Genomic DNA, 144,179 nt, shown 5'->3' on the forward strand with positions numbered 1-144,179 from the left:
TTACACCCTGGTCACTGGAGGGGTGGTTTTCTGAGCTAACTTGTCACCTTTGGCTGCGAGAACGTGACAAAGACTTTCAGTGAACCGACACTTCTTGCTCATCATATGGCCACATTCAGTTATAAGCAGTGCAGAGTAGTGATCTTTGTCCAAATCACTTAAATTTATTGAGGATAATGCACTGATGCTATTAAATTCAGAATACTATTAAATAGCAAGAGCTTGATCTTATGAAAATTTCTATAGAGGCAATAGGTTTATCTAATGAAGGTTGGACTTCACAAAAAACTCTATAGATAGCATTTTACATTTACATTATAGTAGAGCTCAAAGACTTGATGGTGTTTGTGGGTAATCACACATCTGTACTATTATAAGTGATAAAAGAAATGTACATTCAAATATATATTCCAGCAACATTGAGGTGCCACTGCATAGTGGAAAGAGTGTGGGTTCTGGGGTCACATAGACAGAAATTCAACCTGTCTACCATCCTAGCTATGTGACCTCAGATTTGTGACTTATCCCTCTGAGTTGCAGTTTTCTCAATTATAAATATAAAAATATATATGTCATGTGATGGCTTGAAGAATTAAATGAAATAAAAGAAATGAGAAATAATTGAGACCTCAGCACAGATGTGCAAGGTGTATTCTTTATTTGTTTTCTGTAAATCAAGTTCTCTTCTGAGGCTCCAGTTGGCCCGGTTGGCAGAAAAGTTAATCTCATCCTTTCTTGGGGTTCCCTTTCCCCCTGAGGTTCTGTCACATGGCAGGATCTTCTGTAGAACATGTTCTAGGCAGCAGAAACTGTCAGGAGGAGGGCCCATCTAATTTCAAAGTTCTCTGTCTCTGGAACTTCATGTCTAATCTCCATCCCTTGAGTGTAGACTGAGGCTGCTGACGTGCTCCTTGTAAATAAAGTAAGGCAAAGGTGCTGGGTTTCCACTACCATGATGAGGCTTCCATCTTGTTGGACTCTATTACTTTCTTGCTTGCCCGCTTCAATGAAGCAAGCTGCCATGGTGGAGAAGCATGTGGCAAGGAATCAAGAGTTGTCTCAAAACCCAGTAAGGGTCTGATGCTCCATCCAACAGCCAGGAATCCAGCCAAAAATCAAGTGTGTGAGCTTAGAAGTGGATCCTTCTCCAGTTGAGCCTTGAGCTGACTGCAGCCCCATCTAATGCTTGATTGGAACTGGGAAAGACCCAGAAGCAGACAACCCAGGCTAGCCCTGCCCAGCTCCCTGGCCCACACAAACTGGGAGGTGACAAATTGTGTTTCAAGCCACCACGTTTTGAGGTAATTTGTTACACAGCAACACATAGCAGATGCATAGTCCTAACACAGGTCACTTCCTGAGCCATCTGTCATTGCTGACTCTCTGCTGCTTTAGTGACTCCTGTAGAATATAGTCACATTTACTCAAGGCTACTTCTGGTTACACCTGCCTAGATTTACCAGACAGCTATTCTGCTCCACAGCTGTCTGGTGTTCTCTTTATAGGAATTCACAGTTCTTTTCTTCACCTTTTCCTGTTTCTCTTATCCCTCATCCTCCCACTTCCAGCCTTGGCTTATCTCTTCTAGATGAGGGAGGAAAATCTTTCTGACTTATTCGAGACCCTCTGCTCTTCCTGTGCCCACAAATCCACTTTTCCAAAGAGCTCACATCAGAAAGACTTTGGTCTACTTTTTTTTTTTTTTAAAGATCTGGCACATATTAGAACCTTATTATTAATGATCATAATAATTGCTAACTTTAAGGAGTGCTTACTATGTACCAGGCACTGTTCTAAGGCCTTTCCACATATCAACACATTAATTGTTACGTCAATTCCATGGGAGATGCTGTATTATTATTCTCATTTTACAGAAGAGCAAACTGAGTTTAGAGAGTTGCCCAAATTCACATAGCCAGTACGTGATGAGTAAGTAGAGCTAGGATTCAAAAGCTGGTGAGATGGCTCTCGAGTTTGCTTTCTTAACCTATAAGTGTAATGATCATATCCAACATGTGTCAGCATTTTCTACAAACCAGGCACTGCACTAAACACTATACATATGTAATCTTGTTTCAACCTCACATAGCCCTAGAAAATAAGTGCAATTATTATCCACATGCAGGACAGAGGTTTATAGAGTTTGCATAAATCTGTCAAAATTGCCAAGGGCCAGAACTAAATTCCAACCCTATGGTTCCCCTTTCAATCTTCTCTCTTGAGGCCCACTCATCTTCTTGTTGTTTCTCAAACACTAGACACGGGTCTACTTCAAGATCTTTGAGGTTAGTGTTCCCTTGCCCTAAGGGTCACGGGGCTTTCTTCCTCCCCTCCCTCAGCTCTTTGCTCCACTGCCTTGCTACTAATTAAGTTGCCCTCCACACCACTCTCCACTCTCTTCCTGCTTTATTCTTCTCTTTAGCACTTTTTACCAAGGAATATGTCACACAATTCATTCCTTGTAATAAGAAACATACTCCTCAGCCAGAACATAAGCATTAAAAGAGCAGAGAATATTGTCATTTTTCTTCATTTTAATAGCCCGAGTATCAAGAATAGTGCTTCCCATATAGTAGGTTATCAATTAATGTTTGTAGAATTAACAAATAAGTTAATTACATCCAGGTAGACTCTCCTTCAGAACCTTTATTCTGCATGTTATAAATCAATGTTTCTAAAAGCATGTTCCACAGAATATTCAATCCTCCACTATTAATGGAGGTGATGTGTGGATGGGGAAAAGATGAGTGGCAAATTTAGCTACAAAACGTCCTAGAAAGCATAGGTCTCTGTAATAGAGGTCACTATAGAACCTTTTAAATGATATTTGGACTTGCTACTATACACAGAAAACATGGTCTCACCATCTGTCAAAATTATTTGCCTTGAGAATCTTTTGGTCACATAATATCTCCCAAGACCCCAGTTCCAGAGCTATGTGTTGCAATCGTTCATGTGCTATGAATCACAGAGGATCTTACAGAAGTAAGGGAATTGGAGACTGTGTTTCATATCAGTTCCCAGGTAAAGCCAAAACTGTTAGTCCCTAAGATACTCTTTGACAGGCGGAATGCTGAAGAACTCATGTTAGGAAATGCTGACATAAATTGATGAACTTGACAAATTCAATTTTAACGTACTACAAGCAACGAACCAACATGTCTGCATGCTTGCTTAAATCCCTCGTGTACTCATGATCTCTCTTCCTACCCAAGCCTCATCCTGCTCTGGAACGCTGTGTCCCATTAGATGGCAACATCTTCCACCCAATCACTCATGCCAGAAAAGTGGGAGAAATTGTGACTCCTCTCCATGTTGCTTTTGAACATGGACTTGAAATCGTGATTCCTCTTCATGTAGCTCTTAGACTTATCATCTAAGTCTCCATCTCCACTATCTGCTCTGGGGCTCCAGCTACATCAAATCAGTATGCATAAGCCATATAATAATAGCTATCAATAAAGTACATTACATAATGAAAAATATGAACCGGGAAGTTGTGTGTGTGTGTGTATTGCACTTGTTGCCTGGACTTCCGTGCCAACATGCCAAGGTCACTTGTCCTTTCTCCAATACATTCCCCAAGCCATGGTCAGAATGACCTTTCCAATAGAATATCTGATTATGTCACTGCCCTGATTAAATCCATCAGTGCTTGCCCTTGCTCCTCTCTCCTGTCAAGTTCAAAATCCTCTTCATGGCCTGCCAGTCCTGGTAGGGTCTGGACTTGACTATTTTTCAGCCTCATTGTTCCCTCAACAGGCCCCATCTTTCTTTTTGGAATTCAACCATGCTGGCTTCCTTTCAGCTTCTCTAGCTTTGCTCCACCTCAGGCCCTTGGAATGTGCTATTTTCTTCATCTCCCATCTCTTTCTGAAAGAGCTTTTTCTCTGAGCAGCCTCTCTGACCCTCTCAGACCAGGTAGACCAGGTTATGGATCCCATAGCTGTCTGCACTTTCCTTTCAGAGGATGCATCACAATTGGAACTAATGAGCCAAGTTTCTATCCATGTTGGTTCCTTCTGCTACACTGTGAGATCTCAGAGAATAAGGAGAATGCTTTTCTAGTTTGCTATTACGGTTTCTATCATTAGCATAGTAGGCACTTAATAATATGTGAATAAGATTTTTTATCATCCAAGTCTGGCTAGGTTCTCTGCCATACATAGCACACAAGGGCCAGAAGGAGATATATTGGCCAAAGCCTGGACAGGCTACTAATCTGGAAGGAGTTGGAAGCTAGCAATTTATCATAACAGTTATGCCACAGTAAAAATCAACCTCCAAGTCTTAGTGGCATACAGCAGTAAGCTTTTATTTTCCCACTTGATGGCTTTGTAATATGTTAACTTGGCTAAGTGAAACTACATTTCCCAGAATTCATTTTTTGTATGCTCCTGGTTAAGATAGGCCCTAAAAGCAACTTGTGCAAGATTTGGAAGATGAAAGTGGAGCTGAAGCTGTGTGTATTTTTGGAAGGTCCCCGCAAGTTAGACTTTGCGGCAGCTCATGCACGTTTTCACAGAACTGCTGGCTTGATGTAAGCTCCAGTCCCTGCAGATCACTTCCTCCCATTTCACAAGTCCTAGTAGAGGAGAGGGTGTGGCTCTACAGAAAGAATGCCAGCTTCTGTTTAGAGTATACCCGGCAATGAGGGTGGAGTCTCAGAGATAGGAGAAGGCCTATATGGCTTTTGGTGATAGACAGATGCGTGTTCCAGGTGGTTCTTTGTGGATTCCAGTTTTCCCTGCTCTCCTCTGCTTCCTGTCCATCTTTTGATACTGACCAATTGTCTTGCGATTTCAGGCTCAGCACCCCTCCTAAGAAACAGACAAACTGAGCTTGCTTACCAGTGTCCGTAATTATACAAGGTTGAATCTCTATTTTACACAGTTGCAATTCTCTATCATTTCTAGTGGTTCTGCTTCTCTACTTGAATCTAACACATCTTTTTATTATTATTATTATTATTACTATTATTATTATTATCTTTTGAGACAGAGTCTCACTCTGTCGCCCAGGCTGGAGTGCAGCGGTACAATCTCGGCTTACTGCAGCCTTCGCCTCCCAGATTCAAGCGATTCTCCTGCCTCAGCCTCCCGAGTAGCTGGGATTACAGGCACCGGCCACCAGCTAATTTTTGTATCTTTTAGTACAGATGGGGTTTCACTGTGTTGGCCAGGCTGGTCTCCAGCTCCTGACCTCAGGTGATCCACCTGCCTCGGCCTCCCAAAATGCTGGGATTACAGACATGAGCCACCACGCCCTGCCGAATCTAACACATCTAGACCTGTGTTAACTGCAAGTTGGCTGTAGCTTTGCTCCTTGTGCCATCATTCCTGGAGGCAGTACCCCTTGTGAGGGACTTCCCTTTCTTGCGGCAGAGGGAAGAGAACAGGAAAGCTGTCAGAAACACATAATGGCTTTTAAAGCTTTTCAGAGCTGACATCTGAAATTTCTACCCATATTTCCTTGGTCAAAGCATATTGCATGGTCAAGTTCAATGCCATCAGGATAGGGAAGTACACACCTCCAGGGAGAAGCACTGTAAGTCATAGGGTGATGGGTAGCTGTATAGCAGAAGTACATGGGGGGCGGGGGGGAAAGGAAGAACTGGGAATTGTTGTATAATTTACTACAGCCCTCCACATTGTTCACAAATATTTAGATTCCTCCTTTTTACTTTAAAAAAAAAGTGCTGTATTCAGCTATGCATGGTGGCTTATGCCTGTAATCCCAGCATCTTGGGAGGCCAAGGTAGGCAGATCACTTAAGCTCAGGAGTTCAAGACCAGCTTGGGCAACATGAGGAAACCTTGTCTCCACAAAGAATAGCCAGATGTAGTGGCTTAAGCCTGTGATCGCAACTACTCAGGAGGCTGAGGCAGTAGGATAGTTTGAGCAAGGGAAGTGGAGGTGGCAGTGAACCAAGATTGCATACCCTAGCCTTGGCAACAGAGCAAGACTCTGTCGCAAAAAAAAAAAAAAAAAAAAGATGCTTTTTTCACTTCATCTTTCCAGAGAACACGCCAAAATCTCATTTAATCATGGCAACAGACTTCCAGTCCAGAATCTCATAATAATCTCTACATCAATGTGGTTTCTCTTGATACAAAGACTTCTAAAACATCTTAGCTTGTATGTTCAACATTCAATACCAGAACAGAGATGGAATAACTTCCATCAAAACTTCTCCTATTTAGCAAGAGAGTAATGGGGCTATTCTGAAACGGAATGATCAGTTTGATCAGTTGTGACAAAAGCCTTGTACCCTGTGAATAGGGAATATTCCTTGATACAGCTCTGATTCTGCTCCTCAGGGGTAGTAACTCAGGCAATTGTGGCTCTTGTTTCTGCCCTCTGGAAAGTAGGAGTATTCCTTTTCCATTACTCTCCTTGGCCTCCTCTGAAGATTAGAGAATATGCCTTTCTTGGGGGCTGAGCAACTTTCTCAACTTACTTTCTGCTTGTAGAAGTTAGCAAATGGAAAGATAACTTTGAAATTTTTAGTTGTCATAATCTCTTTGATACCAAGCTGGTACCTCTTTGACTGTACATTCTATTCTAAGAACATATCAACAACTTTTCATGCATTTGATTCCAGTCAGCTTCTTGTGTCAATATTCATGCTTATATTTGTTTTGAGACATACCTACCTCTTTGGTTTTTTTTTTTTTTTTTTTTTTAGATGGAGTCTTGCTCTGTTGCCAGTTTGGAGTGCAGTGGTGCAATCTTGGCTCACTGCAACCTCTGCTTCCTGGGCTCAAGCGATTCCCCTGCCTCAGCCTCCTGAGTAGCTGGGACTACAGGTGCGCACCACCATGCCCAGCTAATTTTTTGTATTTTAGTAGAGACAGGGTTTCACACCATGTTGGCCAGGATGGTCTTGATCTTCTGACCTCATGATCTGCCCGCCTTGGCCTCCCAAAGTGCTGGGATTACAGGCGTGTACCACCGTGCCCAGCCTAGCTCTTTGTTTTTAACTGCTAGCACCTTGAGCTTATTGGACAACCTGTTGCTTAGGCATCTGTCCTGTGTCGGGTGAATAATTCATGGGCACGTCTTTGAAGAACTTTCAAACTTTTTGGCTTTATGAGAAAAAGATTATGTTGGCGGTATGAGTTGTGATGAGATTGCGAGATCACAGTGCCATTAAGGAATTACGTTACTTATACGTATTATGGGGGTAGGGATGGGGATCATATATACAAGTATTTAGAGAATATGACAATAATTAAATTGTAAGTAATGTACTAAGAAAGGACCTAGAAATCAGAAAAGTGGCAAACCAGGCTAGATTTGATTTATTTAAACTGGCCCACCTCAATTCCCTTGTAATAACACTGGAATAGTTCATGTCCAGATAGTGATAGAAGAATGAGATTTTGGATGCTTTGTCCTGCTTTTTAGAATCTACAATTTCTACATCATTAAATTCATTGTAGTACTTTCATTATTTGCCTTTAGATTTGATTTTCTTATAATTGATGTTCTCAAATTTCCTTTGGTCACAAATATTTACATTCCTCTCTTTTACTTTAAAACATGTTGTGTTCGGCAGGGCACAGTGGCTCAAGTCTGTAATCCCAGCACTTTGGGAGGCTGAGGCAGGCAGATCATTTGCTGCTAATGTGTCTTTTTAGTATTTATAGGATATTTCCTGCAACTAGAATTCTGTCTCTCAAAAATGCTATATGTATATCCCTACTGTTTGCTCAGGGTTCATTTTCAATTGCAGCAATTTTTTTTTTTTTTTCCGAGAGAGACAGAGATAGGGAGAGACAGATTATGAAATGAGGGTGCAGAGGAGCCACATCAAGAGAGACTGATTAGCTAGTGGAAATTTTACAATAAAGTCTTAATAAGAGCTTACATTCTGGGCAGGAAAAACAGAGTCTTATTCATCTTTGTAATCTCTAGCAGCAAACACAGGGCTTGACACAGCATGTCCTCAGCAAATGTGTGTTTTCATGGAATCATAGTAAAACTGGGACTATTCTTAGAGATTACAATAATTAGTATATGGGTCCCTGAAAATGATGAGAAAGGAACGTTAGGAAGCACCTGTCAATTGTATATCAATTATAATTTGCAAAACATAATTTCTACTTAATTTAATCTTCATTACAACTCTGCAAAGTAGGTTTAAATTTTTAATTTACATGTAAAGAAGAGCAAATCAGAGAAGTATCTAGTCCCCAGACAAACTGGTAATGTGTCAGGTCTAACGTACAATTCTTGATCTCATTCCAGATCCCTGGATCTTATATGGTTTATTATTTTAAGTTGTTATTTAAAAAAAAATAGCAAAAAGCAAGTTAATGGATTGATTTCTTTCAAATCTACAGTCTCCTAATATCTTGAAGACAACATAGTTATAAAAAAAAATAGAAAAGAAGGAAAACCAAAAGGTGTTTCTCCTCATTCTGGTGAAACTGGCTCTGTTGAATGTTTTGCAAAATCCAAAAGAGGAAGTAATCCTCGACCACAAGGGTGTGTTGCCTCAGTACTTTTACTAAAGCAAACCACGAGCTGTGCAATGCTTGTGCTGACAAATTACCTGCCCCTTCCCTGCTCCCTCTCCCTCCTGCAGAAGGGGAATTATTTCATTCGAATGTCCACAATTACCTTGGAGATAGTGTTATCGCTTTCTGATCCTGGCCAAGAGGCCAGACATTTAGACAAATTGTGAGTGACCAGTTAGAGCCCAAATGCTGACCCTGCACATTCTTCCACACTAACAGTTACAATGTATTGAAGTTATCTGTATGCATGTTTGTCTACATTGTTAAATGTCTTAACAATGATCAGGAATTAAGCTTATCCCTTATGCTCCCTGAAACTAGAGCTGTGTGCTTGGCATACCACAGATGTTCAATAAATGTATGTGGAAAAGAAATGGAAGTAGAATATTTTCATTTGTCAGTTCTTGAATTGAAACTATAAAGAAGTGTAAGGCATTAATAATTATAAAGTCTGCATAGAACTCTTATTTGAAGCTTACTCATCCTTCAAAGCATGTTTTGAATGTCTCTTCTTCTATGTTGTCTTTCTTGATTTGTCGAGTCAGAATGGCCATATTCCAATAGTATCTTTATTTCAAACTGATTTATATTTAGCTTCATATTGTGTTTAGTTGTTTCTGTATCCACGTCTGCATCATGACAAGTCAACTTTGAATGGGCATCTAGTTTTATTTTTCTTCCTTTTCCCTTACTCTACATCACCCAGTGTCTAGCATTAGGTAAGAATTCAAAAAGAGTTTGTTGAGTGCTATGAACTGACTGTGTGTGTCTCTCTGTCCCCTAAATTAATATATTGAAGCCCTAATCCCCAATGCGATGGTACTTGGAAGTGGGGCGTTTAGTAAGTAACTTGTGTAATGAAGGTTGAGCCTTCATGAATGGGATTAGTCCCCTAGAAGAAACATGAGAGAGATGATCTCTGTCTGTCATGTGAGGACACAGTGAGAAGGCAGCCAACTGGAAACCAGGAAGAATCCCAGGCACCAAATCAATTGGCACCTTGATCTTGGACTTCCCAGCCTCTAGAACTGTTAGGAATAAATTTCTATTGTTTAAGCTACCCAGTCTATGGTATTTTTTAAATAGCAGCACAAACTAAGACATCAAGTGATTAAACAAATAAATTAATGATGAATGAATGCATGCAAATAAATGAATATTGCATGCATGCATGTGTGCTGTCTGCCATATTTCAGGATGCAACTGAATTGCTGCTAGCTCTGTTCTCAACAAAAAGAATGACCACTAAGAGAGTAAAAGTATTCACTATTTGGTGAATGTTAATTTGTATAGTTGCTGTGTTCTGTTGCTCACCCTCTCCTACCACAGTTTTAACAAGCCACAGAAATAGGGATTGCACGTGGTAGAGACTATCTCTAAAATCAAACACCTACAGAATTAGGAATGTGAATGTTAGGTCAATCTCTCACTAGATTTGTCTCTCATTTGGCTTGGTTTTCTAATTTTGCAAGCCAGGAAGAGAATTCTCAGCTCTGTTGAATGGCTGTAAATTGTAATTTGGAGTTATAGTTGTGTTTAATATTAGTTATTTTATTGTCCAAATTCCAGTCTCTTTCTTTTAAGTAACAGCACTCGAATTTTGCATTAAAGAACCCACTCATTCCCATCGCTCAGCCCATGAGATTTGGACCAGTCTTCACACTTACCTGCCGGATTAGGAATAGGAGCCCAGTTTAAGCCGAATCAGTACAAGTCATCCCCATGGCCACCATGCTTGGTTCAGGTTAGGCACCTAACTTTATTTCGGCCAGTGAGAGAAAGACTTCTAGTATTTGTTTTTATGGTCACAAGGATGCTGTAATGTCTTAAGCTGTTGGGGATCCCCAGAATCAAGCTAAACCTTAGGAAGTAGAGTGAAAGATGTTATAACTTTTCCACTAAATCAAACTCACACAGAAGGCAGACTTATTCCTTATCTTCTATTAATTCCCCAAACTGAAAAATTCCCTTTTTTGCTTATGCCTGTTTTCATAAAATTTTCTGTTACATGCGACGAAAAGAATCCTCACACACTGCGGGTCTGAATTTTTCATGTACTTATGAATTGTTTAGGGTAGCTTGCTAAAATGCAGATTTCCAGTCCCCAAACCTAAGCTATAAATCGGGGCCCAGGAACTTGCATTTTATCAAACAGTGTTGCATTTTAACAGACCATCTTGTTAAAACAGTGCCCCTGGGCTGTACCCAGATCTCCATAATGCAGATAATTGGCAGACCAAAGCTTGAGAAATACTGATACAGTTAATGCAAGAGACACTAGTTAACAATGATAAAAGTCAGGGGAGATGCAAAGTATCACATAGCAGCAGGAAGCAGAGACCATCCTTTGTCCTAAATCAGAAATGTGAAAATCCTTTGCTGTATCACGAGTGGATTCCATATGCAATGTACTTCTATTTATAAAATCTTTACTAATTTCTCATGATTATTTCTTCCTGCTTTATGTGTCATGACCAGATATCTCAGTTTGTCTGGAACTGTCTGGGATCCACCTGTCATTCTGGTGTAATTATTAATAGCCCTTCCTTCCATTCTCAAAAGTGTTCAGGGTTGGATGATAAATTTTATGTTCACTCTCTTGCTTCATGGTAATCTGCGCACACACAAAAGAGTTTTTTGTCTCTCTTGCTGCATTTGCTGAAATAGACATACATATTTTTTCTATTTTATGACCTTTAGTAGCAGAGACTTTGATATCTTAGAATCATTACTGCCAAGCCTAAAAGTTTTAAAAATCTCAGAGATCCATGTGGCTCTGAGTAACATGTAAACTGAGTAACACATAAACTTACATATATACATATATATCAAAGTAATATATATTACTTCAATATTTATGTACTTTGTATTTATAATACATATGTACTATTATTTACTTTAATAATATTATATTTATTTTATTTGTATATATAAGTATGTTTAAAGTAATCTGGAACACCCTATCATCCTTAGAGTTGGCTTATTCTAAGAAAGTGGAATGTAAACCTACGAATCACAGTGAGGAATACGTTCGAGAGGTGAAAAAAATGCTGTGGGAACACTGGGAGAGATGACATCTCTGCCAGTTCATACATGGCCTAGAGCTCCTATTGCCAGGGATTAATTCTGGAATAACTATAATTTCTGTTCAGTTGATAAAGGGATATGGTGACAGAGGAAATATAAGTGAGCTCTTTGGCAGGTGAGGAAAATGATGTGAGTGCTATTTTCCAAGATTTTTATGCACCTGGAATGAAGAGATTTGACAGAGGCTATCTATCACAGTAGTTTACGTTTCTGCTAAACTAACCTTAAAATAAAAACTTGAATTGCTTTGATTTTCTTTACTAATGCTAATTATAAATACTAAGTAAACACACAAAAAATAGCTATCTTGTGTTTTATTTGTAATCAAGGAGTATCTGGTATTTAGTAGTAACTTTTTTTCTACCTTAAAATAGGTATACATTTGTTAAATATTCCAGGAGACATTATGGTTCCATATTCATATTTTTAATGTTGGAGGAATTTAGTTCAGTGATTTCTGCCTAACAACTGTTGTTTCAAGATAATTTGCTCACTGCTTGTTTGGTTCTGCTTAAACACAGCTGTAAGTTCTTTCTTTCTATATTTGGAGATGGAGTGACTGACGGCTGGGCATCAACCATCTGGAACAGGGTGTGTTGGGTGGAAGAGAGGAGAAGGGACAGAGCAATGCATAGCTTCACTACATGGCCAGGGAGTCAGTACTAGAATTTTGTATATCATGTAACCCTCCCCTGATCCTGATCTTTGACTCTATGTGGTTAAAAGAGGAAATGACATCCTACATGAATTTTTTTGTCAGTTTTATCAGGGTTAATGCCTTCCTTTTAGAGTCAATATTACATTCACACCCTCTCCACTTTCTGAAATTAAATTCATAAATAACATAACCAAGCTATGCATATATACTTAAAAATCAATATGAGAATGATAATATAAAGAATTTAGGAAAATAATTCATAAAAATCATATATATTTCAATACATAACATTCAGTCATGTATCACAGAAATATATAATGAAGTAGTGAAGTGCTTGTATCTAAATTTAGATTTCCCTAAATATAACAGCTATGCAACTAGACTGACACAGGTGCATTCTATCAGTGCCTCAAATACTATGAGTAATTAGATATTGGTGGCATGATATTTTAAAATGAGATAGACTCTTGGTAATGTTCAGAAAAAAGGTCAGTGTTCCCTTACATTACACAGTTGCTTCATTCCTGCAAAATTTAATGTATATTAAAACCTTCCAAAAATACTTATATGTGAAATGCAGTTCTAGGCACAGACAATTATAAACAGGTTTTTCACCTACATGAATGTCTGGAAGGACATCTAGAAGTCATGCATGACCTGGGGCAATTCTTCAAGGTGTGGAACTGCACTGTACATTTCAGGATGTCTAGCAGCCCTGGTCTCTTCCCACTAAATAGTAGCAGTGCCCTACCCCAATCCTGAGACAATAAAATACCATCCTCCATTTCCAAAGTGACCTCTAGGGGACGGTATTAACTCCACAGAGGATTACTAAGCCTACACAATCCACTGAAGCCAGGAATGATTTACATAAGACCTTATTTTATGTTTTTTCTTTCAAGTGTCATTATTGGAAGACCCACTGTCAAGTTCCAATTAAAATGGAACAATCATCTTTCCAGGGTGGATTCTCAACAAATAGTTGGGAGAATGGACAGAATCTGTTATTCTTTATGTATGTATTTTATTTAAATTGCAAATAACCTCAAGTTTTTAGTGGTGTATAATAATAGATATTTATTTTTTCTTAATTACTAGCTTGTGATTCAGCAGGGGTTCTGCCAGAGTTCAGAAAGATTTAACTCCAAGCTGACCATCAGAAACTTGAATACTGGTACTGCCACAGATGCGGGAGAAAAGTTTCCTTATTTTGAACATCATTAGCAACTTCTGATACAAAGTCCTTGGTAAAAGAGTTTTACTTGAGGCTAGAACTTTAGCTGCAAGGGAGACTGGAAACATGAGTTTCTGATATTTTCATCTTATTTAGTGGGAGGTTGATTCTGCATCCAAGATTCATAAGGTGGATGTATCATTTAGTTTGGGTAGGATCATGCCATGTAACAAACAATCCAGCGCCCAAATCTCCATAGCTTAAAATAATAAATATTTATTTTTTTTCTTATACAACACAGTAGTTGTAGATTATCAGTGAGGCCTTGGTTCATCATAATCTGTCTAGAACCTGAATGGTAGAGCAGCTATCATCTCAAACAGTGCTTTACACCATGCCAGAGACAGAAAGTTTGGTGAGCTGGCATTAAAAATTACCAACTGGCCATGACAAATCTCACTTCTAATTACATTTTATCAGCCAAAGCAAATCAAATAGCCATACATAATTCCAAGGAGGGTGGAAAGTATAATCCTGTCATGTCCTAAGGAAGATGCTGCAAGTATTTGGTGTTCTGAACTAATGCAACCATGATGAGAAATTTCTCAAACATGGAAAGAAAGTTGAGATGCTGGGCAACCAAAAAACAAGATAACAAATATCCACTAGAGACTGTCTTATTTATATCTTTTCTATGTATCACCATGCTCAGTCTAGCTTAGTAGCTATTAGTGACATAGTAGGTGCTGAATGAATGTTTGTTGAATAAAAAAAGAATGATTGTTTAATTTACCAAATCTTACTATAACTGGAGCTTAAAGAGAGTTACTTTGCTATTTTAACTCCACACTACGAAGCAAGATAAATATACGTGTCATTTGTATGCAACGTTGCACTTGAAAGCCAGAGTGGTACAGTGGAAAGCAAGAGAAAAAAGATGTTTCATTTCAATATTATTTTCAATGTATTCACTTATTGGTTTCTCCCTACAGCAGGGATACGGTCTCCTGTGCTTAGTAGAGTTTGGGAGGGTAGGTATTCCATAAAAGCAGTTCTGCTATCATTAGCTGTGTAGTCTTGGGGAAGTGATATCAATGTAGCCATAGGTTAAGGTTATTCAGCTGTGCCTGAGCACGCACGTACATACACATCTTAGTAATATTCGTCTTTGTATTGTAAAGATCTCCAAGACTGGAAAGCAATACAATTGTAATACAGTTGTACAGTTGTGATTGTCATGTGACATATTTACAGCCTAGTGTCTATCACAAAGCATCTATTCAAGGGAGGTTTATTGATTTTGTAGTAGTAACCATGCTCTATTCTTGATGTGGAATGGGGTGGATATCTAAGAAAGCATGTAGTACATTGAAAAAGTTTGCCAAGGGTCCTGGGTAGAGGGGTTTTGGTGACGTGGTTCCCAACGAATCAAGAATAATAAGTAATGCCCTTCGTCCTCAAATCTCAAAGGTCAAACACTTCACAACTACCAATAGGCACCAAGAGCTCGCGTTCTTTCCTCCGCTAACCAGAGCCCCGCCCGCTAGCGGTCCGTCAACGACCGCAAAGCCCCGCCTCCCACGGCGGCCCGCCAATCGGCTGCGCGGCCCGGGCCCAACCCTCGTGAGTCACGTGACAAGGCCAGGCCCGCTTCCGGCACGTCGCGGGCGGCTGACGTCGCCGGGGCCCGGCGTCGCGTCAGGGCTGGCCGGCGGCGGAGGCGGCGGCGGCGGCGATGGCAGCGGACCCCTGAGCGAGCTTGAGGGCTCGGACCCAGCTCCCTCCCGCGAAACCTTGGGCCGATCCGGCGCTGCGGCCCCAGCTCGCTCCGCTCCTGCTCCCTCCCCGGCCGCTGCCTGGGCGGAGGCAGAGGCAGAGGCCCGGGCTGGCCGCCCTGCTCGTGCCCCAGCTCGGCCCCGGACGGCCCGGCTGCTGTGCAGAGAGGAGGCCGAGTCGGTAAGAGGCGGCGGCGGCTGAGCCGGCAGGCCGCCTGGCCCCCGCCGGGCCGCCCGGGACGCCCCCATTCTGGTGTCTCTCTCTCCGGCCCGCTCCCCTCCCGCCTCCCTCCCCATAACTTGCCGGCCCTATTGTCTGGGCGCCGCCGCTCCCCCTTCCCCTCCCTTCCTTACCCCCCTGCCGAGGGCCGGATGGCTGTCAAACCTGGAGGCTTCTTAGCTCCCTGCCAGCCCGGTCTCAGTCTTTCCTGCCTGTCTCCTGCCACCCCCTCTCTGGCCTCACCTCCTCACCTTTTTTGGCCTGGCGGTCATTCTCTGACCATTGCTTTACATTGTCCGTCTCTATGTCTTCTTGCTCATCTCTTCTTCCCTCTAACTTGTCATCTCCGAAAACTTCCACTGTCCTATTTCTTGCCATTCTTTGCTCCTTTCCTTTCTGTTTTTACCCCTCTCCGTGCTTTCTGCCTTCTTTTTGCTTCAAGTTTTACTCCCAGTAGACTGTCTTACTTTATAAAAGTTCCTTAATTCAAATCCCTCTTCATCCTTCCCTCTTCGAACCTAAGACAAAGGAAAATCTTGTTTTTTCTGGTACCTCATCCCTAAGTGTCACTAGGGGATTATACTTATTCAATCCATCACTTAATTATGGGCTCTAAGTTTGATTCTAGATGTTAGTGTACCTTGTGAACTATCCCTTACTGAATTCTTCCTGTGACAGAGCAGAAAAGGTTGATTCGATTTCTACACAAACATTTAAGTAACTGCCTTACATGTTGCGCACTGACGAGACCTCTATTAAAAATATTCATACATTTGTTCTTTTGCACCAGCTACACCCTGGGCAAAGCTCCCTGTTAACTTTTTAATGCTCTAATATTTGCTCATACCATAGCAGGAGGATACGCACTCTCCCCATCCAACCATGGGTATTTGAGTTCTCATATTTTCATGGCCAGTATTGATGCTATTTTTTCCCTTACCTATCAGACTCTTTCAAAGAGAAAAGAGGGAGCAGTTGGAATTTATTGTTTGTTGTTCTGTTTTGTCTATTATGAATTGTGACAAAACCATTATAAAAGATGACAAGTGTGTGTGTTTCTTTTTTTCTTTTTAAACTGTAGGGAACATAGTCATTAGTGATCTCAAATATCGAAGGACATTTTACGGATCTCTCCTTGCCCCTGATAACAATCAATTTACGTTAATTATGAGCTATGTTTTGATTAGGTTATCTCAAAATGTATTCATATTCCTCACATACCCATTAGTGAAAAAGAGGCCACCTCAAGTGTGCTCGGTGGCCACTGTGGCCCAAAATATAGTACTTTGCATGTGAATGACCTAGGGATACATAGGTACTCCTTTGCAGTTTTTGTTCTAGCATTACAACCACTTTTCTGTCTATATTGAAATATAGTAGAAATACTCAGAGTTAACAAAAGCATGTTATTATTGCTTGTTGAATGTAAAGTATAAGAAAGCAGTCTCTTTTGTAACACTATATGTTAAATTAAAATTGTTGAATTGTGTGCTACCAAGGTGGGAGATCATGGGTAATGAAAAATCCTAATCCCAAGAGGAATTAGTGGTATCTTCACTGGCAGAGGAGTGTGCCTACTGTTTCCTCCATCTTTGTGTGCTGTAGGGCCTTGTCTAGTGTTTTGTATTATGAGGCACTCAACAAATACTTGTTGAAATTAAAAATTGATTTTGTTCTCAAGAATTTCAGTAGTCATATTCCAGAACACTCAGCTGTCTTAATTTTTCAAAGGCAGGAAAGCATTTTCAGCTGTCCCCGTGGAGAATTTCCTTGGGTATCTGGAAGCTAAAATGTAAAGCATTTTTAGCTATTAACAATTTTTAACAGTCCATTTATTCATTCTTTTTAGACAGTTTTCTTTGTTCCTTTTCTTAAATCATTATCAAGATTGCCTGCAGATTGCACAGAACTTTATATAGAGATGTTGGTAATACTCCTTCAAATTTCTTAACAATTTGGCAAGTATTTTATATTCTCATATATTGTTTTAGAAATTCTGTTTAATTTTAATTTTACCTGTTCCCTTATACTCTACTTCCTATGCATTTTCTGCATTGGAATCTAACTTTTTTCTTTCTCTTGAGGTAGTGAAAAGAGAATACTGAAGAATAGGATCTCAAGATGAGTAAAAAGCCCCCAAATCGCCCTGGAATCACTTTTGAGATTGGTGCTCGTTTGGAGGCACTGGACTACTTACAAAAATGGTATGGAAAATATAGAACTTTCACCTAAATATCACAATATCTGTAGCCTTACATATGTTAATTAAAACAGTAAATTCCACTGATGGTAGCAGAAACATCAGTGTATTCACATTTTGATTACACATATATGTTGTTTTTTAGTTTTCTTACTCTAGGCTTTTTAGGTTTAGCATTTAAAAACTATTTTTAGTCAACTGACTAAATTATTTAGAACAATCATTTTTGGTGTTTGAAAAATGAAAATAATTGTCTAGAGTATGAGGTTTATGTATACCTCATGTATACCTCACATGAGCTATATTGGTGGAAGTAGAGAGAGGAGTAATCCAGAGAACCAACTTCTCACATTTTGGATAAATTTTGATTTAAATCGGTATTTTTGGTCTGTCAGTGGTAGTCTTTCAAACTACAGAGTATATTAATGGTTAGCATAGCATTTTTTCATAGTGAACACTTTCAGAAACATCTCCACTATTCATTTTCTCACCTGAAACCAAAATCACACTTCACGTCCTATTTTCCCTGGTGGGCCTTAACCTAAAGGCAGATTGTTACTGTCTCCAGTGCAAAATAGGCTGTCCTTTCAGAACTTGTGTGTCTCTCCCTATTCTGGACATTGTGGTAAGTGGTAAATTTAAACACCTCCCAACATAGCCTTTATACAGTGATTAGGAAAAGTTGATGAATTGGTATAAAACTACTATCTGGAAAGGAGAGAAGGGGAAGCTACACGCAGGGGTCCCTGGGCCAGAGTAGGAATGAGGAGGATTCTCCTTTCTCCTAAGGAGCGTGTTCCTCATTCGGGTTAACTGGCGCCTCATTCTGCTGTCTTAGCAGATGTCTTTTTGTTGCCATTTGCAGGCTCCTAACCTGAGAGGGGCATTAGAGGGGTTCTGCTTCTGGGAGGGATGCTGCCTTTGCTCCTCCTGAAGCCCATTTATTTTGATGCGAGCTCTGGTTTAGCAGGTCTTGGACTTTCCCAGACTTTTTGACATTTTTTCTCGTTTAAAACCATAGTGGGCGTTTTGGAGATTTACTTTTGATTGATTTGTATTAAGTCAGCTTCCTGAGTTGGCAATGGCAGGCAGAGAAATCTTGTTTAGTCATGATATTTGACTGTATAGACCAGGCTGGAGTTTCTCTCTCTTAACATCTGGCGTTAGAGCTTGGCACATATCTCTGACCCCAGCTTAATGACCTCTTGTTTTGAGCTCCACTTTAGGACAGTTTGAAGCTACAATTTGAGATGGGGAGGTTAATTGATACCGTCACTAGGTGAAGAATGTACATGGTAGTTCTCAGGAGGGGTTTGGGAAGCACCTGGGAACTAGGCAGTAGCATCTCTCCAAGTGACGATCAAAATGTCTCCAGACATTGCCAAATGACAACTGGAATGAGGGTGGGTGGTGGTGAAAATGATTGAGAAACTCAGCATTAGACCATGCAACAAAAAATGCCAGTTGAGGCAGCACTTGGCTATCCTGGTTCTCATTTGATCAAGAGAAGCTTTTTACTCCAAAGGCATACTACTAAATGTCCGTGTGATACAAGGGTATAAGAAATAATACTTGTTACTTCTTTGATATTACTCTTAAGTGATTTATTTATTTTTTAAGTTACTGGCTTTGTGACTTAGTTAATTCATATTAATATATTAGGCTTTCCAACTGACAGTGTTACAGTTGAGCTAGCTTCCAGTTTTGGAAAAACACATAGTTTATTAGTTCTGTCAGTAATTTTCAGGGATATTAATATAACTTTGATATTAGTGAGAAATTTTCTTTCAGTAGTAAAGTGTTTTCTAACTTAGGAGCTGTTAAATTTATGATCCAGTAGTACAAAAGACTACAAAAAAGAACTTTTAAAACCATGCTTGAATGTACTTTCAGAGTATTCTGTGTTTTTAGAATACTTGGAATTTCAGAGAACAAATGAAAGTTGTATCTTCTTGCAACAAAATTCATATGTGCTTATTTGAGTGGTGTCATGCAAATATACTCACTGATGAAGTTTAGATTTAATTTTAATGACCCTGGTAATAATAGTTCTCTTTAATGGAAATAAGCATTAGCCAGAATAATCACATATTATCACTGAAACTTGTTATCAGTTTTATTTTTATAAGCTGATTTATATAAAGATTGTGGCATTCTGTTTCAGGTGGCTCCTTATTTAAAAAAGGATTAAGAATATTGTATATAGGTATTCTAGGTAATTTACAAAAATAATTTTCTTATTGTAATTTTGCTTATTAATGTCAGTAGCTTCAAGAACTAGTTAGGCTTAGGTGCCCCTTAAATTTAGTATTAGGTGGTGTGCTGTTGGACCAACTATGTAATTACTAAGATGTATTGAATTTTATATGGGACACAAAAGTTCTATGAGATTAGTGCTCTTAAAAGATTTTATTTATAAATAGGATAATAAACTTAATTCTTTTTTTTTTGAGACGGAGTCTTGCTCTGTCGCCCAGGCTGGAGTGCAGTGGCGCAATCTCGGCTCACTGCAAACTCCGCCTCCCGGGTTCACGCCATTCTCCTGCCTCAGCCTCTCTGAGTAGCTGGACTACAGGCGCCCGCCACCACGCCCGGCTAATTTTTTTGTATTTTTAGTGGAGACGGGGTTTCACCGTGGTCTCGATCTCCTGACCTCATGATCCGCCCGCCTCGACCTCCCAAAGTGCTGGGATTACAATAAACTTAATTCTTCATATTATTCCATTTGTAAATGACCATTTTACATTTCATGGAAATTCTATAAATTTTTGCGTTAATATTAAGTAAAATTATAGGATTATTTGACGAGAAACTGACATTCTTGTGAGAAGCAAAATATTATAGTTAATCATTGAAAATATATGGAAATTCTTTTCTCCCTCTTCTCCCACTCTTCTCTCTTTCCCTTCTTTCATATTCTATTTTTTGCATCCATATTGAATGCTTAGTCTTCCAAATTTATTCAATTCTCTTTGAAAAGTATTGAGTCATCTTTGAGATAAATGTAGTTTGAACTATTATAGGCATTGGATAGGGAGGAGCAGGAATGCAAATCTTGCTTACTGTCTCTATACTCAAAACATTTACAATAAGCAGTATATTACTGAGAAACTAACTTATCACATGTTGATAAATTACCTTTTGAAGAGAAGTACAAAAGGAAAGTGGTGCTAGTGAAGAACCTAAAATGCCTATTAAAGGTTTTTCTTGCTTTTTTTTTGAGACAGAGTCTTTTCTGTCCCCCAGGCTGGGAGTGCAGTGGCATGATCTTGGCTCACTAAAACCTCTACCTCCTGGGCTCAAGCTATCCTGCCACCTCAGCCTCTTGAATAGCTGGAACTACAGGTGTGCACCACAAGTCTGGGCTAATTAAAAATTTTTTTTTGTAGAGATGAAGTGTCACTGTATTGCCCAGGCTGGTCTGGAATTCCTGGCCTCAAATGATCCTCCCACCTCAGCCTCCCAAAGTGCACTCCTGTCTGGTTTCTCATATATAAAAAAGGAAAATAGTTTCTGGTATGTGTCTAGACATAAAAGGATAAACTCTAAATTTAGTAGGTGGAAATAATCTGAAGTTAAGCTCTCACTTTTAGCTTTAGGGTAGATTTGATTTAACAGGAAGACTCAATCTGTGTTTCTCAGGAAAAGTATGTTATTATTGCTTGAATAAACCATATCATATAATTCTTAAAGATCAGAAAGATACCTTATCTTTGAAAATGCATTGTACCTTTTTAAGTAGTGATTTATTTATTTCTATTTTATCTTATTTTATTCATTTTTTTGAGACAGTCTTGCTTTTTCACCAATCTAGAATTCAGTGGCGCTATCTCGGCTCATGGTGACCTCCGCTCGTTGCAACCTCTGCCTCCCAGGTTCAAGCGATTCCCCTGCCTCAGCCTCCCGAGTAGCTGGGACTACAGGCGCGCGCCACCATGCCCAGCTAATTTTTTTTGTATTTTTAGTAGAGATGGGGTTTCACCATGTTGTCCAGGATAGTCTCCATCTCTTGACCTTGTGATCTGCCTGCCTCAGCCCCCCAAAGTACTGGGATTACAGGCGTGAGCCACTGCGCCAGGCCTTAAGTAGTGATTTGTTTTTATTTTCATAGTGACTTTATAGCTACATAAGAACACTCATTGGTGGTTTATTTATCAGTACTAATGAACACAGGCCCTGAGAAGCCATCAAGAGGTCAATCATCTTAGTCCCAGTATTTGCTTTTTGATAATTGGATCTCTCCTACACTGACCAAACATAACTCCTGAGTAGTGTGGGCTGTTTTAATTTTTAAAAGTATTATAGCTTTACAGTATTTTAAACACATTTTCTTTTAACTTTTTCAATCATCTGCATAAAGACTTTGACATGCTAATGTTTACAGCTAGCACAGTCAACTATTTTTTATCTTATTTTCATCATGTTTTTCACAACAAACTCTGTGCATCCAAATCTTGATATTCAGTTTTATAATCTCTGGAAGGTAGTAACATCATAAGAATAAAAATGAGTATAGGTGTGTTGATACGGAAGTATATTTGGGGAAGGAGAAAGTTGAGAGTTGAAGTTACATTGGAAACACTGTAAGCGGGTGGGTTTAAATTCAGACTTGCTTATTAATCCTGTGAATATGGGTAAGTCCTTTAACTTGGTTTTCTTAGCAGTAAAATGGAAGCAGTATTACTGGCTTTTATTTAGAGGTTGGTTTTTAAGGTTCAAATGAAATTATGTGTTGCTTTAAATTCTACAGATTGGTACATAATCATAGAGCATTGAGGTAAATGCAAGGGGAAAGGGAGAACAGAAAAGTAAATTTTTGGGGATCTGAAGAGTTAAGTGATTGAGTTTTTAAATGTAGCTTTATTTGACAGGAGAGTGGCTTGGAATCATAGAAGGCAAAACATGTCATTGCAACAAGCTGATGACATTTTTTTCTTTTTCCTTTTTTTTTTTTTGAGACAAAGTTTTACTGTCGCCCAGGCTGCAGTGCAGTCATGAGATCACGACTTGAAGCAGCCTGCAGGCTTTACCTCCTGGGACTCAAGCTGTCCTCCTGCTTCAGCCTCCTAAGTAGCTGAGACTACAGGCATATGGCATAGTAACCTGCTGACTTTCTTTTTCTTTTTCTTTTTTTTTTTTTGGTAGAGAAAAGAGTCTCTCTGTGTTGCCCAGGCTGGTCTTGAATTCGTGGGCTCAAGCAGTTTTTCCATCTGTCTTGTTCTTCCAAAGTTGTAGATAGTCTTTTTGAAGTGATAATAAAATCCTCATGTTTCCACAGAGTTTTATAGAGTTTGCTTGCAAATATTAAAGTATCTAATCATTCTGAATATTGTTTAGTAATAAAACTGATAAAATCACACTGGCGTTGACTACTGATGTAACTCCTGTTTTTTGATTGAAATTAAAATAGTTATTCTACAGTAAGTGATTGTTACAAAAACACAAGAGATTAAATAACATGCTCTGGTGTTAATCTTAAAATAAATTTGAAATACAGAGTCAATTTAAAACATTCAGATGAGATATGCTCCTCTGACTCTTTTGGGATATTTCTATTTAATTCTCTTCTAAATCTAAAGAAAAGGAAAATGAAAGATTAAAAAATGTGGAGATATCTCCAAGTATCAGAGTTTAATAGAACAGTATAAATTTGAATTGGCAAATGCTGTTTTCACACATTTGGAGTTTTTTGAACTGTATGGAACATTTGCAAATGTGAGTTTTTAAGATGTTCGTGCAGAATTTTAATAGTATAGGAGAATTAAGGAAATTTACATTGTAGCAAGTACAAATACTTATTAATTTAAATAAAAATACACATTTTCTGAATAAAAAGTTACTTTTTTTCTAATTAGATTTAACTATTCAAAGGAAAATGCTACTAGAGATAAGTTGTGTCATCTATATTTAGAGTAGGAGAATGATTTTAAAATGTAACATGTAGTTCAAGTATAGTATTGTAGGAACACTAGGTGAATACTTCAAAAATAGAGGTTCTTTTGCTAATATTAATATGCATGCAGTTTTTGTCTTTTTGTAATTTGGTATTCTTTCAGTTTGTCTATACGTGGAAAGTAATGATTATTATTTTGAGTCATTACCTTTGAAAACCAATGCCAGCCGTAGACTCAGAAAAAATATACAGTTCTATGTATACACCAAAATAAATGAATTATATACTATGGTCATAAGTTCATAGAAAACTTATACATGACCTCTAGGTTAAGGACCCTTCTTGCAGACAATTCATTTGAAATCTGTAAGTTTTGTTTAAAAATTCTGAGATAATTTACATTTAGATAGTCACAAATTTTGAATCTTAAGGTCAAAGTGAATCATCCAGTTTAATTATCAAGCAGGTTTGTACCAGTGCACAAACATTTTAGTTCTTTAACTTTTAAAATTTCCACAAAAGAAAGCCCCATAAATTCCTTTGAACAATGCTAAATATAAGCTTCTCTCTACCCCTCCAAAAATGTGAAAAGCATGATTTAGGGACAGAGAAGACTTACTTATTTGAAAACATACCTGGTTTCAGGTTGTTCTTGCTCTAGTGTTCTTCCTTTTTTTATGTTAATTTGTTTTTTATGTACCTTTTTCTGATTTATAAGCTTTTTCTGCTTATCCTTGTTTTTTTGAAAAGCAAAAGTATTGGAAAAAATAAATTAAACTGGAAGTCATAAAATATGTGTTTTAAGTGCTATTTTGCCATGAACTATGTGATTTTGGAGAGGTATTTCTCTGCTTTAATGACCTTAAAATGAAAGTCTTACATTTTAGATGATCTTTCAGGTGCAATTGAATTCCAAACTCAATTTCTTTTTATTGATTTTCACCTATTCAGGGATGACAGATTTTTTTTTTTTAAATCACACTTTTAGATGGGTAAATAACACAAACTTGAGGCAGAGGTAAGATAGACAAAAAGTCATAGGTAGTTTAAAACTGCTGGCTACTAGAGGAGAAAATGAGAAAAATGTAGAAAACTGAATATAATTTGGAAAAAATAGAGGTTTGAGCTATTTGGGGTATAACTATATTGGGCATGAAACCTTTTGGCTCCCAATATAGTGATCTCTCCACTACAGCCCATTGTCTCGCATAGATTTCCTAAAGCTTTGAGCCTCAGTTAACTAAATGGGCTCAGTGTTCATGGGCCACCGTAGTTTCTGACCAATTGTAGTAGTGAGTGTATGTCTGGCATCTAGAAGGGCCCTGAAAGTCTAGCAAGCCTATGCCACAAAATGTCTTTGCTTATCTGACATTTGGTTGAAGTCCAGCCATCACGTATCACACACATCCAGCTCCGTATTTGTTACATCATTCCTGCCGAATGTTATTATGTATTATGAGTTTTCACACTGTCACATTACATTAGATAATGGTTTAGTTTTTAGTTGGGGGTTGATGAAAGCCACTAGCTGGGAAACAGTTTATCTGTTGTGGTAGTTAACTCTACTAAAAAGAATGTTTTGCAATTCTAGTTTTGCTGAGTAGACAGAAATGGCATCTGCAGATGCTTATGTTTTTAATTTTGGTTTTAAGTGGTTTCTTTTAAGCTGAGGGAGAAAATACTAGTTTTAATTTTAAGTTTTGAATATCAGTAGTACAATTTTTAAAAGAAATTAACGGAGTATTGAAAAGACAGCTTAGTTCTGCTGTTCTTCATTAAGGTCCTAGTTTTTTAGTATTTTTACTGTAACTGAATATTTTGAAGAAGTGTTGACCACTCCCTATCATTTCTTGCTACAGATCATTAGTCAGCGTGTAAGACTTCTTATTAAATTAGAAATTAGAAATTGGTATGCAAGTATTGTGTTATTTCAGTAATTATAATTACCTCAACTTTGAGAAGATTGTTGCAGTAAAGTTGAAGGAAGAGTATAGATATTTACTTAATATTCAGAGTGTCTTGTAAGTCTGTTTTCTTATTGCCAAAAAAGTTACCATCAATTAGAAATAAATTTATTTCTGGTACATCATGATTAGCTAGGGTACTGAAGTATAAGCTACTTATATGAAATGGTGCATCTACAAGGCCTTAACATAGTAACTTACTCATAAAAGGTGCCCAGCAAAGTTTATTGAATTTTGTTGGGTTTAAAAAGGATGAATGAAGACAAAAGTTTTGGGATATCTTGAAATAACCTAGTTACCATTTCAGAAAATTATGGCAAATACATTGTGACTTTTGGATTGAAAACTAAACATAAGATGATATTTGTTAACCTAGATTAGCAAATTTAATTTATTTTTAAAATCACTTTTTGTTTTCCTTAGTTCTGTAACATATCATATCCTAGATTTCCTCTTAATTTTAAAATTTATGAGTTTCAAACGTGATGAAAGTTAAGCTACTTTCTTTACTCCAATTATTTAATTTTAATAATGTGATGTATCATACTTAGTCATAGTTGAGATGTAGTGCCCTTTTGTTTTGAGAAATTTTAATAATAAAACAGAAGAGCCTCTTATCTTTGCTTAGTAATTTTATGCATGGAGGATATTTATTTTGTACAATTATTTTCCATACTCTTTGGTCTAACAAAAACCAACTTTAGGCATGTTGCTTGTATACGAGAGATTAAAAGTAAAATTTTAAGAAAAAAATAGATAAAATAACTTGATTTTTGTATTGTTTTATCTGTTTTTAATACATCTTTGGTAAGAGCCCCCTATATTGAAACACTGCCATAAATGTAATACGAACTGAAACTCATCAGTTGCAAGATGCAGAATCTGTAATGATTGAATGCATAGTCTTTATGGACAGGAATACCTCAGTTCAAGGATCCACCATTCATTACCTCTTTTAACATGAGCAAGTTACTGAATCTTTCAGAGCCTCCATGGCCTCCCTTTAAAAACTGGTGACAATATTAGTACTTCATTTTAAGGGTTCTTTGAGGATTTAAGCAAAATAATGCATGTTATATGCCACATGGTAGGCACATAAACATTAGTTTTAATCATAACAATAACATGAACATTCGTTATTTTAAGAAGGTAGAGTCAAATGCAGGAGGAATCGATGTAAATTCATCAGACTTTAATCAGTAGGCATATAAACAAATATAACTATCTGTAGTAAAGTTTTTTGTATAGTACTAAATGTTAAGAAATAGAACTGGGTGATTGCAACCTGCTAGATTTTGAGTTTTGCTAGCACAATTAAGTAACAAAAGTTGAGTTGTAGCTTGAAAAAACTGTATGAAGTTCATAAACTTTGAGTCAATTACTCATGACAGGAAGATCATGTTTTAGTGGAGTAGGAAAGAAATTCTCTATGGTCTAATGGATGCTTGTGGTGGGAGAAGATAGTGAGTACAAAGGATATGGTACAGGTATTTTGATTTGGTTAGAACTGACAGTGCGAGTGAATATAGGCATGGCAGGATTCAGGTGCTGAGGGGTGGGAGGAGAGAGGAACAGGAACTTAAATACAGTGATCTGAAGTGAAACATTAATTTGCAAAGTACCTGCCACAAGGTTCTAAAAGAGAAGACATAGCTAATTCTGTTCTTCTCTTTGTTGTAAAAGTTGTGGACAAGTAGGAAGCAGGGTGAACTGTCAGCTCATGCCAGATGTGTATTATGGGGATCAATAGGTCTGAAAAGACCTGAGAAATAATGTGATGAGGTTCTTAAACTTCAGTGTTGGAGAAGATATTATTTTGACCTATAAGCTATCATCGGAATGATTTGAAATTTTTAGACTGTTTTGTATTAACATTGCATTGTGGAATATTGAGTTTGAATTAATCGAGATAGTTTTGCTTTCGGTTTGTTGTTTTTAAAGTATGAAGCAAATGAACATGCAGTATCTGAAAGTGCTGAATTTAAAATACTGTAATTGTAGTACGTGATATTGTTATTGCAGTTATAATCAATGGGTGAATGAGAAAACATTTTTGAAAACTATAAAGCTTAATGTAAATTTAAAGTGCTTCCAGGAAACTAAAAATTTTAAAGGGTAACTAGGATACAAGAATATTTCGTTTGCTTTGGGTTACATTCTGTGTTAATTTTTGTTATTTGACAAATAATCCTCTCACTAATAATTGGATGTACGACAGCTCTTACCCTTCTATTTCTAGTTCTTCTAATCTTTTAGTCATTTTTTATGACTACCATAGTTGTAGATGAAGTTCTTATCCACAAAACTATTTTGAATTGTTAGTCCTAGATCCCTAGGATTCTGCTAATATTTTAGTTATGTTTAAGTCATATTTTAGGTGTATTTCATACATACTATCCTTTAAAACATAAAGAACTGCCTTGTCCAAGAGAACATCCTTGTTCAGATACTCTTGCTGTATGCTAGCATAATGTCTTTATTATACTAGCTATCATTATGTTGAATTGTGTTAACTTGATTCTTTTTCTTTGTTGAATAAATGAAATGAATGAGGAACTGTCAATTTCTAAATTTACATTAATTAGGCATCCTATTGGCTTATCCATATAAACAAGAAAGTGATTATTTAAAATACATAATTTGAATAACTTGAGGCAGTTTATAAAATTATGTTGCCATTTTGATTGATATGGTGCTTATTCAAATAATTAGTTAAATCCTAAATCTTTTCGTGAATTCTCATGGTCTTTAGGGCATTTGGCAGCATATTCTGGCCCTGCTTGGTGGATTGCAACGTGTCGAGGTAGTTATCAACTCTATTTTGACTTAAGTGCAGGAGATTCTAGGTTATATCAGTTAATTTCCCTTGTCATTTTCTCATGGTTGATTTTTTTTTATCAATACAGATAAAAATCTGGATATATATTTTAAATTAGAAGATATATCAGAATGAATTCCTTAAATGCAAATGATGTTTAATTGTATTAATGTTCCTATGTTGAATGCAAAGAAATTTTTAAAATTAATCCATCAGATTATATTTCTGGCATAGCTGCATGCCCACCATTGCTTCCCTCTTTTATCCTAGGATAATGAAGTGCTGACAGTTTGAGTTAATAAATCATCTTGCCTTTCAAAAGTTTTTGGTTTTATGAATGTGGACCGCTTTGAAAATCTGATTAAACTTGGGAATTCTCACCTCAAAAGAATACCCATATACATCTATACCAAGCACATAGCATTTTGCATGCAGCCTCAGGGAATTCAGTCTCCTGATCTAGTGGGTGAGTCCAGACCTGCCCATGTAAAACAGTTAACAATGTGAGCCAGAATAAGAATTCACTGGTAATAATTCCAATTTTAGGCTTCTGTAAAATATGTAAAAATAAATTTTATGCAAAACATATTTATGTTTTGATAACACTTAAGAGTTGATACAACAGGGGACTGATAATGTGTGTTTACTATGTAGCTAACGTCTTTGGTCAGTTTCTGTTCTTATGAGATTATGGTGTTAGTCCAGAATCTGTAGATACTGCCACTCTCTGAAGAGTCTTGTACAAGTGGGAGTCATAGTGTTAAAATGACAACATATCAGATAATGCAATAATATGCTATAGGAGTTTAGACAAGGTGAAAAAAATTTTATTCTTGGTGATGGCTTTGCTCTACTCTAGTTATGGCTACAGTTTGACTTGGCCATTAGAGGTCTTTAATTCAAAAGGGTCCCACACTAATTCAGAAAGGGTCTCAAGAAGTCAGTTGAGATTAGTAGAATTGAGTATGTGAAAATTCTGTTAAATTCAGCAAGAATCATTTTAAAGTCTTCTCTATTTTGGAATGCTCTTCATTTCCATTAAGCCAAATAAACAATAAAGAATCCATTTTAGAGTGAATTATTTTTCTTGTTAAGTTTTCTGAGGGTAAACTCTTTCCTGGGATTCGAGTATACAAGACATACGGGAGAGCAAGATAGGCTCAGCAGTGGAGGTGATTATTTTCTACACAAGTAGAAAGCATGAAGTTTTAAGTGGAATTAGGGAAGGGATATAGCAGAAATTTTATGGTATATTGCAGTAATATATAAAGGGTAAGAGAGCTCTATGTAGAATTTTGGCACTGAGAAATCCTACTTTTAGTGAAGTTGCCTTCTCTCCATCTCTTTCTGTTGAACCCTTGAGAGATGTCAGCTATGGTTATTTTCTTTTCTCGTTATCTCTAATCATTGTTATCGGCATCTTATCTCTGACTCTTTAAACTCTGAAACTTAAGTCTTCCACTTCTTGAGTATTTTTCCAAATTACTCATAAATGTCTGGGATTGTGCCTAATCACTATTCTTTAATTTAACAGCTTCCTATGATTCAACCTTTAAAAAAATGACAAAACAACAACATTAACGCTACAGCTTCCAAATTCAATCAGAAACATCTTATGTTTAATTCACAGTCAATTAGAATAAAACATAAATAGTGCATCAGAATAATATTGTAGTTCAGTATACAGAGGCATTTGTGAATACATTTGTGTTCAGCGTTTTTTCTTCACTGTATGTATCAAAACATTATTACTATGAGCCATCTGCTAGAAATAACTTCACTGTGCAAAGCTATATGTTAAATTACCATTTAATGCATTTTACGTGTATTGCAAAGATCTCGATGTTACGATTTTTTTCCTCTTGAGGTGTAACTGGTAACCAAATTAAGTACAAACTTTAAGTCACTCCCTGTTTTCTGTAGAATAAAGGGTTGTTTCATTAGTTTGCTATTTCAAAGCCCTTCAAGTTTCAACCAGGCTAACAAGTCCCATCTGATGTCTTACTAGTCTCCTTTACCTGCTTTACTACTTACCATGTAGTCTAGCCAAAAGGACTGTTACTCTTTCCTTTAAATGCTCCTCCAATCTCTGAACATGAGGTCTTTGAGGACAAATAACCATATCCTACTTATCTTGAAATCTTCCATGGCTGCTTGCCTAACTCAGAGTCATGTGATGGTTTTAAGTAAGTGAACATTGAGTAAATGAATTATGCTCAAATTATACACTTTGTTTGTGCTCATTAGGTCTATATTCTAGATATCCCCTAGCAAGTCTAATATAAGTAACGTCCCCAAGAACCTTCAGTAAATTCCCAGATTTTCTATGGACTATTAAAGCATCTTATATACAGTTTTTGTATACACTTACCAGTTTTACTATGTATGAAATAAGCACTTAGATGGGCCTTATCCCGTTTCTCCTTTTGGCATAGAGTACAGACTTTTGTGCCACTTAGTCTTGGTTTTTAATGCTGGCTGCACCATATGTATTCTTGGACAGGTCTTCATCTCTTAAATGTACACTATGTTTTCAGTACCTTTGATGATTACCAAGATCAAATGAGAAAACATATAGAAAGGACAGTTGGCACTCAATAAGTAAAAAACACAGAGCCTGACATACCTGCGATAGTAAATATTTTGATTCTTCTCTCTTTCTCCTAATCTGACCCTAAGCTAAGCCCATCAGTGATAGGAGTTATTTCCTTTTTTTTTTGATATGGAGTTTCGCTATTGTTGCCCAGTACAATGGTGTGATCTCGGCTCACCGCAACCTCTGCCTCCCGGGTTCAAGCGATTCTTCTGCCTCAGCCTCCTGAGTAGCTGGGATTACAAGCATGTGCCACCATGCCTGGCAAATTTTGTATTTTTACTAGAGACCGGGTTTCTCCATGTTGGTCATGCTGGTCTCAAACTCCTGACCTTAGGTGATCCACCCACCTGGGATTACAGGCTTGAGCCACCATGCCTGGCCGAGTTGTTTCGTTTCCTTTTTATGTACCAATAGTGCCTAGGAAGTGCCTTAGTCTTCTTGGATGTTCAAATGAATGTTTAATGAATGAACATAAATTTGGACATTTTTGATAGTGGTAATATTTTTAACACCTTTAAGATTCAAAATTTGATTAGTGAACACGATAAAAATTAAAATAGAGAAGAATCTTGGGTATCTGTGTTACTTACTTAATTTTTGGCCTTCATCCCAACTGTACATATTGATTTCTAGTTATTTATGTAGAGAGTACAGCATGCTATGACTACCCTAAAGAGGATCCCCAAAACATAATTTTCATTTTGGTTGTTGCATCAGGCATCTCAGCCAGAATAATTTAAAATATTTTAGAAAAACCAGAAGTCGCTTTAAAATACAATCCAGATTTAAATTATTTGAACTCACTTAGATACTGATTCTTTACTGAATTAAGTCATGTTGTGAAAATAAAGATGTGTTTAACTCTGTTACTGTGGACTATTCTCACTTTGAGAAATGTCTCAAATATATAGAGTTGTATACATTTAGAATATGAGGGAACCTAAAGAATAAACTCCTTATTTTTTTATTCAAAATGTAAATCACAGGACAAATTAAGCACATGAAATTAGAGGCTTTATGTTTTGAGAGAAACTTATCAATTTTTACAATTGATAGAGTATCTTTTTATAGTACTTCAGTGGCTAGCGAATGTTGAAAAATAAAGAACAACCTTGTTCTAGGTTTTTCTTAATGCTATTGACAATTTTTATGTTTTAAAAACCAGGGCAACAAAAACAAAACCAGAGCAACAAAAACAAAACCAGAGCAACACTGCAAAAGACGAGTATTACAGCATTGATTCTAAATGGGTGGGGTAGGCATGTCCACCTCAGGAAGTATGTTAATCTCCTAAGTTTTCTTGTTTTTATGCCTTTAACACAGGTCTTCCCTCACCTATACTTACTCTCCCCAAAAGACTAAGATCCAACAAGGCTATAATTGGGTCAACTGCCTTCTTAGTTCTGAAGAAATGAGCAAATTGCCTTTCTTTAAAGCTGCTTCTTAGGCTTGCACACATTCCCGCCTTTCTTTAAAGCTGCTGCTTACGCCTGCAAACATTCCCTGAGTAGCAGTTTTGTGTCCTGTCATGGTGCTAGGTCCTGGGGACTACAAAAGTAAACATGACTCATTTATCTCCAGAAGCTCACAGGCCAGAGTAGCATTTCTAACCTCATCTTCCTTAGCTATTTGCTGTCTCAAGAAATGTTAATACATTTTCATGATAAAAGGGGTTACATGTTTTCTTGAATCTAGTAACACTGAATGCTTTATCTCCACCTCGTTGACTGCACCAAGAAGTCTTTCAGTGAAAAATGCAGCCTAACTTTTTTTAATCCAGTAATTCCCTAGCTTATTTGACAACAAGACCCCTTTTTTCTTTTCTTTTTTTTTTTTTAGTGCCACACATATCAGTGTTCCAAGAGATATAAATGTTCTGCAGCACCCAGTTTGAGAACCTGTGCAGAGATGATGTACAGCTCTAATGAGATGAGTGCTGTCAGAGCAGCAGGAGCCGGGGAGTTAGGGAAGTCTTCACACAAGCAGTTCTGTGTTTAACCCAAGTCTGCAGTGATTTGTATACAAAGGAAGGGAAGGGTCGTTTAGGGCTCGGACAGAAAGAATAGAATGGAGAATAGCACGAGTGCTTGAAAAAGAGCAACCTATACTTGAGGAAAATCCAAGAACTCAATATCATTAGATCAAAGTGGGGTTGAATGTCAAAGATTGAAGAAGCTCTACCAGAGAATGATCCTTGAAATGTCTGAAAAACTCTGAATGGCAAGATTGAGCTATAAAGTAGGTAGTAATCAGTTCCTACATTTCAAAGTTATATAAATTCCATTGTACTTTATATTTAAAGCTAGTTTTCCATGGGGAAAACAAAGATTCTGAATTTAGCAAAAGCTAGGAAGTATCTGGGATAAACTGAATGGCTGAATCATCTACTGTGTGCTGCTATTGAGTTCTGAATGTTATTTAATCATACTTTAAAAAAAATTGAGTCATCTGTTAACATTTTAATACAGTACATTAAGAATGACGAAGCAACTTTCCTTGTAAAAAGTTTTAAGTTAACAAATTCCTATTTTGGAATTACAGAATTATCACATGTGAAGACAGAACAATGAAATACTTTATATTTTTAAATTTAAGGTTTTACTGAGCCTTACCATCATTGTTGCTCTTTATAAAATATTGATAAATACAGAAAAATAAGAATTAAAGTGAGCTTATGCCATATAAAGACAGTGTACATGCTGATGTATTTTTTGCTAGACAAAATTTACATATTTATATTTATGCTAAATAGAGTTCTTGTTTTTTACATTTTCCCCACATTGTAAATTCTTTGTAAACACCACATTCAGTGACTACATAATATTTCATTCAGTGGATATATCATTGTTTGTATAGCTGTAGACCATCTTCAGTTTTTCCAACCATATATTGAGATGGTTTCCACTTTATTTGTTATTATAAATAATGTTTTCTGTATATAATTCCAGAATTGGAATTGTTGGGTCAGAAAGTAGGAATATTTTTAAGGTTCTTGATGTATGTTACCACATTACTTCACAAAACAGTGCAGTCATTTATATTTCTACTGGGAGTATATCAAGGAGTTTATTCAGATCTTGAGGATGATCGTTTATAAAGACAATAAAGCAGAGTTTTTTGGTTAGTTTTAAAATATGGACGTATTTATTGTTTTCTTCATGGTTTTAGTGGTAAGCAACATTCAGCTAAATCTTCTATGTATAATACTTTGTATAAACAGATATAAGGATTTTCTCTTTATATGAAGCATTTTGATTTTTGAGGTATCCATCACGAATTGAAAAAATTGACTATGAGGAGGGCAAGATGTTGGTCCATTTTGAGCGCTGGAGTCATCGTTATGATGAGTGGATTTACTGGGATAGCAATAGATTGCGACCCCTTGAGAGACCAGCACTAAGAAAAGAAGGGCTTAAAGATGAGGAAGATTTCTTTGTAAGTAGCAAGTTTTTTTCTATTTGCTAGTTTTGCCAGCTATGTAATGACATATTTTAAAAGGATTCTGTTAAATTATACAAAAGCCTGTTTTTGTTAAGAAATGCTTATTTAATATACATGGAATTGATCTTAAAAGTTGTTTAAAATAGGATTTTAAAGCTGGAGAAGAAGTTCTGGCTCGTTGGACAGACTGTCGCTATTACCCTGCCAAGATTGAAGCAATTAACAAAGAAGGTATGTGTTTGAAATGATCTGAGACTTAAAATTAGACTAATAGTAAAATTTCACTGTATTTTAAATTTTAATTAGTGTATGTTATGTAATCATTACGTTTATATTTTCTGTAAGTATTCTTTTTCGGGAGCATTTGATTTGTTATATCTTGTTGAGAATAAAATGCTATATGGTTTGCTACCTAAGTAGTGTTTAAATTAGTAGACAAAAATAGTTGGTTAACATTTTTCAACTTTCAATTCACAGGCTTATATTATATGCATTTTATTTCTACTTCTCTGTTTCTAGTTTGTGGCCAAGTTATACTTATAAGCATCTACCCAAGAGTGTGAGGAAAGGTTAAAGATTTAGGGGAATTCAAATCAGTTCAATCCACAAGTGAAATACATAGGATATTTTCTGAGGAAAGAGTATGGAATTTTTACCAATTTGAGGATTTCCTTTATTGTGTCTCTCTGCTGTCCTATCATTAATTTTTACAGATAATTGAGTTAATTTTCTAGTAGCTTTTTGTGGACATTTGTTAGAATATTAGATACTGAGCCAGAGTTACTTAAGTAATCAAAAACGTTGAAAGTAACACAGAAATTAGGCGTGTTAGTGTTGCATAAGACTGGGAAATCTATTGGACAGATTATTAATTTAAAACAGAATTCATATGCTGATTAATTTGGAAAGTTGTGAGAATTAATAATTAAATTATTATTGAAAACATACCTGAATATTTTATTTAAATTTCTCATTTAAAAAAGTTTTGGAATACTTGCACGTGTTTTTTAAATTCGGTAATACATTAATTTTCTACCAAAGTTATTTCTTAAACTTGACCACTTACAGTAGTCCTTCCTTATCCACGGGGGATACATTCCAAGACCCCCAGTGGGTACTTGAAACTTGGGAAACTACTGAACCCTATATATACTATGTTTTTTCCTATACTGTACATGTATATGAATGATAAAGTTTAATTTATAAATTAGGCACAGTAAGACGTTAACAATAATAGAATAATCAAACAGTATATTGTAATAAAAGTTATATGAATGTGGTCTCTCTCTTTCTTCCTTCCTCTCTCTCTCACTCTCTCTTGTCTCTCTCTTGCAAAGTATCTTATTGTGCTGTACCCACTCCTTTTCAGACCGCGGTTGACTGCAACTGTGGAAAGCGAAATCGCGGATAAGGGGGATTTCTGTATTCATTGTTATTACTAAAGAAACAAACATTGAGTGACAGCTTCTTGGCAAGAAGGGCATTTAATCTAAGTAAGGGGACATTTCCTTTAAACTGAGTCTTGAAAGACAACTAAGTTAGCTAAAGTAGTGATCAAAAGGCTTTTCTGGTGGAAGAAATATGTGGAACATAAGTGGGAGAGGCATGCCATGTCATTTTAAGGAACTGCAGGTTGCTTAGAATGAGATTCATTTAAAGGTGATAGAATAGCTAGAGTACAGGTTGGAGAGAAAGGCAAAGATTGGTATATGAAGTGTCATGTAATCTTGCTAAAGAATTAGAATTTTATTTGGAGGTGGTGGGAGCCTTGGAAGAGGTTTTTAAGCTGAGGATTTAATCTAACAACAAACTTGAGAGAAAATAGGAGGTAAGAGAAGATAGAAGAGGAAAACAGATATATTAAGGAATGTTAGGTGTGAAAAAATAAATCATAGTAGTCTAGCTAGAAATCATGATATAACTTCATAAAGACCTTAATCCAATGTATTGTTTTAATGAATTGAAATCATGAATATGGCTATAGTTTTCTTACCACTGGTTACCCCTACAGCAAGAGTTGAGAGACATCTCAGTTCTTTTCTAGTGGGGCCTGTATTTTGCTGTTCACTTACACTTCTGTGGAGCTGTGTTATGGAGTTTACATTCCCAAGTCTTATTCACATTGGCTTCCGAGTGTCTAGTCCAGAGCCTAGCACATAGTAGATAGTCAGTAACAATTTGTGGAAGTAAAGGAAGAAGTAAAATCTCTTCTGTTGGGTAATAAGATGTACCCAAAACAAAGTAAAATTAAATAGTCATTGCCCTCTACATTAATTCATAACAGTTTCTTTTAAGAGCTTTGGGACCTTCGTTCCATGCTTAAAGTTCCTTGTGTGTGTGCAGATGCAAGTACACACATAGCACACACACTCAGAACAAAACCACCCTCATTCTTTATTCTATCCCTTTCATCTACAGGCATTTAACATAGAAAATTCAGCTTACCTTAGTGGAAGAGTGATGATACTGATTGTGATCCCTGGCATTTCAAGAGTAGTTTCAGTGAACACATAGTGAAATATTGGCAGATACTATTTGTTTTCTGAAAGGTATTAATTTTGTGATTTCTGTATGCCCCAAGTGGTGGATAGGCCTGCCCCCTCCCCACCTTGACAAAAATCAGAAGGGCAAAAGAAGCCGTCCATTCAGTGTAAGAGCAAAACAAAATGAACAATTGTGAACATTTAGGCATTTGTAATAAAGCACATAGAAGTGAAGAAAAGGGACCAGTCAGTGTGTACTGGAGTCATTGGGGAAGTTTTCATCTTGGGAATGGTACTTGAAGAGTGGACTGGGGTTTAGATAGACATAAGGAAAGGAGAAAGGCATCACAACAGAGGAAATAGCATGAGCAAAGGCAGAGAGGTATTAATGCCCAGATGGCCTGGTGTGCAAGCTGAGTTTTTCTGGAATGCTGTATTGAAGAAGGAAGACAGAAAGTTGCTGGAAAGATGGGAGTGCAAGGTGTACACAGAGTTTGGCATTCTCAAAATTTTTCCAGTGTCTTTACATCCTTGCTATTCGCCTGATTGGTTGTTTGCATAACTTGAATTTAATTCTTTATATCTGTGAAATTCAACGTTATGCTAATTATAGGAAGATATAAAATCAAATGGTGTTATTCAAAGTACCCAAAAAAAAAAAAAACCTTTGCACATATTATTGGCTTTGGTGCCAACCCCAAGGACATTAGTAATGATTGTCACATTTCTTGTTTATAATTCTTTTATAAAGACCAAGTATCTGTTTACTTAAAGTGGGACTCTGCCTTCATTGGGGAAATGGTGGAAGAACATTTATCTAGGAAATGACAGGAAAACATTTGGATTTCCTTAAGTAGGCATTATACATAATTTATATATCTTCTAATAGTACTGGCTTATATTGACTTGAAAGCATGGGGTCTGTAACAAAAAGTGAATATGCTTCATAATAGAGAAAATCTTGAGTCCTTCAAGTAGAATGAGTTTGTGGGAAAGACATGGATGACTAGACGAGATCAGAAGTATTAATTATGGCTGTGCTGCCTGCCACTTAGGTGAATGCCATTGGGGGTAGCATTTAGCCTTCCTCTAGAGTTCAGTGTTCTGAGCTACTTATGAAGACTTTTATCTAGATGATTTGTAAAACATTTTCTAGCTTTAAAGTCTGGAACTACAATTCTTATTTTCCAGTTTGTTGTTATTGCTCAAGGAATAATCCTTTCCAGGGCAAATGATCTTTTTTGCATATCAGCTCCTTCTCTGTATTACTTCTTTTGAAAGAAACGTTCAAAGAGCAAATGGTAATGCCTATGGAAATATATTTTTGTAAGGATTTCACTTTTGTCAGCTATGTTATGAGTCTAAACATTTAAATTACTCAAAATTATAAAATTTCTTAGTAAAAATCAGAATTACATGGAACTAACTTATCAAGACTTAATTTGTGTACTTGTTAGGGGAAACAGGAGTTCAGAGTTGTTTTTAGAGGGAGGGAGAAAGTAAACTTGATGGAGTCCTTAACAGGAGCATTTGTAGTTTTTGCATTCCTGAAGTATTTATCTATACAAGTCACTACTTGTTAGATTTCAAGTGTTGCTGTAAACTTGAATTATATTTTCTAATGATTCTGACTTGCTCCTGTTTCAGGAACATTTACAGTTCAGTTTTATGATGGAGTAATTCGTTGTTTAAAAAGAATGCACATTAAAGCCATGCCCGAGGATGCTAAGGGGCAGGTAAGAGTGTTCAGTATTCCTAGCTACCCAAAGGGATATCTCCTTGAACGGTGACTGATCAAAATATATTTATACATATATTTTTTTTAAATGAACTAATTGTAGGGTTATGTGCTGATAGCCCCAAATAGCAGCAAGAAAAGGAAGCTTAGACTGTAAAATAAATTATACATTTGATTTTTGCTTCTTTGGTTTAGACCTGCTAAAGTTATAGGTCACTAGTTTCTGTTCCAGGTGAAATCCCAGCATCCACTAAGCTGGTGTTGTCCTATCGACCCAGCTGGATCGTGTAACCAGTCTATGGGAAGTGAGGTAAGTGCCTTTTTTTTTTAAATTTTGTTTTGTTTTTCCTGGTATATAATGTCATTTAGAAAGTTAAAAAATTTTAATATAAAAATTTACATTGAGTTCTTATCTTCTTCTTTCCTTCTACAAATCATAGTCATTCATCTTCCTTTAAAAGGCGCTTACCTGACACTCTGTAGGCTGTTTCAGATAGGGCTCTCTGAGTCATATGATGGAAGCAGTGTATTGTATGCTTTGTCACTGCTCAAAGCAAGAATGGATGGTAAGCATTGGAAGGAGAATCTTGGGTGGAGGTAAAAACCACAATTCCATTTGTTGGCTGTGTTTTCTGAAATACTGGAAAGAAAGGTGCCATTAGAAATTTAAAATATTTTCTTTTCTATTCTGCTGTTATTTGGGATTTTCAGCACCTGGACCTACAATTAATTTTAAGAAATTGAAAGTAGTGTGTAAAAATGTCTAATATGGAAATGTGCTACGTATTTGTTCCATGCCATGTGGTGAAAACTGTCATTCTGAAATGTATTGAAATTACCTGGTCAGCTTCAGTCAAGTGTAAACATTTAGTGCTCTAGAAATGTGTATCTACCACATTAAAAAAATTATTCATGAAGAAATAAGTGTGATTGTTTTAAATTGCCTGGTTTTCAAAAATTTAGTTATGAAATGATTAGCAAGCAGATTTCCTCTAATTAATATGTAAATGCAATTTAAAAGAAAATGCTTTTGATCAGGAAGTGGCTTTGTGTCTTCCCACATGTATGTATAAATAAAGTGTTCTTTTAAGCATTCAGTGGTGTGATTTCTTGGTTACTACACAGATTGATTAAAAGGTTGGGAACATTGTATATACCTGCTTAAACAAAAGTCTCATTTTTTTTTTTTTTTTTTTTTTTTTTTTTTTGCTTTAAAACAATTGTTTTGTTATTCTGGTTGATCAGATGTTCATGAATTGACATTAATATTATTGCCTTAAAACTTTGTTTTTTCAAAGTGGGACACTGAGCCAATTTGGTTTGTGGTAAAATTACAGCTTGTAAAAATTAAATTTATTGGATGTTATGGATGTTTGTTTTTAATAAGTAGTGATTCTTTAGTCACACTATGATACATTATAACATTAAGATCAGTGCCAAGATATAAAACAACTGAAATAATATTTGGGTAGTAGTATATTTCTTTTAATTTTTCATTTTTTCTTTATAATTCTTAATTACAGAAACGTTAACAATATTTGTAGAATTGTGTTTTAGAAATGACTCTCATTTTATGAGTTGCTTTTTCCCAACAAGCTTTTGACTTGCCTTCATCAAAGAAATATGCTAAATCAGGTGTTATTTGGGCAAAGCTAAGGGGGGGCCTATCTTGCATAATATCTTCTAAATTTTGAGTACTTTGAGAATTTCTTTAGAAAGTTAATTTTTAAATTAAGCTAGCAATGAGTAGTGCATCAAATTAATGCACTGTGGAAATGCTCTTCCTGAACCTATCTAAAATGTGACATTAATAACACTTTTGTATATGCAAACCTTCAAAGTGATGAATATTCTTCAGCCTAAATAAGTCTTAATTCTGTTGTTTTTGACTTTGAACCAGTTGGTTAATACTGGATAAACTTCTGCTTGCATTAAGAGGTTAGCTTGAGCACTTTAAAGAGCTTTTAATATTATAGTGGGTACAATGTGAGCTGTAGTCCTTCTAACACTGTATTTGTAGACATTTTTCTCACTGGGAAAGAAGGTAATGGTAGACATGTTATCAGCCCAAAATAAGATCCCCTCTTTTTCTCCCTACCTACAGTTTTTTCTTCTTCCACATAATTTTGTGTGGAATGGTAGTGTTGATACATAAATAGCTATGAAACTGACATATATGATAGGAGGGGGATTGATTCCTTCATCTTATGAGATACCTCCTTGTTCCTTCTGGTTTTCTACCCTAAGAGCAGTAGTAATTACAGGGTGAGAGATTGAGCCATTATATTTTTAATTTGGAAGCTTGTAACAGAAGTACTTGCCTTTTCTCTCATTTCTTCTTCCTGAGGGCGTGCTGATACAAAATATACATTGTGACTCACTAGTGTTAATGATTGGCTTATAGGTCCTTTGCTATTAATATTTACAAACGTTTTTTATGTGCCTTGTTTCGTTGGATTCTCATAGTAGATCCTTTGACATAGATATGGCTAATATTTCTGTTTCACATTTGAAGAATTCAGAACTTAGAGAATTGAGTGACTTAAAATTTTACTCATTCTGTGCAAAGTGATTCTTTTAACCCACAGTGCCCTTTTTAGTGCAGTATTCTATTATGTTATCTACAAAGAGCTCGAAAACATCATTATTAGTTATAGTTCATGGAAAGATCACACTTCAGTTATTTTTAACAATGAAGCTTTTCTATAGAAGGAATAAATTCGGTGTTTGATAGCAGAGTAGAGTGACTATAGTTAATAAAAATGTATTATATTTGAGTGAGGGACACCCTAAATACACTGAATTGATCACTACTAATTATATACATGTAACAAAATTTCACATGTATCCCGTAAATTTGTATAACTAAACATAAAAGCAAACACAAAATAGAACTCAGCATAAAAATAAAAGAGCAAAACAATGGGAAAATTCTTTAATCACAGAGCTACAGTGATTCCCATGCAAGTCATATGATTAAAAAGCATTTAAAAAACATTTAAATTTTAAAAGGTGCAGTATGATTCTCTTTTTAGTTTTTTCTTTATTGGAGGTAGAAAACAACTTGGGATGGATATTACTTCTGACATTTTCCAGCAAGTCTGACAACTTAAAATTTTCCCCACAATGTGGAACCCAGGATTAAATGCTCTACTCTTAATAGGTCTGCAAACGTATGATCTCTGTGGCATATAACACTTTCCTTTTGGTTGTCTGATTGTACTTACTCTTGTTTCTCTTCCCACTTTGTTGATTGTTCTCTCTCAATCCTTTTTTTTTTTTCTTTTTCATTGATGGTGCTTTCTTTTCTTACTGCTTAAATGTTAGTCTGAAAGCTCAACTTAGCCATACGGCTTTTAGCTGCCCATATTGCTCCTTGAACCTTTCATCGCTCTTTCACTTTTCTGTACACTTTTACTCCTGGCCTTTGTTTAATGTTTTTCCTTTTGCTTGGAGTAGCCTTTTCTCTTTTTCCACTACCCCTTTCCCTAGGAAATTCCTACTTATGTTTAGGGTTCAGCTCATCTATCATTTTCCCTGAAGCTTTGCATTAGTCTTTCTCTTCAGTCAAAATCAATCTTTTCTTTTCTGTTCTATAGTATTTTGTTTATTTCTCTAGTACATCTCCTGTCACGGCTTATAGCTAATTGTATTTACCTGTGAATTCCTTATGGCCAGGACCAGTCCTTTATCAGTTGCAGTCTCTTGAATGCTTAGGCTAGTACCTGGCATATAGGACACGGTATTCAATAGAAAATTGTTGATTGAATGTGTTAAGTGCAATCACATGATGTTTTCAGTTAATTTCAATCATGAGAGAAAGAGAAATACAGATTTTGTTTTTTTTTAATGGCTTATTGCTTTCACCATATATTTTTAAGGCACTGTTAATCTACATGGTTCATTGCTTAATTTTATTAACGTGTTTTGCTTATATTTGTTAATGTAAACCGTGAATTAAATTCATTTGATGTTGTGAAACTTTTAGTTGCTTGGACTAGGAATTTAAAGTATTTTGAGTAAATCTGAACTGGTAGTCTGTTTGACAGAGCTTAGTGGTCTCGGCAGATTCACTTTGTAGAGATATTTGTATTTGTTTTAAAATATTTGTTTTAAAAACATTTTGATTGTGAAAATTAAAATGTTAGGACCACTTTATACTTCCTTACACCTTTTTATATTTTTTTATAATAAGCATTTTTAGTTAAAATACAATAGTAAAATGTATTTTGCAACAAACTAAATTAACACAGGAAAAATAAATATTTGTACCTCAGAAGAGTGGTACCAGAGACCTAGGATGTTGTATAGGGAGATAATGTGGAGTTTTGACAGTTAATGCTTTACCTTGGTCAATGGAGCTTTTTTCTTCTTCATCAGTATTATTAAGCTGTTGTGATAAATTGCTATCTGAACTTCATAGCTTTAGAAAATAATAAAAATCATACCTTTCTTAATTTCTATGAGATTGACTATAATTTGAATGGTACATTTGTCCTAATAAGGAACAGCAATTTGGTAGGTGGGAATACACTGTTTTTAATCTTTGTAGAACCGCAAGATAGCATTTTTCCCTTCTTTTATAGTCCTTTGTCTCATATATTCTTATGAGAAAGAGAAGGAATGCAACATTTGAGCCCTAAAATACTAAGGTAGAATGTCATGTAGTATTCCATATCTGCCATAGGTTTCCTCTGCTATTTTAGATTTTATTCCCGTGAAAATATATCCATGGAATACCTGTTACTGAATATGCTTCCTGTTTTATGAGAGGTTATACAGTCTAACTCATTTGATTATTAAATTTGATAACCTACCATGTTCAGCTATCATGTAAATATTGTTATCTCTATATTATGTTTGTGTAGTTACATGTGAAAGTAGCTTTGAAAATGTGACACATTTTTATTAGTGTAATTACATTTTAATTAATTTTAATACTTCACATGTTTTGTGTTTTTCCTTTGGAGGATTGGATAGCTTTAGTCAAAGCAGCTGCTGCAGCTGCAGCCAAGAACAAAACAGGGAGTAAACCTCGAACCAGCGCTAACAGCAATAAAGATAAGGATAAAGATGAGAGAAAGTGGTTTAAAGTACCTTCAAAGAAGGAAGAAACTTCAACTTGTATAGCCACACCAGACGTAGAGAAGAAGGAAGATCTGCCTACATCTAGTGAAACATTTGGTACAAAATACATTCTTACGTTAATTCCTTATGACACTGGTAAACTCATGTAGTAAAGTCAAATCCCTTGGCTTCCTTTGATTTTGAATGTATAATTAAATTTTTAGGCTTTTGTCCCTAGCATAATATGATGGCTAACTTTTTTAGCATCTTACAGTTAGACCTGAAACGTAATAGTCTAGTATGGGTTACTTGATATTGGATGCCCTCAGTATTCTTGAATAGAAATAGGTTGAGATTTTGATTTGTAACTTCTTGATAGCAGGTTTTTGTTTGAGATTTTTTCTTTTGTTTTGTGTTTTTTCTTCAACCTTTTAAATGCTTCTGTGTATGCTTCAATATGTAATATGGAAAAAGCAGTAAGTCATTTTCTTCCTGCTTTTCTTTAAGAATAACTGCTTTAGTAGTCTTTTATTTCTAATATATTAGTCTGGAGGGATTTGTGTTTTTCAAAGGTCTGTATCAAGTAGTAGATTAAAAAAACTAATGTGCAAAGCATTTTTACTATTGTGCTATTAAAAAATCATGTGTTTTAATTTGGATTCTAGATAAACTCTCATATTATATGTGTTCTATTGAAAGTAGGACTTCATGTAGAGAACGTTCCAAAGATGGTCTTTCCACAGCCAGAGAGCACATTATCAAACAAGAGGAAAAATAATCAAGGCAACTCATTTCAGGCAAAGAGAGCTCGACTTAACAAGATTACTGGTAAACTACAATGATTTTTTTTTTTGAGGGGGGGAAATGGAAGGTTTAATTTTAGAGTAATTTATTTTTAATGAAGTAAAGTGGTTTCGGTTTAGTGTCATGGACCTGTTAATAACAAAGACAGTTACTTTGTGGTTCTTCAAGGTCAATGTCTTTCAACACTGTCAGCTTTTTCTGTTGTAAAATGTGAAAAATACCACATATCTTCTACCTACCTCACAGGGATGTTGTGAGGGTTGATAAGGACAAATGCTACAAAGCTCAGTCATTTTTAAATTACATTGGTGGTAGTAGTAGTTTCTAGAAGAATTATTGTGTCAACTTACGGTGACACAGTTTCTCACATTTTTAATTTTTTATACATTCTTCTACTTGACCAATCTTACTTAAGGATGGTGCCATATATAGTTGGAAAGATGACTGTCTGACTTACATTTACTTCCTGAATCTGTTAATTTCTGAATTTCTGATGTGAAAGTATTTCTATAAATTTTTTTTTTTTTAATTTCTACTCTTCAAGTTGGTCACAGGAATCTGGGCTTATTTATTTCCATATGATTTCTTGTAGTTTAGTTTAGGAAATAGCAGTGTTAGGCTGTTAGAAAACACTGAAAATTCTAGCCTGGTTCATGTTCATGGAAGAGGGGATTGAAGGATTAGAATTGGGGCCAGTCATACTACATCCTGCCATTTCCATAGTCTATTCAGCCTAGTGATTCTAGTCTTCAAAAGAAATTGTGAACATATTTACCTTTTCTGAGTATATGTTAAAAGGGGAGTTTAAATACCTTCATGATTTAGTCATATGTTCTTATTAAATGGACAGAACCTTTTTTTAGTGCCTTTGGCCTAATAAAGCTGTATAAACCTTTGTTGGCTTCAACTTGAAGAAGCTTGATTTCACGGTCAGATTTAGGAATAAATGTAAACTAAACATTTTGACCATTTTCTGAAGAGAGGAAGCTAACTGAAAGGTGACTCTGGAGCTGAGGGTTGTTTAGAACCACCGTTTCATTTATATTGTTCATCTAAGTGATTATAATTGGTTTTAGCAGGTGAGAATATTTAGTCTCTTTCCATTTGTATATATTATTTTCATGCCTGTCTCTGATAAAGGATATATTTGGCCCCAGGAGAGGAAATATTTTAAATCAATTAACCTGTTACACCTTTTCCTTGTAAACTATTAATCTTGGAGAAAGCCAAATGTTCTCTAAGTGTTTGTTCTTATGGCATGAGACTTCAGTTTTGCCTTAAAATATGGAACCCAGTGCTATGTGCTGGGCAGAAGTGGAATAGTGTTTCTAACTCCTGTGATACAAAGATTGAAACAACACTATTGGAAGAGTCGAGATCAAAGAAGACGGAGATGACACTGACATGATACAACTGCCAGCTTTCCAGCATCATGCTTTTTTTCCTTCAATTTGGATAACCTGCTTTTAATAGTTTCAATCAATATACTCTTACATATGCCTTACTGGGAGATTCAAGTTCAACGTTTAAAGAAGTAAAAAAAAACAAAAAACTACAACACAAAAACTCAGCTGAGCCCACAATGATGCATTATTTCTCTATGGCCTTGAAAAGACAGTAGTGGGGAAAAAAAGTACCATTTTACCATGTGCCTCAAGTTTGTAATACTGGTTGCTTAGTAACACCCTTCCCTTCCACAGTGGGATTGTCTCTTCACTTTCCCTTGGGAATCTCAAGTGAATAAGTTACAGTTTGACAGCAGCAGCAGAGCATAGGATTTTATGAATGTGAAACCATTATGATCTTTTCTCTTTATTTACTTAGAGAATTTAAGTGTGTGATAATCTTTTTAATAGTTCATCTTTCTACATCTATTTCTGATTTCATGTTGCAACTATGTCATGCAAAAAGACAGTAGATATTGTAAGATTGTCTTCAATAGTTGAAATTCAGGCTTGCCTTTTTACAGTAAATTTCATTTATACTTTATAAAGATAAATGAGAACTAATATAAAATAGTAATTTTGTTATGGCATTATGGTATATTTTAAATTCATCAAGCTCATCTGTATGTGTCTTTTTGTCCTTTTACTACTGAGAGGATTGGGGCTGGGATCATAGCAGCCTGCTCTGATGTATTTCTCTCCACTCTATTTTATTATTTTTTTAAAGAGTTCTAACTTAAATACGTGGACCAGCTATTGGATAACTTTAATTCATATATTTATCATTCTTTCTATTCACTTTGCCACATACACACCATGTGATGATTTTAAACCCTATTTCTGTATAGAGAATGTTAAAAGGGTGGCTTTTTTCAGAGATTCCAAATAGGTAGACATTGACAATATAGTTGCACAGTATATGGAATATGTATATATGTATATACATATATACACACATATATACATACATATATACATATATATTTCCATATATACACATACACATATTTCTTGTATGTAGATATATACATATTGCATATACTGTGCAATATATACACACACACACAACTTCCCAGTTCATATTTTTCATTATGTAATGTACCTTATTGATAACTATTATTATATGGCTTATGCATACTGATTTGAAATAAACAGTTTTACTTAGAAAACTAGTAGTCCATACTTTTGGAACAAAGTCACAAACAAATTGAATTTGAGTAGACTTTAAACTATAGAATGTCAAGGGAATAAAGGAAAACAACATGAGCAGTTGGTGCATGATCTGTTTCTAATAGGCTCTAAGAGTTCCTGGAATTTCAGCTAGCTTAGGTGTGTTTCTGTAACTTAGGAATTTAAAAAGTTTAAAAAATCCTGAAATTTGAATTGACCAGTAGTATGTTATTGATAATAATATCAAGAATATTTGATTCTTAGTCCCAGAAAGAAGATGGTGTTTTGAAATACCTAGATGAAAAGTAAACCAAGAATGTAATCACTTTACTCTTTCTTTGTTCCCCTTTCCCATTCCAGGGAACTCTGGGCTCTGTTCTACTTATTCCTATTGGCAGGAAGAGACCAGCTCTGTATTTTATAGCTAATATAGAATATTGGAAAGTTGTAACTTTATTGGTGGGTGGAACTGATGACTATTTGATATTCTTCTTTTACCTAAGTTTAAATAATTTCTTGAAGCAGCATAATGCATTCTTATTGGGCAATTTTATCCCATAGGTATATTCTTCTAGAAGAAGGCCTGTTAGTAATACATAGATAATTAATAGGTACTTGCTGATAATTTCCTTTCAGTTAATTCTTCTCATTTTCTATGGATAGTGCATTTTTTCCTGGAATATTAGCAGGTCAAGATAACAGATTTTGGACTGCCTCTTAAGGCAGAAGTAGTCAGAGTTATCTCTTCAAGTACTTATTTTGTTATTTGTTCCATTTTATTGTTTATATTTAATAACTCTTGTAAGTTGATGTGAATGAAAAGCATGAAAAAACTTTATTAATCGTATTTGGGCTTTTAAATTCTCTAGATGACCAAGTATGCATTTTAAAATCTAATTTTAAGTAGTTTTTCTTAAATCTCATTACTTTTTATGAACACATTACAACACTTTATTTTTCCTTCTCAAACCATTAATGGAAAGGGATTTTAATAAACTGGGTCTGTAATATCCTAATGTAAATCCATATGTTATGGGTGAATTATTTTGTTTCTTTTATTACTTGTGGTATCTTATTTTCAGTTTTTTAGTTTGTGATCTATTTCATCTATTGAGTATTAAAAAGTATTTCTACCGCCTGTGTGAAAGGAAACAAAGTAAAAGATATATAATATATTGAATAGCAAGACTTGTCCTGTTTGAATAGTCCTTAGAAATATAACTCTACTCAGTTTCCTGCAAAAGAACTTGATTTTCTAATTATTTTTATTTCAATAGTTCATTGGGCCTTAAGAATATTAGCTGGAGAATAAAAACCTAATGAATGTGGCTTTAAATGTTAAATAAATATTCAGTACTATATCTTTTTCGGTAAATGTAAAAATATATTCAGAATATAATTAGGATTGAAGCTGTTTTTGTAAAATTGTTTATGTACAGTTGATGTGGTATGAGACTGTAACAAACTATGTAGTTTTTTGGTTTTTGCTTTGTTTTTTTTTTTTAAATCTCAAACTGGGACAAACACCAGGGTTTTGTTGTTATTGTTTTCTACTTATTTTTTAATGTAGAGATGGGGTCTTGCTATATTGCCCAAGCTGGTCTCAAACTCCTGGGCTCAAGCAACCCACCCAGCTCGGCCTCCCAAAGTGTTACAAGCATGAGCCACCGTGCCTGACCTTAAATACCAGTTTTAATACTAATCATAGATGTATCAAAATCATTGTCTTACACTCGGCCTTTTTTATTTTAAAGTACATTCTGAGTACTAGGTACCTTTTGCTTAATTTAGAATTTGCTTGAGTACTACTTTAAGAAGATAATTTTTTTATTTATTTATCTATTTAGTTATTTATTTAGAGATGGAATCTCACTCTGTTCCCCAGGATGGAGTGCAGTGGTGCCATCTCGGCTCACTGCAACCTTCGCCTCCCAGGTTCAAGCGATTCTCGTGCCTCAACCTCCCAAGTAACTGGGATTACAGGTGTGTACATCCACACCCAGCTAATTTTTGTATTTTTAGTAGAGATGGTGTTTCACCGTGTTGGCCAGGCTGGTCTCGAACTCCTGACCTCAGGTGATTCTCCCATCTCAGCCTCCCAAAGTGCTGGGATTACAGGTGTGAGCCACTGTGCTGGGCCCAAGAATATAATTTTAATATGTGAATTCCTACCTAGATCACTTAACTTCTTTAGGGTAGCTATCTGATAAAGTCAAGACATGTTGCCTCATGGATACCTTTACATCATACTGCCTTTGAGGGGGCACCATTTTTCTCCTGTTAAATATGTTGTGGACAGCTTCTGTATTGTATGTAGTATAATTGCTGTAGTCATTTACTATTAAGTTGTCAGTTGTTAAACATGCTTCCTTTGGAGCAAAGTTTTTGTGTGGCCAACTTTGAAATGACACAAAAATGATTTTTGGTGACCTTTTATGAGCAGGGTGGCCATAAACAAAAACAAATACTTGTTCTAGGCTTATAAACTGGGGTTCACTGAAGGCACCTGACAACCTTGAAATGACACAGAAATGAATTTTGGTGGCCTTTTATGAGCAGGGTGGCCTTAAACAAGGCTTATAAACTAGACTTCATTGAAGGTACCTGACAGGCTTAGCAAAGAATTTTAACCAAGTAAATGCCTATATTTTATTAAAGCAGAGTTTTAATGTCTTGGGATTCAAATTAGTAATACAGTTATATATTACAATAAAATACTGTCTTTTTTTTTTTTTTTTTTTTTTTTTTTTTTTTTTTTTTTTTTGTGACGGAGTCTCGCTCTGCCACCTAGGGTGGAGTGCAGTGGTGGGATCTCGGCTCATTGCAACTTCTGCCTCCTGGGTCTAAGTGATTCTCCTGCCTCAGCCTCCCAAGTAGCTTGGATTATAGGCGCCTGCCACTATGCCAGCTAATTTTTGTATTTTTAGTAGAGATGGGGTTTCACCATGTTGGCCAGACTGGTCTTGAACTCCTGACCTCAAGTGATCTGCCTGCCTCAGCCTTCCAAAGTGTTGGGATTACAGGGGTGAGCCACTGCGCCTGGCCTATTCTGTCTTTTAAATTTGAGAATTAGTGACATACATAGAAGAAAACTGGAACTTCTAAAAATTTTTGTCATTTATAGACAAAATGACAAAATGAACTATAATATTAAGTTCAGATGTTCTAGGAAAGACCCACACTTTTTCCCTTAACATAAAGTGGATCCATCTGTGTTTAAACTCTTAGAAGAAGATAAGGTACAGCTGGACACACATAAAGCTTAGATTAAAAGGATCTAAATGAACTTAAGAATTGGTAGCTTTTTTAGCTACTAAAACAACAGAAAATCTTTTTTTATGTTCTGGATGTTTGGAAGGATTTCTTCTGTCTTACTCTGTTTTTATAGTTGTATAGACAAAATCTGTATTATAAGTATTAGCAACCTGAGCAACCTTAATGTGGACATTAAGACATAGAATTTTAACTTTTTACAGAATAAATGTGTGTGTGCAAGTGTGTGTTTTCAGTGATTTAATTGAGTAATATTAAAAGACACGCAACTATGTAAGCAGCTCTCAAGTTCTGATTCAGTCCCTTGGCTTGTTATTAAGCATATTTGTATTTTTGAAAAGAAAACATTTGAGATTACTTCCTATATATTAAAAAGTATAGGAAATTTCAACTACTAAGATTTTTGCAAAGTTAATTAGGGTGTAAATCAGTATTTTTTCTAATAAGCAATTTCTGTACAATTTTTCTCAAGGTTTGTTGGCATCCAAAGCTGTTGGGGTGGATGGTGCTGAAAAAAAGGAAGACTACAATGAAACAGCTCCAATGCTGGAGCAGGTATGAAATGGTAGCATTTGATTTTTTTCAAGGTTCCCACTGGAATGATCACGGAGCTCTAGTATCTACGTAATTGAAATTCCCCTTTTGATCAGATATGGGAATAGGAAGCTAATTAATTGACGATATATTTTTAACTCTGCCTTCTCCAAGGTATACAGATAACTACAGACTTCATTAGTGTTTGATTTTATAGACTGGCATTAAAGCCTTTGTCTCCAAAATTTGAAGGCCTGGAGACAGGCATCCCAGGGTATAAGCTTCCAGCTGGATCACCTTTAACTAGCTTACAAAAAGACCCTTACACAAATACTTTCCATTTGTGAGTAAAACAGGGTTTTTTGACATCTAATAAAGCTTCTTTTGTAAGAAGTTTCTTTTATATTGTAACAATTGGTGTTGTTAGACTGACTATGTGTTTTATGAATTGATCAATGAGCCATACATTTTTGCTAGGATGTATATTTTAATAACTACAAAAAAAGAGAGTTTAAAAAACTATTAAGGGTCTGTCTTTAAACCACCTAATAGAGGAATTTAAAAGTGAAGGTTGCAGTTGCTAGATTTTGCCTTGGCTACCTTCAGATTCCCACAATACTTGTACATAATGAACTGTGCATGCTTTTACATTCTCTAAGGGCTTAACTTCTTAGGCACTGTAAGACTATAAGAACGCAGTAATAGCCATAACTGGATTTCCTTGGTTCTCCTGTTTTAAAATCTGAGCCTTAATGTAGTTTTAATATATCCTTTTTGTATTACTTTTCTTTATTAGTAGCCTAATAAAGAAGACTTTAAAATGAGTATCTTTTGCTCTCCTCTAGATGCGTTTTAAAAACTATTCCAAATTTAATTGATATTGTATTGAGTTTTTCAGGGTTATTTTAGGCCTGATTTGATAACAGTGCGTTGTTTTGGTGCCTCCATTAATGTTGTATTAAATCAATGGGTCTTTTAAATTGATTAATATGTCATTGAATCATACCTTCTGATTTTCTGTGATCATCAAACGGTTAAGTCTTTGCCGTTATTGTCAGTATATCAACCAAATTTTAAATAACTTTTTTTACTGTGTATTACTATATTCAACGTCCCAGATATAACAATATTTTGTATTTTCACCACTGTTTATGGTATTCTCAGAATGCGATAAATCAGGGACTTGGGTAATAAAATGTTTCTGGAAAATTCATTACAATGTCAATCTTTGATTATGCACAATCCTGCTGAGGTGAATGTGATTGTGAAAAGTACTTATTAAATGTGAAGTTAGTGTAGAGGGCAGTACCCATCTTAGAGAGAAGTACAGAAAACCACGTTTTGAAATTGAATTTAAAAAAGAAAGAAAGGAAAATTGTGTAACTCGGCTGTTTCTATTTTCATAATTAAAAACTTTTGAGAGTCCTTGCCAGTTTTGTAACAAAGAGACCAACAATCATTAATGAAAACCTTGTAAATTATTTTAGATTTTCAGGAACACCATGCCATTTCCTCATTTTCTACTTGTCATTCAGGTTGATTTCAATGTGAAAATGTTTTGTGAACAAACACTTATTTTTATCCTATGTGTTAGCCTCGTTTCATAGTTAAAAAGCCGAGTTATAAAGCTCTTAATTACATCTCAATTGGTATCAGCAATAGACCTAAAGGAGAGGTATTGATTGTTACTAACCTCTGTTTCCTAATGAGTTAAAGTAATGTCACTCATGACATAGATTGATAACAGGCCTGTAGTCAAAACTTACTGTGCTAATGGACTTATTTATATTTTTAAAAAATTCAAACTCTGTGGTCTTGAACCCCAATTCTCAGCTTCTTAATTATAGATTATTTAATTGTATTAGGGATATGTCATGTTATATTTACTTTTGGATAAAACTTGCATTAGATGCATAATAACTCAGTAAGTTTTAAAAACAATGTTAATTTTTCCTTGTTTAGAAGTTAAGCACCTTATCAAGATATTAAGTTTTAAAATCTTGTTTTATAACTTTGTAACTTGAGAGTAATGGATGCTGTAGTGATGTCTTTCACATATGTGAAGATGAACAATAAAATTGTTTATTTACAAGTAATGGCTCTAATTACTTTTCTGGCAACACCTTTTATAATAAGGTTAGGAATACTATCCATTTATGAAGTACCTTTTCAAATAATTAATCTGCACTTATACACATTTATAATGAGTAAATTCAATAATAGAAATGATGACAACTGAATGAGTGGGACACTTGACACCAGGCCTTTTATGTGGTATGTCCAACATGCTGTCTATAGAGCATTCAAGGTGCCCTACTTAATACCAAATATGCACTTTTCTTCCCCAGCAAAATTTGACTTGTATCTCAGTGGGAACAGAATTATTTATTTATTTAGTCCCCAGAAAATGATCTTTCATACTCCAGAGAACTGCAGACAGTAAACCTGATAGTTATTCTCCACAAGATATGGAAGTAAAAAGATTTCTTGGGGACAAGCATGTCGTTTATAGTGCTAGCAATTTGACTCTTTATAAAGGCCTATGGTAGAATAGATTTTCAAAAAATGCATATTATGTATTTTGCTTTCAGATAGGTATATCAGAAAGAGATAGAGGTATTGCAGAACCATAAATTGCAAATTCATCCAATGTAGCTATTTTCTCTTGTTTTGAAAAATGGACACATTCACACATATTTTAACATATGTAGGAAATTTTACAGCCAAATGAATAAAAATGTTCTTTTATGAAAGAACTGACAAAGTTCTAATTTTTTTTTAAAAGTATCAGTTGGCAGGAAGAAGGTAAAAACTCTCATCTAAGAATGCGACGTATTTTGTTTTTAAATCCAATGTTTTTAACTTACACTTTATCTCTTTGGTTTTTTTTTTGTTGTTGTTGCTTGTTTTGTATTGTTTTTTAGTCTTTTAACTCTATATTGCTGGTGGCTCTGATTTCATGATGCATTGTGCTTATGAAACTCTAGCTTTCAGCACTAAAATGAGTTAAAGATAGTGTTTTGTTAATTTGGTCATTGTTTTTCCTGTTCAGATCTTTCTTTAAAGGGAAACTGTCTACTTAGACCTTCACATTCAACTTAAAAGAAAAGATTTTATAAGAAAACATCTAAAGTCAAAAGCTTAAATGTATTCCTCTAATCCTTTAAAACATGAAAATGCTGTTTATTTTCTGAATTATTGTCATTGGCAATTATGGTTCCTAAAGGGGTATATTTCTATTTAATACTGAAAATATTTGTCCAGTAAGATAACATTTTATGTTCTGAAAATATTGTGAATAATATATTTTAAAAAATTAATTTAGACTGAAAGTTGACAGCATCCCTTTAAAGACAGCCTATTCAACTTTTAGTTAATAATTTGTGGGGTTCTTTTTGGTTTTTCATTTGTAATAGAAATGTTGTATGTTGCTTAACAATGTTTCTGGATACTAAAGTTGCTTAACAGTCAAAATAGAATACAAGAACAAAAATGAAGAAGCCAAAATAAAAATATCAATTTTTTATTATTTATTCAGGCGATTTCACCTAAACCTCAAAGTCAGAAAAAAAATGAAGCTGACATTAGCAGTTCTGCCAACACTCAGAAACCTGCACTGTTATCCTCAACTTTGTCTTCAGGGAAGGCTCGCAGCAAGAAATGCAAACATGAATCTGGAGATTCTTCTGGGTGTATAAAACCCCCTAAATCACCACTTTCCCCAGAATTAATACAAGTCGAGGATTTGACGCTTGTATCTCAGCTTTCTTCTTCAGTGATAAATAAAACTAGTGAGCACAGATTTTTAAAAAATAGTTATTTATCCTATAAGATACATTAAAAACAGTTTGATTGTAGTTATATTGTATTTTTATGAAGTTGCTTTTTAAAAACTCAAGTGGATATGATAGGGAAGGCTTGAAACTATTTCAGGGGCAAAAACCATAGACATTTCTTACTGATTTGTTGCTTAGAGACTACTGCTGGTTGAGAATCCTTTCCATTTAATAACACAGATTCCACTGTAGTTTGACTCTCCTCAACTCATAATCCAAGCATACTGAGAGGCCTGATTCATTACAAAAAAAAAGAAAGTTATAAAAAGACCCATGATAGCTATTTTTACTTAAGACTATTCCTGTAGATTTTTTGTCCCCACTTGTCTATAACTTCCCTCTGCAATACATTTTATTCATTCTTATTATAATATTTATAGTCCAGACTTCAGTTCAATCTTTTTAATGAAAAAAAATGCCCCTGTGATTATATTTTTAAAGATTTTACTGTTTCAGTACTTCTAATTTTTCAAGAGTTAATGCAGTCTTTTTCGAAATCACCCTTCACATGGGTATATCTATCTATCTCCCTATATATCTGTGTATATAAATAATACAAGATTTGTGTTGACCCTGAGTTTCTCATATTAGTTTAGTATTCTAAGTTGGAGACATGAATAACAGTTATTTGAAAAGTCAGTTGGTAAATGATGGTTTTTTTTGCTCTTTATGCAACAAATGAAATACATGATCAGTTGAGTGAATATGACATGTTTCCTTATGAACTATTCCATATTGTGTCTTCCAGAATAATCAAAGCTGTTGGCATTCAGAAGACGCTTATCAAACATATTAACCTATTTTCCCTTAGTTGCCATATTTTCTACTGAATCATTTTTTCATTTTGATCAGGTTTTGCTTTTTTGTTCTTTTTAATAGGTGGAAAGAATGGGAACATAATTGTTTTCCTAATAAGCTTCATTTCATTATGGCATTTGTCATGAAATAGTGTCAGTAGTAGTCACTGGAATGTCATATGACATTAATAAACTTTTTTTTTTTTTTTTGGAAATTATATCTTGGTGTTATAACCACAATATTATAGCAATTAAATGTTATTCTTTCATATTTTCTAGTTACCAACATGTCTTTCGTTTTGATTGTAAAATTACTCTTAAATACCCAAACATCAATCTCTTTAGACTGTTCTTATTTCCTCTTTCTAAATTAACATGAATATATTGGCATATATAATCTTGCCTATTCTAGTCAAATGTGTTTATATGCCATGTAGAAAGAAGATATCTAAAAGTGTGAGAGACATTTCCAAATATTTATATTATATTGCTAGAAGATGCCTAAATTACTTACCAAGTTGTTAAAAAACACAAGTACACAATGTCATCATCTTAAATATCCTCATTATTTGCTCACAATAAGTATACAAAGTTGTTTTTGTTCACTTTTTTTTTTTAATGAATCAGGCCCAGACATGTTTATAAAACCCCATTTGGGGGGATGATGATGGGATAAAATTATTTACATTAGTGTAAAGTAAATCACTAACTCATTTAATGTTATATCATCTATATCCCTGCCTTTTTTTCCCTTAGAGTTTCTAGATTTGCAATGTAGCAAAAGGAATATATATATATATATTTTTCCTTATCTTTTGCTGTAAAGAGACTATTTTTCCCGAAGGAAAAATGGCAATTTACACGACGATCTGCAATTAGAGAAATTAACTGTAGTCTGTCACTTGGGGGAGCTACTTGAAATTAATGTTCCATTTTATTTTCTTTTAGTTCTAGTAGAGTGTAGATTTTACAATTTTTGATTGACTCATTTTGAATGAGGGCACAATTTTTGCCTTTGATTACCTTTGGAACATGCCATTCCTTGTGGATATCTTATAACAACATCAGAGGGAAGAATATGAATCATTTTTTCCCATTTATCTCCTTAAATATTATAAGATGCTCCTGGTATGTATCTGCTTCGTGAACATTGAAGATCTTTTTCTAGGTCCTCCACAGCCTGTGAATCCCCCTAGACCTTTCAAGCATAGTGAGCGGAGAAGAAGATCTCAGCGTTTAGCCACCTTACCCATGCCTGATGATTCTGTAGAAAAGGTTTCTTCTCCCTCTCCAGCCACTGATGGGAAAGTATTCTCCATCAGTTCTCAAAATCAGCAAGAATCTTCAGTACCAGAGGGTAATGTATATTGATTTCCTATAGAACCAAACATAAAAGAAGATAAAGAAAAAACTAAGAGATAAAGATTATTAAAATATTAAGATATTTCTGCTCTTATATCTTCTGGAGTTATAAGCACTTCACTTATTCTACAAATATTTATTGAGTGCCTTCTTTGTGCCAGGCACTGTTTAAATTATGTAACACTTTAATTCACAGTGATAGTAACTGAGCCATTTTATCTGTGTTAATATTATATTACACTCTTTATTTTGTGTAGTGCCTGATGTTGCACATTTGCCACTTGAGAAGCTGGGACCCTGTCTCCCTCTTGACTTAAGTCGTGGTTCAGAAGTTACAGCACCAGTAGCCTCAGATTCCTCTTACCATAATGAATGTCCCAGGGCAGAAAAAGAGGATACACAGATGCTTCCAAATCCTTCTTCCAAAGCAATAGCTGATGGAAGAGGAGCTCCAGCAGCAGCAGGTAAAAGAAAAAAAATAAAGGCTCTTATAAGTAGATAAGTAGCTAGGCTTGCAGTTATTAGGTATAAACATTTTGAGGTTTAACTACATTATTTTGATTCCTATATAATTCCTTTTCATAAATACTTCTCTGTTTTAAAGGTCTTTTGTGTGATCATTTTACAATCATATTCCTTGGACATACATGCTTCTTAACCTTGTCACTTGATCTATTTCCTTCTCCCTGCTTTTTTATATATCCTTATTTCTACTAAATATAAATTATTAGAGCTAAGTATAATTACAGGAATTCTTACTTTTGAAGCCAGGAAATACTTAATGGGATCAGTACTTTGGTTTAAGGATTTTGATAGAATTTAATATTTAAGAAACACTGAACTATATGCCTGTATCTTAAATATAATTCCATCTTTTGGGACAGAATCCTCCAAATTGAATTAAATTTGCTGTAAAGTTATTTTGAGGAGTGCAATATATAAAATCAGCCATCCTTAATAACACATTTTTTTCATGATTTTGTGATATTTATTGTAGTTCGAAAGCATTTGGATGTGTATTTTACAAAGCTGATATTTTAAATCTAGCAGAATATCGATTCATGTTTCCCTTATGTGGGTGCATTGTTTTATTTAGAAGTTTTTAAGAATTATAACCTGATCCAGAATACACATAATAAAAAAGGCCACTACTAGTTACAAATGCACTTCTGGTAAATTACTATTGGAATTAGATATTTGAAGGAAGTCTGAATTTAGTTTGTTGTGAGTTGGAGAAAAACATAAGGCAGTTTGTTGATTCGTTACCAAGGGTGTTGGTGATCATTGTGTTTACAGGCGTCTTCCCTGAAACCACTTTATCCATTTTTTGGATGAAGCATAAAATGAAACTTATTCTTTTCTGGTGATGGCATGTATTGAAATCAAATGATTGAAGTAACTTAAGAGACATATACTTATTTTATTTGTTTTAATTTATTTTTTTTTATTATACTTTAGGTTTTAGTGTACATGTGCACAATGTGCAGGTTTGTTACATATGTATCCATGTGCCATGTTGTTTTGCTGCACCCATTAACTCGTCATTTAGCATTAGGTATATCTCCTAATGCTGTCCCTCCCCCCTCCCCTCACCCCACAACAGTCCTCAGAGTGTGATGTTCCCCTTCCTGTGTCCATGAGTTCTCATTGTTCAATTCCCACCTATGAGTGAGAACATGCGGTGTTTGGTTTTTTGTCCTTGCAATAGTTTACTGAGAATGATGTTTTCCAGTTTCATCCATGTCCCTACAAAGGACATGAACTCATCATTTTTTATGGCTGCATAGTATTCCATGGTGTATATGTGCCTTATTTTTATTAATTTTTATCTTTATATAAAGGTTGAAGTTACTTTGTACATGATAATTCTTTATCATGTTTAAAAAAATAAAACAATACCCAAATCTGAATATTTGTAGATTTTGAAACATTTCCTGTAGTTTCTCAAATCAGATCTATTGTCTTTTGACTCTTGGTCTTTCCTTAAGATAATTAATTTTTCTTTTCCACTTTTCCACAAGGTTTCCAAATTATCAATGACCCACTGAGATACTTTTTTGATAAAGGTCTTATTCAGTTATTTAACGATCTGGAATTTGTTACCATACTGAATGTAAGAAAAATATGTTAAAAGGTTGTATATCCATTGGGAAAATTATTTTCAGATGTACATGTGAAAATATTTACATTTTTCTTTAAAAGTATTCTAATATTAGTAACCATATTGAAATATAGGCCAATATAAGTAACTGTGTAATAACTAAGAGTCTTACATTAACAGATTATATATCCTAAAATATCAATGTAGTGATTGTGCATGGAAGTCCTTGACTTAGATGATTTTGCTTTTAACCAGATTATTAACTTCCTCTTTTCAGAATTTCTAGCATATTTGTGGCAATATGGCTGACTACCTTAGAGGAACGCACACGAATATTCTTTCCCTTTTTAAATATTAGCAGTAACTATTGGAAAAGTAAAACAAGTAAGATCATTTTCTGGGAAAGTAAAAGGTAGAGAGGAGTTTAGCTATAATTTGAATTTGTGGAAGAGTAAGGATTATCTGGGTATGATGAGCTTAATTGTACAGTAGCTGTCAACTTTGATTATAGCAAGGAAATGCATAGTTTTAATTGTTAATTACTGAAGGTTTATTAGAGGGTTGAACACAGTATTTGAATAGAGGGAGGTGAAATTTTAATTTGTTTCTGTGACCTCTTAATTTTTAGTTTTTGAGGAAAGTAGTGCAATTTAGGTCACGTTCTAACTGAACACCTTTTGATTACAACCTTGTGCGCCTGTCCCACTTGCATTGAAATTCTCGGTGGTCTCTATGCTTTTCTCCTTAACCTTTTTGTTATTCACCTTCTCTTGACCATTTTGCAGTATTTGTTATGCTTCTGTCTGTTCCCCAAGTCCTCTTACATCTAGAGTCGAAGTGCCAGGTTTTTATGTTTTCATTTTTTGATACATACATACATATATGCACACACTCATACACACATGTATGTTTGGTTGGTGTCCATATTAATTATAAAAGTAAATTTTGTTACTGTTGAATTTTAAAACTCATAATTGAAAACATTCTTTACAGTTTGTCAGAGACATTTTCTGAGTTATTTTTGTCAAATTGAAACTCTTGGGGAGTTTAGAATGATGAGGGTGTTAGTTGCTAACTGTGAAATTGTTTGACATGGTTAGGTTTTTACTTTTGGGGGAGCAAGATAAATTCACGCTGTTGAGTTTAGCATTTGATGCTGAAAGATTAATGAGATTTGCAAATAGTCCAATTATTATATACAACTTTTCTTAATTGTTTTCCAGTAGAGATAATGAACTTGAAATAATCTCTCTATGTTCTTCTACTGGGATGGATGCCCACATGTCTAGCCACTGTTAAGAATGCTGTTGCTGCCTACATTACCAAACAAGTAATTGGTATCTTTGTAAAAATTGGTGCCTTTGTTTTTATTTTACTATCAGGATGCTTTCTCACAGAGCCAGCCAATTTTGGATAAGGATATAGCCTCAGGAAATCTTAATTCTGTTAGTATCTGGGAGGATAGAGTAAATCAAGTTTTTTGAAAAGTGGTCTTTTGAAAAATACTCTTGGTTCAGGTTCTCACAGGCACCTTGGGCCAACAGTTATCTATTGCCCCTTGTCACACAATTCTCTTTAGGTGGGAAGCACAGTGTGAACAGATATGGAATCTGCCTTCCGGAAACTTAGAGTCTAGAAGGGACACAAAGCTAATAACTGAAATACAAATATTTAAAGCAAGATGTAAGTGCCTGAAGAGGTGTAAAGTACTCTTGGGTGTAAAGGAAGAAAAGATTGCCCCAAGAGGCCTCTGGTAGAGCCTCTTAAAAACTCTGGAGAGACAAACCATCTGCCTTTCTTCCTGCTTACTTGAAACTCAGTTTTTCATCTATATGATGAGATTATAGTTGATGATGTCTGTGGTCACTTTTGGCTCTACAATGTTGATGTTTTACTTATCACTAATCAGGCATTTGATAGAGTCTATGTTTATTCCAAAAAAAAAAAAAGATTATAATATAGGATTATTTCCAGCTTAAAAACATCAATTAAGATAGCTTAGAGATGATAACTTACTGTTTGTAACCACTGTGAAGGCAAAATTGGCATTGGTAGGTTGTATAAATATAATTTTGAGCCATTTAAAAAAGTTACTCTTATATTAAAAGAAATACTTTTAGTAACACATCTTCATTTTTTTTTTATTTTTTAGCAAATTAGTAAATAAGTATCAAGGAGCATTTACCTGTTTTATTGCAGCATGTCTTAGTTAGCATGGATAGGAATGTTGGCTTGACGTGGCCATGCACAGTGTACCTTTATGTAACGTCAGGATGTCCATGAGCAGGTCCCCTGAGTTTTCGGGTAGCATTCGATGAAATGCATCAGGCTTTGCTTCAGTGTCATTCAAAGTCATCTTAGTTTTTGAATGAAATGTAGATGTAAGTAAATGTATTTACTTATTACATAGATACTTACATAGATACTATGATACTTACTATCATAGATGAGATAGTTGGACTCTTCTTAGTGAATCTTCTGTAGCGTGTTCATGAATTATATTATCGATTGGTTAGTATAATCCATTTTATCACCAGTGAAAAACAGAAGTAGGTCATGGGGTTGGTCTAAGTATGGCAAAAAAGCATGTTGTCAGTTGTACCTAATCTGCCTGTGGCGGGTTTTGAAATGGCCTTCATTTTTATTCCAACATCTCACATCAACTTTACATTTACTATTTAAAATCCTTTTTGTTTTAAATTATTTTTCAATTTATTTTCCAGATTTGTTCAAAACTACAACTGGAGACTCTATTGCCTCCACCCTCATACCAAATGTTCATGGCTTCTACAGAGCCTGGGGTTTCCATGGAGAGTCTCAGGGATTGCCTGTCTTTTTAGTCAGAAGAATCTGTAATGTTTAGCATACCAGAAGAGGCTTGAGAAATCCCTCTACATTACGAGTTTTTTGAGTTGTGTGCAGGCAGGCGTGGTTCAGAGATCTGCCTCTCTGACTTTAACTAGATTAGCTCCATTTGTGTTTTGGTTTTTGTTGCTGTGTTTTGTATTCAGCTGCCAGATATTTTTTTCTTAAATGTTCTGTTGCTAAAACTTAGTTTAAAGATTACTATTCTACAAACTAGTGTTCTGGTACTTTGGTCACCAAATTCTAGCACGTGGTAAAATAAGGACAAGATAGTGAACTTCTTGTAAAACTAAACTTATTTTTCTCGTTGACCTCTGGAATGGTCTGTTTTGTTTTCCTATTTGTAAGTATTTTTTAAAGTCCTGCCTTTGCATATATGAATATTTATTTTAATATCCTTGCTTGAGTAAAACATCGACAACCCTTTATAAGTCTCCCAGTTTTACTTTTGAAATTTTATCATTTATGAAATCGAAAGGTTTGGGAACCACTAGAACAAGTAAAAACTAAATCTAGAACTGACTCTCTGGACCCCACTCTGGGAATGACTGCATCTCTTCTACTGTGTTAACTTCCGTGTTTCTGGTGCAGTGGTTCATAACTGTTTTATTTGTCTTCCAAGTACCTAAGGGGTGCACACATTCCATTCAGTAAAAGTAGCCTAGTAAGGCAGTTCCTTTAATCTGACTCCCTGTCCCCACTCCAGGAGATTCTAAACATCATTGCGCCATCTTTTCCCTAGAGATCCAGTGCTCTAGAGATGTAAGAACCTAAGAGGCAATGATCACTGTTAGCAATATATCTGAATATATCTGTACTACCACTGAGGATTTGGAAAGCACATGCCTCATGGTTTGCATTGTAAATGCTTTTTGTTTTCAAGGAAATTGATAAAATTTATAAAGTTCTAATAGTGCAGCAAGTAGTAAACAGAAGTGATGCATTTCTTCAACAGTCTTGCTAATAAGAAAATTTAATTGTATTTCTCTTTGCTGTGATATCCCTTTCATTTTTTCTGTCATAACAAATGGAGATTATTGGTATTCTTATTTAGGTTTAAACTTACTTGCTAGAGCCTTATTGGCACTTGATTTGAGTGGTATTTTTATATTTTTATTATGTTTAAGTGATAGAAAATATTTGAAGATGAATGAAATATCAGCTTTTTTGATACTGTTGTAGAATGATCTTAAAAAATTAAAAAACTGGTAAATGATGACATTAAAGCATAATTTAATAGATTAAAATTGTATTATAAATGTACTGTAGTATTTTTCTTAGATTAACACTAGCCACAAATAGATATTAGCATTGGGAATGGTTGAATATGAATTGATTAAATGTACCTGTGTCAGCTGCACAGTAATTAAAAGTGCAATATTGGTTTAAAAATGAATTTTGGACTATTAATAATACCTATGTTTTATTGGAATATTTATTGAGATTGAATATTTTAATGTATGAATATGTCTTTGTATTTTACATTTATATATAGAACAAAAGTGGCTTGCAGAACAGTTTTATTTTGGCTATTATCATTACCTAACAGTGCATTCATGATGGAGTTCAAAGGTACAAGTTTGTTTTAGGCACAAGAGCTTAAATGTTAGTTTTAAAAATGTGTACAGGTTGTTGAAAACCAGTATACTTTAATATGGAGTTTAATATTTCATTTGGATAATCCAGATAGCATTCATGTCATAACTGTCACAGAAGTAGAAAATGGTACCTGGAACTACTACTCAGATGAATTTCAGTATGTTTTGGATTGCCAAAGTCTGTGGTGCTAGAGTAGACCTTTACTGATGGCCTAGTACAGTTAACTTTTTCTTTATGGTTAGACCCATATTTATGCTATTTCTGGAAATAGTGTAGTGTCAAATTATTACCCTACCACAAAGGAGAAAATGAAAAAAATTACATATTTACCAGTCTTTGGACTAGACATCTTACATATTTTGACTCACATAATCCTTATAACTGCTTGAGATATATAGACTTATTCCTGTTTGGCAGATAAGGAAACAGAAGCACAGAGGCATTAAATGATGTCCTCAAGGCCACAGAGCTAGTAAGTGGTGGAACCAGAAGTTGAACCTAAGTAGTTTGAATAACAAAAATCACATTTAATTTATTGTTTTGGTTGTTTTTTTAAGGTAAGAAATCTCACTGCTTTGTTACCAGTTCAGGCAGTAAAACATGTAGACCGTTAGGAGAAAAAGAGTTTTACATAGAGTTTTATGAGCAATTGTAATGTAAAATATTATCCCATACTTTTAAGTTTTTCTGATTAAACTTACATATTTTTCCCCTAACCCACAGGAATATCGAAAACAGAAAAAAAAGTGAAATTGGAAGAAAAAAGCTCAACAGCATTTGGTATGAACAGAAAGTAATATTTAAGCAAAAGACTATAAAGCTTGACAGAGAGGGAGGACATAGTCTGCCCCTTACTCTTTACCAGTTAATGCTACCTTAGGTGTAAGTGATCATCTGTTTTAGTTCTTACTAGTGTTAGTCAGCTCCAGATACATGATTTATTAAACACATTATCTTGTTTTATATGTAACTTTTTTGTTAAGAGAGTCTCTTGCTTTCTCCGAAGGAACTTTTGTGTTTATGATCATCCCTAGTCAAAATTGTGGCTATTCAAAAATAGACCTCGATTTAATATGGTTGAGACTTTAGAGAATGGATGATAGATTAAAATAGTAATTTTTTCACACTTTCTTCTTCATTATGGTTTATAAAAATGTTATTGAGTTTTCTGCTATATTTTCTATTTTCTGTGCTGTAATGACTAAAAGTCACGAAATAATGGATGATAGTCTTAAATATACTGTAGATTAGTTAACTGGAGCTTGAATCACTGAAGTTGGTCAAATATGTTGGATAAATTATAGGCTAAACCATTGTGAGTTGGAGCAATAGCTAGTAGGATATGTGTGATGATTTAATTTGAAATGTAGGATACTGCTCTAATATTTATTTTTTTAAGAACATATGATTGGGGAAAAGAATGCTTTACAATTTTGGAAAAATTAGTTTAATGAAGTATATTTTTTTTCCTCGTGTTCTTAGCCTTCATTGTTAAACACACAAAGAATGTAAATAAAGACTGGAGGAGTTGTTTATGAATTGATTTAATTATTTTTAAAGCTTATCCAAAGCAACAAGTCCATCACGTTTTTTTTTTTTTTTTTTTAGTCTCCTAATTTATTCTCTCATTAAATTACATATGGAAATGCTGAGTCTCTTCATTCAGGTCCTTTGTAAACAAACTATGGAGTTTAACTTCTTACCACATCAGGAAATTGAGAATATTACTCATTGAAAGGTTTTAACTACTGTCTGTGTTAACTTTAAGGTATCAGGAGTTGGGATTTCTCAGCACTGCTAATGAAGATCCCCTCTTATAGTCCAATAAGCTTATCAGGACTTCCAGAGTCATGACATGAACAGTTTAATTGAACCCATCCACTCTGGGCAGGTGACTGGAATAGCTGATTAAAACATAAATGCTGCTTTTAGGTTAACCACAAAGGAACAACTCAGGATCAGTCGTGATTGCTAAAGTATTCACTTTTATCTTTTAGGTAAGAGAAAAGAAAAAGATAAGGAAAGAAGAGAGAAGAGAGACAAAGATCACTACAAACCAAAACAGAAGAAGAAGAAGAAAAAGAAAAAGAAATCTAAGCAGCATGGTAAGTACACTGAGATGGTTATTCCCTCTTTTTTTAAAATTTGAAGTTTCCTTTGATTCCCCTTTTCTTTTACAAAATGGAGTCATGACAAGATCCCCGTGTTGAGAACTGAAAGGTTTCTGTAGCTTTCCTTTGACATTAAATTTCAAAAATATACTACTCTGTTTCACTCTGGCCTATAAATTAATTGTTGCAACTGATTAGACGTTTTTCCTTCCAGCATTATGGTAGACTCGATGCCCTGACCAAGCACCCTTTAGCATGCTCAAGTAATTATTCTCAGTCTAGAATTGTAGAGTTCCTTAAGTTAGCTTTCAAGAATGAGAGTGAAATGATATTTTTAGAAGAATTTGAGAAACCAACAGAATTTGGTATCAGCAAAGGCCATGTGAAGATGGAGCAGAAATCAGAGGGATGCAGCCCCAAGCCAAGGAGCCAGAGGAACCAGAAGCTGCAAGAGGCAAGGAAGGATTTGGCCCGGGGGCTTCCAGAGGGAGCACTTCCTTGTCAAGCTCTGATTTTGGACTTCCAGCCTTCAGAACTTTGAGAGAATAAATTTCTGTTGTTTTAAGCTACTAAATTTATGGTAATTTCTTATGGCACCCCTAGGAACAAACACAACTCCGAATTTATTTTAAATGATTTAAATAACTTTGCTGCCAAAATCGGAAAGCACAGCCACAAACTCTTTTTACTTATGGATATAGATCCAAAATCCATAAATAAATGTTATGAAATGAAATCTAACAATGTGTTAAAAGGATGTGACCACATAGGATTGGTATGAAAAATTGTATCAGAAAATTAGATGAAACTCAATTGTTAAAACATAGTGAAGTCTGTTTCATACGTGCTGTATTGGCACAACTAACTAGGTAGGTAATAGCAGATGTTGCTGAGGAAATGAAGGCAACTACACAACTACTGTGGGAAACAGATGGGGACCAGGGAGTAAGGTGACAATGTGTGTGCCATGTGGCCTAAAAACCCCTGAGGAAACTCACACGGTGCATCAAATATGAGAGTGTTCACAGCAGCACTGGGAGCAGCCCAGCTCTCCATCAAAAGTCATGCATTCCTTCAGCGGAATAAATAAATGAATTACAGCTACAGAATCTCAGGAACAAAATGGTAAGCTAAAAACCAAGTAACTGAAGAAAACAGAATATTTCACTTATATAAAGATAAAAAAGTTTTAAAACTAAACAGTATATTTTTAAGGGATTCAACTGTGTGTGGGAAAAGCATAAAGAAAAACTAGAGAATGATGAACAAAAATTCAAGATAGTGGCTGGGCGCGGTGGCTCACGCCTGTAATCCCAGCACTTTGGGAGGCCGAGGCGGGTGGATCACGAGGTCAGGAGATCGAGACCACCCTGGCTAAGACGGTGAAACCCTGTCTCTACTAAAAATACAAAAAATTAGCCGGGCTTCGTGGTGGGTGCCTGTAGTCCCAGCTACTTGGGAGGCTGAGGCAGCAGAATGGCATGAACCCGGGAGGTGGAGGTTGCAGTGAGCCGAGACTGCGCCACTGCACTCCAGCCTGGGCAACAGAGCAAGACTCTGTCTCAAAAAAAAAAAAAAAAAAAAAAAAATTCAAGATAGTGGTTGCCTCTAAGGTGGGGTAGGGCCGTTATCAGTTCAAACTGGAAAATGGTGCAAAGGGACCTTCAAAAATGATGATACTCTCTTAAACTGCATGGTCAGTACCTAAGTGTTTTGTGCTATTGATATTCTTTGTGTCATACCCATTTTTTCATATTTATTAGACATTTAATAAAACCAGTTTTAAAAAATACAAATCCAACTGGGCAGTTTTGTGATTGGTAATCATTGTTGGTAAATTCTTCAGATTTTAACTCTCTCCATAGTCCAAAAATAACATTTACTTTTCTCACAGAATGTGAAGTTTTCACATTCTCGAATTCTAAAGCTGCCAGAGTAAATTTGAAGATACAGGATCAAAATGGGGTTCAAAGCTTGAAACCGCTTTCCAGAGAGTCTTGAACATTTCCGGTCACTTCTATGTGTGCCTTGCTCCTCACTCCTTTCCCTTCTGCCCACCCCCACCATCACCTCTTCATATATAACTGTGGAATTCAAGCTAGGAATGATGTAGAGGTAGGAAACTCCGGAGTTTGGTAAACAAAAACTATTCGCCGTGAACTCATTTGATTACTGAATACCCATCTGTGAGCGGTATGTCACAATACAGAAATGAGACAAGCTCAGGCAGCAAATAAAACTTCCAGATGAACTCCCACCTGACCAAAGGCTCTGAGGGGATTTGCCTAGCTTAGGTGTTCCAATGGAGACCTGCATTGTCAGTGCAGGAATGGCCAGCTATTTCAGGTTATCTTATGGCACAGCAACAAACTGTGTTCTGTTCTAATATTTAGTAGCAGACACAGAATCTTATATACAAAATACCTGTGAAAGTGGGGAAAAAGATAACAGCAGCTGATACAAAACAAAATAAGGGGCCCACGCTTGGCAGCAAAATATGAGGGCTAGAGCTTAAGAGAAGGCAGGAAATTGTAACTTGAGAGAAGGAAGAGCAATTAGGATTAATAGAGGAAAAATGGCCAAAAAAAACTTGCACCTTAGAATTGTGACCAGCCCTTAACTATGTAACCCGTTACAAAGAGCCATTAAAACATACTTTAAATGGTATATATTTTTATTTTTTAATGAAAAAGAAAACCTTATATATTTGTTTACATTTTGAAATCAGGCTTACAAATGAAAATCTTAACTTTGTAAATAAGAGTCCTGGTAAGATGCACAGAAACATTGCTATTTATAAACAGCAGGTGTTGAGTTTGGTAATCACTGTCATCTTTGTAATTAATTATTGCATTTGAGTAGAGTTTATTCTGAGCTATTTACTTTATCTTAGAAATGGCACTTTTCCCCAGATGGTTAAATTAGAATAGTGGTCTTTAAGCGGGAAATACAGGATTTGAAGTAACTTTGAAATTTTAAAGACATCTTAATGTTAAAGAATTGACATTATTACTGTATGAGGCTTCTAGTATGTTTTTTAGTATATAGTTAGCACCATGAGGGAGTTTCAAAATTCTTTCTTTTATTTACCACTCAACATTATTTTATATATCCTGCTGGTACTCATGTACCCAAAACTAAGCATTTTATAAATATTATTACTTCATTTAATCCTTATATTAACCCTTTACAATAGGATCTGTTATCTCCATTTTACCAACAGTTAACTGAGAGAGAGTGAGAAAGAGAGCTCTCCAGCTCTCATAGCTAGCAAGCGGTGAAAAGCAGATTCATTTCAAATCCAAGCAGTCTGACTTGCAAGTCTGAATTTTTAACTTTAATCACCATGTTATGTTATTAATACCTGAAATGCTGTTTATCAAACTATGTACTCTTCTCTTCAACAAGTTTTTACTTGTTTCTATTGGCATACTAAGTTCTTGTCCCTATCTGTTATTTTAATGCAGTTATGCAAAGTAATAATTTAGTTGTTTTTTATTATTTTATGAGGTAGTAGGTTAAGATATGTTTTGATTAACAGAATTGGTTTACAAGACATAATACTAACAATGTGTTTAATTTGTGTGTATGAGAAGTCACCATGTTGGGATTTAAGAGTGTCATCTTTGCCAGTTTTTAGCTTTGTTACTTTGAGCAAATCACTTAATCTGTCTTTCATGTATCTGTAAATATAAGGATACTGCAGGCATACAGAGATTAAAAAGAAATAGAGTTAGAAGTGAAAGAGAATTGAAAGCATTACATAGTAAAAAAGATTCCTTCGAGGAGCTTGTAAGTCACTGAAGTATATAGTAAGAGAGGTAAGCATATGTAAATCTCTACCAAGAAGGTCTGATATTTGTGGTAAGAGTGGTACAAAATAAACGTTTAAGCTAGAAAAGTTGGCACAATCAAGGAAGGGACTTTATGTAGGAGACTACTTCCGATCTAAGCCTTGAAACATAACAGACTTTTATTCATAATAGCCAGAGGGAATTGAAGTAGGGAATACAGACAGGGTGCGGAATGCCAAGTTTTACCTATTAAATATCAGCCATGTTTTATTTTAGCACAAAATTGAGATTTCTTTCATTATTTTTACAATCAGATTCTGCTTCTACTTTTGCTTTTGCTGAAAGGGCAATATATAATGGAGTTGATAAGAAGGCAGCCTTGAAGGTTTAGTATAGGGATTCAAATCCTGCCCGTATCACTTATAGCTAAGTGACCTTTGACAGGTTATTTAAATTCTCTACATCCCAATTTCCTTTCTTCTAAAATAAATGATAATTGATAGTTTTATTGCATAGATTTATTATTCGAATTAAATAAAGTAATCGTTGTAAAGTACTTGATACAGTACCTAGCATTTATAAATGCCCTTTCCATGTCTGGGCCTAAGTAATATGGTGTTGGGCATACTGTGGTTATGGTGAGGCCACTGGAGTCAGAATAGCGTAGTGCTGCGCAAAGACTGCTGTAATCTGACTGCATCAGCATCATCTGGGAGTTTTTCATTTCCAGTGTACTGGAGATGAGGCCCAGGATTCTGGGGTTTAACAAGCTTGCCAGCTTGTGCACCCTTTAAATGTTGAAATACACCGATATCGCTTGTTTGTTAAGAGTACAGCTTCCACAGTCAGGCTGCCTGGGTTTGAATGTTGGCTTTGCCATTGATAGTTGTATATTCTTGGGCAATTTACTTCATCTGTCCTGCCTCAATTCTTTACTAGCAGTCCTACTTCCCTCATTAGATGCTTGTGAGGAGTAAAAGAGTTAATACACATAAAGAACTGAAAATTGCATTTGGCACATAGAGAGCCCTCAATCAGTGTTGGTTGTGCCATGGTATTTATGATGATGAGTGTAAGTTTCCCATTGCTGCTGTTGCAAATTACTGCACATCAGTGGTTTAAAAAAAATACGTATTTATTATCTTAAAGTTCTAGAGGTCAGGAGTCCAGAATGGGTCTCTCTGGGTTAAAACCAAGGTATCAACAGGGCTCCATTTTTCTCTGGCGGCTCTTAGGGACAGTCTGTTTTCTTGCCTCTTCTAGTTTCCAGAGGCTTCTGCATTTCTTGGCTGTTGTCCTGCTTCCATCTTCAAAGTCAGCAGTGGGCCAGTCTTTCTCATATTGTTTCACTCTCACGTCATCTCTTCTGCCTCCATCCTTTCACTTCTAAGGACCCTTGCCATTACATTGGGCCCACCCATATAATCCAGGGTGCTCTCCCTGTTGTAAGGTCAGCCGATTAGCAACCTTAATTCCACTTTTCCACATATCTTAGCCTATTGAAAAGTTCTAGGGTTTAGGACATAGACATTTTTGGCAGACTATTCTGCCTCCCACAACTGCCAACTTCAAATGGATACTTAGTACAGACCAGTGTGTCTCTTATAAGCTCACTTTTCCACTCTCTGTCTTTCCTTTTTCCCACTTGTTTCCACCTCGCATTTCCACCTCTCATGTATTCCCTAACCTGCGTCACTTGACATCCTTTTCCTCACAGAGTTGAGGAGACAGGCATCATCAGGTGGGAACTTGCTCATACTCTGTCCACCACATCTGCATGCTTACATGAAAATAGTCATCTTCGTAGCCTCTATTAAAATGGAGGGAATGTGTGCTTTTCTTAATCTAGCATTTCTCACCATTGCCATCCCCCTTTCCCACATCTTAAGGTTCATGTAGGTGATGTGTAAGATTTCCCATCTTACAGAGCCGTCTTCTAAACTTCTGTTTCTTCTCTGGTTTCTCCACTTTGCGTTTACTCTTCAGCCCCATCTCAGACCTACTTTTGTTGCCTAAGCATAAACCTGGAAATCAATCTTGATAATGCCATCTTAGCTCTCGGCCTCCAGTCTATAACAGCACTCCATAGTCCTTGAAATCTTCCCCTTAGTTGCCATCACCCAAGTTCTGAGCCACCAACCCTTCTTGCCTGGACTACTGCTGTAGCCTCTGAACTGTCCCCCCACTTCTATATGTGCCTTCCTGCACTCCGTCCTCCACTCCACAGCTAGAGTGATCCTCTGGAAATGAAACTGTCACATCTTGCTCCTCCTCCATACAAGCATTGAATGACTTTTTATTGCATTAGGGTAAAACTTTAAAAAAAAAAAAAGCTAATCTGGCTCCTGTCACTCTAGCCCTGTTTCTCCCTTATTCACTGTGTTCCAGCCAGTCTTACAGCTTGCCAAATGTGGCATGCACTCTTCAGCTTCAGAGCCTTCCCACATGCCTGGAATCACACCCCCACCTTCTTTTTTCCTTCCTTCACTATACCCTCAACTCTCCAGTAAGCTGCGTATGGCCTCTCCCCCTGCAAACATCTGTGGGACTCATTACAAAACTGAGAAAAACAGAATTTTTACAGAGTTCTTCCAGGACTAGTTAATTACCTTCAGTGATTTTTTACTTGAAAAATTTATTGATCAGATTATCACTATATAATTGGTGTGCCAGACATCAGGAGAACCTCTTTACGAATTGTGAGGAAGAAAAAAGGTGAATTTCCATCTTGCATATCTTTTTTCCTCTTCAACTTTTATTAGGTTGGTACAAAAGTACCTCAATTACTTTTGCACCAACCGAATAAGTTCTGGGGTACATGTACAGGATGTGCAGGTTTGTTACACAGGTAAACGTGTGCCATGGTGGTTTGCTGCACAGATGAACCCATCACCTAGGTGTTAAGCCCAGCACGCATTAGCTATTCTTGCTGATGGTCTCCCCCACTTCCCACAGGCCCCAGTGTGTGTGGTTCTTCCCCATGTGTCCATGTGTTGTCATCTTGCATATTTTACTGCAGACACAGTTGTGATTATAATGGAGAGAGAATGTGAAATAATCCTTTTTCACCTCTGTAATACTTCACAAAAGTTTACCGGTACCAGTTAGAACCTGGTGCCCCCTACTACGTATATATTGTCTGGGGTATATTTGTTTCCCAAGTGTTCTTGCTAAACCCAGTTCGTCAGATACATATGTAGCTTTTCATGGATGAGAAGTGAAAGTGGTAGCATGATTATTTGATGTATCCTGAAACATAACTTTCGTTATTTTTATAGTGACCTTAATTATCTGACACTTTATTAATATTTCTTTCTGTATCTTATGTTGCAGACTATTCAGACTATGAAGACAGTTCCCTCGAATTTTTGGAAAGGTGCTCTTCTCCACTAACTCGATCTTCTGGGAGTTCTCTGGCTCCACGAAGCATGTTTACGGAGAAAACTACAACCTATCAGTACCCAAGGGCAATTCTGTCCGTTGATCTTAGTGGTGAAAGTATGTGTAACCATGTGATGGTTAAAACAAGACTTACAATTCCTAAATGTGTAACTGAGAATAAAACATACTCTGTTAAGGGCACACGATTTAAAAACTTGTTAGCTAAACTAATATGAAAGTCTTGATGTGAGAAATTTGAGCTACTTTTTAATTTATATAAAGTTAAATTGGCTTTATACTTATTGGTGGAAGAGAGTCATAAGGAAAATATTACTAGTGTATATACTTCTGTAGGTTTTTGTACATATATTTTTATATTCTTCACTATCAACTGACAGAGTAGGTATTATTCACATTTGATATGTAAACAAGCCGAAACTTACAGGGTAAGTAGCTTTTCGGCTTAGCTAGTGTTAGAATTAAAACTCTAACCGAGGTCTGCCTTAACTCCATAGATAATGCTTTCTTAAATAAATATTTATGGTAATCTTAAAAGTATACTTTGAATTCCCAGTCAGATACATCTGTAACCAAAGTCCTGAGATGTAGTCAGACAACTGATTTAAAGACAGGCAGGAACTAAGCGCCCTTAGGTAGTCAGAAGTCCACGTCAGCAGTGAAGGGAGCACTGGAGTTCAAATCTGTTAGACTTTCCTGCAGGTCCAGTCCTGACAGTGGAAAGTGTTGAAGACTCTTACCTTGCTTCCAATATTATAAGCAATAGGAAGAGAGATCCCAGCTCTAAACATTGAGGGCTCTGGCGTAAGAGTAGAGCTCTAATGCAATAGCGACCAGAGTCAGAGAGTGAGGAATAAGGGACGGGGCCTTCAGCATAAGTACAACCTAGGATCCCCATGACTGAGCTCACTTCCTGCCTTTTTCTTTCTTCTGACTGACCTCGATGGTGGATACTAGGTTAAATGTTTGCTTTTGCACTGTTTGCTTCCAGGTCTAGGTCCTCCCTGGCTCGTTATGGAGAAAGCATTTTCTTTCCTTTATAGCACATGACACTTGTGAGATTTTATTTTTAGAAGCTTGAGGTATAGGAGGAGATTAAAAAGAAGTTACCACCACTCTTTTCCAGCAAATACAAGTCTGCTTTTTCCCATGATTCAGTGGTTCTTCACCCCCGGTGAACCTTACAGTCATTGCTGTGGTTGTTTTAAACTATACTGATCATGGGTCCTACCATGAGGCACAATTGAATGAGATTTCTGGAAGGATCCTGGCAAGATACAACTTGTAGGTGATTCTATGGAGAAGCAGAGGTTGATAATCACATTAAGAACATCCTTATGGTGAATCGTCAAGATCTGAAGATTATCTCTTGCTACAGAGAGATGGAGAATAGAGGTTATATCTAGGCCAGTTGTGGTGCTGAAACAAGAACCCTTGAAAGAACATGAAAAGAGCCATAGATGTGTACTCTCTGTTCTTCTTAGTCTCTGCCCTGCCCTTATGATCAAGTAGTAAGTCAGGAGAAAGAAAAGGAATATTAATAAGGTCTTAGGCCAGAAATTCTCGATGTTAGCATGTGTCAGAACTGCCCGGAGAGTGTGTTAAAACACATTTCTGGGCCTCACCCTCAGAATTCATGAGTTCCAGCAAGTTCCCAGGTGATGATAATGTTGCTGATCAGGAAACCACACTTGCAAAATGCTGTCTCAGGAAATAGCAATGACAGTTTAAGGGGTAGTTGTTGGCAGGCAACAGCTGTTCTTGTGGCCACTCAGTTGGAGCCATTGTCTAAGTGGCTATTCAAGTGTAAGGGGGAACTTTTATTTGCTTCTTACATAACTTTCAGCTCTGTCATCCATTTTACTCAACTTCCAAAACTCAGCTAAGCATAAGTTTAATGCTTGGGAGTTATTCAAACTAGATTTTCTGGAGAATATGATAAATTTGCTTGCTAACGCCATAAAGCTGGTAATCTTTGCCATGCAAGTATATGTGAGATACACTAATTCCTTTCAATGATATAATTTCAAATTAATTTTTATTTATTTATTTATTGAGGCAAGGTCTTGCTCTGTTGCCTAGGCTGAAATACTATGGTGTGATCGTAGTTCATTGCAACCTCAAACTCCTTGGCTCAAGCAATCCTCTTGCCTCAGCCTCCTGAGTAGCTAAGACTACCAGCACAGGTCATCATGCCTAGCGAATTATTTTTGCTTTTGTAGAGATGAGGTCTTGCTTTGTTGTCCAGGCTGGTTTCTAACTCCTAACTTAAAGTGATCCTCTCACCATGGCCTCCCAAAGTGCTGGGATTACAGGTGTGAGCCACTGTGCCCGGCCCATTTAATACTGTTTATATGCTACAACAGTGTTTGAAACTGTTTTATCCACATTCCAATGAACTTGAGAAAGCCCAAAAGAAAATTTGGATTTAAGCCAGCAAGATTATGGATGGGTGAAATTTTCCTCTTTAGGTTCTTTTAAAACAAGTTATACTGTTCATACTAGATTTTCCATATCTAGTTGATTTACTAGCTCCATGAATATTTTCAGATATTTCTCTATTATCTATTTCTGCTGACCTTCCTTCCGTATGTCCCTGTGACTTCAAAGAGAAGAAAACTTTATTTTTCTATAAAACATTAACAACAAAACATTCAAAAACGTTGAATCAAGAAAAAAATAAGCAAGATTAGAAGCTGATAGAGGAAACACTAAGTCATGTGAAATATATAAAATATAAATAGCGTGAATTTTTAAAGTTCAAATCTGTTCAACTTTGGTCTGATCTGATTAAGTCTGAAAATAAAATATTCTCTCTCTGAGCCTCTCCTTAGTTCTTCTATAAACATTCTGGAGTGGCTGTATTATATATCAGGCCTCATTCTAATCACTGGGGATGTAGCATTCAACAATGCAAAGTTCTTGCTGTCATGGATTCTGATATTCTAGTAAGAGAAGACAGATGATAAGCAGGTGAAGGGATCACTCAGAACGTGGTCGGGGGTAGGATGTGAGGTAGGAAGGTGCTCTGCTGATCAGCCTCTGTCAGGAGCTCACACAGCAGTATACGATGTTCTGTTTCTCATGAAGACTCAGTTTTCCTAACATTTCTCCATCCAAACTACTGCAAAAATTTTAGTGTTCCGTCATCATTTATTTTCCTTTGTTCTAAATAAAGATTCCCCCGTGTCTGTCTCAAATTTCCTTTTCCTCAGTAACCTGAGCAAAATGGTAGGCTTCAGCATTGGCACTATCATACACACACGCCTCAAACCTGCATATAAATTGAGTTGTATGTAGTAGTCATCCATATAGTCTAGTTTCTAGGATATGCTTAATCTAAAAGAATATTTTTACCAAGACAAAATTAATACATTTTAAAAATCCCTTGGGGAACTCACGGTTCCGGTTTTAAGAAATACTGGTAAAGTGATTAAGAACACAGGTTTGAGAATCAGGCATTCCTGGTATTCAGTTGGTTTTCCCACTCCATGGCTGCTTTTCTCAAGCAAGTTATATGTCCTGTGTTTAAAATGCTTAATACAGCACTGTGTGCTTACTAAGTGCTATAGTAGTTGATGATGCTGATACTGTCAATAATGGTATTGTTGATTTTAGACCCTAGGCAAGCTCCTTTACCTCTCTGAAGTTGTTTATAGTACGAATAATAAAACCCGTCCTCTTTACAATCCAGAGTTTTTTTTTTTAAGTGATTTTTCAAAAAGCACTTTATTAATCCAAAAAAGAAAGAAGAAAAAGAATGAAGATCAGTGGTGTGCTAGAGCCAGCTTGTGCTGGCTAATGGGGGCTTACTACACACACCTGTCCCCAGGTCCACGGACAGTGGTGTCACACTGATAGTATGAAATCACAAGGGGACAACTCAGGGTTTTTATGAGGGTCAGAAGGGATAATGTATGTGAAAGTGTATGGAAACTATGCAAATTTAAATTATTGACATCAGCCTTAGCCATAAATTCTGTAAGCATGAAGTCTAAAAGATACTTTGAGTTACTTATAATAGTGTATACTATAAGATATAAAGCAGTCATAATTACCTAAGCTTCAAAAATCTTTTGTTTCTATGTCCAGAGACAAGTACAGTACAGTATTCTTATTTGTTTGCTCCCCCTTTTAAAATGTTTCATAGCTTATGATCGCTTCTCATAGCTCCTTTCTTTATGAAAAATAACATGAAAATAGAAAAGTTGTGCTAAGTATACTTTTTGTATATATTCTAGACTTATCAGATGTAGACTTCCTAGATGATTCTTCAACGGAGAGTTTGCTCCTGAGTGGGGATGAATACAATCAGGACTTTGATTCAACCAATTTTGAGGAATCTCAGGATGAGGATGATGCTCTTAATGAAATTGTGCGATGTATTTGTGAGATGGATGAGGAGAATGGCTTCATGATCCAGGTAATTAGTTAACCTCTCTTCCCTATAATAATGAGTTAGTTGTTTCAGGTGCTCAGCAAATGTATCACGGTGTTTTATTTCTTTACTAACCGTACTGCTGCAGATAGTGGTTTCTAACTTACTATGTGGAAAATACCCATAGTAATGATTAGGAGATTTCCTCATTAAGTAAAGTAGACAATGTTCTTATTTTAGCGTCTCTCTTCCTTTTCTAGGGTATATAGTACAGTGCCTTCAAACTGAAACTCTTTAGATTGATTAGGGTGGTAAGCCTTCACATGAAAGGGCAGGCTACAGCAACCTTTCTCTTCCTCATCTGCATTCATGTTAATTATTATAATAATTAATAATTTATAGTCACCCTTCACTTGTCAGTAATTAAAACATAAAAATGTCCAGTATTCTTAAAGGAAAAATTTTGTTGTAGGAGTTAACAACTTCTTCTTGTAGGAAAGGTATCTTTAAGATAAAAGGAAAGCATAACCAAAATTTTGTGATGCCAGAAGATTTGGAGATGTTAGTTGAGAGCATGAAGAAAGAGTAATCTTTTTTCCTCGCATTTTTTCGTGGTTTTATGGAGGGAACTACGAATTTATAACTTCACCACAGAAGTAGTACTTTAATAGATCATTGCTATAGACACTGCTACCAACTTTTTTTCCCCTAATTTCTGCATTTTAATAAACTATTTTAAGAGTTTTATGATATGATTGCCTAAATATCAGTGGGAATTAAATTAGAGAAATTATGACTTTTTTATGACTTAAGTACTTGATCAAAGCATATTCTAATAGGTGCAACAAAAGAAAGTTCCTAAAGTGGTTGACCATTTCAAAGATAAAATTCATCTTAAGTCATGACTTGATTTTATTGTGTCGATAAGAATGGAACTGATAGTGACAGTAAGAAGCCAAGCCAGCCAATTCAAAGAAAGGACATGTATCTTTATTCCTAGCTTATTCCTAGTGAGGATCGGGTGACTGTAATACTCCTCTGTTTTCTGCAGTGTGAAGAGTGCTTGTGTTGGCAACACAGCGTGTGCATGGGGCTGCTGGAGGAGAGCATTCCAGAGCAGTATATCTGCTATATCTGCCGGGACCCACCAGGTAAGGCTTTCTGTGCCGTGCTGATTGCCAGGATGCCTCTATGTCTCCTCCAGGATTCCAGAGTGTATCAGCTGTGTTCACTACCACTACAGCAAGTTCTCACATGATGTCATTGATAGGTTCTTGGAAACTATGACTCCAAGTGAAACAGCATGCTATATGCCATAGGAACTTAACTTGTATGTATCAATTAGCTTATAGTACAATTCATTTCATTATTCAGTGTGCCAGTTTCCAAGAACCTATTGATTACGCTTAGTGAGGACTCATTGTACTTCTTGGTCAATTAGACTCAACTTCCATATTAAAATTTTAGAATATTTTTTCACCGTTACATTTTTATTTTCCACATTGATTACTTAGACAAATACATTAGCATATATTTATCAACAAAATTACTATCCTACTGGAAGGGAAGAGGTGTAACTTTTTCCTGGAGAAGAATTAGCCTCTGTCTGTTCCTCTGTATCCATTTCTAGCTAGGCTTATTTGTGGCAATCGGAGTAGATCTGCATTCTGAACTTGCATGCTACTGACCTGGCAGTTCTGCATGTTCGACTCATTGTAGAGCAGGTGGAGTCTTAGAACACTACCTATGATGCCTTTATTTTACTGATGAGGCAGACTGAGATGAAATCTATGCCTTTTTAGTCTCAATCCACCATGCTGTCTACTTGGTGCCTTCTTCTATGCTAGAGGATCTTCAGATAGCATATTCTGCATATTGAATTTAACCTGAGCCTCCAGGCAGGAAATAACTAGGTTTTCTCAAATAATAGGCATGTGGTGAATTGGTCCCATGACTATTGGAAAAAAAGAAAAAAGTCACAATAAATCACAAAAAAGTCACAGTAAGAAGCAAGAGAATGAATTATTCCATATGAATGTAGACATTTGTTCACTCACCAACATTTATACTGTTCATTATTCATTGTATTTATTCAGTAACAAATGTAGACATTTGTTATTTATTCAGAAGCATTTATTGGATGGCTTCTATTTGCCACTGTGGTGAGATGATTGATTTAAACCATGCCTTCAACTGGCTAGTATAGTATGGGACACAGGCACATAAACACCTGATTGTAATAGGATCTAATTTGTATTAACATGGAGGATATGAAATTTCATAGGATTCTGTGGAATCACAGACATGGGGGAAGGGTTCCTATTCACTCAACTAGAACTCTATGGTTCATCCAATTCAAAACAAAGGTTAGTGAGAGAAGTAACCCCTGTCTAGTTTTTATCCAGCCCTTTGAGCCTTTTTAGAGGACAGATGATGACTACAAAACAATTGAAAGCGGTACACTCAAGGTTCCCTTTGCAAGTGTCATCTGCCACTGACCATGTCCTTAATGGTGTTTCTTCTCCTGGGTGGGCAGGAATGCTGAAGGTGTGGAGGAGCTCTTCCTGCGCCAGTTCCTCAGAACGCTGTCTTACTCTTTTTGAATCTGCTCCTAGTGCTAGAGCTTGCCTTGCTTCATGAGCAACGTTAGTAGGGTAGCAGTTGATGAAAAATCCGAATAAGTGCAATCCTCTGTGATTTAATATCAACTTCATCTGCAGGTCAGAGGTGGAGTGCAAAATATCGTTATGATAAGGAGTGGTTGAATAATGGGAGAATGTGCGGGTTATCATTTTTCAAAGAAAATTATTCTCATCTCAATGCCAAAAAGATAGTTTCTACACATCACCTGCTTGCCGATGTCTATGGTGTTACAGAAGTGCTACACGGGCTACAGCTGAAGATTGGAATACTAAAGTAAGTGAAGGGCAGCAAAGGGAGGGTCACACTTCAGTGGACATTTTAATTCAAACCAACGCTGTCGGCGTTTTGATGGTCCAGAGTAACAGTTTGGAGGAGAGAACGGGTATTTGAATAAAGTTTCATTTTTAAAAATAAGGAAAGATTAACAACCTCTTGGATGCGTTGGTGCTTCCTGTCTATTCTCCTAGAATGTGTAAGTGTGGTTAAAGGTAGATATAGCATCTAGTATTTCAGTACATTTTAGCTCCTGTCCCACTGTTTTGTATGCTTACCATGTGTGCAAAATTAAGTGCAGTTGCTGTGGTGAACCCTATACGTTGTGTCCTCCTTCAGGAATGCTATCAAGATGAAATAGATTCTAAGCAGGGTGAGTATTTTTTTTTATAAAGATTGATGTAAAGGTGATGAAGGGAGCCTTCACAAACCGAATTCACTTCTCTACTGTGCACCAAATATGTTAGTCATCCCATAGAATTTTATCTTAAACGAGTCTTTAAAGAACATATCAGAATATTCTTGAAGTCCTTATTTCCAGTCCTTCCTAATGCCTGACTGGAATTCTTCTTTAAAAGAACAAACAAACAAAAACCCACATTTTAAGTAAAAACAGGATGATTCACTGGTTCTTCACAAGATTTTCTTCATTTGGATGCACTTGCCTCAGCCAGAAACTTGCCCCATCCTCTCCTTCCCTTCCCATCCTTGTGTCTTTCACATCCCATCCATTGCAATTTGTGAACATTGTTCAGTCCGTTCCTCTCTCACTTCTCACTGGTACTGTCTCAGCCAGGTTGTTACATTTCACATGAACGATTGCCATGCTTGTCCATTCTCTGTGGCTCCAGCCTTGTACTCTATCAGTTCATTCTTTGTACTGCTGCCAGTGTAAGCTTAGTAAAAGATAAATATCAGCTTGTCTTTCTCCAACTTAATGTACTAGAGCATCTTCCTGTTGCCCAATGGACTGAGTCCTTCCATGACACATACTCTGTCTACCATTTTGTTGCCACATAATCCCTGTGCTTTTCCCCCCAAACGTCCCAGCTATCCCAAATCATAATCCCTAAATGAAGTAAGTTTTTCCATCACTCTAGGCCTTTACTCACACCCAGGATAAGCTTCTACCACTAGTGCCCCTAGCAGATGCCTTTCATAATTACCTGCCCAACTAGAGTTGACCATGTTCTTCTTGGCAAACTCCATGCATACTTGTGTCAGGCGCTTTGGTATGCTTAATTTTTTTATGCCTGTCTCCCCTTACTAAGTCATGGGATCCTTTAAAGTAGAGCTTGTGTCCTATTCATCATTTTGTCTCTAATTGATAGTGTAGGGTAAGTACTCAGTAACTATTTGTTGAATAAAATTTGCTTCAGTTTTTTGTCATGAGCCTGAATATGAATTTGTTTTTTAAAAGGCCATGTAAGTGCTAAGACTTAAGGGAGGGAATAATTTATTAGGTCTTTTTTTAAAACCTAATTTCCTTCTTGGTATCAGTATGAGTTTCTCTGCATTCATAATTTTGCCAGGGATTTTAATTGGACCCTTTCTGTTTCATATACTTATAGGCCCTCTTTATGTTAATATTGTAAATCATAATATCTGTTAGTATGTACGATTTATTGAAAGTCCTACACGTCATGTGCTTTCATGTGGTATTTCATTTAATCCTTATAATATGCTACCTCATTTCATTGTTGGGTAGTGAAAGACATAGATTTTGTAACTTGTTCAGGTTTCTCTATGGCACAACAGAATTCAACCCCTTGGACTATTGGACTACAGTGCCAGCTTTTCTTCTACTATGCCTTTTACTGATTGTTTTAGTATTTTCTGAATATTAAATTACTAGGGATTCAAATGATAAAATTTATAATTTCAGAAACAATACTTGAGTATTATTGGAAGAGAACTAATTTGACTCAGTATGTATCTAATTTGGAAATTATTAATATGCAAACATTATTGAGCCTTTTGAAAGGTTTATATCTCCCAAATGTCCTTTCATTTCAGCTCTGATGATTGGATTCCTGTTTTACTTACTGCAGAATTAACTGTACAATATCATGCTTACATGTTCAGTGAAGATGAGGTTAATGGGCGTTATCAAAGATTGTTGATGGGGTTGTAATTAGTATAATCCCTTTTGAGGTCACTTGGGTAGTACCTATCAAAATAAATATGCATGTTATCCATCAATTCCATATCTAGAAATTTATCTGACTGAAATATTCTGACTTGTGTGCAGAGATACACACAGGTACACAAACATATAACGGTAGGGAATTGGTTGGCTCGACTGGTACATTCGTAACTATTCAGCCCTAGAGTAAAATAAGGGAAATCTATCTGTATGACATGATATGGCAAGATGCCCATAGTCTGTTACGTACAAAAAGGCAGATTGTATGTGTCCTGGTTGTGTCACAGGAAGATGTGTATACTTATCCATTTAAGAACTAATTTTAGGTATACAGAAAAAGTCTGGAAGATTATACCTCAGTTATTTATGTTTGCCATGGGAGAGGAAATTTTTACTTTCTGTACATTTATATTTAGGATTTTTGTCATCAGGAATTATCACTTTTTGACTGAATAAAAGTTTTTAAAATATGCTCACATTAAAGGTTTTCAAATTTTACAATGAAAAAATGACAATGAAAAATCAGTAGAAAAAGAAATGCATGTATCAAATGATGATGTGAACTATCAACACAATTAAATTTGTTATTGCTTTTCTGAGTATTATTTATTTAATAGAGAAGATTCAAATTTGGGTGAAATCCTGGAGGGAGTTAATTAAAGATTACCTTTGCTTTTGTCTTGAGTCCTAGATGTCCTCCTAACCTAGTTCTGAAATAGATTATTGTATTCAGCTTGTTAATAGATTTTTTTTTTTTTCTGAACTGCTGTTTTTCCAACTTTGTTTTAAGGAATAAACATCATCCTGACCTTCATCTCTGGGCTTGTTCTGGGAAGCGAAAAGACCAAGATCAAATAATAGCTGGGGTGGAGAAAAAAATAGCTCAAGACACAGTTAATCGAGAAGAAAAGAAATATGTACAGAACCATAAAGAACCACCTCGTTTGCCCCTAAAAATGGAAGGAACTTATATAACAAGTGAGCATAGCTATCAAAAGCCACAAAGTTTTGGTCAGGACTGTAAATCTCTCGCAGACCCTGGGAGCTCAGATGATGACGATGTTAGTAGTTTGGAAGAAGAACAAGAATTCCACATGAGAAATAAAAACCGTTTACAGTACTCAGCAAAAGAACACGGAATGCCTGAAAAGGTAAAACTAGTTCATTTTTCTTTGCTTGGAAACTATGATAGAACAACAAAGGAAAATTTTATAAAATAAGACATACTGAATTCCCAGATTTTACTTCTATTTCCAAGTTCCCCAGTACCTTGTTGAAGTAAGGAGATTTTTTTGTTTTCTCTACAGGAAAACACTGGCCATTTGAACATTTGATTATCTTCTAATTCAGAATTGTAGTAATTCAATAAACTGTTAGTCTAACAAAAGTTTCAATTGTATAAGTACATTTAGATGCTTCTAAAAAATAAACCACATTGTATTCAAAACAAAAATGTCTTTGTGTAAGAATGTGAAAGTACATATGGGTGTAATGATTTGTCTTCCTCTTTATGTGAGTTAGATAAAAGGTGGCACTCTGTCTTTTTAAAAAATTTTAGCATGTTTGTCAGTTCATCCCACTATTCAGTAAGCTGAATTCTGACAGACCTATGTGCATTGGACATCTGTAAACTTACTTCCTGTTCACTGGGATTATCTTAGAAATGTACCTTTATTTTTTACTGATTTTCAATTAATGAGGCCACTTTAAAATTAGTTTTTTTTTATTTTTCTGCATTCCTTAACAAGTAATTATTGTAAATAAGTACTTAACTGAATTAGAACGTTTGTATTTCATATCATAAAGTTTGTGGTAAGTCATTTTGTTTAATTAATATCCCTTGTGCTAAATGAGTTATCTCTGGCAAATCTAAACGCACATTGTGTGTCTGTGTGTGTGCGCGCATGTGTGTGTGTATGTGTGTGTGAGAAGCAGTTTGTACTTTTGAAACTTGTAAAAGGTTTTTGCCTTTCCCTCCCCTCATTGATTTACTGTACTATAACAGTAAAGTCCAGTCTATAGTTAATTAGATTTTATACTGGTCTTTGGAAATGCTCTTGATTTCTTTTCATCATTGCTTTCCCCTCTTATGTCCACTTATATCAGCAGTTGAGATTAACTGAGGAAGAGGCCAGTCTAAATTAGTAAGGAATTCTAATTACAGAGTAGAATTAGTGACGTCATTTATTTAGCGCATTTTATTGAAGCCTTCTTGCCTATGTAGCACCATGCGAGGCCTAGTGGAGGGAGGTGATGGGTGCATCTGCTCTTAAGAACCACCAGCTGGAATTTGGTTATGTAGCAGTACTTCTTTAAAGATATCCTAGGAGTCAGATTGGATCTCACTAACTGTTACCAGTGATGAGGTGTTTCATGTATCCTTACCTCAATGACTGCATTTCATCCCGTTCTTTGTGTTTATTTTCCAATGGTCCTTTGGAGAAGAATCCAGCTGAAGGGAATACAATATTTGTTTATAATGATAAAAAGGGCACCGAGGACCCAGGAGACTCACATCTTCAGTGGCAGCTCAATCTCCTTACACACATAGAAAATGTGCAGAATGAAGTTACCAGCAGGATGGACCTAATAGAAAAAGAAGTCGATGGTAATTTAAGAAAGAACTAAAATACAGTTACTATAGTGAATTTATTGTTACTATGAAGAAGTTACTTAAAATTCTTAAATTATGGGATGAAAACTGCAGATACTCTCCATACCGATGGGGCTTTATTACTCCCTTTGTATTGTATTTGACACATTTGGGATCTTTTACGCTTAAAACAATATGACTGGGTATGATCTTAGGTTGTTTTTATTTTTTTAAGGTGGATATTTATTAAATACTGTCTATCTGCCAGCCTCCAGATAGATCACTTATGGAATAAATTTATTAGTTTCATTGAACTAAGCTTTCTTTGGAAGTCAGCATAAGGAATTTAAGCATGTTTGAAATGTGAAAACATTTTGAATATTTTTTCCTTTGGTTAGCACTTGGTAAATTAACAAAAACTTCTACAAAGTTAAGTAGGTAAACCTTAAGTGGTTTTCTTTTATGTTTTAAAATTGTATCATCACATAGGAGGCCTGAAAAGTGGGCAAGAAAGATACTATCACTACTTTATAGTTGAGAAACTAGAATAACTTACATTACCTGATTCTCAGTCCATGTTGTTCTTAATGCTTTCTGACTCCTGTTTCTTCCTAACATCATAGATGATATTCTGCACCCCAACTTTACTTTTTTTAATTTGGCATAAGCACGTGATACCTCTCCTCTACACTAAATTAGAGCTCCTACTCCTTTTTTTCCCCTCTTGAGAGAAGAAGGGAGAAAATGGAAACCCATTTTAGAAGCCTCTTCCATCTGGGTATAAGCTAACTGTAGAGTTAATGTCATGTTTTGAGTCGATGTTTGAAGAAAAGAAAATGCATCTTGACACTATTTCATATCATTAGGGTAGATTTCCAAAGGAAACATTAATAAAAACTATAGAATATAATCAATTGCATTCTGCCTAGAATTTTAATATGCTTGCGTGTCTTTTAAAAAGTAGTATTAAAATAGTGGAACTGAAAAGAACACTGAGAAATTGCTACTTCCTTTTCTTTGTTAAAAAGAACTTCTGGATTAAAAAATATGATTAGTTATGTTTCGTGTAGAGATGACGAGTCTAAATTAATAGAAAGCTTGAGCAGACATAGGGAACTGTTGTATCTTATTCCAGAAGTGAGTAAAAGGAGACCTTCAAAATGAAGTTAGTGTGTATATGTTTATGTGTATGTGTATATGTATTTCCCCCTTATATATAAAAATATATAATTCCTATATATATAAAGGGGAAAATTATCTTAAATGACAGATAAAAATTGCCAAGAGGTACTAGAACTCTGTGGGGTGGGATGACAGGATGCTAACTTTTCAGAAATGTCTTGAGTATGTCGGCCTTCTAAAGACGGGGAAGTGAACGCTTAACTCCATCACAGCTCCGACTTTCTAATTGTTTCATTTTCTGACTGTTCTTCCAGTTGCAGTTTAAATTTGTTTATTTTCTTCTCTCTTTTAGTTCTGGAAAGCTGGCTTGATTTCACAGGGGAGTTGGAGCCACCAGATCCTCTTGCAAGATTGCCCCAACTTAAACGCCACATAAAACAGCTCCTAATTGACATGGGCAAAGTACAGCAGATAGCAACTCTTTGCTCTGTATGACAACAGTGAACACTTAATGAAAGAATGTGGCTTTCTTCAGTCAAAGCATTTTTATTATCCAAGTGACGGCTAAGTGGATAATTTAAAAGCTTAGTAATGTCTGGTCATTCACTGATTTGTGATGTCAATAGGATGGCACCTTGGAAAGAAAAAGGAAGAACAACTTTATCAAGGAAGCTAGTATTTAAAAACAAATTCATGAGCAAGCTGCAAGTGAGAATGTGTTATATGCCAAGGAACAATGAAGTAGAATATAATGTATGCTAAGGGATTTCAAGTTGGCAGAATTTTTGAGTAGTTGCTTACATGAAGCTCAAGATACCTGTAGAAAGAAATATGGTATATTTGTATAGTTTTTAATAGAAAGATCTATGTTTATAAACCAGCACTTGGCCAAAAACAAAATTGTAAAGGAAATTTAAATTCTGGAGAATTCTACAGGGTTGCTCTAAGAACTGTCTTCTCAGCAGTTGATCCGGCTGTACGGAAATTTAGGGTATTTAAACTTTTATAGGATCATGAGCTGTTTCTTGGGCGATGAATGTTCTTAATCAGAAAACTGACAGTAGAAGTCTCACTTCTGGGAAAAACAGTTGTGGAATTCTTACTTCATTATGAATGTATTTAAAAAACAAACACCAAATAATTGGAATATATTGCAGGCATTAAGCTCATTAAAAACAAACTGGCTTGCAGAAGGGTCCGATGTGCCAAGTGATCATGATTCTGCTGGAAAGAGGATTTTAAATATTGTGAGAGTTCTCCCACCCTAAGTCTTACATAATGCCACCAGTCCATCCAAAACCTATGTATCACTTATACTATATATATCATATATATAGTTGAATGGCAGTATTCAGGCTGAACGTACAGTTTGATCCTGAGTATGCTTGGTGTTTGTTTGCCTTCAGAAAAAAAAAAAAAAAAAAAAAAAAAAACATTGTAAATAACCTCAGCTGGGATGAGGAGTGACAGAATATCAAAATAATTTGTGGCTGTGGATTTTTTTAACTGCTAGTAGTGGAATACTGGAAAAGCTTCATTTCTGAAGATGAATTTTATTTTTAAAAAATACATGCACTCTCAAAACTTTTAGCTTTGATCACAAATGGACAAATTTCTGAAACCAAAGGCAACTAAGTTGCTGTGTTAGCTCTTGCTGGATTTTGAGCCTAGGTCCTACTGTCTGCCAGTACTCATGTGAGTTGTATGCGCCCCCAGTGCTACATACGCAGGTATGCGTAAGTGTGTATGCTTGTTTTAAACAAACACTCAACGTACATATGTACATAATCTACACATATTTATATCACATATCTAGTTTTATTACTATAGACTATATGAATTGGTGGTTAACATGAAATGTTACCTTTTAACGGACTGTTTTTAAAAATTAAAAATGTATGTATAGGTTTTGAAATTTTTTTAAAAGGGGAAAAAGACTGTTAGGAGGCTATTTGATGACATAACACTTGAATATTTTATGCCTCATTCTGTTTATCAGTTCTCGCAATCTGTATAAATGCATTTTAGAACTGATAGACAGTAAACTTGAATTTATCTTTGATAAGAATACATGCCACTGTACATTCAGATATTATTTAAATTTGCAAACACATTGTTCTATATGTAAGGGTACTGTATGTAAAACTCTTTATTAAAATTATTCCACATATCCTAAAATTTCAGCTTGCCTTTTTGCGGCCTTATATTTTGATGTAAAGATTAAAAGAATGTGCAAAACAGTCAGAAATTTTTATTGCCTTTTGAGATTCTCCAACTTGACAAATGTGCCAAAGATCAACAGACAGAAAATATAGTCCTGTGTATTTACTTGTCATACTTTAACTTTGTGAAAGATCTTACTGATAAAAGCTTTAGCAGAGGTGGTATTGTGGGGTAATTGCTTAAATTTGCATATCAAAGTAAAAAAGTAGTGCCTGTATTCCATGTGTGGAGTAAATTTGCTAATGTCTATATTTTATGATCGATACTATTATTTTTCCTTTGCGTTTTAAAATAATGGCTCTAATATTTTCCCTGTCGTGGCTACATTCTAGACATTGAATTTATATCTTCTTTTTTTCAGATACGGAGCAAATAGCATCCTTAACCTATGAATAATGGTGTTGCCTAGATTCTTGTCACACACACAGAAGACCCTTTGTACCTAGTAACATTCATCCTCTCGATTCCTGGTGAACACGGTTAAATTCATGCACGTTTGTTCTTGTAGTTTCTAAAAATTAGATCAATTTATTTGTTAGCCAACAAATTGAAAATTCCATTATTAGAGTACTGAAATTTTTGCTCTGCTTATATGTCTACGAACTGTAAATCTGAATTTTTAAATTTAGATCTTTAAATCAAATTATTTTTATGCATATTTTCATTTAATATAGAGTATATCAATCGATTGAAGCCTTTCACAACTAGTGCGCTGAGCCTTTTGTTTAAGAGAGTGAATTAGTTTCTGAGAAGTCAATCCATTGTGAAAAGTTTCAGATGAGATTATTTTCTTTTAGTCTTTTTAAATATCACTATATGTATTTAAGTAGAAGGAATAAACTAGAGAGAGTGTTTCTTGAAAAGACAATGTTTTATTTGCCACCAGGCAGAACAGATGAGCATTGGTAGAGAAGGCTCCCTCTTGGTATGTTGCTGATAAACTTGTACTTCCTCATACTTGTTTGTGGTTCTACTGACTTATTTCCAAACTTAAGGGTAATGTACTTCGAAAACAACTTGGTTATTCTTTAAATTTCAGGTAAAGCCCCTTTTCCTAACACTCATCTTATTTCCACTGTCTTATTTCCTCTCAGATGTTCATATTTCACATGTTCAAAATGAAGCGTACTATTTCCCCTCCAATAAACGAAGTCTCCTGCCAACTTCACTGTCTCTGTTAATAACGTTACCCTAAGAGTCCAGGCTTCAAACACCGAGTCCTCCCTCATATCCATATCATTAAAACATGATGTTGTCTTCTTACTTCTGCATCCTACTGAAGCTCCAACATTTTTTATAAAATAATGTCATGAAGATATTACCACTGGCCTCTGAAACTGTAACTTTGCCTTTATTCTAATTCATCACAGTTGTCACTGCCAGACTGTTCCATGCATTGCACATGTTCCATGCATTGTAAATGTTACCTGCAGTATCTAATTTGTTCATAAAATAAGGTAAAATGATCGTTTTCTAGATGAGGCTGAGGGATAGAGACATTTAGAAACTTATCCTGGATAAGACATAAGGGGGCGGGTTCAGGATTCAAATCCTGTGCTATTCAAGTTCATAGTCTCTTTCCAGCCTATGCGCTTCAACTATTCTTGTCATTTCAGTTTTCTGCTCTGGAATGTCTAGTGACTCCCTGTTTCAAACCAAGTCAGGTCTTTGTAATCTGGATCTTTTGCAATTTACATAATCCTCAAAGTTATTTAAATGTAGCCTTACTGTTAAATGGACTACACTTGTTTTCCTCTATTACTTCGTATTGTTTTCCTCTTCTGGAAAATTCTCCACTGTTTATTGTCCCTCTGTAAACCCAGACAATCCTTCAAACTTCATTTCTCTTCCTATGAGAAGTAATCCATTACTGAAAGCCTTTCATGGTATCCTGCATTGTACTAAGATATGGAGGAACTCCATCAGTGATTAATAATATAGTGGAACAGGCATGAACTTTGCAGTCTTGGACTCAAATTTTCACTCTGGCAATTTACTAGCAGTGTGATCTTTTGGAACTTTACTATCCTTATCTGTAAAATGGGAATAATGCCCAGCTTAGAGCCTTGTTTTGAGAATTAAGTAAAGCAAATAAAGTACCTAGAAACTGTTACTAAATAAATAGAAATTTCATTAGACATTAGGGTTGTCCACGTGCCAGCTATTAAGCTTAGAGGCTGGGGATGGATATGGGATTAATAAGATCACAGTCTATGGACTAATGGAAACATAAAAATATTTTTCAACAAGATAGGTGCTATCAGAGAGTACAAGGAGATGAAAGATAATTAGACTTGTAGGTGGAGGGGTTTTTGGGAAATAGATGATGCATGTTAATTAAAACTGGTCTTCTCATGTCTTTTGACTGCGAGTGGCCTCTCTAAAGCATTTCACTCCTGGTACACCTGTCTTTGGGTACTCCTGAAAGTAGAGCAAGAGATAAGACTTGATTGTACTTAGTTTATTCAGGAAATGATCCAAGGAAGTTGAAATGAGAGGGAAACAAAGGTGTGGGAGGGGAGGGAAAAAGCTAATAAGAATATGCATAATTGAAGACACTGCCAAGAGCAATGGGGCTTCGATTCTTCCATTTGAAGATGTTTATGAGTTTAAACTATTGCAAAGGATGATTTCCATTTGGCAAATATTGACATATTCAAATAAACCAGTTACATTATTTTTAAATGTATACAATAGAATCAGAATACTGTTTTGTTACTTACCAACATCTGCTTTTAAAATACATGAGCAATCTTTAACATTTAGAAATTTTACATATGTTTATATTCTCCCTTCTGCCTTTCCACGTTACTTACTAACAGAATATTGTTTTCTATAATTATAGGTCTTTATCACCCTCTCATACTTTTGTCCACCAAAAATGGTGCATTGCAATTTTAAAAAGCATCAAAATACACACTGCAAGCACTAACATCACTGAATAAATAGAAAAATTTAACAATCGTAGTTGAACATTGCACCCCTCCTAATTTAGCACTAATTGATAGAACAAGTAGACAAAGTCAAGATATATTAATAGAAGACTTAAGCAAAAATGATCACCCAAAATGACTTAAAATGGACATTTACGGAACATTGTCATTCTGCCCAACAACACAAGAACATACATTTTCTTTTTAAGTGTACATGGAACACTAAAGATGATAGACTTATATACTAGGCAATAAAACAATATGTCTCATAAAGGTAAATATAAAAGAGTCTCAATAAATGTAAAATAATTGAAATCATGCACCATATGCTCTCTGACCACAACTGAATTAAGTTGGAAATCAATACCAGGAAGATAATCTGGAAAAGTTCCCAAATGTTAGGGAATTAAACAGTGTGCTTCTAAATAACCGATGAGCCCAAGAAAAAAAATGTTACAAGTAAAATTAGAAAATATTTTAAATAGAATGAAAATGAAAACAACATGCTAAAATTGTGGGATACACCTCAATCAATGTTAGAAATTACAGCTTTACTTATATTTATAAAAGTACAAAATCACTGGTAAAAGATTTCACCTTAAGAAACCAGAAGATAAAAAGCAAATTACAGCCAAATAAGCATAATAGCAAGGAAATAATGATAGTGCTGGAACCAATGACATACTAAATGAACAAAATACAGATATAGATAAAAAGCTGGTTCTTGGAACAGAACAAAAATTGATACTCTCTTGGAGATTGATAAATAACTAGAATGGAGGAGGGGGACTTACTGTGGATCCAACAGTTTTTTAAAACACAGTGAATACATTTCCATAAATTTGAGGCTTTGCTGAAATGGGAAAATCCCTCAAAGGACACAAATTACCAAAAAAACAAATCGAAGAAGTAGAATTTATAATTAAAAATCTAGGCTGAGCACAATGACTCATGCCTGTAATCTCAGCAATTTGGGAGGCCAAAACAAAAGGATCACTGGAGCCCAGGGGTTCCAGACCAGCCTGGGCAACATAATAACACCCTGTCTCTACAAAAAGTAAAATAATAATAATAAACAATTGCTCGGTGTAGTGGCACCTGCCTGTAGTCCTAGCTACTCAAGAGGCTGAGGTGGGAAGATCGCTTTGAGCCCAGGTGGTTGAGGCTGCAGTGAGTGATGATTGTGCCACTGCACTCCAGCCTGGGTGACAGGGCAAGGCCCTCTCTCAAAACAACAATAGAAAAAACCTTCAGGTCTAAATGTGAATTCTATTATAACATTTAAGGAAAGTGTAATCTCGATTTTATGTCAACACTGGCAGAAAGTACAAAAAAGCATTTAGTATCTTATGTCTTGAGATGAACTTTGACCTCGTGCCAAAACCAGAAAAAAAAAAAGATATCAGAAGATCAATACATATTCATCCTGAATGTAGATTAAAAATCCTCAGCAAAATATTAGCAAACCAAACCCAGCAATATAAAGGATAATATGTCAAGATCAGGTTGAGTATTTTCCTAGGAACATGAAGTTGGCTTAATAATCAAAAATCAATGTAATAAAACAGGTCAATAAAAGAATACAAACTATGGCCAGGCGCGGTGGCTCATGCCTGTAATCCCAGCACTCTGGGAGGCCGAGGTGGGTGGATCACAAGGTCAGGAGATCGAGACCATCCTGGTTAACACGGTGAAACCCCGTCTCTACTAAAAAATACAAAAAAATTAGCCAGGTGTGGTGGCGGGCGCCTGTGGTCCCAGCTACTCAGAGAGGCTGAGGCAGGAGAATGGTGTGAACCCGGGAGGTGGAGCTTGCAGTGAGCCGAGATCGCGCCACTGCACTCCAGCCTGGGCGACAGAGCGAGAGTCTGCCTCAAAAAAAAAAAAAAATATGAACTATATGTTAATCTCAATAAATAAAAAGTATTTCACAAATTTCAACATCCATTCATGATGTAAAATGATCAGAAAACAAAGATTAGAAAGAAATGTATAATTTATAACTATACAAAGGGCATATACGAAGAAACTTAATCTAACATCATAGTGGCAAAAGAATATGTTCCTCCCTAAGATGAGGGGCAAAGCAAGAACGTCCACTATCACCGCTTCTACCCAGCATTGTATTGGAGGTCCTGCCAGTGTAAGATGGAACTGGGCAATAAGGAAAAGAAAAGTAAACCAATTGGAAAGGAAGGGGAAATATTTTTAGCCGATGTGTTTTGTACCTGGAAAAGTCTAAGGAATCTACCAAAATGCTACCAGATTTAATATATCTGTGCCTTAGCAATGAGCAATTGGAAATTAGAATTTAAAAATAAATGCCATTATCAGCAGTATCAAAATATAAATAGGGATACGTTTTTTAAAATGTTTAAGATATATGCAGAAAACTGCAAAAACAATGCTGAGGATAATTAAAGATGACATAAATAAATAGAAAGATATACCAGGATAATGGATTGGAAGACTCAGTATTGCTGAAATGTCAGTTCTCCCAAAATTGACCTGTAAATATAATGCAATCCTACTTAAAATCCCAGAAGACTTTTTGAAATAGATTATCAAGCTTATTCTACAATTTATATGAAAATGCAAAGAACCTAGAATAGCCAAAGAAATTTCAAGAAGAACAAAGTTGGAGGTAATCCAATTTCTAATTTTGAGGCTTATTATAAAGCTGCAATCATCAAGACAGTGTAGACATGGCATAAAGATAGAGATGTAGATCCATGGTACAAAAATAGAGAATCCAGATATAGACCTAAAAAACATGGTCAATTGAATGAGAGTTTCACTTGCTCCATATCCTTGCCGGCGTTTGGTAGTGTTAGTGTTTAAGGTTTTAGCTATTTAAGTGTGCAGTGCTATTTTACTGTTTTTTTTTTTTTTTTTTTTTTTTTTTTTTTTTGTGAGACAGAGTCTCACTCTATCCCCCAGGCTGGAGTGCAGTGTGCAGTGGTGTGATCTTGGCTCACTGCAACCTCCACCTCCCCAGTTCAAGTGATTCTCATGCCTCAGCCTCTTGAGTAGCTGGGATTACAGGCACGAGCCACTACTCGCGGCTAATTCTTGTATTTTTAGTAGAGATGGGGTTTCACCATATTGGCCAGGCTGGTCTTGAACTCTGGACCTCAGGTGATCTGCCTGCCTAAGCCTCCCAAAGTGCTGGGATTACAGGTGTGAGCCACGGCACCTGGCCTATCTTATTGTTTTAATTTCCATGTCGATATCCAATTGCTCCAGTACCATTTGTTGAAAAGATTATCTTTTTTCCCTTTGAATTACCTCGGTGCCTTTCTTGAGAGATAAGTAACCATAGTTATGTTAGTTTATTTCTGCATCCTATATTCTTTTTCCACTAATATATATGTCTATCCTTATGCCAACATGAGACTGTCTTAATTACTATAGCTTTCTAGTGAGGTTTGGAATCAGGTAGAATAATTCTAATTATGTTGTTCCATAAAATGTTTTTGCTAATTCTAGATTTTATTTTGCACTTCCATAAACATTTTAGGATCAGCTTGTCAGCTTCTTTTAAAACCTGCTGGAATTTTGACAGGAATTGCACTGAATCTATAGATCAATTGCTGTCTCAACAATATTGAATCTTCTGATCCAGGAGCATGGTATATTTCTACATTTGTTTAGAATCTATGTATTTTTTTCTCAGCAGTTTTCTTGTAATTTTGAGTGTTCAGATTTTGCACTTATTTTGTTAAATTTATTTCTAAGTATTTTTTCTTGATTATATTTTAAATGGGACTGTTTTCTTAATTTCATTTTTACATGTTTTACTACTAGAACAGATAAATATAATTGAGTTTTTAAAATCTTATATCTGCTAAAATCACTCATTAGTCCTAGAATTTTTGTATATTCCCTAAGATTTTCTATATAAATTATGTTTTCTATGAATAGAGACACATTTATTTATTCTTTATTAATGTGTATATCTTTATTTCTCATTACATTATTGCACAGGCAAGAACATTCAGTCCAATATGAATAAAAGAGGTGAGAGTGGACATTCTTGCCTCATTCCCTTGGGAGAAAACATTCAGTCTTTCACTATTAAAGATGATGTTATCTTTAAATTTTTGGTACATGCCTTTTATCAGATTGAAGTTACCTTTTTTTCTGGTTTGTTAAGAGTTTTTTTATGGTTATTATTAATGGGTGTTGGATTTTGACCATGTATTTTTCTGTTTCTGTTGACATGGTCATATAACTTTTGTATTTTTTAATATAGTGTAGTACATGAATTCTTTCAGAGGTTAAACCAACTTTGAATTCCCAGAATAGACCCTGCTTTGTCATGATATATAATGCATTTTATATATTGCTGGATTTGATTTGCTATTATGTTGCTAAGGATTTTTGTATTTGTATTCACAAGGGAATATTGTTCTGTAGTTTTATTTTCTCGTAAGATTTTTGCGTGGCTTTGATATTAGGGTAATACCGGCTCTATTAAATTAATTGGAAAGGGTTCCTTTTTTTTCTGTAATTTCTGAAGACTTAAGTGAAGTTAGTATTATTTCTTTCTTAAATGTGTAGTAGAATTCACCAGTGTAACCACTGGGATTGGCCTTCACATTTGGAGAAGATTTTCAATCACTGGTTACCGATAAAATAAAAATATTTTATCAGTATAGATATTCGGATTTTTCACTTCTTCTTTGAGCTCATTTTAGAAGTTTGCATCTTTCTAGGAATGTGTACATTTCATCTAATTGTCTAATGTGAGTTTTTGTAATTGTCCCTTCAAATTCTTTTAATTTATGGTTAGTCTGTAGTCATGTCTCTTATTCTTGATTTTATAATTGGCTGCTTGTCTCTCCCTCCCTCTCTCCCACCTTCCTTCCTTCCTTTCTCTTCTTCCCCTCACCCCAAATCCTCAGTCTACCTAGAATTTTGTTAATTTTGTTACCCCTTTCAAGAAGCTGTTGCTTTATTTTAGTTTTCCTGTTGTGTTTTGTATTATGTTTTATTAATTTCTGCTCTGATCTTTTGAATTTCCTTTCTTTCTTCCCTTTATTTTTTTCCCCCCTTTAGCTTCTTGAGGTAAAAACTATGATTACTGATTTTAGATCTTTTTTCTTTTGAATCTAGGCATTTAAAGCGGTAAATTTCCCTCTAGGCACTGACTTAATTGCATATCATACTTTTTGACATGTTGTACTTTCTATTTTCATTCAGTTAGAGATATTTTCTAATCTCTCTTGTGATTTCTTATTGACCGTGGATTATTTAGAAATGTTTAATTTCCTAGTACATGGGTATTTCTCAGATTTCTTCTGTTGATTGTTTCTAATTTTATTCCAATATTGTTGGAGAATATTCTATATGATTTTAGTCCTTTTCAATTTATTGTCTTGTTTTATGCCTAGCATATTAAATGTGCACTTGAAAAGAATGTGTATTATGCTATTGTTATGTGAAGTGTTCTATACGTATCAGTTAGGTCGAGTTGGTTAAGAGTTTAGCTCAGGTCTACTATATCTTCACTGATTTCTCTCTAGTTGGTATATCAACTATTAAGAAAGAGATATTGAAATTACCAGCTAAAACGGTTGAATTGTCTATTTGTCTTTTCAATTAAATCAATTTTTATATTGTGCTTTTTGGGCCTTTCTTGTTGTAGTTTGTGTGTGTGTGTGTGTGTATTTACAATTTTTTATATCCTGGCGTATTAACCTTTTCATTGTTATTAAATATGACTTTTTGTTTCTAGTAATACTCCTTGTCTTAAAATCTGTTCTGTCTGATATTGATGTACCCAAGAGCAGTGAAAACATGTCTACATAAAAACTTATTTACAAATGTTCATAGCAATATTATTCATAATGGCCAAAGAGCAGAAACAACACAAATGATCAATTGATAAATGGATCAGTAAAATCTAGTGTATCTACATAATGGAATATTATTCAGCAATAAAAACAAATGAATTACTGATACATGTTACAACACATCTATAACATAGATGAACATTGAAACCCTCATACTAAGTGAATGAAGCCAATCACAAAAGACCACATATTGTATGATTCAATTTATATGAATTTTCCAGAATAGAAAAATCTATAGACACAGAAACTGGATTGATTAGTGGTTACCTAGGGCTGTGGCGGGGCGGGGAATGGGGAAATTGGAGGATGATGGCTAAAGGGTGGGGGATTCTTTTGAGAATAACATTCTAAAATTTATAGTGATGGATGCAAAGTTATGTAAATGTACCAAAAGCTGTTTAATAGCTGTACCAACAGCTATTAAATTGTTGAATACACTTTAAATAGGCAAATTGTATGATATGTGAGTTATCTCACCAAAGTCTTTTAAAAAATTTTTTTAAAGAACACGTATACATCAAATTGTTGACTGTGATGAAACCAAGGAGATGTTACAACCAAATAAAATGTTAAATCCTGGATTGGACCCTGGAACAGAAAGAGGAACATTAGTGCAATAATTGGTGAAATTCTAATACAGTATTCAGTTTAGTTAATAGTATTATTCTGATGTGATGTTAACGTTAAGTGAAGTTGATTAAAGGGTATATGGAAACTTTGTACTACTACTGCGACTTTGGGTAAGTCTGTAATTATTTCAAAATAAAAAGTTAAAGAAAAAACTATATGAGACAAGAGTGAAAATGCAACCTATGTATTGTAACTCAGAATGCACCAATAGTGGTTAATTGTAACAAATGCACTGCACTGATATAACATGTAAACAGTAGGGAGAACTGCATGGGGAAGGAGGGTATATGGGAACTCTGTACTATCTGCTCAATTTTCTGTAAATCTAAAACTGTAAAGTCTATTAATTTAAAAAAATTAAAAACTTCAAATTTCTTTCTATTTCTGAAAAAGGAATATGAAAGGATAATTTTAATATGCTATCTTTTTAGTTTGAGAAAGAAAAAATTCAGAAAATAATTCAGAAATTATTACAAACTCACAGGAAATTTAAAGTTCATCCTTGCAACACACTGTCTCTAGGAATCAGCCTGGCTCAGTGAATCAAGGAGGAAATGCAGTCAGGAGAAAAAGAAGCCTTGAAAGAATGAAAACGAAATTAAGGAAGATAGAAGAGAGTGTTGCTTTGGAGAAAGGGTGCAATCTGTGAAGGCAGACTGGTCAGGTTTAAATATAAAATAGGGCTTTGAAGGCGTGGGTAGGCTGATACATGTGGGAAGTGGAGATGCACAGGGAATTCAATTGCTCTGAAAGTAGACACTAGAGAAAGCAGAAACATCTTCATTTTTGCAAATCAAAACAAACTTGGAAAGTTTGGACCACACTGCACTCTGAGATCTTGGAAGATCTTGGCTCTTTTGTTGGATTTCTTCAAGGAGAGAACTAGGATCAATCAACAGTTGAGAAGTTCCATCTTAAAACCACAAATAGCTCAGTAAGTGGGAACCATCCCATGAAGAATGGGCTACTATATGGGATGCTTACAGAAAACCTAGACATATGTAATAAGATTGGACCAGATATACGGAGTACTCAAAGTAGTTTTTAGTGAGTTTCAAGGTGAGGCAGCCATCTTCATGCAGAGGTGGAGATACAGATGCTACTTATGCCCCAAGGAAACATGCCCGAAAAATTTACAGAATGATGGCTCTAAAGTGAGGCACACTAATATGAGAGCCATTGAAGGAGCCAGGCGAAACAAGATAGTGTATATGTCTGAACTGTTGGTCACATGGCAGAATGTCTTGACAGAGACACTCGAGGAAGTGGCAGTGGACAAGATAGGTCTGAATAACTGATGCTTTGGGCAGTCCCAGAGTATATTGATTTTATCTCCTCAGATCTGAGAGAAACAAGTGGACAAAATCTAGTGGCATACTTTTAAAAATATTTCTAGAAAGAACAGAAAAAAAAAAGAAGGGCTCAAATCCAGCAAACCATCCCAGCCCAAAATGAATCAGAGAAGAAAGGAGAGTGACTTAAGCTAGTTAACCTATTGGAAAACGGGCTGGGCCTTTCAGAAAGCAAAAGGGAGAACCATAGTGGAAAACAAAATGCCAATGCTGTATTTCTCTACAGCAGAAAACAATGTAGCAAAACAACTACTACTCAAGACACAGAGCAGTTGAAAATAAAGTAGTGTTTTCGGGAGCAATGGGCTTCTAATCATTACCAGTCCCATAGAGTGACAGCCTTCAAAAACCTCCGTAAGCTAAAAATGATACTTCCACTAAAAAAATTGGGGGACAAGGAGGAAACATTCCCAAGGGTAAGATTTCAGAGGGTTGCAAAATTCCAGGGCAGCAGCCAGTGTGAGACAGGGCCGTAAATGGCTGTTCACAAGAGCCAATAGAAGAAGTATGGCCAGATACATCCACCTTCAGTGTTGCATATTGGGATCAAAGGAGAAATAGAAATTGAGAGGTTTCAAGGATGTTCAACACAAGGAGATGCATCTTAAATAAGACTAGCATCTGGGACTGCCACCATTGAAACATTCTCATTTTTTCAAGAAAAATGATATCAAGTATTTATTGCATGCCAGGCACTACTATGCATCTTATATTTATTACTTCGTTTATCATTACATCATCCTATGAAGTTGGGCACTAACAGCATTTTATATGTATTACTTCATTTATAATTACATTATCCTATGAAGTTGGGCACTAATAGCATTACAACTTTATAGATGAGGAAATTGGGGCACAGAGAGATTAGATAGCTTGTCCAAGGTCATATAGTTAGTACTCTTGGTAGAGTGTCATGGAGACCAGGACCACTCTGATGAATGCAGGGCGACTCTGATGGATGATCTTTTCCTCTCCAAGAGTTAGCCATTCTTTTTTAAATGGTGAAGACCACTGGACTTAGGCAGGGTATGGAGGGAGGCATTTTGGGAAACTTGGGAGTGCTTCTGCCTCATTCCTGATTTTCAATCTATGAGAAGACTTCTTCCCTAAATGCTCTTGGCTTCTTGTTTCATCCCTTTTCCATAGATGTTGATAGTTACCTGGTTGATGAGTAACTTTTCCTCTTTTTCTAATGTAAATGTTTTTACTATAAATTTTTGCTATGAATTTCTCTTTCAGTACTGCTTTAGCTGTGTTCAACAAATTTTGTTATGCTGTATTTACATTTTAATGCAGTTCAATGTATTTTAAAATATCCTTTGAGTCTTCCTCTTTGATCCATGGCCTCCCGAAGTGCTGGGATTATAGGCATGAGCCATGCTGGTTCTCTCTGTTTTCCATTTAAGCACCCAGGGGATACTTAAAGTATGTTTAGTTTCCAAGAGATCGGAAATTTTCCAGTTGTCTTTCCCTTATTTATTTCTACTTTGATTCCATTTGTTAACAGAACACATTCTGTATGATTTCAATTCTTTTAAATTTGTCAGCATTTGTTTTCTGGCTCAGGATATGGTCTATCTTGGCATATATTCCATGGATACTTGAAAAGAGCATGTATTCTGCTCGGTTGGATGGGATATTCTATAAATGTTGATTAGATGCTACTGGTGTTGAGTTCTTTTGTATCCTTGCTGATTTTCAATCTAGTTGTTCCATCAATTGTTGAGGGAGAGGTGTTCCAGTCTCCAACTACAATTGATTTGTCTATTTCTCCTTTCAGTTCTATCAGTTTTTGCCTCACCTATTTTGCAGCTCTGTTGTTTAATGCATGCACATTAGGACTGCTATGTTTTCTTGGAGGATTAATCCTTAGGTCATTGTGTAATATTCCTTTCTGTCCCTCATAATTTTATTTGCTGTCAAACCTGTTGTATCTGATATTAGTAAAGCCACTTCTTTCTTTTGATTAATATTTGCATGGTACATCATTTTTCATTCCTTACTTTCAACCACCTCTGTTATTATGGTTGAAGTGAGCCTGTTGTAGACAGTATATTGGTGAGTCATATTTTATTATACACTCTGCCAACCTCTGCCTTTTAATATTGTACTAATTTTAACTATATTGTAATAATTGATATTTTGGGGCTTAAATCTGCTATTTTAATTTAAATTTAATTTTATTTTTGAGACAGAGTCTTGCTCTGTCACCCAGGCTGGAGTGCAGTGACATGATCTTGGCTCACTGCAACCTCCACCTCCCGGGTTTAAGCGATTCTTCCGGTTCAGTCTCCCGAGTAGCTGGGACTGCAGACGTGCACCACCATGCCCATTTTTGTATTTTTAGTAGAGATGGGGTTTCGCCATGTTAGCCAGGCTGGTCTTGAACTCCTGATCTCAGGCGATCTGCCTGCCTCGGCCTCCCAAAGTGCCGGGATTACAGGCATGAGCCATGCTGGTTCTCTCTGTTTTCCATTTCTCTATTTTCTTTTTTCTCCCTTTCCGTGAGTTACTTGAACATTTCTTTTTTTTTAGAATTCTATTTTGACTTATGTATGACATTTTTTGAGTGTATCTCTTTGTATGGCTTTTTCAGTGACTGCTCTAAGTATTACATTATACATACATAACATATAATGTACTGGTACTGGCATCTTTCCCAGTTTGAGTGAAGTATAGAAAGCTTATCCCTTTTTCATATTTTTACCCTCCATCATTTATAATATAATTGTCTTAAATATTTCCTCTATGTATAGTTAGAACCACATCAGACAGTGTTGTTATTTTTGTTTCAATCATCAAATATAAGTTAGAAAACTCAGGAAGAGAAGAAAGATCTATAGCATCTACCCATTTCTTTTTCGTTTTATTGTTCCTTTTTCCTTACTAATGTTTCGAGATTTCTTTTTTTTGTCATTTTCATTCTGTTTTGAATCTTTCTTTACCATTCTTTTAGGGAAGGTCTTTTGGTGACAAATAGTTTTCCTTCACCTGAGAATCTCTTGATTCATGTCATTTTTAAAAAATATAGTTTCGCTGGATATGGAATTCTGGACTGACAATTCCTTTCTTTCAGCACTTGAAAAGTGTTGTACCACAACTTTCTGCCTTCCACTATTTTTCATGGGAAATCTGCTATTATTCAAGTTGTTTTTCCTCTGTAGGAAAGATATTGTTTCTCTCTTGCCACTCTCACAATTTATTTTTGTCTTTAATTTTCAGATGTTTGACTTTGATGGGTCTTGGTACTGGTTTCTTTGAGTTCATACTCTGGTGTTTACTCAGTTTCCTAAATCTGTAGTTTTATGGCTTTTGCCAAATTTGGAAAATTTTCAGCCAATTTTTTTTTCAAATTTTCAGTTCCACCTTTTTTCCTCTCTTTCTTGCGTTCTAATAACATGTATGTTAGATCTTTTGTTATAGTTCTGTAGGTCATTCAGGTTCTGTTTATATTCTCTTCTCTCTGTTTTTCAAATTGGGTTATTTTTATTGTTCTGTCAAGTTCCTGGGTTATTTTCTGTTTGTTCCATTTTGTTGTTTGACCACATATATTGAGTGTTTTATTTTGGTCATTTTGTTTTTCAGTTCTAAAATTTCCATATAGTTATTCTTTATATCTTCTGTTTCTTTACTGAGAATTTCTATTTTTTTCACTTGCTTCGAATACATTTATAATTGCTTGCTAAAGCATTTTTATGTGACTGTTTTAAAATCCATATCAAATAATTCTGACATCTGTGTCACCAGATGCTGGCATATATTGATAGTCTTTTCTCGCTGAAGTTGAGATTTTCCTGGTTCTTGGTACAATTAATGATTTTTGAACAAAACTTGGACAATCTGGGTGTTAAGAAACTCTAGATCTCATTTTAGAAGAACTCTTATGACATCACTGCATTGGGAAACAGGAGATGCCACTTCATTACTGCCAGGTGGGCCTGGAAGTTCAAGTTCTCACTCCATTGACACCTGGAAGCTGTTGTGCTTTTCTGTACTGCTGGGCAGGGATGGCAATTCAGTCTCTTCTCTCGGCTGATGCCACCCTGCCTGGGAGGGTCAGGGTTGCCTTATTACTGCTCATCACGTGGCCTTTCATGGACACCACTGGGAGATGGCCTTGTTACTGCTGGGCAGTTATGAAGGTGCTGATTCTTCACTACGTCTCTTCTGACACCACCTAAGTGTCAAGGGGGAGAGTGCAACCTTATTACCACTGGATGGGAGCAGAAGTCCAGGCTCCCTACAAGGTCTCCACTGATACTGCAGAAAGAGGAGGCTCATTACTGCCCAGCAGGGTAAAAGTCACAGCTCCACACTCTGTCTCCTCTGACAAACCCGGTCAGGGGGATTGGGGAACCTCCTTACAGATTGACAAGGGTGGAAATCTGGGCTCCTCACTTGACCTTTGCTGGCCTGATGGGGTTAGAGACAGATTTTTCTGTGATGTTTGATATAGTAAACAGGTTGTTATCTAAAAGTTTTCTGTCTTACCAGTCTGCCGCCCTTTCCTGGAACTTTGGCTCAAGAGGCTTTTCTGGGGGCTTGTTTTGTTTGTGCTCATTGGCATTTCTGAGTATCCAGCTTCTCCAACATCTCATCTGAGACATAGGAGGCCGAATAAAATCCAGGAAACTCCTACCATATATCTCATTCCTCTGATCCTGAGGTTGATAGCGTCTTTTTCTCTCTACCTTTCAGTGCCTTCTTCTGTTTGTTTTATGTATAATATTCGTGGTTTTAGCTATACTTAGTAAGAGGTATAGGGCAAAGTATATTTTTCACTCCATCTTTCTGGGGTGAGAAATCAAGAACTAGAAATGTTTATTATTGCCCTAGAAACCTAGGAGAAGATGGGTTGTGGCTTTGTGTCCCTGGCTATGTGGGGGACGGGGAGAAGCTGTCCATAAGTTGTAGCAGGGATCCAGCAATATGGTGGCAGGCTGTACTAAAGGAGAGATGACTGGGAAGCAATTTCCTGTGGTGCATGACAGCTGATGGATGGATGTCAGAAACAGTGGTGTCTGATGATCCATTTGAAGCCATTTCCTCCTCTATATTCCTATTACTCTCCATCTCCCCCTAAATTTTCAGTAAGCACCTATTATATGAAGCACCTTAATATTAAAAAATGAAGGAGATGAAAGAGAAGGTTATGCCGTTGTATTTTGGGCCAAGAAGCATGGGAGAGGTGGCAGGGCCAGTGATGAAGAGCCTGTCAGAGTGATGAAGGCCTGAGCAAGGAGAAAGTTGGTGAAGAAAGATTAGGACATTGCCATGTGGAGTTGCTGTGGAAGCCTGTTTGTTCTCAGAGCTCAGGGGAGAGGAGGTAAAAGTAGGGACCAGTAGCTGAGTCATTATGAGAAACAGGGTTTCATGGTGGTGGAAGTGACACGTTGGCTCGATTCTCTTGAAGCTTGCTGCTTTGTTGCTTGAGTGGAGAGAAGTATCTCTGCTTTTGCGTATGGAGGGAAGCTCTTTGCATGGATTTTGAAGGCAGCCTTTGCATTTTGGACTACTGAGTGCTCCCCCACAGGCTCCTAACGCCTTGCTGCTTCTCCAGGTGGGGTCTGACGTGGAGTCAGCTCACAGGCCTGCCATTCCTCTCTCATAGTACTCTTCATTCCGGTGATATCTTGGCCTGCTTCATGAACCCTGAGCCCAGAGTTCCTAAAGCACCAAACCCAGTGAAGCAGAGACACCTCTGGCATGGGTCTGTGGGTTGCTTCTCAGGGGCCAGGCCAGCAAGAATGATTCAGCACACAGGCCAACCTGTGCAAGCTTTATGCATGCATTTTAGGACAATGGGAAGCGTGGTGAGTGAGGTTTATGGTAAATCTTTAACCACATTCAATTTTTTCTAAGATTTATCTACTTTAGAACACGTAGAAATGGAGAAATAACCAGGGGCTGCACAATGCTGTGCTTACTGTATTGCTGTAGAAAGAAGGATGCTGCCTGCTCTCCATAGCCTGGGATGAACTTGGCCTATGTAATGGGGCAGCAGGGAGTCAGGCAGGGGAGTTCTCCCTCTGATATAGCCTTTTCCAGTAAATGCCAACACACTCCCCAGCTCACCTTTGCCTAATATCTAGGTCTTAATCCAAGTTGTCCTCCCACTCCCCAGGGTGAATTGATCTTCTTGCCACGGCACCTCCTGAGCATCTGTTGGCTGAGTCTCCATCCCCACCCGTGAAAACACCATGTGATGTGCTGTTTAATATCACAGAATGGAAACAGTGTTTTGATTCACCAGGATCCAAACACTCTTTTTGTAGAATTTACAAAGTGACATGGAAGGCCATATTTTAGAGGACTGTTCCTGCAGCTGGTGGGGAAGCCCTGGTGAGGGGCAGTACAGCAGGCTGTTCTGGCTGGCTGGTTCTGAGCTGAAGGGATGTGATGGAGGCAGGAGGAGTGAGGATGCAGAGGAGGGGAGGACCAAAGTAGTAGAAATGAGCAGCAGCCTGGTAGGACCTGGAGGCTGATAAGACTTGAGGGGAGGAGCTTAGGATGGGGCTCGGGTTTGCTATCACAGAGACAGCCAATGGTGTGATGTCGGGAGAAAGTTTGAGGAGTTCAGATTGGGATGTGTTGAATTTGAAATATCTGTAGGGTGTCCAGGCAGAGTGGACCTGAGCTCAAAAAAGTCTGGCTGGAGACTGAGCTAGAGAGAGATGTGGGAGCTCCAGGCATGTGTGGTCCCCAGGAAGGATGGGGCAGAGCATGGGTTCTCACCTGTTTTTAATCCCACACCCTGACACTTAAAATGACTGTTGTGTTTTACTTTCTCTAGTTTATATCATGAACCCAACAATGACAGTAGCTGCTGTGGACTGAATTGTATCCTCCCCCCAAATCCATATGCTGAAGTCCTAAAACCAGGACCTCAGAATGTGACTGCATTTGGTGGTAGGATCTTTAAAGAGGTAATTAAGTGCATAATGAGGTCACAAGAGTGGGCTCTAATCCATTATGACTGGTGTCCTTAAAGGAAATAAACATTAGGACACAAACACACACACAGGGAAGAACAAGTGAGGACCCAGGGAGGAGATGGCCATCCGCAAGCCCAGGAGAGGAGCCTCCAAAGAAACCAATAGTGCTGACACCTTGATCTGGGACTTCCAACCTTCAGAACTATGAGAAACTAATTTCTGTTACTTAAGCCACCCAGTCTGTGACACTTTGTGATGACACCCATAGCAGACTAGTACAGTAGCTAACACTGGATACTTATTATGTGTCAAATACTGTTTTGAGCACTTTGCATATTTTAACACATTTAATATTCATAGCAACCCTATTTGTGGAAGGTAGTACAGTCTACGTCACGGCAGCTATATCAGCCCCTTTATTTTCCCCAGGGTTTGGAGTCTCTTCCACTTTCCAGCTTGTCCTCCTGACCTTCACTCTACCCGGGACCATGTCCTCCAGATTCTCACAGGTCCCTCCATCTCTCCTCAGGTGCCAGGCTCAGCAATCTGCCCTCATTACCTGCCAGTTCCTGACTCTATCTGTCACTAGTTCCTTACCTGTCTGGGTTAGTCTTCTGAATACTTGCCGTTCCCTGGCATGATGCTTTTGCAAAATAAGGAAATCAATAATAATAATAACTGCTAGTGTCTAATGAGCACGTGCTCTTTGATGTCTATTCTCTTACAACTACCTTAACAAATAGGGACATATTGTTATTCTCCTTTTAACTTTGCTTTCCAGAGAAGGAGGCTGGGGCTTAGGGAGATGAGGTGAGTTTTTCCAGGTCTCACAGGAACAGGACTGAAGGAAGGAAGCCATGTTTGCCAGGAGAAACCAAACGGACATACAGGCTTTCTGTGGAATACACAGTTCCTGCTCTGTTTTTGTTGACAAAGTCTGAGGTCCTAGGAAAGAGAGGAAAATAATAGAAATATGAATATATGTGTGTGTGTATTTTGCTTCCCTCACTAAAGTTTTCACAGTCTATATTAATGAGGGCATGATTTTGCCTGTTTTGTTTGCTGCCATCTCCTCATTGTCTAGATTAGGTGCCTGCTACTGTGGAACTCTAAAAGGTTGTTAGAGAAAGAATAGAAGGAAGGAAAGAAGGAGGAAAGAAAAGAAAGAAGGAAGGAAGGAAAGAAGGAAGGAAGGAAAGAAGGAAGGAAGGAAAGAAGGAAGGAAGGAAAGAAGGAAGGAAGGAAAGAAAGAAGGAAGGAAGGAAAGAAAGAAGGATAGAAGGGAGAAAGGAAGGAAAGAAGGAAAGAAGGAAAGAAGAAAGGAAGAAAGGAAAGAAGAAAGAAAGGAAGGAAGATAAGAAGGAAAGAAGGAAAGGAAGGAAGGAAGGAAGGCAGGCAGGCAGGCAGGCAGGCAACAAAGGAAGGAAAGAAGGGAGGAGAAGGAGAAAGGGTTGGGGGGTAAGGAAAGAACAAAGGATTGCTTTTCCCTCACTATAGGCTTGAGCCTGTTGCCTCCAAAGATACAGAGCTTTGGTCTTTACCCATAAAAAAGGATTTTGAAGTCACCCCACCCAGTTCTGTTCCCCCACAGTTTAGACAAGCTCCTCATGCTCCACTGGCCACACGAGTGCCCTCAGAAGGAGTAGACACAGGTGGAGGGAGCTCCTTGTGACCAGCAGAGAAAACAGGATGGGGCACTGCCTGACTGAGGACCTGTGGGTGGGAGGGAAAGTGCCAACAGCAGCTCTATAAAAGCTCCCTGGCCAGGGGACCTAGGGCAAGAAGTGGTTTCTCCTCCTTCCTCTCGGGAAGGGCCAGGAAAATGGCCCTGGTCCTGGGGATCTTCAGCCTGCTGGCCTCTGTCTGCTGGGTGTCAGCCAATATCTTTGGTAAGTTCTGAGGCCATGGAGTCAGGGGGTGGGGAGGGAGCTCCAGTGTCAGCCAGGCTCTGCCCTGGGCCTTCAAACGGGTGCGATCTAATTTAATCTTCACAAATGCCCACATGTCAGTGATTTGCTTTTTTTTCAGATGAAGAGGCAGATTTAGAGAGAGGCCAACTGAATTACTTGAGGTCACAGAGCTAGTGATTGATGGAGCGGAGATGGGAAATGTGGTTGATCTTCCTAATTCAATTCTAGGTCCCCCTCACCCCACCATTTTGGCAAACTTTTGGCATTGACCTTGGGTTTTTATCCCCTTAGCTATTCCAAAGTCTATGTCATCCATAAGAGGTATTTTAGAAGCAGTAAAAAAAGAAAGCTACTTGTGGAGTGAAATAGCCCTAAGTTCTGTCCTTGGCTCAGCCACTTACCCGTGTGACTTTGGGCAAAGTGCCAAGGTTCTGTTCTTTTGTTTTTTGTTTTTTCATTTAAAAAGTAAACAAATAACACATACCTCATGATGTGGTTGTGATTTCTGGGTAGGACCCTATGTGTTACAAGAGTTCTCAATGGGCAATAAGTCATGTACGTTGGTAATTAATTTGTATTTCAATGTGTATCTGGAAGGTGCTACATCTGCAGGACATGGCTTGATAGATTCAAGAAGAACTTCCTTATGGTTCTCTAACTTACTCTAAATAGCCTCATGGGAATTGTGGCAGGATAGGGGTGGGAGAGGAATGTGTAGTCCCAGCGTTGATTTTGGAATCCTTCACTTGCCAGTTACGTGACTTTGGGTAGACGACTTTCGCTGCCTGAGACTTGGTGCCTCATGAGTGGCAAGGATATATTGTCTGTCACCTCTCAGGGGAATGTTGCACATTAAATGAGCTAATGTCATACTTGGAAAAAAGTGTGCTTAGCTGCCAGATTTTAAGATAGGCTGTCATAGGTAATGATGATGACCCTGGTAAAGCATCTGTGCTTATGAGAGCCCGTCTCTGTCCTGGCAGCCCAGTCCACACTCTTCTCTGATGAACCACTTTTCTTTTCCTAGAGTACCAGGTGGATGCCCAGCCCCTTCGTCCCTGTGAGCTGCAGAGGGAAATGGCCTTTCTGAAGCAAGCAGACTACGTGCCCCAGTGCGCAGAAGATGGCAGCTTCCAGTAAGGCTTATGCCAGCAGAGAACTCTCAAGGTCCAAGATGCCCTAAAGAGCATCTTGTGCCTTCCCCCCTCTTCCTGAGCTCTGCCCTGCAACTCCTTTGTGCACATGAGGCTTGGCCACTGTCATTTGGAGGTGCCTGCCTTTCAGTTCCTCAAGCTGATCAACACTGGACAATCTGACCGAGTGAACCCCAATCCATGCTTCATCCTCCCACTGCCCTCCCTTCTCTTCTTGCCATCACTTTTTCTGTGATGGCTTGAATAAACGACGTGTGTGGGGGTGGGGCAGGTTGAGGAGGGTGTCAAATGTTCTGTGCTTTGGGACCTCTCCCTCCTTCAAGTATCCTCTTGAGAAGCTGGGGTGGTGGAAGCAGAGGCTGCCTTGACTTCCTAGTCCTTAGCTGCCGCCGACCCTGCCGGGGCCAGCTCTCTAGGCTGCCTCTGGGCTTCTGGGTCACTGTTTCCGCATTGAGCTGCTCTCCGAGAGTGGTTTCTCCAGCTGCCCTAATGCAGACTTGGGGCCTGAGACCCTTTCTGTGGAGAGTGTGGTAATAAGCTAGACAATTCTTCCCTGCAGAATAGACAGGAATCCTTTGCAATGTGCATACATTGAAATTTCCTTGTGCTATTCCAGTCATGTTGAATCAGGGGAACTCCATTTATATGACTGCGTTCTGGGAAATGTCTGTGAAACCTCCCTCCCTGCTGCTATCTTATGTGCACTCTTAATGTGCCTAACCTCCCACAAGTGTGCAGAGACGCTGCTAGAGCAGTCCCTGCTTAGATCACTGGGAATTCTGGAACAGCAAGGAAGGAGTTAAGGAGGAAGTCTCACTTTCCCCAGCCTTATTTATGTTCCCATTGCCAACTCTCTTGTTCTGGCCTCTTGCAGTTTCAAACCTGGCCTCTCTTCAGGAGGCTTTGTATATGCTGTTCCTTTTACCTGGAATATCTTTTACCTTCTTATACCTCTGACCATCCTGCAGGTCTCAGTTCAGTCATCATTTCTGGGGAGTCAGCTCTATGGCCTGGCCTGACCCCACCCATGTGCTTCCCAATATACCCTGCCAGCCCCAGATCCCACTGACATCCCACCCCCCAGCCCCCACTCCCTATCCATACAATGTGGGCACTGCCTTTACCCTCTGCAGCCTCATAATGCCTGAGGACACTTGGTGGATGTGGCTGAAGCCTTGCACTCCAGGGTGGGTCACTTGCTTTGGGGCTGGCAGGCAGCACAGGTGGTGAATGAATGGCTGGGGCAGGAGCCGGAGCAGGTGTTAGCCAGGCATGAAAAGCGGGGCCTTTCCTTTCCCAGGTCAGCCACCCTTCTCCACTCCACTCTCTCCCTAATTTAAATGAACCAAAACTTGTAAGAATGGAAATAAGAAAAGTAGCCTGGGTGGGAGCTGGCATGTGGCTTTGGGGGCCCATCCCAGAGTCACCTGGTCTTTGTCTCCTCCTCAGGACTGTTCAGTGCCAGAACGACGGCCGCTCCTGCTGGTGTGTGGGTGCCGACGGCAGTGAGGTGCTGGGCAGCAGGCAGCCAGGACGGCCTGTGGCTTGTAAGTGGGAGTGGGGGATGTTCCTTGGAGGCACCCTGCTAGGACAACTCACTTCCAGGAATGAGCACTGGGTTTGGGTGCGTGACTGAGCAGGTCCTCCCTCTGAGCTGCTGGCTTCTCCTCTGTGAATAAGAATCATCCCTGCAAGCCATGGAAGGCCCTCTTTCCTGCAGGGCCACTGGGAAAGTCCAGTCATTTGTTCAACAAATATCTACCCAGTTCCTCCCATGAGCCAGGTGCTGAAAAGACAATGGTGAACAGACATCAACATCTCCTGAAATCATAAAGTGACCAGAAAAATATGGGTGACTTCTCACCTGTGGTGTGAGGTGTTTCTAAAATTTAAGACTTGGGTCAAAGCTATCCGGTTAAGATAATTATTATAGTGAGTAATCAAAGAAACACAGTCCCCATTTAAAGCACGTCATAACTCTAAAACAACAGTTAACTTAAGCCAACCACCTCAAAATGAGGAAATTGAGCCTAAAACCAAAACTATCCTTTGATGGATTAAAAGCTCTGTTTGGGTCACTGGTTTTATGCATCTAGTGTGGCTGTCATAGGGGCACGCTGGCCCCATACTCTCCTGCTGTGTGAGCTTGGCTGAGTCAGGCATCCTCACTGAGCTATGGGTCCTCATCTGTAACATGAATATAGCATCTGCCTTGTATGATGTGAGGATTTAGAACACGTGTAAACACTAGGCACATAGTAGGTATTCAATAGGGGGCGATCATTGCTAATGTCTCAGTCCATTCGTGTTGCTATAAAGAAATGCCTGAGGCTAGATAGTTTATAAAGAAAAGAGGTGTGTTTGGCTCACAGCTCTGCAGGCTCTGCAGAAGCATGCCACTAGCTTCTGCTGCTGCTGAGGACCTCAGGCTGCTTCCACACATGGTGAAAGGGCAAGAGGAACCATCTGTGCAGAGATCATGTGATGCGTGAAAGTGAGAGACAGAGGGTGGAGGTGCTGGGCTCTTTTTAACATTCAGCTCTCATGGACACTAATAGAGCTGGAACACACTCACTCTGAGGGAAGGCATTCATCTCTTCATAAGGGATCCACCTCCAGGACTCAAACACCTCCCACGTTGGAGATCAGATTTCAGCATAAGATTTGGAGGGGACAAATGCTGAAACTGTAGCAGTTAATGTCACTAACCTTCAAGCAGAGTGGTGAAGCAGCTTCCCCGGGGTTACACAGTGAGCCCATGAGAAAACTGGACTCAGAAAAGCTCTGTTAATGCCAGGCCTGCACTCTGATCCCATCTCCCCTCCACAGTACCACGCTCTGGGGTACCTGACTGATTGACATGGCACCAGCGAGGTCAGCCCTTCTCTGACTCAGTCCACAGGATACTAGCTAGGCCTGTTCTGTGGCTGCCACCCCATCACTGAGTGTCCTTGGGCGGGTCATTACCCTCTTAGCCTTGACCCTCTGGGGAGGGAGCATGAGTTTTCTTGGGCTCTGCCCCCTGGAAAATTCCCTGCAGTTCTATCTAACACTGCTCCTTGTACCCACAGGTCTGTCATTTTGTCAGCTACAGAAACAGCAGATCTTACTGAGTGGCTACATTAACAGCACAGACACTTCCTACCTCCCTCAGTGTCAGGATTCAGGGGACTACACGCCTGTTCAGTGTGACGTGCAGCAGATCCAGTGCTGGTGTGTGGACGCAGAGGGGATGGAGGTGTATGGGACCCGCCAGCTGGGGAGGCCAAAGCGATGTGAGTTTCACTGAGCGCCTGCACCCCTAGAGCTGGGGAGGGGCTGAAGCTTTCCTCACTGCGATCCAAAACATTTAGGGTTTCCTGCCGAAATGGGCAGAGAACCAGGCCCTCAGTAGGGAAAATAAAAGCTTCAAAGGGAAGGTTTTATTATTCTCATATTTCCATATGGTAGACAAGCCATGTTTGCTGGCTGATCATTAGAAACATAAGCAGGATTTCATTGATCATTGTGAGTCTCCTGTTGCAGACCTGAGTCACCGCGTGGGTCTCTAACTGTCACTTCTATAGTATAAGCACAGCCATGTGCTGCATACGGATGTTTTGGTCACCAATGGACCACATACATGACGGTGGTCCCATAAGATTATAATAGAGCTGAAAAATTCATATTGCCTGGTGATGTAATGATGATCTTGACCCCGAGCAGGCCTAGGCTAATGTGTGTGTGTATCTCTTAGTTTTTAACAAAAAAATTTAAAAGTAAAACAAAAATTAAAAATAAGGAAAAGTTTATAGAAGAAGGATATAAGGAAATAAAATATTGTTGTACAGCTGTACCATGTGTTCCTGTTTTAAGCTGTGTTATCATAAAAGAGTCAAAAGTTTTAAAAAATTAAAAAATGTATAAAGTAAAAATGTTGCAGTAAGCTAAGGTTAACTTATTATTGAACAGAGAGAAACAACTATAAACTTAGTGTAGCCTCAGTGCATAGTGTTGATAAAGTCTACAACAGTGCACATGAACGTCCTTGGCTTTCACATCCACTCACTGACTCACTGGGAGCAACTGCCAGTCCTGCAAGCCCCATTCATGGTAAGTACCCCATACAGGTGTACTATTCTTTATCTTTTACGCTGTATTTTTACTGTACCGTTTCTATGCTTAGGTATGTCTAGATACACAAATACTCACCATTGTCTTACAATTGCCTACAGTATTCATTACAGTAACATGCTGTACAGGTTTGTAGCCTGGGAGCACTAGGCTAGACCATATAGCCCAGGTGTGCCATAGGCAAACCATCTAGGTCTGCATAAGTCCACTCTATGATATTCACACAACAAAGGAACCACGAAAGATGCATTTCTCAGAGCTCATCCCCATTGCTAAGGGACACATGACTGTATATGCTGCTCAACTGCAGAAATATGTGTCTACTCATACATAAGAATTGTTTCTTTCATGAAAATGTGTAGGTCCAAGGAGCTGTGAAATAAGAAATCGTCGTCTTCTCCACGGGGTGGGAGACAAGTCACCACCCCAGTGTTCTGCAGAAGGAGAGTTCACGCCTGTCCAGTGCAAATTTGTCAACACCACAGACATGATGATGTTTGATCTGGTCCACAGCTACAACAGGTAAGGGGAGCAGGGGTGTGCCTGTCACTGGGCCATCACCTGCCGAAGCCCACACCCACCTTCAGCTGGGGGCCTCCATGTGTCATACGTGCAGCATGATAAGGAATTAAGAGCCGCCTCACTCTCATGAGCTGTCCTGGGCATCTAAAGTGCCACAGCGTTTTTTAACAAGGCAAACTGGCAATTGGTATTTAATGAAAAATAGATGTGCCCTCTGGCCAATGAAATGTAAAACATCAGAATGTGAAGACAGATGGGCTAGGGTGCCTGCTACATCATTTTTCATTGTAGCAGGAAACCGGGAACAAAGTGATCATCAAAAGGTGGCTGGCTGAATAAATGTGAATCTGCCATAAATATTTATGTAGCCATTAAAAAGACTGCATTAGAGCTGCTAGAACATTTGACCTGGAGAGGAGGCCACAGTATATTATGATAATACAATACAAGATACAAAAATCAGACAATATAATATAATATGCTTCAATTTTTAAAGAACAAATGAGCGAAAAGATTCTTTATACGTGCTTATATGACTATATTATTATGCAGGTCTCTACATAAGACTATGTGAGCACAGAGGGTAAGAGGAAGGAGCATAAAGTGTGTGGTTATCCTGGGCTGCTTTAGGGCCAGGGCTGCTCTGCAGAAGAAAGAGTAGGCAGAAGGCCAGGCGCAGTGGCTCACGTCTGTAATCCCAGAAATTTGGGAGGCTGAGGTGGGCGGATCATGATGTCAGGGGTTGGAGACCAGCCTCGCCAATATGGCGAAACCCCGTATCTACTAAAAAAAGTACAAAAATTAGCCGGGTGTGGTGGTGCGCACCTGTAGTCCCAGCTACTTGGGAGGCTGAGGCAGGAGAATCACTTGAACCCGAGAGGCAGAGGTTGTAGTGAGCTGAGATTGTGCCACTGCACTCTAGCCTAGGTGACAGAGTGAGACTCTGTCTCAAAAGAAAATAAATAAATAAATAAATAAATAAATAGGAGGCAGAAAGGCGATCTGCAGAAGAGGAAAAAAGGCAGCACTCCCAAAAGCATGGTTATCATTATATTTGTGAATTTTTGTAGACTGTGTGTATACGTGCACTTACGAATAACTTTAAAAATGTAAATAATGAATATAAACAGAGAGAGGCATTATAGATCTTGACCCAAATAGCCAGGGTAGCTTCTGGTCATCCACACTGGCCACTTGTTTCTTGTAAAGGGTTCACACAGACTTTAGATGTAATTGAACCATTTGAAGTAAAAAGAAATATGACTACTAGTCTGCAAAGACTGATATGAATTCTCTTGGAGAACTTGAGCCTCTCTGTGGCTGGTTTCCAAAACAACCAGTTTCTTTCCATGTGTGAGGGAGGAAATTCTCATGGGCTGTGCCAGGAGGAATCTCAGACTAGCAGCCTGTGTGCAGAACTGTCCCATAGGCAGACTTTGTTTGAACTGCATCATATTTTAAAAACTGGAAACTTTTATTAGGTTGAACCCCATGAAATTTCTATTTTTGTAGGTTAAAAAATAGTTGAACATGAGAAGTTTCACATGTTCAACCTAAAACACACAATTCTGAATTTCTGATTTTAAAGAACAAGGGTGAGAGGCCACAGGCACGCACTCACTGGTGGCATCAAGACACTGGCTTTGCTGCTCTTTTTAGACCAAGGACACGCCCTTCTGTGGTCCAGGTCCCTCTGTGCTCTGTTGCCACACCACTGCTTACCTTATCCGTTTATATGACCTGCCTGGTCCTGTAGCATTTGCCTTTGGGACCTGCCTTCCGCCTTTGCCACTGCTTAGCACAGTGACCTGGCCACTTACTCTCTCAGAGCCTCAGTGTTCCCATCTGTCAAATGGAGGACAAGGCCCTGCTCATTACATCATAGTGAAGATTTGATGAGGCCTCATCTATGAAACCATGGGTGCGAATTTACAAAGTTGTAAATTACTGTACTTCTGTAGGTAATTCTCATGCATCAGCCAGCTTCAGCAAACGTGGGTTAGATTTTCCCCCTCCAGGCCTGGCCTGCCTGCCAGCACATATAAATCTCAAACAGCCAGTTTTATTGAATACTCGTTGCTGCAAACCAATGTGTTCTCAGTTCAAGATCACCTGAGTGCTTACTATATAAAGGGAATTTTATATCCTTTAACTTACCTTAACACTTATAGAAACAATTAGATAATTATAATCATTACTATACAAATGATTACTAAAACCCAGAGGTTAAGGAACTCACCCTAGTAAGCTTAGGTGCTAGAACTGTCTGGCTCCTTTTAGTATCCCACATAAATGTAACTCATCTCTGTTCCCCTACAGTGCATGGCACAGAGCCTTGCACACAGCAGGTCTGGAATCAGTGCTTAAGGAATTGGTGAATGCATCCAAGACCCTGGTGTTAAGGGACAATTCACAGGTTGAGGCACAATTCATAGGTTGAGGTTGAGGCACAATTCACAGCTATTTCCACAAGAGGGCAGTCGAGTTAAATGCAAAAGTTCAGAACTAAGCATCCTTTGTTTAAAAGAAATACACAAAAATTTACTCCTGAAATGGGATCCTTTTCATTTTGTAAGCAAGCATGTCTCTGAGCAAATTCTGGTATTGAAAGGTCATGGGAAGGGTTAGGTGGTTGGTTACTGGAAGCCCAGCTGTAATCAGGGATTTCCCAATACTTAAGTAGACCTGGGTAGTCACAGGCCCGGTGACTTCTCTGGGCATAGTGGAAGGAGCCTTGGAGGCCATATAGAGGGCCTAAGCTTAGCGACTCAGGTTTCTAGGTAAAATACAAGACAGCAAGTTACGTTTGAATTTCAGAGAGCAAAGAGTAATTTTTTTTTCAGTGTAAGTATGTTTAAATATTGCAGCAAGCATTTGAAGCGTGGGGTTGGGGAAGGGTATATCATAATCACCATCGGACTTGGATTTCTGAAAAAATGAAATGGGTGAGGGGAGAGCAGAGTGGGTGCAAGGAGGCAGCCCTCCGAGTTTGGAGGCTACTGCACTAGTCCAGGCAAGAGACAACGTTGACATGGAGCAAGTGTCGAAGAGGACAGCCAAGAGATGGGGTGAGACTGGAGGAATACTTACCAGATGGAATCCACAGAACTTGGTGAAGGAATTGACATGGAAGTGAGGGTCGGGGGGAGTCAAGAATGATTCCTAGGTCTGGTTTCTGGATGGATTCTTGAGGATAAATTTGAAAAGGAAAAGCCACAAGCTTTGTTTTGGGATGCTGAATCTAAGGAGATTTTTTTGGAAAATTCAAATGGAGAAGTGGCGGAAGGCAGTTACTTACTTCCCTGGGGCCACCAGAAGGCTGGAATCCTGTGGGCAGCTCATTCGCTGATCTGTTGCTGTGAGTTATTTATGTGCTGGGTGATGGTTTGCACTTGAATTTGGCAATGGTGTTTGCCCATCTGAAGTAGGTTCTTTTGCCCTTCAAGAAGGCTACTGCTTACAATATCTGTTTGGCTGGAAAATTTTAAAGAACCATGTTGTAATGGGGAGCAAGCTTCACTGGTCCTTCTGACTCATGCCCCATCTTTTATATTGCCCTAGCCCAACCATTAACTGTGGACACACATTCTGACCAAGCAGATATAAGTAAAGGTCTTAAGAGCCTTCAAGCAGGGCTAATGCCATTATCAAAGCCTTAATGATCTGAGTTAATTGGCTTCTTTATTAACCCTTGTCCTTAATGACTAAACACACTCAAACTCCTTAGCAACCAGTCTAACTTCAAATGCCTTAGCCACCCATGCTACCCAGATTGCCCAGTGGGAAGAAGGATCAGATGCGTCTTAATATATGGTAAAAGGGCATTGTAACCAGAACGTGGAAGGTACTGTATGGAGAAATCCTCACTGGGGAAGCACCAGATCACCCTCATTACAGACACCTGCGGTGGTTGGCTATGCATCAGGCGCTCTGCTAGGCTACGGCCCCCTCTTATTTTATTTTATTTTTTTTTGAGACAGAGACTCACTTTGCCACCCAGGCTGGATTGTAGTGGTGCGATCTCAGCTCACTGCAACCTCTACCTCCCAAGCTGAAACAATTCTCCTGCCTCAGCCTCCCAAGTAGCTGGGATTACAGGCATGCGCCACCCCGCATGGCTAATTTTTGTCTTTTTACCGGAGACAAGTTTCACTATGTTGGTCAGGCTGGTCTCAAACTCCTGATCTCAAGTGATCCACCCACCTCGGCCTCCCAAAGTGCTGGGATTACAGGCGTGAGCCACCGCACCCAGTACAGCCCCCTCTTTTAAGGAGCACCCTCCCCAGTGCAGGAGAGAACGAAATACATGGCTCATTTGTGAGTCAGTGTTTAGATTTCCAAAGAACTGCCTGTGGGAGACGTTAGAGAATCTGATTGAGCCCGGAGGCAGGAATCGTACTCTGCAAATGAACAAGACCGGATGCCCAGTGGAGACCAGAATTTTGCATTCCTCTGAGCCTTGGTTATAATTTCTCTGTCTAGGTTGGCCGTAATCTGAGCATAAACTCAGAAATGCCACCCCTTGCCCCTCTGCTAGCATTTGCTTTCTTGAGGATTCTTCTATGGACACCCTGAGATTTTGCTTTTTATTCAACAAAAGGCAAACATCCTTTTCCACTAGATTGTGGGCACACAGTAAATTAGGAAGATTCTGAGCTTGAACTCACTGGTGATCGCTCTATTGGAGTGGTAGGCCAAAATATAGTATTTTTCAATTTTTAAATATTGTGTAGATTTTATCTTCCTCCTTTCTTCTGATATGCCCAAAACAGGATAAAAATGGAAATTAGAGGGAATCATGAGGAAGGCAAAATAAAAGTAGAAAATCAGAATAAGGCAAGGCAAAGATTGGCCCACATCCCTTTCTACAAAGTCCCAACAAATGTGAGGGGCCGCATATTTGGCTCTGAGCTCCCTGTAACCACAGAAAAGAAAAAAATAGTCTGTTACTTGGTTTCTACCAGATAAAAATACGAGTTTCTCAGGGGTTACAATGTTTTCTTCTATTGATGATGGAGGGAACTTGGTTCTTCGGGTCCTCATGAAGGGGGGAACACCGTATGCCACAGGGGACCATCTGACTTGACAATGTCCTGCTGCTGAAGGACCAGTGGTTTCCAAAGGCCGGTACCTATAAAAGGCATCCTCAGGGCCGGGTGTGGTGGCTCACACCTGTAATCCCAGCACTTTGGGAGGTCGAGGTGGGCAGATCACCAAGTCAGGAGATCGAGACCATCCTGGCTAACATGGTGAAATCCCGTCTCTACTAAAAATATAAAAATTAGCTGAACGTGGTGGCACTCACTTGCAATCCCAGCTACACTACTCGGGAGGCTGAGACAGGAGAATTGCTTGAACCCAGGAGGCAGAGCTTGCAGTGAGCTGAGATCACGCCACTGCACTCCAGCCTGGTGACAGAGCAAGACTCTGTCTCAAAAAAAAAAAAAAAAAAAAGCCTCTTCAGGTGCTGTATTTCAGAGACTGTGAATCTTGGGTCCTGGCATTCTCTATCAGACTTGTATCCCCCTCGGTGACTACCAAAATCTCAGTTTTCCTTGCTGCCCACACCTGTGGTTCTGTCTCCCACCTTGAAGTTGGAGGCATGTAAATGACTCTTCTAGATATGTTCTTCACTCCTCTGATGTCTCCTGGTCAAATCACCATTCGTGGCTTTAGAATCCCACTCAAACTCACCTCCTTTGGGGGCATTCTTTGGTCCAGCTGGCTCAAGGCTAGGGATGGAGCCAGACTTTCCAGCTTTCATCAGGGCTTTGGATTCAGTCTCAGCAGTTTGACTTCTTTTGGTTGATTTGGGGCAGGAGATCTAATAAAGAGGAGGTTGAAAGCATGACAGAACCCCTGTTCCATGATGATAGTAAATCACTAATGACAGTAGCAGAATAACAGCTAAACAATCTTCATGGTGCTAATTATTATTTTGGAGAAGGAGTCCAAAATGCATAGATGGTGATATCATTTCAGAAATTGGCCACAAAAATCAAATTGTATCAAATGGAATTGTGGGCACACAGGAAATTGGGAAGATTCGGAGCTTGAAATCACTGGTGGTTGCAGGGCCGCCCCCCAAAGGACTGTGCTCTATTGGAGAGGTAGTCTCACCCTTTGGCCACCTGCTGTTGTTGAAGGAGCACTGGAAATGGACTTGGGATTCTTGGCCCCTGGTCTTGGCTGGATGATCTTGACCCAGTCACAGCACCACGCAGAATCCTAGTTTTCTCATTTGGGAAATGGAGATTTTTAAACGGTTGTGAGAATTAAATGAGACAAATATGGAGAGTGTTTGGTCTGATTGTTCATACATATCACTTGTGATTATTTTATGAATAGTAATTAATAGCAACAATCATATTAGCTCTTCTCACTATATACAGAATTAGCAAGAAGGGATTAAAGATGGCAGCACAGGGTGTCTGTCCTAGAGGTCAGTAAAGAACAGCCCTAGAGAGCCCAGATGGCAGTAACTGGCCTTAGGGTGGTCTTACTGGGAGGGTGGGAGGACCCTCTCCAGAGCTGAAGACAGGGTGATCTCCAATATGCGAGAAGCAGGAATATCAAGAGTGAGGTCCATGCAAAAAACACTGGTAGGTCCAGGTACTGGGCAGTTTATAAGACCAGAAACCCCCAGAGAGGGGCTCTGACCATAAAGTGGTAGGATGAAGATGGCTCAAAGACCGTGGAAGTCATGTCTGCCATGAGCCAGGACGTTGAGGTGGGTCTCTGGGTTGAATTAGCCAAGCATGGAACTACAGTGATTTAAACTTGTGCCTCACGCTGGAATGTGTTTCAGAACCCACCTCAGGCCAGCACTTGTGTCATCAACATCTATGAGATGCCAGGAAGAGCGAGGTGCTGGGCATATGGAGCAGTGTCAGACAGAGTCACATGTCTTGCAGGGTAGGATGTAGGACAGAAGCCAGGTGCAGCCAAAAACACACTGAATAACACCACTGGCAGAGATAGGCAGCATGTAGTGGATAAGACCAGGGTTTGAACCCTAGTTCCCACCACTAGTTCAAGACAGTGGCCCATATACCTCACCTTCTTAATCTCTAAAAGGGGGATTAAAATGTACCACATTCCTTTTAGGAGTGTTAGGTGGATTAAATGAATCAATGTGTATTAAAATATTTTGCAGATAGTCTTTTACAAAGTAGTGCTCAGTAAGTAAAAGTTATTATTATACTATTATTAGTATTTTTAAAATTGAGTTACCCTAGGCTCTGATGAATGAACTTTTATTATATACCCCCTACCTCCCTATCAGTGGCAACAAAGCAAAGTGAGTTTTAATTTTTGTTATACAACACGCTTACTGTAACATTCTGTTTAACACACACACACAGAATAATAGATTAATAGCATGGAAAAAACTCATCCATAATCCTATAGTGCATTTATAGCTTTTGTTTTGCATATCCATTTCCATTCAAATTAAATAATAGTTATTAACTTGAATGGAAATTCAAAGCCAGGCTCTGAACAATTACTACACCATACATTGACTTCCAATACTGATTCAGTTGTACAGTTGTAATTGCAATATATGTATATGGCATTTTATAATCTAACCTTTTTACATAATGTTATGCACACTCCCCTTTGGCTAGAATTTATAAGCATCGTTCTCCATCATAGCATTTTATTACATTTAGGGCATTTACTATAATTTACTTCTTAATTTTCTACTATTGGACATTAAGGTTCTTTTCAATATTTTGCTAGAATAGGTTGCACAGCAATTGGCCTATCAATGTACAGAGCTGCTGCTTCCATTAACTTATTGTTGGGAGATATATTTCAGACATAGACAGAAAGACATTATGCTTGGACCTCATATATTCGTTATATAGTTATATAGGGCATGAAAACAAATCTCTAAATGTTATAAAAGATGAACAGTTCCTCTCTGGTTGCTAAATCATTGCACAGGGGTAGAACTCCTCAATATGGCTTTTTATACCTTACCTTTCTTTTACTTCTAAGACAGGGAACCCAGCTGATGAGCTCATTATAACAATTGCCAGGCCAGATGTGATTAGGGAATCTCTTTCCTCAGTTTGTGGAAAGAGATGGATAGCCCTTGTTAGTGATGCTGTATTGATTTGTGTTTTTTTTCAACTATGGGACTGGATACATTTCTTTCTTAAGGATTTCCTGTGGTGGCAGCTGGCTTCTTTTCAAGCTTTTGAAAAGTCATAAAGGGGCCTGAAGTCATTTGATCTCCCAAAATGAGATCATCTCCAGTGTACCATATGTTTGTAAAGCAGACTTGGCCTTTAGTCTCGAGAGCTGTATTCCAGGAAAGGAACCAGTTAATGCAATCTTCCTTGACTGCTTTCTGCCTGGCCCTATGAGACAAACGCATGGGCATAAATTGGTCAAATGCCATAAGTGAGGAAAACGGCTATTAGTAGACGACAGCTATGCACAGCTTTATTTTACAAGGTCCAGCCTGATTCCAGCCAGTTTAAACTAAATTGTAAAGGAAATGCACTTACTGCAGGAAGCATGAAGCAACTGTCATGTGATAAGAAAGTAGACATTCCTTTTCACTAGGCGTGGACTTGGCCACATTTATTTCTACAGGAAAAGCTTGTGATGACTTGCCTTTATGAATGGTGACCGTAAATCTCATTCTCGCCAAGGTTTCCAGATGCATTTGTGACCTTCAGTTCCTTCCAGAGGAGGTTCCCTGAGGTATCTGGGTATTGCCACTGTGCTGACAGCCAAGGGCGGGAACTGGCTGAGACAGGTGAGTGACACCCCTCAGGTGATCTGAAGGGAGGGAGTGTGATTCCTCAGGTCTGACAGCCTGGATAACATTGCTTGTAAAGCACAGCTAGAGTGACTGCCTGCTCCCTGCCAGGCTGCTGTGGGCGTTGAGGAGGACACAACCTTAGCAAACTGTCATCTTGCAGTGTGCTGAATGCAGCTGCTGCTGGCCCACATAGTGCCTTTGTGCACACTGGAAAGAAGTGCCCCGCTCTGGGCAGATGCAGCCCCGAAATTGGCGAGTGGAGCACCGGATGGATTTAATCTCTTATTCTATAAGCACTGCTCCTTTGTTCCTCTGAACAACCTGCAGAACCATCTACAGCAGCTCTGACTTTGGAAACTGTTAAAGTGTGGTTCAGACTTACTGCCTAATGATGCTGGTGAAGGCTCTCTCTCTCAGTATCTGTTTGCACAACAAGGTCAGGGCTTCCTTTCTGAATGAGACCATCTCTGAAAGTCTTGCTGTCTTTGCTCAGGTTTGGAGTTGTTACTGGATGAAATTTATGACACCATTTTTGCTGGCCTGGACCTTCCTTCCACCTTCACTGAAACCACCCTGTACCGGATACTGCAGAGACGGTTCCTCGCAGTTCAATCCGTCATCTCTGGCAGATTCCGATGTAAGTAATAAACTGCCAACAATGTGCGTGTTTCCATTAGGGGGATGCCTCTTGGGTTTCAAAGTCGCTATGGTGTGTGTGGCTGCTCCACCAAAGTGAGGGCAGAGATGAAACGAATCGTTAAGAGCAAGCAGCAGTGCATGCTGTGAAGACACCAAGCGTTGTTGACACTGTCTTCTTTACTGTGTGGATTTCCTCTAGGCCCCACAAAATGTGAAGTGGAGCGGTTTACAGCAACCAGCTTTGGTCACCCCTATGTTCCAAGCTGCCGCCGAAATGGAGACTATCAGGCGGTGCAGTGCCAGACGGAAGGGCCCTGCTGGTGTGTGGACGCCCAGGGGAAGGAAATGCATGGAACCCGGCAGCAAGGGGAGCCGCCATCTTGTGGTGGGTTTCCTCTGGGGGCTTCCTCTTTCGGCCTCGGATCATATTACTTTAGCGGTCCTCCAGACCAACCTCTCTGGACCCCATTAATTCAACTGCCTTCTGGTGTGCCCCCACTGGCCCTTCAAGCTCAACCTGTCTGAGAACCAGTTTATCATCCTTAACTTCCAACATGTTTCTCATCTTGTCTCAGACCTCGTTGCATTTTCAGGGAGCTCAGGGAATATTAGGGGGCTCATAGGTGAAGAAAAACAAAAGAGAATTGAGTTCCCATGTGCCGTGAGACAGGAGCATGCACGTAACTAAAGGAGCATGGTGAGGTGGGCATTCGATCTTGCAGCAGGTATGGGAAGGAGGCATTTAGGAAGAATGCATGGAAGAGGCCATACTTGATCAGAATCTTCTAAGAAGATGTTTCCTGAAGGAGAGGAGTAAGGAAAGGTGTTCTATATAGAGAGAGCAGGAGAAACAAAATTAGATGGACAGAATAATAGGCATCGATATGCTAATGATCATCTGATCTGCAAGAAGGATAGAGAAAAAAATTGCTGAAGTATGAATAGGGTGGTGCTCCGGGCTCTGGAGAAAGGCAGGGGTAAGACAATGAGGTATTTGTTATCCTAACAAAGGCTTGGGGGCTTCATCCTGGAGGTCAGGTTAAGACAGTGAAAGGTTTTAAGTTGGACAGTATCATCGTGGGTTTTGCATGTAAGGCAAAGAAATTCTGGAGGAGAGACTCAAAGGAGCAGTAGTCCCGAGGCAAAGGGGCTAATTAAAAGGTCATTGCCATGTTCCAGAGATGATGGGGTCTGTATTAATTTTCTAGGGCTATGGTAATAAATCACCACAAAGTGGGCATCTGAGAGCAACTGAAATGTATTGTCTCTATTCTGGAGGTTGGAAGTCCAAAATCAGGGTGTCAGCAGGGCCGTGCTCCCTCTGAAAGCTCTAGGGGAGGATCCTTTCTTTCCTCTTCCTAGCTTGTAGTGGCTGCCAGCAATCTGTGCGTTCTTTGGTTTAGGGCAGCATTACTGTAGTCTTTGCCTCCATTGCCACATGGCCATCTTCCCTCTGTGTCTGTCTGTGAGTCTTCTCCTCTTCTTACAAGGAGACCAGTCATGTTGGGTTAAGGCTCCACTTGATCCAGTCAGACATCATCTTAACTAGTCCCACCTACAATGACCTTCCTGCCAAATAAGGTCACATTCTGTGGTTCTGGGAAGAGCATGAATTTTGAGGGACACATTCAACCCAGTATGGGGCCAACATTAAAGCAGAAACAGTGGGAGACAGTGAGAACTCTTATTAGGCATTCCAGCCAGACCCCATTTTCTCCTCCTGGTGAAATTTTGAAGGATGTTATGATGAGGAAGGGAAGAACCAGGAGCATTCCTAGGCTTCCAACTTGGGGAAGCTGGGTAGATTTTAAAAGATTTGGAATAGTGATACACCAATGCAGGGTTTTTTATAGCTTCAATATATATATTAACATTCATTGAATAATTCTTGCTAAATCATTCCATTTGTCCAACTTAACCTTTTGAATATTCTTCATGGTGTGTGGTTATATTCTATCTGCTAAGTGTGAGAATGTCGAAAAAGAAAATTTGGAGACACTTTCTTGAAGGTATTTACAACCACATTTCATTTATACTAAAACCTAGAGAATGTTATGCCATCCAACTTCCAGGTGGAAATGAAGAACTATGGCTTTCCAAATTAAAGACCATAAATGGCTCTATCAAGTGCATAGATAGATCATATATTTTCACTCTTTCTGTCTGGTATATCAGGTCTTATTTCTGTGTAAAGAAATGCCACATGGAAACAGTAATTGAATTTCCTTGCTTTGGTAACACTACATAACAAATGGATGGAAAGGGAAGGGTAAGCTCTTAATTTGGAAGAAGACTAAGCAAAGCAGTAAACTTTATTTCTGCCATACTTTCCTGTAATATCCATTAAAAGAGGCCATGTCCTCGTTGAGGGATGTTACGTGTTCTGATGCTGCTAATCTCTCCCCTCCCACCACATTTTCCAGTTCTTTCCCTGTTGCCTGGTTACAGAAGGAAATTGGCTGACTTTCTTTTTGGCATTTGTGTGAATCAAGAGGAAAAAAAATTTTAAAAGTTGGAGGGGGGCTTGGTGGTTAAAAGGTAAGAGTTATGATTTTATGGAGAAAAATGGAGCTTACTTACATCCACCTATGTAACTGAGACAGCCCTTTGGTGTTTGAATTTTACATTTTTTTTTATCTCTTAATGTGGCTACACTCAGCCTAGGATGTTCAGATAGAATGACTTGACCATGCAAAGAGTTGGCTGAGCTGATCATTGTTAAATTAGTAATTTCTAGGAAAGGTCAAGAAGCGCAGAAGAATGTTCTAAGTGTGTACACTGGGTAGGCATTATTGTTTTATATTATAGGAAGTATTATATTTCCTATATTATAATATATATTACAATATAAGAAAATATTTCTTATTATAGGAACCACTAACAGCATTTCAGATATGGTTCTTGCCCTCAAGGAGACCATAGCTAGCCTAGAAAAGACTATTCCCAAGGAGGAATTAGCCACACTAAAAGCACATAGTGAAGCATTAAAGTCTATTGAGAATTCCAATGAGAGAATGCTGGAAGACAACATTTCATTAAATACACATAGGAATGTGTTGGTGTGCTAGTCTCCTAGAGCTGCCACAACAAGTCACCACAAACCAGGTGGTTTAAAACAACAGAAATGTATTCCCTCCTAGTTCTGGAGGCCAGAAATCTGAAATCAAGATGTGGGCAGGGCCATGCTCTCCCTGAAGTTTCTATGGCAGAATTCTTCCTTGCCCCTTCCTGGTTTCTGGTGGTTGCTGGCAATCCCTGGTGTCTTTGGCTTGTGGCTGCCTCCCTCCAATCTGTGCCTCTGTCTTCACACAGCCTTCTTCACTGTGTGCATCTTTGTGTCTTTACATGACCTTCTTATAAGGACATCAGTCATTGGATTTAGAGCCCACCCTAATCCAGTATGACATCATCTTAACTTGGTGACATCTGCAAAGACCCTATTTCTAAATCACATTCTGAGGTTCCCTGTAGACATGAACATCATGTCTGTGTGTAGGAGGGACACTATTCACCTGAGTACCATTGGCAAGTGAGGTCAGATTTTCAGAAAGTGAGCCAGTATTTACAAGACTTACCTTAGAAGGGATCAACCTCTAGTGAGAGCTAGGGCAGTGGTCATGCCAACTGGAAAAGTCACTCCTCCAGAATGGCCCCACAAAGGCAGCTCAGGGGAAAGGAAAAAACAAATGACACAGAGAAGAAAGTGGTTTCAAACGTAGGTATCCTTGATTGAATGTTCTGGCTTCTTACTACCTGAAAGATCTGAGGAGCTGTCTCAAGATTGCTCGTGACATTAAAACCTTTTCTCCCATTTTACTTTGTCTCATGCAGCTGAAGGCCAATCTTGTGCCTCCAAAAGGCAGCAGGCCTTGTCCAGACTCTACTTTGGGACCTCAGGCTACTTCAGCCAGCACGACCTGTTCTCTTCCCCAGAGAAAAGATGGGCCTCTCCAAGAGTAGCCAGATCTGCCACATCCTGCCCACCCACAATCAAGGAGCTCTTTGTAGACTCTGGGCTTCTCCGCCCAATGGTGGAGGGACAGAGCCAACGGTTTTCTGTCTCAGAAAGTCTTCTCAAAGAAGCCATCCGAGCAATTTTTCCCTCCCGAGGGCTGGCTCGTCTTGCCCTTCAATTTACCACCAACCCAAAGAGACTCCAGCAAAACCTTTTTGGAGGGAAATTTTTGGTGAATGTTGGCCAGTTTAACTTGTCTGGAGCCCTTGGCACAAGAGGCACATTTAACTTCAGTCAATTTTTCCAGCAACTTGGTCTTGCAAGCTTCTTGAATGGAGGGAGACAAGAAGATTTGGCCAAGCCACTCTCTGCGGGATTAGGTTCAAATTCTTCTACAGGAACCCCTGAAGCTGCTAAGAAGGATGGTACTGTGAATAAGCCAACTGTGGGCAGCTTTGGCTTTGAAATTAACCTACAAGAGAACCAAAATGCCCTCAAATTCCTTGCTTCTCTCCTGGAGCTTCCAGAATTCCTTCTCTTCTTGCAACATGCTGTCTCTGTGCCAGAAGATGTGGCCAGAGATTTAGGTGACGTGATGGAAATGGTGCTCAGCTCCCAGACCTGTGAGCAAACACCTGAAAGGCTATTTGTCCCATCATGCATGACAGAAGGAAGCTATGAGAATGTCCAATGCTTTGCGGGAGAGTGCTGGTGTGTGGATTCCTGGGGCAGAGAGCTTCCAGGCTCAAGAGTCAGAGGTGGACAGCCGAGGTGCCCCACAGACTGTGAAAAGCAAAGGGCTCGCATGCAAAGCCTCATGGGCAGCCAGCCTGCTGGCTCCAGCTTGTTTGTCCCTGCTTGTACTAGTGAGGGACACTTCCTGCCTGTCCAGTGCTTTAACTCAGAGTGCTACTGTGTTGATGCTGAGGGTCAGGCCATTCCTGGAACTCGAAGTGCAATAGGGAAGCCCAAGAAATGTAAGTCTGTTGGGTGTTCAATCTGTAGGTTCTCTGAGTCTCTCTTTATGCCCTGACCCAATGCAGTACAGTAATAGAAATCCACTCCTGGCCAATGCTTACACTTCAGTTAAGGACAAAATTGACTGCTTATATTAAAAATTATCCTGGAACGCCTAGATAATGTTAATCAGACCTAGGAGTAAATAGATTTGTTTGGCCTTAAAGAACCACCACATTTCTGCAGTGCTGATCACCAACTGATGTCAATGGTGCTGATTTAGTCAGGGGGCAATGCCTATCTAGGTATTATCTACAAATTTAAGCTTCATGGTATTTCTATGGCTATATAAGGTTTTAGATGGAGTTTGGACAGTTAAGTGGTTTTATCTTGGTCTTTCGAGTTTGTTAAATTTCTTAAACTGAAACACCTGCTCATTGTTCCTCCCCAGGCCCCACACCCTGTCAATTACAGGCTGAGCAAGCTTTCCTCGGGACGGTGCAGGCCCTGCTCTCTAACTCCAGCAGGCTACCCACCCTTTCCGACACCTACATCCCACAGTGCAGCACCGATGGGCAGTGGAGACAAGTGCAATGCGATGGGCCCCCCGAGCAGGTCCTTGAGTGGTACCAACGATGGGAGGCTCAGAACAAGGGCCAGCAGCTGACGCCTGCCAAGCTGCTAGTAAAGATCATGAGCTACAGAGAAGCAGCTTCTGGAAACTTCAGTCTCTTTATTCAAAGTCTGTATGAGGCTGGCCAGCAAGGTGTCTTCCCGGTGCTGTCACAATACCCTTCTCTGCAAGATGTCCCACTAGCAGCACTGGAAGGGAAGCGGCCCCAGCCCAGGGAGAATGTCCTCCTGGAGCCCTACCTCTTCTGGCAGATCCTAAATGGCCAACTCAGCCGATACCCGGGGTCCTACTCAGACTTCAGCACTCCTTTGGCACATTTCGACCTTCGGAACTGCTGGTGTGTGGATGAGGCTGGCCAAGAGCTGGAAGGAACGCGGGCTGAGCAAAGCAAGCTCCCAACATGTGAGCTAACGCATATGAAGAGCTAAATGTGTGTGTGTGTGTGTGTGTGTGTGTGTGTTTAACATATAAAAAAGGATGTCTAGTGGGAGGGTATTGAGTGTCAAAGCTGGAATGGAGTTTAGAGATGGCTGAGAAAATGAAGGCTCACAGAGGGGAAGGGACTTCCCTGTATCAACACAGTCAGGTGTTGGCAAGATTGATACAGTGTATTTTAAAACTTTCATATAATTGATTACTTCAATTAGTGTCTTAGATTTTTACTGGATGTCTTCTGTGTGCAAAGCATCTTTATCTTAGAGCTGATGAAGGCTATAAAAGTGGAGGTGACCTGGCCCTTGTCCTCCTATGGTTAATGTTTAGTAATCGCTCCTATTTTAGGTGCACCTTTTAATTGACCAATGAGTATTACAGTGAATCTGCTACTTGCACAGAATGCTGCTAAGTGCGCAGACCTCAGGAGAGTGCCACCTGAAATGGCTTTAATTGATTTGGAAGGATTTAACTAAGGGACTGGTTGGGGAGCTGCTAATTGAGGTCTATACATTCAGCTTTGTGACAGGTAGACTTATGGGAAAGTTAAGATACATGAGCCATAAATAGAATGAAGCTGACACTGAGTTTCAGTTAAAATGTCTTATCCCCCTTAGCTGTGCCAGCAGTTTGAAAGAACAACCAGACATGTTCAACACTGTTATCGCCAAATCCAAATCTAACCAGCCATTGCTAATATTACAGGTGATATGACAGCTGTTCAGTGAAATCTCTCAATTCATTCTTTGCAAGTTTAACATTGTCTGGACCTTTCTGAGCAATGTGAAAATCCATTAGACTAGTTTGATATTAGCCAAATTTTAGGCTTTAGCAGCAACTGGGTTTTTTAAATGTCAGGTGAAAGTACCATGTAATGAGAACAGTAATACCCTTGGCATTTTGAACAGCCCAGAGATGACAATGCAAGGATTCTCCATTCAAATGTCAAATTCTAGCAATAGAACCCTCAAGGTTAACACATTGATCTTGGCCTGACTGTTAGATAAGAAGTCTTATTTATTTTTGTGGTTTTTGTAGAATCATTCTCCATACCAGTGGTCAGGTCTCTTACATTGCGGACATTCCTATAATTTTAAATTATTTAAGACTAAATTTGGTCCTATTTGTATGCAATTTTAGGAGCATGAGTTGTTGATACCAAAAGTACCTAGTAACTGTATTTTATTTTATTTTGAGACTGAGTTTTGCTCTTATTGCCCAGGCTGGAGTGCAATGGCGTGATCTCGGCTCACTGCAACCTCCGCCTCCCAGGTTCAAGCAATTCTCCTGCCTCAGCCTCCTAAGTAACTGAGATTACAGGTGCCTGCCACCAAGCCCAGCTATTTTTTTTGTATTTTTAGTAGAGACGGGGTTTCACCATGTTGGCCAGGCTAGTCTTGAACTCCTGACCTCAGGTGATCCACCTGCCTCAGCCTCCCAAAGTGCTGGGATTACTTTAGTGACTAGTCTTACCTTAGTCGGAATGCTGGATAGAGTATTAGAACTAGGCTTAGAGTAATCTGCTTTTTTAAATTGAGTAACAAGAGACTGGATGCAAGACCATCCATTAGGGAGAAAATGTTTGAACTTCCATCTCTATTCAGTATTTTCTATCTTCCTTTCACATTTCTGTTAATATATTCATTTTTGCAATTAAATGTTTAACAGCTGAAACAGCTAAAAATCTGCATGTAGTGTATTATTTTAGTAGTATGTATATGCCTTATAAAGAAACACCCATTTTTTGGGGGGTGCATATTCAAAATCTTTTGTTTATAAGGGTATGCAATTGAAAGGGTTTGATAGTCAAAGTGTGGTCCAGTGGCATTGGCATTCACCTTGGGAACTCGTTAAAGATTCAGGATCTCAGGCCCCACCTATTGAATCAAAACTTGCATTTCTACAGTATTCCCAGGGGAATTCAATGCAGCCAAAAGCTTGAGGAGGACTGGCCTGGAGGACAGAACAGTAGCTGTCTTGTACCATGGTTCTACCATCTACTGCTCTGTGACCTAAGAGAGGCTAACTCTTTTGAGTCTTAGTGTCATCTGTAAAATCTGAGTTACAACACATAACTGCCTCAAAGGCTTGTTGGGAGAATTACAAAAAGTAATAGACGTAAAGTGCTAGACTTGGCACACAGGAAGTACTTAACAAGTGATGGCTGGATTAATACAATTGATAGTGAGTAATGAAGGTACCAATAACTTCCTACATGCATCACTCACACGGGTGATGGCTCAGGCCTCTAGGAGTCTGAGTCTGCATTGCTATCTCTGGCCTGTTTGAAATTTTGCTTTCTTCATTTAATATGCGTTTATGAACTGCCTACTGTGGGCACTGTACTGTATGATGGGAAGACAGGTGAAGGATGGTGTCTGCTCTGAGAAACTCAGAGACCAGTGGGGAAACCAAGGATGTTATCAGGAAAGTAATAAATGACAATGGTGGAACAGAGGTATGTACATGGAAAATGCGGTGGAGGGTGCTCAGAGAAAGGGGCTACTAACTCATTGAAGATTGGGGTAAAGATTAGCTTGATCCCAACTACTGGGATGAATCTTAAGAGGGGTTCGTCCAGTCACAGATGTGGCAGGCCCTTTGGGACAGAGGAAATAGCATGCACTGAGTCAATGAAGCTGTGAGTCAGGTGGAGAAAAGGTTATAGACGTAGGAGGGGAGGGGATGCAGGAGGGAACGAAAGAAGAAGAGGTGGATAGTAAATTGGGAACAGATTATAATGTTTTTGAGACAGTCTTGCTCTCTTGCCTATGTTGGAGTGCAGTGGCATGATCTCAGTTCATTGCAGCCTCAACCTCGCAGGCTCAAGCGATCCTCCCACCTCAGCCTCTCAAGTAGCTGGGACTACAAGCATGCACCATCACGCCCAGCTAATTTTTGCATTTCTTGTAGAGACGGGGTTTTACCATGTCGTCCAGGCTGGTCTTGAACTCCTGGGCTCAAGTGATCTGTCTGCCTTGGCCTCCCAAAGTGCCAGGATTACAGGCATGAACCACTGCATCCAGCTGGGGACAGATTTTAAAAGATCTTATGTGCCCAGTTGTAGATTTTTACTTTATCTTGGAAGAAACGTAGAGCAAGCCGAGGTTTTTAAATGTGAGTTTTTGCTTCGGAGATTCAAAATCCCTGGGATTAGTAGAATAAATTATTTGATAATATCCTTTTGAACAAGAAAACAATAACTTCAAATTCCGGAAGTCAAAGTTTTCTGTTGATCCCATGCTCTCAAAAGAATCCAATGACACCCGCACTGTTGAATTCACAATGTGATGTTTGAAGTAAATTTGGCGAGGGTGGATTTTGCTAAGTGACACTGCCAAGGACAGCATGTGCCAGATGCTGTGCCAAGCACTTCAACTGCAACACTTAAAAGGCTCATTACAAAACCCCATGGACTAGATGCCCCAATTTTTCCCATTGCACAGATCAGGAGGCTGAAGCTCAGAGAAGTTAAGTGCATCATCCATGGTTGCACAACTAATAAATGACCCAAAAATTGAACACAAAAGTCTTTGAGTGCCACAGTCTTTCCTCTTCACAGGAATAACTCTCTGCGAACCTACAGTGCCTCCCTTCAACTTTTGATATCCATCCATCCAACCATCTATCCATGCATCCATCCATCCAACCATCTATCCATGCATCCATCCATCCAACCATCTATCCATGCATCCATCCATCCATCATCAGTCTATCCTTCATTAGAGACAGCCAGTCAAGATCACTATTCCCAGAGTGAGACTGTCTAGATTGAAATTCTGAATCAGCTACTTGCTAGCTGGGAACTCGTTTAAATTATATGACTTCTCCATGCCTCAGTTTCTCATCTGTAGCATGAGAATAAGAATATTTTATTGGGCTGTTGCATCAGTTAGATTGTCTGTGTAGATGTGCTCAGGATGATGCCCAGCGTGGAGCAAGTATGAGCTACTACTCATCTTATGCAGTGGGCCCCCCACAAATGGTGACTGAAAGAGAGGGTGGAGGCAAAACAAGGAACATTCCAGGTTGTGGAAAGAGCTGCTGCGAAGGAAACAGCTGAGGCAAAAATGTGCTCACGTGTGGGTGTGTATTGTGTAGTGTGTGTATGTGTGTGGTGTGGTGGGTGTTTATGTATGTGTGTGTAGTGTGTGTTTATGGGGTGTGTGTATTTCTATATGGGTGTATGGTGTGTGCGTTTATGTGTGTGGTATGTGCATAGGTGTGTGGTGTGTCTGTATGTGTGGTATGTGTATGAGTGTGGTGTGTCTGTATGTGTGTGGTATGGTGTATGTGTGTGTGGTGTGTGTGTGCATGTGTGTGGTGTGTGTGTACTGTGTGTGATGCGTGTGTGCATGTGTGTGTGGTGTGTGTGTACTGTGTGTGGTGTGTATGTGTGTGGTGTGTATGTGTGTGTGGGTGGTGTGTGTATGTGTGTGGTGTTCATGTATGTGTGTGGTGTATGTGTGGAGGGTGTGTGTGGTGTGTATTTGTGTATGTGTGGTGTGTGTGTGGTATGTGTGGTGTGTGGGTGGTGTGTATGTGTGTGGTGAGTGTGGTGTGTGTGTGGTGTGTATGTGAGTGTGTGGTGTGTATATGTGGTGTGTGTATGTGTGTGGTGTGTATGTGTGTGGTGTGTGCGGGGGTGGTGTGTGTGTATGTGTACGTGTGGTGTATGTGATCTGTATGTGCATACTGTGTGTATGGTGTGTATATGTGTGTGTGGTGTGTGTGTGGTGTGTATGTGTGTAGTGTGGGGGGTGGTGTGTATGTGTGTGATGTGTATGTGTGTGTGTGAGGGGGTGGTGTGTATGTGTGTGGTGTGGGGGGTGGTGTGTATGTGTGTGGTGTGTTGTGTGTGTGTGTTGTGTGTGTGGTGTGTGTGTGGTGTGTATGTGTGTGTGAGGGGGTGGTGTGTATGTGTGTGGTGTGGGGGGGTGGTGTGTATGTGTGTGGTGTGTTGTGTGTGTTGTGTGTGTGGTGTGTTTGCGTGTGTGTGTTGTGTGTGTGTGGTGTGTATATGTGTGTGTGAGGGGGTGGTGTGTATGTGTGTGGTGTGGGGGGGTGGTGTGTATGTGTGTGGTGTGTTGTGTGTGTTGTGTGTGTGGTGTGTATGTGAGTGTGTGTTGTGTTGTGTGTGTGGTGTGTATGTGTGTGTGTGAGGGGGTGGTGTGTATGTGTGTGGTGTGGGGGGGTGGTGTGTATGTGTGTGGTGTGTTGTGTGTGTGTTGTGTGTGTGTGGTGTGTATGTGTGTGTGTGAGGGGGTGGTGTGTATGTGTGTGGTGTGGGGGGTGGTGTGTATGTGTGTGGTGTGTTGTGTGTGTTGTGTGTGGTGTGTATGTGTGTGTGTGTGAGGGCACACATGCTTCATGGGAGTCAGAGGGAGGTCCACGTGGTGAGTGAGTCCATCCGTGTTATTTTTATTCCCCTAGGTCCTGGCTCCTGTGAGGAAGCAAAGCTCCGTGTACTGCAGTTCATTAGGGAAACGGAAGAGATTGTTTCAGCTTCCAACAGTTCTCGGTTCCCTCTGGGGGAGAGTTTCCTGGTGGCCAAGGGAATCCGGCTGAGGAATGAGGACCTCGGCCTTCCTCGGCTCTTCCCGCCCCGGGAGGCTTTTGCGCAGCAGTTTCTGCGCGGGAGTGATTACGCCATTCGCCTGGCGGCTCAGTCTAGTGAGTGTGGTGCCCTTCAGCTTTCTTACTGCGTCCCTTTGGAAAAGCAGGAGCTTAAATTCGTCTCTCCTCAGTCATCCTTAGGACTTTGTGGTTTGGCTTCCCCAAACTGATGGGTTCTTGGGAAGGAAAAGGCAAAGTGGTTTGGGGGCACCAGTCAAAGCTGGAATGCTGCACGCATCTCTAAAATGCTCCTTAATTCTCCAGCAAATCTACCCTAGGGCAGGTTTCAGATGGCACCTGCCGCTCCCACAAAGCCAATATTCTTGTTAAAATGTGAGGGACCCAAGCCCGTGAATGCTCAAACACCCCTCATGGCCTGCTCCAAAGCTTCCCTCCATTTCCAGAGATTCAGGAACGCCACACAGCGGGAGGGGAGAGGAAGCCTCGATATTAAGGAACTATGACACATTGATCTCATCTGATCCTGAGAGTAACTCCAAAAAGCAAGAATTACTACCTGCATGCGACAGAGGCATAATAACCTCAGGGAGCCTGCAGTCCTCTGGTCTATAATAACAGCTGAACAATATGCTATTTTTTTTTTTTTTTTTTTGAGACGGAGTCTTGCTCTGTTACCCAGGCTGGGGTGCAGTGGCACAATCATAGCTCACCACAGCCTCGAACTCCTGGGCTCAAGCAATCCTCCCACCTCAACCACCTGAGTAGCTGGGACTACAGGTGTGTGCCACCACACACAGCTAATATTTGCACATTTTTAGTAGAGACAGGGTTTCACCATGTTGGCCAGGCTGGTCTCAAACCCCTGACTTCAAGTGATCTGTCTGCCTCAGCCTTCCAAAGTGCCGGGATTACAGGCATGAGTCACAGCCCTCGGCCAGCCAAACAATATTCTAACCTCACCTTTGAGCAGGTGCTTACTGTGCTAAGTAGATGATCAGATCTTCACATTTAATCCTCTGACAGCTCCAGGAAAATGATGGTATAATCACCATCCACAATTCTTTGCAAATGGGGAAACGGAGTCTGAGGTTAAGTCACTTGCCCGAATTCACACAAGTGATAACCAGTGGGCCTGGATGGGAAGCCCAGAGACCTGGTCCTCCAGTTCATCTCTCCTGTTCCCTGCCAGGCAGATTCCAGGTATTGCTGAGGTCGGTGCCTAGCTCTGCCTCATCCTAGAGCCCTTGTTCTTCCTCTGTGACCACACAGCTGCTCTAGCAGGAGAACAGGTCCCTTCCAAGATTTCTTACTGACCGCACATCAACTTGACAAGGACAAATGATTCATCTGTCTTTGAATCTTACTCAGGATCCCCATCCCTGTCAAATGGTCTCAGCTGATTCCCTGTCTAGCTTTCTGGGCTTGAGTCACCAAACAGCAAGGCAGTCCTCCCCTGACAACATCTGCTCCAAGTCAAAGAGAATCCCTCCAGCAGGAGGGCAGCTCCCTGCCTTCCCATCCACTCCAGCAGGCACTCCAGGGTGTCTATGGCCAGCGTGGGATTGGGGCTCAGTGATCTTTGTTCTCCTAATACCACGTGACAATCTCATGTGTGCCATCTTTGTTTCCTGCTTCTCTCTCAACCCAGACATCTCTTTTGGAGGACCATGCACTGTGTCTTATTCTTTCTATATCCCTGGTGCATGACCCAGTGCCTGACACCTACAAGGAGCTCAGTAGCTGGTGGTTAACCATCCTTATTGCTTCCTTCCTCCCTTCTTTCTCTCTCTTCCGTCCACTACCCTCACCCTATGCCTAGACACTGCTTTTCTCTGTTCCTCAGAGACTCGGAGACTTCTGCTTTTGGGAAGAACTGTGTTGTTTTACATTTTTGTACAAAGACAGGATTTGACGTAATCAAAGAGAGAAGTGGGATTGATGCTCCTTCAGTTGTGGCCGCTTTGGTCAGGGAGGGAAATGTCGAGAAAGGGGAGGCAACGTTGCTGGTGCTATTGAGATTAATAATTGAATGGCATGTTGGTATTTTCTTCAGAAGTCAAGCTGAGAAGTTCCTCTCCAAGTAGCCACATGCTCCGCTTTGCATATCTGAGCTTGTAGAGAAAAGAGGAAGGGACCATAGAGGACCAGGCCTGGTCTTTTCCCTGAGAGTCTGGGGATTGAGGGCCCAGAGCGAACGAAGTGCCTTTGGCCACTAGAACATGGTAGCCATGTCTGAAGGCCTAATGAGGGTGGCGAAGGCTATAGGACGAAATGCATACAGCTGTGTCTGGCAAGCACTTGGTGCTTAACGCCTATCAGCTCCTCTGATGTAAATATCACAGTTGTCTTGTTAGGTGAGTGTTAGACCCATTCCATAGATGAGGAAACTGAGGCTCAGAGAGGTTGGGCAACTTGCTCATGATCACAGTTAGGAGGCGCAGTGCCGGGATTCAGAAAGAGGCCTGGCAGACTCCAGAACGCTGTCCACCGTATGGGGCTGCTTCAGAGGTCAATCCTGGTGTCCCCAGATGGCTCTGACTGTGAGTTGGTGGAATCCTTGTATCTGTAAGCTCTCCCATCTGGAGCCATGAAGCCTGTTTCTGAAAGGTGGGGAGTGGGGAGAACTGTCCCAATGGGCTGCGGGTGACTGCCAACAGTGCTACCCCAGATACTCCCGTTCTCCCTCCAGGATCCTGGTGAGGAATCCCAACCTGCCCCAAGTGCCAGCAGGAGTGGAGAAAGAGCTCAGGCGACAGTTCATGGCCACTTAGGAGGAGGGTGGTGGTCAGGGAAAATCAGACTGGGCCTGGTAAGACCCACACCAAACTGATGTGTGTCCCACCCGCTGCCCACTCTTGCTTCTTCCTCTCTCCCTCATGCATACATTCATGCTTTTTTCCCAGTCGGTGATTTCTTGAGTGCCTACTATGAGCCAGACACTCCTCTACATGCAAAATAAACACAAATCTCTGCACCAAAGAGCTTAAATGCTAGTGCGGAGGAGACAAATCTAACACAATAAATGGGAACACTATGTACTATGTTGGTGGTGGGGAAAGCCATGTGCAAAGCCCAGTGGGTCGGGGACTGCAAGAGCTGAGGACAGATGCAGTTTCATTAGTGGGGTGGCCAGTGGTTCATCATATAACCTCCCTCATTGAGCCTCTGTGTCCTCACCTGGGGTAAAAGGTCTGGCTTCATGGAGCTGCTGTGAAGATCTGATACGATTTTTTGTGGATATCAAAGTTTCAAAAGGGTTAAAAACTAAACTGTAGGAGTTTGGTAGGGAAACCTATGACAGCAGCTGACGACGATTGCCCTCCTGTGTTCCAAGGCCAACCCCTCCCCTTTCTGTCTGTGAACCCTTGGTTAAGTTGCTTAATCCATCTGTGTCTCAGTTTTCTCATCCATTAAATGAGATAACATGACATTTCTTCTAGATTGCTGTGAGTATTAAATTAATTAAGGTATGTATTTAGCTAGTGCCTCACACATAACATATGAGTATAGAGCCTATCTATTATTACTATTATCTCACGTGCCTGAAGGCACTTCAGTGACCTACTGATTTCTGTATGGAAGTTATCATAGAGGTCTACTATAATATTCTTTCAAGCTTCAGCCTAAGCGTTATTCTGAAAGGACAATCTGTTGAGTGGCTGCCTACTGTGCAAGGAGCCTTTGTAATACTGTGGGTGGAAATGTTTGTCAAATAAATAAATAAGAAGGCCTCCTTATGTTGGAACCAGGACATATGTGGTTGTTCTCAGCGACAGAGCCCACACAGAGCAGGTGGTCATATTCTGTTTTTCTCCCTCCCTGACTCCAGCCTTAAGCTTCTATCAGAGACGCCGCTTTTCCCTGGACGACTCGGCTGGAGCATCTGCCCTTCTGCGGTCGGGCCCCTACGTGCCACAGTGTGATGCGTTTGGAAGCTGGGAGCCTGTGCAGTGCCATGCTGGGACTGGTAAGGAGGGATAGGCAACTTCAGGTGGCCAAGTGACACCCTTTTTTTATTTTAGAGGACAGAGCCCACACTGGGAGGCAAGTGAGCTGCACTCTTAGGCTCCTCTTTAGTAGCTGGTGACAAATTCCTTAGCTTCTCGGGCCTCCGGTTATCTCACTTGTGTAACAGGAGCAGGAAACTTCTCCCAGCCTGAAAGACAAGTGGGTGGTTGCTGGGGGCATCAGAGTGATTGTGGACAATATCCAACTGGGGGTCTAGACTGGGGACAAAAGGCGACCAGGCTTGCACTGCTATGAGTGAAGAAGGAAAGTTGTTTATGAGACACTCCAGGGTAAGTCCCTAGTGCAATTCCTGAATGTTCTCCCCTTGGCTCTTTTCCAGGGCACTGCTGGTGTGTAGATGAGAAAGGTGGGTTCATCCCTGCCTCACTGACTGCCCACTCTCTGCAGATTCCACAGTGTAAGTGAAGCCTGCAGAGTTCTCCTCCCGACTCCCCTTGGTGGCCATCACTGGTCTAGTCAGCTGTGGTTGCCCAACTGCTGCAGACTCCATGGCCCAGCCCTTCAGCCAGGCCCCAGGTGCAGGCAGACGCATTTCCCAAGTCCCCAGGCCTGCAAGCTTGCACTGACCTTGGCACTTCCTAGTTGGAAGGCTCCCAGCTTTGCAGGTGGAAGGAAACAGCTGAGACTTTTGAAGGAGCCCTGGTTCTCCCCCTCTGTACACCTGCTGGGCAGTTTCAGCCACTCCTGTAGTTTCAGCAACTGCCTCACATCTGAACCTGCAGTCCCAACCCCTCTCCTGAGGCTCAGCCATGTGTAATCCACAGTCCACTTGGCATCTCAAAGTTGGCATGTGCCACATGAGTCTTTGTCCTCAGAGGTTCTACGTCTCCGTGAAGAGCACCTGCATTCACCCAGGCTCATGACCCTGAAACCTGGGGTCAGCCTGGGATCCCCTCTTTCCCTTGGCTCCCAGGACCAGTGCTTTACAAGCACCTCTCTCTCCCACAGGCCCGACAACCTGCGAGAAATCTCGAACCAGTGGGCTGCTTTCCAGCTGGAAACAGGCTAGATCCCAAGAAAACCCATCTCCAAAAGATCTGTTCGTCCCAGCCTGCCTAGAGGTAAGGGTCTGGAAGCACAGGATTGGAGCCGGGACTTGTCCCCGCTGGTCGAAGATGATTTTTCTTTTTGTTCAGTACGTTCAGCTTAGTTAAAAGCTCACATGACGTTCTCAGCCTGGGTGTTTGTCTGGGCCTGCTAGAACCTGGTTCTGTGACCTTGGGCCATTTACTTACCTTTTCTGTGTCCCAGTTTGTTTTGTTTAATCATAAGATCAGGCCACATTTTGTCCTAGCTAATGCTAGGATGGTTTTGAGACTCCAAGGAAGTATCTTTCATAAGAACTCTTTGAAAAATAAACAAAACAGGCTATCATGTTTTTCCTAAAGGCATCTTGGCCAAGGCCCTATGCTTACTGTGTCCCAGGTTCTCAACACACACAGAGGACACCAGCTTCTTTCCCTCCCTAGCTCCCGGGGTGATTTTAACAATTCATAATTCAGCAAAGTACTGATGTAGAACTCCTAGAGGACGAATTTATGCCCAGAACTTAACCTCTTACTTGCCAAGTGAGGGCAGTCTCTGGGCTCAGTGTCCTTTTTCTAAAATAGGATGGTAGGAACACTACCACCCACTCTGCTCAGCTTCCAAGGACTTGATGAGAAGCAGATGAAACAGCAGTGTCAAAACTCATGAAACTGTACAGTGCTAAGCAAAAGTTTCCTTATTATTGTTTGGTACTGTAAACATGGACCCACTTAAGAATAGTTTCATAGATAAATTAGTCAATGTCATTTAGCTTTTTAATCTTGGCCGGAAAGCACCTACTGTTGGAAGGCAATTCTGCTTCTGCTTCCTGGGCACTGATGCTTACACAGAGAGAAGCAGAGGTAGAAGCCACAATGTCCGATGGTGGGAAAGGGATTACAGAGTGGAGTTTAGAGGCGCTCTGAGGTGTGGTTTGCAAGGCCAGTTCCTGTGGAGGACTCTAGTACTTGTCAAAATCATTTCTGGAATTAGTGAGGCTGGTCTAGGAGCATGGCTAGGCTTTGGGTCTAGATGGGTTTGGGCCTGGACCTGACTTGCCTCTCACTCACCAGCTGTGAGGTGTTGCCCCACTTTCCCTCTCTGAGAGAGCTTCAGTTTCCCCCACCCAAAAGTGGGAGAATGGTGGTCCACGCCTCATGAGGCTGTTGTAGCCATCAATCAAATGATGCACATAAAGGGCTGGGAACAGGAGAGTACCTCTCCCCACCTCCACATCTCTCCATCTGGAGAAGCCATCACCTGTTGTTTTGAAAGGGACACTTTTGACATCTGCCAACAGCAGGTTGGCCACTAGAGCATCTTGCCCACACTGACTGACATGACCCCGGCTTTGTCTCAGACAGGAGAGTATGCCAGGCTGCAGGCATCGGAGGCTGGCACCTGGTGTGTGGACCCTGCATCAGGAGAAGAGTTGCTGCCCGGCTCAAACAGCAGTGCCCAGTGTGAGTGGCAGCCCCTCCTGGCATGGCTTCTCACCTCTTCTGTGGGGCACTGAGTGTGGAGTCCAAAGAGCTGGCTTCGTGTCCCAGCTCTACTGCTTCCATAGCTGTGGGGGCACAGCTGCTGACCTCACTATGCCTCAGTTTTCTTATCTATGAAATAGGGGCAATATTCCCCCATCTCTGCAGTTTCTTGGGAGAAGCAAACATGGGAGGGAGTAGGCTGTGCTTTGTGTCTGAGAAGTGCAAACCAGCATTGATCCCCATCAAAGGGGGCCCTAGGGCTTTGGAGGGCTGGCCGGATGTGTGGCCCTGCCATCTGGTTTCTGCAGTGAAGCCCAGGTGATGTCCCCAAAGGGCAATGTGCAGATGTCCCTCTTCTGCCTAAACACCATAAATACTCCCATCATCCTCGGGGCCGTGCTCGAGCTCCCTGGAATGGCTCGAGGGCCCTGTGCATCTGGCGCTGGTGTGTCTTCTTCGGCTTCTCTGTCTTCTCCATCAGTTGTGCTTCAGGGTGCAGTTGTGATAAATTCTGGTCAGACTTTGGAAAAAGGAAGACGCTTTCTTCCACCTGGGCCTTCACGCGTTCTGGCTGTGCCACCTGCAATATGTCCATCTATCCCCTCCCCACCTGACAAATTCTTGCTCAGACCACACATCTGTCCCTCCAGGAAGCTTCTGCTGGCCTCTGTCTTCCTCCGTAGGCTCCTACACTGCACTATTGTTGCCTTTATTTCACAGAACTGTACCTGCTCACGTACTCGTTAACTCTCCTTTAAGACTCTAAGCTGCTTTAGGGCAGGCAGCGGAGGGGAGAGAGTACAGGGCTGAGCCAGGTCTAGTGTTTGCCTTGTTGTCATTCAACCTCCTGGTGGGGAGGCAGCCACAGACCCCGGAAGGCCCTGCAGGCAGGTGGGCTGAGGGTGGCCATGGGTGGTGAGGAGGGTGATTGGGCATCTGAGCAGGGAGTGGGCACCGAGTCCCCAGCCCATCTGGCTTGTCTCTGTGTCAGGCTCAAGCCTCTGCAACGTGCTCAAGAGTGGAGTCCTCTCCAGGAGAGTCAGTGCAGGCTATGTCCCAGCCTGCAGGGCAGAGGATGGGGGCTTTTCCCCAGTGCAATGTGACCAGGCCCAGGACAGCTGCTGGTGTGTCATGGACAGCGGAGAAGAGGTGCCTGGGACGCGCGTGGCCGGGAGCCAGCCTGCCTGTGAGAGTAAGTCATGACTCCCTGGGGGAATGACGAGGCCTGCATATCTGTTCTTTGATCCAGACTGGGTGAAGTTCTAGAGAAGCTGGGAAGGCAGGGGCGGGAGGGGAGGCAGGAAGTGCAGGAAGGATGTAGTTGTGGTTGAGTCACTTCGTGTGGAAACTTACATCTACTTCCTGAAGACACTCCTGCTGGGAACTGAAGTCAGAAAGAGCCTGGGCAGGGAACCCCCGGAACTGGCACCTCGAGAAGCTTGGGGGCTGTCCTGCCCGGAAGTTTTGGGTCCTATTCTCTGTGTCTTCAGATGGGGAGAAGGACTGTGGTTGCAGGGTCTCAGTGTGATGGTTCCATCCTCACTGGGGCACTTCAGGAATTTGTGGAGATGTTAACTTGTTTATTTTTATTTCAAGTTTTAAAAATTTAGTGAATGTCAAATATTGAAATATACATCACATCAATATATAGAATATTGAACTATATTGTTAAATATTAAAATATATTATTATCGATTTTTAACCTTTTATTTCTCCAATCTGCTCAAGTCACAGTTATTTTTAAATTTATTTGAGTAGGTGGGTTAGACTATCTGTGAATTTCTTCTCAGGGCAGGAAATGGAGACATTACAAAATACTTATTACAAATTGGAGTGGTGGGTCTGGCAGAGTTGCAAAATACTGTGCTAAATGATTCTGAGTTTGCCACAATTGCCTTTCTTTTGATGTTCTTATTCTTTCCTTATTTTTATTTTCTAATCTCTAAGCAACATTTTGGAACTGCAGGGAAATTTAATTAGGTCTAGCGATACTTCTGGTTGATATTTGTAAAGAGATTGGAGGAGCCTCAGAAGCAGGGGTGGGAGGGAAGAGTACCCCCACTCTCTTTGCGGGGGCTGCTTTCCAGTTTTGTCCGTACTCCCTCCTGCCCTGAACCTGTGCTCTGCCCAAGGCTCTTACCACACACGGTTTACCCCAAGTCCTGTTTTGCTCCCCTCTGCATGGGGCCCTGCTTCATCCACATCTTGACACTAAGCTGCTATCACTATGCAGGATACACAGTAGGTGCTCCATGGATATGTATGCGTTTAACTGCCTGCCCTGTGCTTCTGAAATAGGGAGAGAAGTGAAGGGTCCACCTTAAGTCAGACACAATCAACATTCAACTTCCAGGTCATCTAGGAGTGGTCTGCACTGAGACCCACGACACAGACCGGTGTGGCCTCCTCCAGGAACAGGTCTGGAGCACAGTTCCTTTAGCGCTTAGGAAGACTCTATGTGGCTTGGCCATGTAGGACTCCATGATATAGTTCCTGTGTACAGATTACCTGTTCAAAGGTGCTTTTCACATCCCTTATCCCATTTTTGCCTTCCAACAATGCGGGTAAATAGATAGAGCTCTCCTATCTCCCCATGTTTCAGATGGCAAAACTGAGGCTCAGAGAGCTCATGAACATGTCCAAAGTCACACAGTTAGCAGGTGGAGCAGTCAGGATTTAACCCGGAGTCCTGCTGATGAAACCCTGTGCTGTACAGCTGTAAGGGCTTTAGAAGAAAACAGGAGGAAGACTCTAGAAGGTCAGTTAGTGGCCTTCTTGAATGAAGAAAGAAAAAAGATAAATATGTCCAAAGGAAGAGCTTTGGCCTTCTCTCCTCATAAGGGAGCAGTTCTTCATTGGCTGAGTTGTTTTTAAGACTGGGGAGCTAACATTTGTAAAGGCTTCATCGTGGGTTTGATGGTTGGGTAGGTGCTCACTTGCTCTTCTGACGCCACCGGCCTTTAGGATTGGGCTGGAAGTCTAGGAAGATTCCTAATTCTTGCCGGGCCTGGCAGGCCACTCCTGCCCCATGCAGGTGCAGATGGAATGGGTGGTGGTGGGAACAGCCAGCACTGGCCTCTTCCGATTCCACAGCAGGGCAAGGGAGTTTGGGAAAAGCTGAGAGATTTAATATAGACAGTAATCTGGGACATTG

General features: G+C 38.7%; 2 protein-coding genes across 17 annotated transcripts in view; both read left to right on the forward strand.

The window, feature by feature from the left end:
- Positions 1-15,068: 15,068 nt before the first annotated feature.
- PHF20L1 (PHD finger protein 20 like 1) lies at positions 15,069-89,269 on the forward strand. 16 transcript variants are annotated; one of them, XR_010121951.1, is made up of 22 exons: positions 15,112-15,399; positions 17,527-17,642; positions 34,173-34,344; positions 34,497-34,581; positions 38,481-38,569; positions 38,792-38,881; positions 43,542-43,755; positions 44,338-44,466; positions 50,803-50,885; positions 54,403-54,655; positions 56,666-56,854; positions 57,117-57,323; positions 64,148-64,204; positions 65,422-65,529; positions 72,663-72,827; positions 76,970-77,151; positions 78,158-78,257; positions 79,827-80,022; positions 82,959-83,319; positions 84,614-84,776; positions 86,236-87,613; positions 88,468-89,269. XR_010121951.1 is itself a non-coding variant. In XM_063643549.1 (21 exons), the coding sequence occupies exons 2-21, from the start codon at positions 17,560-17,562 to the stop codon at positions 86,376-86,378; spliced, it is 3,066 nt and encodes a 1,021-aa protein (XP_063499619.1). In that variant the 5' UTR covers positions 15,078-15,399; positions 17,527-17,559; the 3' UTR covers positions 86,379-89,269. The 16 variants fall into 16 exon arrangements, 15 of the variants coding, with proteins under 15 accessions (XP_063499624.1, XP_063499619.1, XP_063499617.1 ...); XM_063643549.1 differs by having other exon boundaries at positions 15,078-15,399; positions 44,341-44,466; positions 86,236-89,269; XM_063643547.1 differs by having other exon boundaries at positions 15,086-15,399; positions 17,523-17,642; positions 86,236-89,269.
- An 18,324-nt stretch (positions 89,270-107,593) lies between these two features.
- Positions 107,594-144,179, forward strand: part of TG (thyroglobulin) — a 275,016-nt gene continuing 238,430 nt past the window's right edge. The window contains exons 1-16 of the mRNA XM_055287302.1: positions 107,594-107,703; positions 108,752-108,860; positions 110,328-110,425; positions 111,950-112,153; positions 113,354-113,513; positions 122,180-122,286; positions 122,786-122,929; positions 123,131-123,316; positions 126,763-127,863; positions 128,295-128,879; positions 134,343-134,582; positions 138,316-138,453; positions 138,835-138,912; positions 139,464-139,576; positions 140,902-141,004; positions 142,017-142,217. Coding sequence (XP_055143277.1) covers positions 107,637-107,703; positions 108,752-108,860; positions 110,328-110,425; positions 111,950-112,153; positions 113,354-113,513; positions 122,180-122,286; positions 122,786-122,929; positions 123,131-123,316; positions 126,763-127,863; positions 128,295-128,879; positions 134,343-134,582; positions 138,316-138,453; positions 138,835-138,912; positions 139,464-139,576; positions 140,902-141,004; positions 142,017-142,217 — 3,634 coding nt within the window. The 5' untranslated portion in view covers positions 107,594-107,636. The remainder of the gene's footprint in view (positions 107,704-108,751; positions 108,861-110,327; positions 110,426-111,949; positions 112,154-113,353; positions 113,514-122,179; positions 122,287-122,785; positions 122,930-123,130; positions 123,317-126,762; positions 127,864-128,294; positions 128,880-134,342; positions 134,583-138,315; positions 138,454-138,834; positions 138,913-139,463; positions 139,577-140,901; positions 141,005-142,016; positions 142,218-144,179) is intronic.

Source organism: Symphalangus syndactylus, chromosome 7, assembly GCF_028878055.3.
Source record: "Symphalangus syndactylus isolate Jambi chromosome 7, NHGRI_mSymSyn1-v2.1_pri, whole genome shotgun sequence".
In the NCBI taxonomy this organism is placed as follows: Eukaryota; Metazoa; Chordata; class Mammalia; order Primates; family Hylobatidae; genus Symphalangus; species Symphalangus syndactylus.

Coding starts and splice junctions, on each gene's coding strand:
- PHF20L1 (XM_063643547.1), top strand. CDS start 17,560: ATGAGTAAAAAGCCCCCAAATCGCCCTGGAATCACTTTTGAGATTGGT. Junction 77,152..78,157: donor AGAATGGCTTCATGATCCAG/GTAATTAGTTAA, acceptor TGTTTTCTGCAG/TGTGAAGAGTGCTTGTGTTG. Junction 84,777..86,235: donor AATAGAAAAAGAAGTCGATG/GTAATTTAAGAA, acceptor TCTCTCTTTTAG/TTCTGGAAAGCTGGCTTGAT.